General features: G+C 39.3%; 4 protein-coding genes across 12 annotated transcripts in view; 2 read left to right on the top strand and 2 right to left on the bottom strand.

Annotated features, from left to right (window-relative positions):
* Positions 1–7,928, top strand: part of LOC139766524 (uncharacterized) — a 14,266-nt gene extending 6,338 nt beyond the window's left edge. For 2 of the 3 annotated variants that reach the window (XM_071695291.1, XM_071695290.1), the window contains exons 3-7: positions 1–831; positions 1,017–1,815; positions 2,603–3,911; positions 7,010–7,255; positions 7,784–7,928. The exon at positions 1–831 is cut by the window's left edge and continues 1,335 nt beyond it. In XM_071695291.1, coding sequence (XP_071551392.1) covers positions 1–831; positions 1,017–1,815; positions 2,603–3,911; positions 7,010–7,255; positions 7,784–7,879 — 3,281 coding nt within the window. In that variant the 3' untranslated portion in view covers positions 7,880–7,928. Of the gene's footprint in view, positions 832–1,016; positions 1,816–2,602; positions 3,912–7,009; positions 7,256–7,783 lie in introns of those variants that run through there. The other variant, XM_071695292.1, reaches the window with a different exon arrangement.
* Positions 7,929–10,243: 2,315 nt separating this feature from the next.
* Dsor1 (mitogen-activated protein kinase kinase 1) lies at positions 10,244–88,707 on the bottom strand. Of its 4 annotated transcripts, none has more exons than XM_071695296.1 (11): positions 88,531–88,707; positions 71,828–71,972; positions 65,870–65,983; positions 65,041–65,153; positions 62,005–62,116; positions 59,820–59,996; positions 46,793–46,843; positions 35,562–35,748; positions 33,837–34,009; positions 29,191–29,336; positions 10,244–27,974 (listed from the first exon to the last, which is right to left on the bottom strand). In XM_071695296.1, exons 2-10 carry the CDS (start codon positions 71,921–71,923, stop codon positions 29,217–29,219), a joined length of 1,143 nt encoding a protein of 380 aa, XP_071551397.1. In that variant the 5' UTR covers positions 71,924–71,972; positions 88,531–88,707; the 3' UTR covers positions 10,244–27,974; positions 29,191–29,216. The 4 variants fall into 4 exon arrangements, with proteins under 4 accessions (XP_071551397.1, XP_071551394.1, XP_071551395.1 ...); XM_071695293.1 differs by lacking the exon at positions 88,531–88,707 and adding an exon at positions 80,661–80,837; XM_071695294.1 differs by lacking the exon at positions 88,531–88,707 and adding an exon at positions 80,396–80,546.
* A 234-nt stretch (positions 88,708–88,941) lies between these two features.
* On the top strand, positions 88,942–112,744 carry Adck1 (aarF domain containing kinase 1). Of its 4 annotated transcripts, XM_071695298.1 has the most exons (12): positions 88,942–89,064; positions 92,119–92,248; positions 94,227–94,316; positions 94,755–94,820; positions 95,017–95,154; positions 96,655–96,813; positions 99,725–99,883; positions 103,104–103,364; positions 103,830–104,027; positions 106,672–106,814; positions 107,718–107,975; positions 111,408–112,744. In XM_071695298.1, exons 2-11 carry the CDS (start codon positions 92,123–92,125, stop codon positions 107,938–107,940), a joined length of 1,563 nt encoding a protein of 520 aa, XP_071551399.1. In that variant the 5' UTR covers positions 88,942–89,064; positions 92,119–92,122; the 3' UTR covers positions 107,941–107,975; positions 111,408–112,744. The 4 variants fall into 4 exon arrangements, with proteins under 4 accessions (XP_071551399.1, XP_071551398.1, XP_071551401.1 ...); XM_071695297.1 differs by lacking the exon at positions 111,408–112,744 and having other exon boundaries at positions 107,718–111,371; XM_071695299.1 differs by lacking the exon at positions 111,408–112,744 and having other exon boundaries at positions 88,958–89,064; positions 92,122–92,248; positions 107,718–111,371.
* A 14,421-nt stretch (positions 112,745–127,165) lies between these two features.
* On the bottom strand, positions 127,166–140,332 carry Paics (PAICS bifunctional enzyme). Its single transcript, XM_071695302.1, has 9 exons — positions 140,194–140,332; positions 137,750–137,947; positions 136,502–136,680; positions 133,888–134,095; positions 133,224–133,309; positions 131,698–131,808; positions 131,211–131,354; positions 130,295–130,460; positions 127,166–127,802 (listed from the first exon to the last, which is right to left on the bottom strand). Exons 1-9 carry the CDS (start codon positions 140,198–140,200, stop codon positions 127,639–127,641), a joined length of 1,263 nt encoding a protein of 420 aa, XP_071551403.1. The 5' UTR covers positions 140,201–140,332; the 3' UTR covers positions 127,166–127,638.
* Positions 140,333–144,179: the final 3,847 nt, after the last annotated feature.

Here is a 144,179-nt window from a genome sequence, read left to right on the forward strand (position 1 = left end):
TTAACAGTGATGATTCAAAATTTGGAAATCAAGCCACAGATACTTATGCCCAAAATGATTATGCAAAGTTAGTATCAAGCAGAGGTAGGAGAGTATCAATAAATGAAGGAAATGGTGAAGTGATTATGGAAGGAACTTCTGGGGATTGTGGTATGACCACTGAGGGATCAAATGAGTGGAATGGTATGGGAGCCACAACCTCCACTAATGAAACTCTTTCAAGAACTGGTGGTGATTCTGCCATAGAATTCGGTGATAGAACTGTTTCAGAAGTCACTGCAAAGACAGCTGCCAATGTTGGGAATGTTACTGCTGAGATTGTCAGAAATGCATTAGAAGATAAATCAGAAGCCGAGTTTGATGATAGGACAGCTGTGCAAGTTGTCACTCAGACTGATGTACAAGCAAGACATGAAACAGGGACAGTTGTTATTGAAGGAAATTATAATGGAGTTGAAAACAGCTTTTGTTTAGAATCAGATGAAACTACCACAAAGATTGTTAACAAAGTTCTGTCTGCAGCAAATAACAAAAGGGATGGGGAATGTAATATCAGGTCTGACTCTAAGAATCAGACCGATATTACCATTGGAGACAACAATGAGGCCTCTGCAGAACATATTGATGGGCCTACTTCAGAGACTAGTATTCGTGTAGTTGCACAAGCTGACTGTGAAACTTCTTTGTTAAATGATGATGGGATAGATTTAGTAAACAGCAGCGGACTTGTATCTGGAACTAGTGATGTATCAGATTTAGCTTGTGCCTCTGCTCCTGGCCTTTACACATTACTTCTAAATGCTGACAATACTTTCACCTTAGTTGCTGGAGGTAAGTTCATTTCCTTTTTTGTTTGACATATATCAGTTACATATTTTGTGACTGGGTAAAGGTTAGAAATGTTATATAATTTATCCACTTTGAAATAGACTGAATTTCATACTCTGCATTATCTTCAACCATAGAATTTTGACTTGATGCAAAGTGCCTTTGTATTTTCTTGTTTATGCCTGCAGGGTATCAAGGATCTTCATCTTCACAGAGCAGTCAGGTATATGTCTGTCGTCATTGTAAGAAATTTGCCTTGTCACAGGTTGAGGTCTTAAATCATGTCTCTACCTGTCACCCTGAGGACTTGGATAATGTTAATCAGTGTGTATTGGAATTTAGTGCACTGCCATCTTCCTATAGTGAGACCAGTGATATTCTAAATGATACAGATCAGATATTTCGCAATGGAGTAACCCTCAACATGGAGACTGCTTCTCGAGGATCAAGTAACAGCTTGGTGGCTGAGGGATGTGGAAGTTCCCAGACAGTCCAAGAAGAAGGCTGTGATAAATTAGAAATGCACAAAAGAACTATAAGGAGAAAGTTGGGTAGACCAAGAAAGCAAGACATGGTCAATACTGAAGACCAAAATAAAGAGCCAAAAGAGAATAAAAGATTTAAAATGGAGGGGCATAACATTGTTTGCCTTGATTGTAGAAAAATATTCTTGAAGCAGCGACAGTTTGACAAGCATAGATGTCGCATGTGGCAGCTCAGCCTTGAGCAGTTAAGTTGTGCACAGGTGAACAGTCACATAGTTCCTCAGATATCAGAGGGGAAAATGCAAGAATGTTTTTCAGTTGGAGAGAGTAATAGAGACATGAACTTTGATTTGCCCCATGAAAATCTGTTTGAGGGAGAGTTAGAAGAGGAGTGGAAGGGAAATAGAATTTACACAGCCAAAGTTAAAATCAAGCATAGTGAAGGGGAAAGAAGAAAACGGGGAAGACCGCCAAAAGTTGACACATTGACATTTGGTGTTGGGTTAGTTACTACTTTTATTACTTTGTAATGCATGTTGTGGTTTAAGCAGTTTGTTTTGTCCTAAACTAATTACATAGTGTATCTGGAATTTAGTGTTTCAGCTTGATTAGAAATATCCTCTTGTATTTTGATGATTGAGTTTCTTAGGCAAATTGCAGATATCACTGATGGCAGTATTTAGGTGCTTATTTACTTTGCATAACATTCTTTTCACTTGCATGTGTTGATGTCTTTGTGAATGAGTGATTGCCATGACCTCACCTAAAAGTATTTGTCTGACTCTGTCTTATACTGTGCCTCTTTTGTGCTTCAGAGTTAAACCAAAGGTACATAATTTCTTAGTTTTTGTCCAGCACTGCATTGGGCTGCATAGGCTGCATAGTGAGAAACCTGATAAATGAAAATATAAAGACCACAAAATCATACTAAGCCAAAGAGGATGTTAGTAAGATATGAAGTTAATTGAGGGCTAAAAGGGGTGTTGCTTATGAAGTTTGCTTAGACATTAAAAATCAGTGCAGCTCAGAAAATAAGATATTGAGTAATTGGCTTAACCGTTGAGTTAAGAAAATTAGTGGGTAATATTATTATATGATTGGGGGGTTATTCATTCACTGTCGCAGCCTCATTTAGTATGTTGACTTGCAGTGTGTGGGATCAGTCATGGAAGATGCCAGATAGTTAGAAGTGAATTGTTTAACGATTCATGATATTCATTATAAGAGTTGTTGGTAGGAAGTAATCATGTAAGATATCATAATGATACTTAGTCTGTTTTACACTACAGGTCTAACGAAGGTCAGTCTGAAGAACAAGTTGAGGCTGAAGATGAAAGGGATAAATATAGCCGTAATGGAGATGTAAACTCTTGGCAAGGTCACAGAACACTTCAAAAAACTGTTACTAGTCCTTTGATATCTAGCATAGATACTGACTCCACAGGGTTACCAAGGGCAAGTGCTGAACTGCCCTTGCTGCAATCAATCCCTACTTTGCCACTTTTCTCCAACCCAAAACAGCAGGAGCGGCTTCACAAATGGATAGCCCAGATTGACTTAAGCTTTGTGGACAGTATTATTAACAAGATTTATCCAGGTGGAAAGACACCAGAGAAACAAAGTGTGGCTATGTATGTGTGTCAAGAGTGTAAGGTCCTGTTTCGGACATTATTATCATGCCGACGGCATTGTGCTAAGCACATGTCCAAAAAAGCATTCACTTGTCCTGATTGTGACTTTGCCACTACAAATGTTGGTGCCCTTTACTCCCATTATCGTAATCACACACAAAACCTGTATGCCTGTGATAAGTGTGACTTCAGAGCTCGTATTAAGGCACACTATAGGGATCATTTAGAAACACACAATCCAAGTAGGCACATTTGTCGATTATGTCAAAGACCATACAGTACCTCAAATTCTCTAAGAAGTCACATATACCTAAATCATCGGAATGAAGAGGGTATGAAATATATATGGAGCTTGCGGAGAAAGAATCAGGCACAAAATAAACAAGATTTTGTATTTCAGTGCCCGATCTGCAATAGATTATTTAATGATCAGTTGTTGGCCAATAAACACCTAGCCAGTCATAGTTCACACATTCCCAAAGCAGCTGTTAAGTGTGAGGTGTGTCGCATAGAGCTTTTACATCGTGCAACACTTAAAAGACATTTTCAGAAACACAAAGTCATATATATATGCTGTGTTTGCTTTGAGCCACAGATTACTGCTAGCGGTCTCCGCAGACACTTGAGGGAAGGTTCTTGCAGTTCCTCTCAAGGGGATACCTTCAAACTGTCATTTTTATATTCATACACTTTACCAGAAACATTTCCTAGTCTCTTTTCAAATAAAAGACTTGGACTTGGACCTTCTTTTTTAGAGCTGATAAAGCACCAGGATGGTTACAAATTACCAGTTTCCAAAGTATCCAGTAATCTCTTGAAACAGATGCAGGATACTGGTTACAGACAAATCTATGAACTTCTACAAGATGGACATTCAGAAGCACCAGATACAAATATGACTTCAGAGACGTCTGAAGAAATTATGAAAATTGTTGTTGATACAAGATATATTGGAGAGAAAGAACAGGTGAGCTATATTTATTTTATCAGTACTGTGTCAGTTACATCAGTATGAGTATTTAGTTTTATCAAGCTTAACATAGAGGTTATATCATGAAAGGAAGAAAGAAAAAAATTACAAAAGACCCTGGTTGTTTGTGTGTCACTGTCTATATAAGATACACCAGCTCCCGAAGAGATGTTTTGTCTTCATTTCTCCTTTCTTGACTCTGAATTATCTTCCATGCAAATAGTACTTTCATGAACATACTCTGTCACTTTCTGCCTGTGGGTGCATGTAATTACTTATTGGTACTGTATAGGAAGGAAGTTTTACCCTCATGGGGCCTCATCTCTTAAACATTTTCTAATGTCATAATCTTAAATTTACGTATGCTGTGTGCATTGATTATGTCCTTAATCATCTTATTTCATTCATCCATTACTCTTATGATATATAAGTACTTTACATATTTTTGAACAAATTTCTTGTTTGTATTTCAAGTTATGTCCACTGGTTCCTCTGTCCTAAACATAACTGTTCACTTTCTCTGTCATTGATCTGGTTTTATTTCCCTTCAATTCACCTCTCTTGCTTTTGCTACCATCTTTGCCACCCTCCTCTGTACCTCTTTTGTTAGTGTTTTGTATTTCTTTAGGTAAGGTGACGAAACTTGAGAAACATATTCTGGTTTTGGTCTTATATAGGATGTGAACACCTTGCTAGATATTTCCTTATCCGTGTACTCTAAAGCTATTTTTTTATTTTTCATCAGACAATATGTCTTTTTTACTATTCTTCTAGTTTGGAACTTTGGCAGCAGGTTAAGGATGATGTAGAATCTCAAGACCTCGCACACATAATCCTGAAGATTTTTCCCTGCTTGATAACAATCACATTGAGGACGTCTTTCATTCAGTCTCATCACCATTATTATAAATTTGTTCAGAGTGAATTTCAACTATGGATCAGACCAACTTTGGAGTCTGTTTAGGTCCCCTTGTAAATTGATGTAGGCCTCTTGCTTTTCAATTGTAATATTTGCATTATTTATAAACATACTAAGGTAGGAGTCCATACCTTCAGGCAAGTCATTTGCTTAGATCAAGAAGAATAATGGTCCCAGAACAGAACTCTGTTGTACTCTACTGGTCATCTCGACCCATTTAGGGAAGGCTCCTGTAACGTGTCCTCTGTTCCCTCCCACAGGTATAATCTGTCCGTCAAAGTCTCTTAAGTTTTGAAAACCCTCAAGACCAAAATGACTTTTAGATTTTGGAATGTTATGAATTTTAGAAACATGAGCACACAAGTTACTGAATACATTCTAACTTAACAGGAAGTTTTATATGTCGGTTTTCAGTATTTTTAATATTGAATGTAAATATTTACCTTATATAACATTTTGTAAACAGTTAATGAAATTATTATAAAGAATTTAACCAAATCCTTTCTTCTTTCAACTTTTTACATAAATGTTGCCCAGAAACAGGTACACCTCTGCAAAACAAGCCTATCAAGATCAGCTGATCTAGCTTCATGCAATTAGTTATGATTAGATTATTAGATTCATGCTCACAGAAGAATTTTAAAAGCATTTCATGCTACCTCTTAATATCATGTACGGGTAATGACCATGTTAACAACACTTAGAATCAGTCATGCAACACATCGACACTCCCTTATTCACTTACTTTAATATCTCCAGTTTTTTCATAGTGATAGTGCATTATGCTTCCTATTTGCAAATCTACACTTATCATTGTCACTCATATGTTTTCTTGATATGATTTTTAGGGAAGAATTTATGAAAATATAACTCAGATATCTGAGAAAGCTGAGAACCTTACTACCACACTTGCAGACAGCAGAACAATGGAAGCACATCACAAACAGAGCAGGTTGCTTTAGAAACTCATAACCCAAGAGGTTATGGTTAATAGAAATTTGGAGTTTCAAATCTTGACCTCTATGTCCTTTAAGATCACATGGCAGATGATACTAAAGTTTATAATGTACAATATATTGAGAAACATGATACATCATTGCTTTTCCATTCAGCAGATGGATAATGACATTGACTGGGGTTGTTTCCCGGGTAGAGCTATTAGTTCCTCCCCTCCATTTTTTTATGATCAGTGTAGTTTATACCAAAAAGGCCATTTCCTTCATCCAGTGCAGGGACATAAATGCAAAGGTTTAAGAATATTTGGTTATTGAGTAATTAATACATTGTAATGACAAGAACTCGGCTGTAATTTTACAATGTTAGCTGAAGAAATATACTTTGTTTTCCGTTGTAATAAAAACAGGGTGAGGGTGTTTTAGAGGTTCTGACTTTTATAATGAGGGCAAAGAATGAGTACATGGAGTGGCAAAAAGATGAAAAATAGGTAGGCATTGTTACTCATTTTTTTAAAGATTCAAAATATAAATAAAAAGAGTTTGGTTGAGAGAGCAGAAGAGGGTGCATATGGAGCAAATGAGTGAGGAAAGGTTGACAAAGAGGATATATGTGTTAAAAGTGGAGGGAACAAGGAGAGCCAAAAGATGGAAGGATGGAGTGACAAGGACTTTGAGCAATTGGGGTGTGAACATTCAGAAGGGTGAGAGACATGCATGGAATTGAGTGAATTGGAACCATGTGGTATACTGGGGTCGACTTGCTGTCAATGGATTGAACCAGGGCATGTGAAGCGTCTGGGGTAAACCATGGAAAGTTCTGTGGGGCCTGGATGTGGAAAGGGAGCTTTGGTTTCGGTGCATTATTACATGACAGCTAGAGACTGAGTGTGAACGAATGTGGCCTTTGTTGTCTTTTCGTGGTGCTACCTCACGTACATGAGTGGGGAGGGGGTTGTTATTTCATGTGTGGCGGGGTGGCGATGGGAGTGAATAAAGGCAGACAGTACTTCATCAACATGAGAAACAGCATTTAAGTATGAGAAAGAATTCAAAGTACATGGGAAAATACAAATTATATTTTGAATGCAATGATATGGTGAGATGGCAATTTGTTCAAGTCCCAAACCATTATGTAGTTGTAATGACATTATTAGAGTGTATTTTGTATATTGTTTAAGGTTAGGAGTCTCAACTCAACTCAGTTTTGTAATTAACAACAGATTATGTCTAGGGAGCAACGCCAAGCATCACAGGAACATGAACAGGTTTACCATCAGTCACCTGATAGTGAGACAGGCCAAGGTGAGGGAGGCCATAATGCATCTGACCATTACCTTGAGACTCGGTTCCCAACGAACCAGCACCAGGACCATGAGGATCTTACAGTGGAAGAAAGTGACCAGAGGGTTGTTGTCATCAGCAATGTTGGTGAAGAGCAAACAGTGGTGGTGGAGGAAGGACAGATGGTAAGTGGTAATAAGGAAGGATGAGGAGGAGAAGGTCTGATATTAAGTGGTAATTGGGAAGATTTTGTAGGAGAGGAGTTGGTAATATAAGGTAACTGGGAAGGGTTGGGGTGAAAAGGAGTATATGATGAATGATAAATGTTAAGAGTTAGAGGATGAGGGACTTATGAATAGTAATAATTGAGAAGGATTAGGAAAGGAGGGGCACATTATAAATGATAATTGAGAAGGGATGATGGGACAGGAGCTGATTCTAACTGATAATCGGAAATGGTTAATGAGAATGATCACAAGTGATGATTCAGAGGGTTTTGTGAGAAAGAGGTAAATTTCAAGTGGTAACTGGGAAGGGATGGTTGAGAATGGACCTATAGTAAGTAATAACTGAGTAGAGTTGATAGGAGAGGAGTAGATGATCAGTGGTAATTGGGTAGAGTTGATGGGAGAGGAAGATATGGTTTGTGACAACGGAATCCTATGTAAATAGCTATTGCCAGAAGATTGTGATTAAATTGTTCTTCTACTCAGGTTGTAATGGATGAGGAACGGTTCGTCATAATACATGAAGAAAGTGAAGGAAGGCCACCTAGCAAGCTGGACAGTTTTTTAACTCATGTAACATGATACTCTAAGATGCACAACATACAACAGGCAAATAAAATGTTACTATTTTTGTTGACTTTCATCTTAGTCTGTTTACTCAAGACTCCTTTTGCTATTTTGTTTCCATTAAGTTATTTTCTATAATGAAGACATATTGCATGCCTAGTAATTATCAAATAATTATGTTGCTCTGGAACATAAAAAATTTGAAGTATATTATTATCAGCATTAGGTTCTGGTATAATTAGTAGTTTATGAATGAACAGGAGGTGCTACTGGTAATATATGAAGGAAATCAATAGAAATCTTATAAAAGAAAGTTTGTTTTGATGGCTGTTGTCTTTTTTACTTTGAGAATAATTTTAATTTCCTGACCATGGAAAATTTTTTAGTATTTCTTCATAATGTCTACTCACCATGACTTCTTGGCTTCGATCTTAATATTTATTTAATGCTGACAATGTAGAACAATGGGCTCTCTTACACTTACAAGTATTGAACTTCCAACAAACATGGATAATGCTCTGTAGAGAGGACTTTAAGGTAAGGCATCATGTAACCTGTAAAACATTACTGAAACAGATTTTTGAGGTTTTAATGACTATGAACTCAGGTTAGTGACTAAGCCAGGCCATATGAAGCAGCCATGGAAAATCATGGAAAGGTCTAATCATGGATAGGGGTTTGTGGTTTTGGTGCATTACACATGACAGCGAGAGAATGCGTGTAAGCAAGCGAGGCCTTTACTTCATCTTTTCCTGACGCTTCCTCACTAACACAGGAAACAATGAACAAGTATGAAAGAAGAGATAAAGAACTCAGGTTAAGAAAGTTTTCAATTGCAGTAGGTTAGATTTTAATGGGTATGAATTCAGGTTAAGCAAGTTTTCAGATGTAGTGGGTTAGGTGTTAATGGATATAAATTCAAGTTTGGCAAGTTTTCAATATATTCCTAAAACAATCATAAATATCTATTGAAGCCAGCAAAACTGTTTTAGGTCTTGCTTAGTTTCCCAGTACAGGTCATTTCAAATGAGACCTTTTTGCTGTGGGTAAGCCTACTTCTTAAGTATCAGAATTTCTGAGTTAATGAAAAGTTTCCTATAATGATGTAGATGTATACAATATAAAGAGTACACTATTATGAAAATTTAATATTTCTACTTGTTATATACATTTAAAAGGAAGGTAAAGTGCACTATATGAAAATAGTGGTAAAGGTACATCAAAAATTCCTGAATGCATGGGATGTAAACATTGTTGCATTTTTCATTTTTCCAGATTCCAAGTTTGTGGTAGTTTTGAAAAATACATTAAACATATAAGACTTGCTGTGCATCAAGTAAAGTTGTTGTACGCTATCACACCAGAGTGATTCAGCATGTCCTCTGTTTACAGTTAAAATGCATTCCTGGAAACATCAGTGTAAGTAAGAAATGATGACAGCTTTTTTTCCCCATAAACATCATTATTAATTGAGGATGAATTCCTGAACAATAATTTTTGGTTATCCTAACCTAACTGAAATAAATACTTAAGACATAAAAACAATGTAAATCCATACAGAACTCAGATATTTTTTCGTACTTGTTTGCTCTTTCTTACAATAGCAAGGTAGCACCAGGAACAAAGAAAAGGTCTCACTTACTTAGATTCACACCAGTTGTCATAAATAGCACACTGAAACCAGAGCCCCATTTCTAAAACCAGGCCCCAGTAACCTTTCTGTGGTTTCCTCTGTTTCATATGCCTTGGTTCAGCCCATTGATAGAACTTTGCCCAATATACCATATCACTCCAGTGTACTCTATCCCTTGCATGCCTCACTTCCTTCTGCATGTTCAGGCCCCGGACATTCAAGGCATCTTTAACTCCATCCTTCCACCTCCTCCTTGGTTTCTCCTTTCTCCTTGTTCCATTTACTTCTGACACATGTATCCTTTGATTCATCCTCTCTCTCACCCAGACCAATTCAGCACACTCTCTTCAGCTCGCTCCTACAGACTCCTCTTACTACTGCACCTCTCTTACCTTATCATTTCTTATTTGATCAGCCCGCATTACACCTCAAATTGGCCTCAAACACCTCATTTCCAACACATTCACCCTCTTCCATATGTTGTCAGGCAGGGCCCATGCCTCGCATGAGTACAACACTACTGGGGCACCTGTACCATCAAACATACTCTTCTTTGTCCTCACAGAAAGTGACCTTTCTTTCCACAAATTACTCAGTAAACCTCTTCATCCACTCTTCAGCTTACATGGTTCCACTCTGCCATTTCACTCCCCAGGTTTATGAAACACAGAATCATCTGATTAACCTGTACTATTGTCAGTATTATAATAATTGCTCTTTGACAATAGGTTAAATAAACCCATAGCTGAAAATACCAATTTATTGAAATCACAAGTAATAAAAAAGCTTACTGTAATAAAAGGTATCTAATGCTACACATTAATTTTTTCCTTTAAATGAATCATATGAATGATTTACACTAAGCATTTAATTTATATTATGACAAGATATTAACATGCATTGTCATTTTTTGCTCATAAACCATTTGATGCTTAATGCAAGAAGCATGAAAATAAAAAGTAATGTAAAGTAATATTCAGTACTACGTCAACACTTGACTTAAAACCTTATCACCAATTATTCCACACACACTTGTCCATCATAATTTAGGATAAAAAATACAGTTAACATTAAATAAACTCTGAAATCTTTTATTTTTGCATGATCACTTCCTTGTGTCACAATAGGCCACAATATGAATTATTAAAATGATAAAGTGACAGAATTAGTTAAATGTAATAATGAATGGTTCCTGTACATTGATCCAAGTAATGGACTTGGCATTAATATTTTTGGCAATAGTTGAAGTACCTTCTGAATAGGAAGAGTTTGGGCCATGCCTTCAAACTCTGTTCACCCTAAATACGTACCACAACTAGCATATAGTCTCCACTCATCATTCACTGTGAATCCCTACTGCAGTCCTACAGTTGAAGAAAGCTTTTCCTAATACTGTTATAACATAAAACAGGGAGAGTATAGTAGAGTCGCTTGTCCTAATGAGCTGAGTTAGAGGACCAGTCCTCATACCATAAAAGTCCATCCCTAAGCTACCAGTAAATAAATACACCATCCTTTCTTTGGTACACTCAATAGTAACTGCACATGAGTACACTCCTATACACATATGAAAGAAAAAAGAGATAAATAGAGATTGATATTACTGCTTATATATTTAGATTCTAACATAATACAAATGTATTTTTTTCTCTAGGTTCATATTATTCATACAAAGAGAGAGAGAGAGAGAGAGAGAAAGAGAGACTTACCATCTCAGAATCATAACACAACACTGAACAATAAGGCATCCTCCCTCCCATCACCTCAAAATTCCATCTTTCATTACTTCAGCTTGTCACTATAAATACACTTTAAGGATACTTTTATGCTAAAGTGCAAGACAGTCTTGAGGGCCTGTTTCAATTCGAATTTGCAGTAGGAAATAACTAGACATTCCTCAAGATACACGTATTTCTGACATTATTCTTTACATTATCTTAGCTTTACAAACAATACAAGTACTTATAAAAGATGCCTGGAAATTCTTCGTCATTCTCTTCTATGACAGGTGATCAGAAACCAAAATCTCAACACAGATCATCTATTACACAGGTTCATTCATTCAGAAACAAAAGTTTTCCAAAAAAGATTCTCTAACTGTTCCAGATTACAAATAAGTTATAGAATAATTATGGATCACATCAGTCACCTACTTACTGAAAGCCACTTTTGCATTCCTTAGCCATCCATGAGGTACCTCACCATGATACCACTGCATATACAGAACTTGAAACTATTAATCTGAAAATGTTACCAAGTTTACAATATTCACCATAACAAAACACAAATGTGATGCTTTCTTAGTTTAAACTTCCAAATTCAAAACCTTATAGAGTGTACTGAACATAAAGAAAATATATTTGCATAAACCCTTCCTAATTCTTACAGTACTGCATCAGCATATCTTCCCACAGAAAGTAAATAGTTATGAAGTATTAAAAACAGAGAGCTGCTCTGTAGTCAGTAAATGCAGTTATCTATCAAGCTTTCCTGTCAACTTGCTGTAAGAAAGCCGCAGAGAATATAAAGCAATGCTGGTGTTGGGAAGGAAATGCCCAAAACACTTTTCGCTACTGCAGTTACAAGAATAAATGTTTGAATTTTGTTAATACTTGAAAAATCCACAGTTGTTAGAGTGTATGATCTTTATATATAAGCAAAAGCCAGTAGCGACCAAGAGTACACATGATGAAATATGTAATTACTTATCTGCCTACTTGTGCAAAATTGTGTTATCCATTACTATTTGATTGCCTGGTGTTGACGTGTTTAGTGATGTTCCAACATTTTTGGAAATTATGGGATTTTACAGGTATCAGCCAATCAATACTTAATGTGTTCCAATCTCTGATGTGATATCAAAAGGAATCTTTCCATTGTATGAGAACAAATTATATTGCTAAACAAAATACTCCAGACAATTTTGAATTCCATAAACCAAGACCACACAATTCTATAACATTTATAATATTTCAAAAATTACTTCAAAAGTATGACTGTACAAGGATCACTTCAAGCATCTTATCAACTTCTGAAAAATGATGTTTCACAAGCCAAAATGTAATCTCAAAACTGATTTGCATTATTGAAAAAGATATTCAGATATGCAATGGTTTTGAAAGCTAAAAATTGCAAAAGAAGGGTAAGATACTTAAATGTAACAGCTTTTATCTTTGGTCAGTTATATAAAACAATAATGCAAGTGCAAGAAAGTTGAGAAGAGGTGCACAAGTGGCTGTCATGCTTGTTTAAACTTGGGTCTTCTGCCAAGATGCCCTTGAGAGAAGCTGTCTTCCCGATGCAAATAACTTCTGGAATTCTCATACTTTTCTCCCTGATTTTCAAATTGCCAAGCACCACAAATGTAGCTTGGTCGGGTCAGCCACTTAGTCAGTTTGGCCAATTTGGTTGGGTGAAGATACAACAGCTTACCTAACATAATGTATTAATTTGCCATACACTGATTTCAGCACCTTTACTTTCCACCCAAATATTCCATTCACAGCTTTTTTTTTTTTGCTAGCAGATGCAGCAGTGTGGGAAACTTTGATTCTTTTTATATACTGTACACATTGCTAGCCATCTCTAAGTAATAGCATCTCTCTGGTGAGGTTAGTCACATTAGCCTGTGGTCTTTTTTGATAAAGATTAATCTGAACATTTTTGAGAAAGCAAACTGTCAATGTTGCATGGTTCCCAGATCAAGTCTCTATTTCAAGAGTTAAGACCATAACCTCATCCACTATGTAAATAAGTGTGAGATTAGTAATCAACTAAAACTCTCATTACCTGAGCCCAGTGCAGAATATCAGGCTCAACACCAATGATCAAAATCAATGTCAAAGAATGCTGTTTTGATATGGTTATTATGGAACAGATACTCCCTGCTTCTACATACATTAAGTGATGATAACCTTGATGTTGAAAATAAAATGACAATGAATTAACACAAAGACAGTGGTATTACTGGAATCTGCCTGCATGTGATTATGTCATGAGAAAAATCATCTTTGGTAAGGTTTTATCATTATTAATGGACAATTTTAATGAGGAACTTCTCACTGCAAAGGAGACCATCATTTCCCTACTACTGGATGTATCTGCCTGAAGCTGCAGGGGCCCCATAAGAGAGGTCCTGGATTACATAATTAATCATACAAACAGTAAACAAGTTGACCATCCATTCTTAAAAACTCAGCCTTCATTTTGTCTGTTCATCCCAATAGATATATTCCTGTAATATAAATGAACGACTGTGTTTAGAGTTGTTTTTCATGTCTGACTGATTTACCACCATATGCTGAGCTTCCATTACAAAAGGCATTACAATTAAATATCAAATAAACCATTGATTCCCTCATGGAAACAATTTACGGATAAGCAGAAAATATGATTCTTGATTTTCTTTGAAAATCTTCAAGATAGCACAGCAATACATTACTTTCATTTCCCTGGAAAACAGTGGCAAATAACTTTTCATTCTTCTAGAGACATTTTAAAAAAGATTCAGGAGCATCTTACTTTTTATTTTCTATGAATTACACTCTGAAATTAAGACCAAACACTAATGCTAGGAAACAGCCAGTGTGCATGTTAAGAAAATTCTGCAAAGATATTCTCTGTCAGTTACATAAAAGTATTAGTTCATGATGATACGAGTATTACCTGCTTACAAGTGGAAAGTTAATTGTGGGTCACACTACTAAAACATGCTGCATTACTTGCCTTTCAATTGCAGATCCAGAACTTCCTCAAACTACAGACCCAGGCTCCTTACTTGTGAGGGTTTTAAGTGCTACCTTCCCCATTCAGTAACTTAAAACCTCTTGGACTGTGACATAAATTTACATGCTAAGGACCGATGGACTGTATCACTTATTTCTTGGTTGTTCTATTTTTGTTCTTAGGACATGTGCATAACAACACATGCTTTACAGAACATGTTATACCTCCACCAGTGGGGCTCGAACCACTATCTGCTGAGTGTAAGGCAAGGATGCTATCAGACTCAGCAAACAGTAGTTCAAGATTCACAGATGCAGTGTACAATATCTATTATCTTTATATGATAACCCTTCAGTTCCTAAGAGGAAAATAGTTTATAACTTTACTAGTCAGGTGTTTAAGACATATTTCAATATTTAGGAGATCGATCAGGTGAGAGCACTAGGGCAAAAGAATCGTTTCTTCTTTGGTTGGCACGTGCTTCCAGTGTGCTGTTCATATTTACCTGTCCTCATTCAGTTTATGCCATTTATCCACCCTTCTACAACAAAAATACTTTCTATATCTTTTCTAATAAGCCTCTTAATATCACGGTAAGTCCTCTGGTAATCATATCCTCACATCTTTTGAAGAACTGTTCACTGTCTTTTGAAGAACTGTACACTGTCTCCTTCAACAATCTGGTTTTAAGACTTAAAGGAAGTGATTAGGCCATCCCTCACTCTTCTCTATTCTGTGATGCATAAATCTAAGCCTCTAACCTTTACTGGTAACTTAGATCTGTCTGTTAGCCTTTTGTGCTTCTTTGGGTGTGGTGACCAAACTTAATAATGATAATCTAATTTTGGCCTAATGTAGGATGTGAACAGCTTGCTAAATTTTTCTTTATCCATATACTTCAAAGCTATTGTAATATTTTCCAGAAAACAGTATCTCTCCTTTAATGTAGGACTCTGGTGATAGGTAGAGATAATGTTAACTTCAATGTCCTTCACATACACAGATCCCTGCAACTTATTTCTTGCTACATAATAATCTACCCAAGGTAAGTACAGAACCTTTGAAAATTTATCGTCAGGCTTATCAAAATGCCAATATGCACATTTAAAAGGGGCTGCTGGAGGAGGAGGTGCCATTAAAATAGATGCATATATGAGGGTGAGAGGACATCACATCCTCATGGCAGGAATTTCAATAATTAAAGTTGTAAAATTTGTAGATCAAAAGAACCTTGAGCCAGATGACAAGTTTGTAGATCAAAAGAACCTTGAGCCAGATGACATCAAAGTTTGGGGACTCAAAAGTCTTGAAGGTTTGTTATATGACATGGCATTCAAAAGAGTAAAGACACCATGAAACAAAACCATGAATGAAAATTTTAGTTGATATGGGAGGGTTAGCGAGTATATCATTTGACAAGTAACAGACAGATTGTGTATAGACAGATAGGTCAAGACATTTTAGCACTGTTATTTTTCTTAGATATCTCAATGACTTTTAAAACCTCCTTTCATTGGTGTTGGGGATATGTGTCTTCCACTATGAAAACACTTTTGAACTTTTCATTGTTTTTGTCGTATATCCTTATGTCATCCTTTACAACTCTTCTCTCTGATTCTTTTAGCCTGATTAGCATCTCTTTAACTGACAGTTTGCTCCTGATGAATTTATGAAAGATTTGGATTTTCTCCTATCTTGTCCACAATAATCTTTTCAAAGGTTTTTGGTCATCCTTTCTTATCTTGCTGTGCTTGTTCCTCGCTCTTAACATACACATGCTGGCTGGCTGGAAACGTCACAGCACATCTCAAAGCTCCTTCGCATTTTGACATTCCCATTCTAACCTTCACTGCAGTGCCCTAGTTCCTGGCTACTGAATTTCAATATTAAGAAATAGTTGAGGTTTACATTGTTTCCATGATTATATTGCCTCTTTTAAGTTTCTTTCTCCTTGACTATTCAACATCCTCATTTATCACAATCGAACTTTAGCACTGCATGATCACTTTTTCAAGTTGGTATATCATTCATGATATTGTCAATATCCATGCTAATGTCTGTGAGGAAAAGATCTAATAATGATGGTGTATCAGGCCGACTCATCCTCGTATGCTTCCTGACATATTGGTATATGAAATTTCCCAATATACACTTGTAATCATGTCTTTATGACTCCTCATCACCATGAGAATCCAAATTCCCCCAAATCTATCTCCTTATGATTGAAACTTCCCATCATCATTACTTTGCAATCTCTGTAATGCACCTCTTAATTCCAGTATCCTCTTTGTTGCCCTCCCCTAGACTCTCTCTATTAGCTTGTGCTTCTTCACATGCAGTTACCAAATTTGAGAAGCATATTCTAGTTTTGAACTAACATAGTATATAAAAAGCTTTCTAAATATTTCCTCATTCATATACTTGAAAGCTATTCTAATACTTGCCAGAAGACAGTTTATCTCACCTATTCTCAGGCACAACCTTGTTTCCATGCTAGATTACATATAAGATGCATCCACTCTATCACACTTTCTCCTCCATACTTCAGTATTTCAGCAATAATTCCGTCTGCTCCAGGTGCCTTTCCTACCTCCAGCCTCATTATTGCCCTTTTTTACCTCCCCCTTTGCTATGGGCCCTTGCACTTGTATCCTCTTCCTTCCCTCCTCCATACCCATGCATGTAACAACTGCTGCCTCCCCTTCTCCCACATTCATCAGTTCTTCAAAATACTCTTTCCATCTTCTTTTCACCTCCTCCTTTTGATTGAGCAAATCCCCTTTCTTACTTCTCACATTGACATTTCCACTCTTACATCCATCTCTTTCCTTTTTTACCTCCTTCCAGTACAGTTTCTTATTATCCCTAAATTTTCACTTAACTTTCCTCCAAAATCTTAATCTAGTCTTTCTTTGCTTTACATTAATATCCATGTCCTAAAAATGAGGTCTGGTACTTCGGTGTTTCTTTTCTAAAGAAAAACATGTTTGCTTTCCGATTATCTGTTCCAGAACTAAACAGGCTACACTGGTCAGGGAAACTGGTCTATGTATTATCACCTATTGTACAGTATGGGGAAGGGGTTTAAAACTCTTGAACATTCTCAAATATCACATGTGCTTAAATCTATGAAAGCTGTCCACATAATGTCCTCGTTCATTTTATTCCATTCATCCATCACTCTTACACTATGAAAGTTCTTCTTTACATATTTTACAAGTTTTATCCTTTTCTAGCAATTTAGCTCTCTTAATTCAGGTACCATCTTTGCTGCCCTCTGGATCTTCTTTATTAGACTTTTTGTTCTTCTTTAGGTGGTGACCAATGCCTGAGAAGCATATTCTAGTTTTGGCCTTGTGTAGGATATCAATAGCCTGCTACATACTTCCTTATCCATATACTTGAAAGCTATCCTCACATTGCAAGCAGACAGTTTTTCTCTGCTGTTCTAATGGGGGACTCTTTCTCACACACAGAATCCTGAAGATTATTTCCTGCTAGATAATAATCATGTTGAGGCCTTCTTTTACTTTGTCCCATTCTCATGTTCTCAGACTGAGTTTCATCAACCATGCATCAGATCAACTTTTAAGCCTGTTTATGTCTTCTTGCAAGCTGATGTCATCCTCCTCAGTTTTCATTTCCATCATTTGAAAACATATTCAGGGAGGAGTTCATACCTCTAGGCAAATCATTCACGCAAGTCAAGAAGAGTAATGGTCCCAAAACAGAATCCTGGGGCACTCCAATGGTGACCTCCATCCATTTGGAGAAGGCTCCTCTGACTTGCATCCTTTGTTCCCTTCCACTAAGGTAATCTAGCCAATGGAGGAGTCTTTCTTTATTCCTGCCAGCTTCTTAATGAACCTCCTGCATGACATTGTGTCAAATGCTTTCTGGCAGTCAAAATATAAACAATTTACCCAGTCCCCCCACGTGTGTGTGTGTGTGTGTTTAGTGGTATTCAAGTATAGTCAGCAAAATAAGTACTGCTATCGTGGAGTCAATGAAGTCTGAAATAAGCAATGCTAATCCAGTTGTTTTGCTATGGTTGTCATTTCTGATCTTTTTCTGAATATCTTATACATGTCTAAAATCTCTTCATTTCATTTTGTTTGATTTAGACCTGAAACATTACTAAAAATCCTTTATATACTGAAATAGGAGAAACAAGTCACTTCACTACTTTGGCAGTTCTCATCTTTAGTCTATTTTAGAAAGCTAAATGGATGAGTTGCCTATTACCAAACATCAAGTAGTTATGAAACAAAAAGGGAGAGTGAAATGGTTACAAAATCTGATATTTTTGCTGCGGGGAAAACATATGAACAGGCAGACAAAAATACAGTAAATTCATATCTGTTTGCTGATGGGGAATTATCAAACCAATGCATGCTATTTGATCTTTAATTATAGAATTTTAGATATGAATCTAAATTTAAAACAAGGTATTGTGTATCTATATTAGATGCAATGTTGTTTATGGCTGATGCAGTCATTCCATTTGTCAAAGTACCTTCATAGAGAATGGAACAGTGAAATAATGAGACCATGCGAAACGGGCATGAAACAGAATGATTTAGCGAGAGATAACTGCAGTTTCTTATTTCAAAATATGTTTTAGAACTCTGCCAAGTTTTCTGAACATTATTTCATAGTTGCATACTTAATTATCATTTAGTCTTTTTTTCATAATTGCTTGTTTAATTAATACGTTGGCAGGAAATGCCAGGAACATGCAAAATGGTCTCATTTGCTCACACCCGCTCTCTAGCTGTCATGTATAATACATCGAAATTGCAGCCCCCTATCCACAACAAGGAACCACAAATCTTTCAGTGATTTCCCCTGACTGCTTCATATACCTTGATTCAGTCTATTGACAGTATGTCACCCCCAGTATACCACAATGCTTCAATTCACTCTATTCTGTGCACGCTGTACACCCTCTTGCACGTTCAGGCCCTGAGCATTCAAAACCGTTCCTTCTCCAGCCTACCATCTCCAATATGGTTTACTCCCTCTTGTCCCATCCACCTCTGACAAATATTCCTCTTTGTCCCCTCCTATTCTGACACATATACCCACCTTGTCAGCCTCTCCTCACTCATCCCCTCCATACATCCAAACCATTTAAGCAAAGCCTCCTCAGTTGTCTCAAACATACTCTTATTACCACAATTCTTTTTTACCACATCATTTCTTACTCATCAAACCTCCTAAGATCACATATTGTCTTCAAACATTTTTCATTTCCAACATACTCATCCTCTTCTGTTCTCGCTCATCTAAAGCTCATGCCTTGCACATGCACAACACTGTCAGGAATCCTATCATCATCCAAGAAGCCCTTCTTTGCCCTCGCTGTCAATGACCTCTCTTTCTACAAACTCCTCAAGATGCCCAAGACCTTAGCTCCTTCACCCACACTATGACTCACTTCAGCTTTCATACTTTCAATCACAGCCTTGTCCACTCCAAGATATTCAAAACTTCGCACCCTTCCACATTCAAGCTAACTAACAAGTCTCTTTCCTAAGGTAAGCCGAATAACCTTGTTCATATTAAAATCTACTCTCAACTTTCCTTTCACACAATCTCCCAGTCTCAGGCACCAGTTTCTTACTCAAATCCTCCACCAACACAGTGTCAGCAAACATCAAATGACTCACCTCCCAGGCCCTCCATCCTCATCAGATTGCGGACCTGCTCCTCTCTCCAAGACCCTTGGATTCATCTCCCTCACTAATGCATCCATAAGAAAATCAAACAGCCATGATCACATCACACACACCCCTGCCAAACACCCATTTTCACTTGAAACTACTATATCTCCCCTCTTCCAATTCACATATACGTTTTACTCTCCTAATAAAAACTCTTCAATGCTTCTAGCAACTTTCCTCCCATACCACATATTCACAACATCTTCCACAAAGCATCTCTATTAACCCTATCACATGCTTTCTCCAGACCCATGATCACCACAAACAAACCCTTCTGTTTCTCTAAGTATTTCAGGCAAACATTCTTCACAGCAAACACTTGATCCACACATCCTCTACCATTCCTGAAGCCACTTGTTCCTTCCCAATCTGTAGCTCTGTGCATGCCACCATCCTCTCAATCACTTCTGCCATAAAAATTAACTGGTACACTCATCTAATTCATAGCTCTGTAATTTGAACATTCACTTTTGTCACCCCTGCCTTTCCTCAGTGGCACTATACAGGTATTCTGCCAGTCCTCTGACAACTTACCATGAGTCAAATATATATCAAAAAATCCTTACTAACCATTGAAAAATAGACACCTCCTTTCTTGAAAAATTCTATAGCAATACCATCCACTATTGGACACCTTGCCACACTTTATCTTAAGCAAGGCTTTCACCAGCCTTTCTCATTTCAATAAACCAATTGCCATGACTCTTCCTCTTTGCACACACACACACTGACTCAAACACCTCCATCTGTAACCCTATCAAACACATTCAAATATCCTTCAAAGTATTCCCTCCATCTCCTCTCTGTCTGTTCCCCTTCCCCATTTACCCCTTTCAGAGATGTTCCCATTTGTTCTACTGTTTTTCTCACATAACCAACCTCTTTCCAAAATCTTTTCTTATTCTCCCTAAAGTTTGCAGACACTCACTGATCCCAACCCTCATTTGCCCCTTTTCAGTCCCTGTATCTTCCTTTAATCAAATATTGCTTATTTTAGAGCAAATATCAAATTTAAGGTGTATTCTTCTATCTGTTGTATATCTAACCTTTATGTAATCATACATACCTCTTTTTAATGCAAACATTAAATATTCTGGTATAATTTACAAACAAACACAACAAAGATTTCAACATAACAGAGAGCATGCAACAGGAATATATAAGCATCTGATAATTCCATACAGGGTAGTTCCTTCACCCCTCCAATAGTACCTCAGTATCCTATCTTGGTAGAGTCATAGGCAAATGAGAGCAGGCATACCAATAAAGTACAACACCTTGGAGAATACATCAAAACTCTTTGTTTTGTGTTTCAAAATGTAAAGCATAGCAAGTGTATACTTGTAATAATTTTTTTGCTGTCTGTATATATGCATGCATACGAGAGCTTTCAAATACTAAATGCTAATTTCTATTTCTGAAGTTTCCCAAAGCATTAAGCAACATTACAGTTTAATACTGTACACTATCTTTTATAAAAAATAAGTGGACAGTAAGTGCAAGTCATTAGTCATATGCATAGCTTGCAGGATATATAATATTGTGAGTGATGTTAAAACAAAAAAGCAGTTTATTGGAAACCCAGCTCATACACATTGTACATGCAAACACACACATATATGAAAAAACATACATGTAAACACACACACACACATTGCACACAGAAAACAATGCATGCAAAAAATAACAAAATAACTGACAGTAAAACTACACAGGATTTAACCCTCAGTATCACAGTGCATGGATATACATAAATAAAGTTGAAACAAAGTGCTTACTGTGAATCTGTGGTATCTTATCATATGCTGCAGATCCAATTTTGAATGTTCTAATAGAAGTATCTTGGACTGTGCAAACATTTATTCTCTGGAGGTCTTACATTCCTCTTGCTTATAAATAGCTCCTTTTGTTGTTGTTGTTATATCATGTCAATAAATCATGTCCATGTATTTTTGGCTTGTCAGATTACATTACTTGCACCACAAAGAACTTGGAAATTTCAGTTAGTTTCAAATATAATGATAAATGGAACATGTATTATTGATACTTTCAGTAAGAACAGTGAAAGAAATTCATTATTTATAAGATCACTAAAGATGAAGTGTTTTGACACTAATTTCAATCAAGTCTGTTTAAATTTCAATAATTGCACCATAACATGTGTACAGCCATCACTTTATGAAAATTTTTCAATTCCATCACCATGGAATGAATGCTGCAAAAGCTAATATCTACTTGTAGTGCTAACTGAAGAGTGTTGAACATTTTGCAAATGAAGCAAGCACATTAATGTTCGATGCTGATAACAGTTTTCCTTCCTTATCAACACCTATGAATCTACTTCATAAATCATGACAAGTTCCAACTAATGGTTAAATAATTTTTCATACTTATTTGTAATTTCCTATGTTAGCAAAGTAGCACTAAAAGCAGAGGAAGAACAATCTCATTTGAATGTGAGCAGGTGAGACTGTTCTTCATCTGTTCCTGGCAATACCTCACCAATCCAAGAAAAAGCAGATAAAAAAAAGGACTGAATGCAGTACAAAATAAAACATATCATGCATAAATACTGTCTTAACAATAACACTGTTTGTGTTCATATCTTTGCACTGCAATGCTGTAAAGACAGATATAGTCTTCCAGTGTTAGGCTGCAGAAGGTAACTATGAATTTCAGTAACTAAGATGCAGTTCTGCATACTTCTTACCACCCATGATCCAGTTAAATGAAACCATTGCCAGCCCTACTCTCTATACTTTATTATCTGCTACTATCCAAATGATGGTGACATTACCAAAGGTTCAACTGAATATTTTTCATTACAGTATTAAAAGTCAGAGTAGTATAATTTCGATTATCTATGGCTCATTCAATTTTCTTTTCAACCTAAAAGTATACAATGCAATGTAACTGATCTAAATCTGGATGTTGGGTATCTGTATCATGAATTAATGGGTTGATGCTGGAACTAATCCCTCTGTACAACAAAGAAACTCCTGACTAGACACATCATGCCTTTGTTTCAGGTTTAATTCAAAGTTAGCTATCTTTATAAACTATTGCAATGACAAATACTTCTGACTTGGCAAAAGACACATCTCTCTCAACAAAATCAAGACATATCTCTCATCAAAATCATTACATTCTGTTACTCTGTGGTGCTCTGGGTTCATTTATCTGTGCTGTAAATCAGCCTGGCACCATATGCTATCTTGATAAATTAGCCCCAGGATCCTTTTATAAGGCTACTACAACTTCAAGGTTGCACTAAAATTAGTAGCAAGGAAATTATGAACTCCTTTACAGTGAAAAGTTCCTTGACAAGATTGTACTCCTTTAGTCCAGTGACGGTGACACAATCTTGTGGGTAACTTTCACTCGCAGTGTAACCTCATGCAAGCAAAGTCCGGTAACACCCACCATATGCTAAAAGTAGAGAAACATTCATTGATATAAACATTACACCTGACTATACTAAGCTTACTTTACTAGCATAGAATATCATTATAACCAAATACATCCCATTTCTTAATACAGTAGAACTTTCTAGGGATAATCTGGGGACAAATTTATTGGAATTTGCTAGTTAAAGCTATTGTTTAAGTGCCTGTCTGATATGCTCTACACAAACCTTGGCAAAAACATTTCAAGTTCTCTAACTCTCTCCTCTGACCCACAATAATCCCTTCTAATCTGACCTTTTGAGGAAAATCCAACATGGAGTGCCATGTTCCCAGGAATATTGTGCACATTCACAACACATAATACTGTACACTATTACTACCACTGAATCTGAGATCTGGTTAAACTGCCAATTCCTGAGAGTTGCTGGAAACCTGCAGCTGAAATATGGGCTAAAGTGATGAAGCTAACCATAACATAGGCCATCTAGAACATCCCACAAATATCAAAGATTCACATTTCAACATTTGTCCATGCAAGATCTAATACATATAGCATATCAATCTATGAAATACTTGGAAAATGAAGGATTCTGGTTAAAAATGTCATATAAAATAATTCAGGTGGGATACTAGTTAAGAATGCAAGCACTTTTGTGATAAATGATGAATGTGTACTATAATTAATAAGGCGTTCAGTTCCAGAAGTTTTGAGAATATATAGTTTGTTCTAATAAAAAAGCATGCTAAAAGTACACTGCAACAATGACAATTTTTTTTAAGTTTTCTCATCTGAATAGTCATTGTTGCTATATATAAACTTTACTCATAATCCATCATGATCATCATCTTCATCAAATTCAAGAAAATGAAAATGTAACTCTTCCCCAAAACACAACTTAGTCCTGTGACAATCATGTAATACACTAAAATTTAAAATTTCTCTCATGGTACACAAGCACTCTTGTAATTGACACGCAAACTAAAATAATAAGCAAGTAACAATGTAACAGCATACCACACTACTCATAATGACCTAATTCATTTCTGGAAATGGTATCAACACACTAGCCAACTTAGTACTTTCGCACATAAGCCCTCACAGGACTCATTAGGTGAACAAACAATATACAGCCACTCAACAGCTGTATGTAATGCTGTTTCTGGTCTTACATTACTTTCTTACAAGCTTTTGTTTGTTACTGATTGCTCAATAATATCATACAAACCAAAAAGTAAATCTTATATCAACATTACCATTTAAATAATTTTCAAGAGTTGCACCTTACTGCTAGCGTGTTAATGTTCACTGTAATATAATTATCAATTTGTGATACTGTTACTGGTCTTATCTTTTCACATGTTTTTATTTGTATATGACTGGTCTATAATATTACATACAACAATTATTAATTCTTAACCCAACATCAATATCGAAAAACATTTACTGATGACCGCAATAAATATCTAAGAACGTAATTTCAATGTTTCAGTTTCTGATAACAGAAAATTTCTTTTTACCTAAATTTTCAGTTATTCATACTCTATAAAAAGCTGATATGCACTTCAAGCCATAATATGTGCCCATAGAAACCAAAAGTTTATTTTTAGTGAATTTTCAAAATTTTGAACACATACAGCATACAGTGGATGCCACTGCAAGTATTCTGGAGTATGCATTATTAGACATCTGTGCACCAGCATTTTCGTGCATAAAAGAGTGTATCAATGACAGGAACAATGAGATAATATTTACCTGGAATTTTAAAAAGACTAAGATCACATGGAAAATTTCATGAACTGATGCTAAGATGTGGAGCTAGCACACTAAAAACAATGAGAGCAGGAGTAATAGGTAGGTTTTTGCATGTGAAGTTATGTGGAGGATACTCTTGGAATAGAATCAACTGTCAATAAAGTATTAGGATTCAGATATCCTTAAGGTGTTATGACAGCATATTAATATCAGTTCACTTAACCGTTCATTTGAATTGAGTGGAACATATACCAAAAGGAAGAACTGAGTCTAAGAAAATGAGAAGGGTATATCTGTAAAAATGTGCAGAATGAAAAGACTGGAAGAAATTCTGCAAAAGCTACCCAGCAATAAAGAAGAAAAGAGGGAATAGGAAGCAAACATTTTAAGAATGAACCATGGAGAAAGTGTACCAGATATTTATATCCAAAGACTAAAACAATAAGGAGAAAATGATAAGCAGTATGATTTAGGGATACTACAAATTATGGAAGGTAAGAATAAACAGTATCTGTTGAGTACCATAGTAGAGTATTTGACACACAAAGACCAGGTGCCCTCCCCACAGTCCATTACCACTGCTACTCTTTGTCTGTTTAGAAGCATCTTACTACCAACCACTGATGCAATCACCACATATGTAGATCAATACCATGTTTCCTTTACTAAATCCTTACCTTTTCCTCATTTCAAATGTTTCCATCATGTAACTGGCAATTCAAAATCCACTTACACTAATCAGATGGACAAGTCAAAAACATCGACAAGATTAAAGGTATGGCAAGATATAAAACTTTTCATAGGACAGCTGAATCAATTGGCTATAGCTAAGTTATCTGTTCTCTAAACACTGGTCTCTATTAAAGCACTTATCATATAAATCAATGCATCATCAGCATCTGGGCACTTAGTGTACTTATATCTCTCTGTGCAGTTAAAACATATACATGATCCTCAAATCCCTCAATGTTCAGAACTTGTCCATATCTTTTGATCTGAAACAATCTGATCAAGTTTACAAAGTGAAGATGAGACACTGCAGGTCTTCAGCATTTCTGGTGATGGCACCAGCACAGACAACACAGCCACTGTCAGTATCATCATACTGGTAGGATGAACATGAACCAACATGGATGACCAGTTGGCCATGTAGTGCAACCATTTTCTCTAACTGGACACTTCAATCAATATGTTGAAATATCTAAGAAATCAACATACTTGACAAAAGTTTAAGCCCAAAAATTACTGATCAATCAATACCTGATACATCAAAAATTATTAAATACATTTATCAACTAATTTCTGTCAGGTTTTTGTGAACACTACATGAAATATTAAGTTGTAAAGACATTACCCACAAAAAAGCCTATTTTACAACCACAAGTTTATCCCCAATAACATTTATTAAAAATAATAGTAATGTAATAAATGTACATTTCACAATTAAAAAATACTAGGAAAAAAGATGTTCGAAGCCTCTTTTTGGCTTTATAAAACTACTGTGTGGAAGTTACAATCAAGCCAACAATTCCTTATAGGACAATGTTGACAACCCTCAATGACTGGACGTGTCCCATGAACGCCCACATCTGCTCACTTTAATCAGAAACCTATCCTGAAGAACATTCAAATCAACATGAATCAAAAGCACAATGTATGGAAAGAATGCCTTCAATATTCCACTGTTATCCTATGTTATATACCCCACTGTGAATTAGCCAAATTGGTCAAATATCAAATCTGTCAGATATAGACTGTAGATTTCCAAGTGACATTTCAGCTCAAATTGTCCACCTTGTCATTCTCTGACAACCAACTATTAATAGTGCTGTGAATATATCATTTTGACAGCATACAGATAAGTCTTATTAGCAAAAACTTAATGATGGTCTTCCTGAAAATTTTCAGTTTCCTTCCCACTGGTTGTGACAGCTGGTGTTAGTCAAGGAAATTACTATGATACATTTTGAATTCTGTTATACCGCATATACTTTGTAAGTGCCAGTGTCTCTGAAAATTCATATAACTGCACTAGAGTTTAAAACTATGTACATTTATGTATTAATATAGAAATCTACATCAATGATCTAGTGTTAAAAACATTCAATACAACCAAGCGTTAATTTAAAACAACTTATATGTGTTTGTGTTAAAACAACTAATGTATAATCACTCGTTTAAAACAATTTACACTAATGTACTTGCATTAAAAACAGTTCACAACTGTGTAATTGTCTCTGAAATGATCAGCATTGATGCACTGATATCTATAACTAACACTGATGTTCAGGTATGCAAAATAAGCTACAACAGTGTTCTAGGGAAAGGTAATCATAAACAATGTTCTAAGAAAAGGTAATCATACACGGGTAATTACAGAATTTAGATCTTGGGCAACCATGAGACACTTTATTATATCACAAGGTTATGTTCCTGGGCAACCATGAGACAATATTATATCACAAGGTTAAAGTCACATATGACTAATCTTAAAACTTTTTATATTATTTTACTGTACTGTTAAACCTGCAGTTTACTGAAACTACAAATACCTCATCAGACCATCATGTTTGTGCTTGGACAAAGTCTACTCATGTTTCCCACATCATCTTTGGTTCAGGTTTCTGATGCTGCCAGAGTTTTGCAACAGTTCATAATGTATCAATTATGTCTATCAATTAAATATTTAAAAAATTGGCCTCGGGAATAGCAAGTCACCGCTGGGACTAATTAGACAAGTGTTTGGACGCACAATAAACAACACTATAATCCACTTGGAACAATTACGATTTATACATCACATCAAGAACAAGGTTCAAGGTGGTTCTGGTGCTTCTCCAGCCAGCGGAATATGCACACCTCTTCCCTGAAATGAAGAAAATCGAGATGTCAACTTGGAATCAGATGTTACAAGAGAGCAGTTCCAAATATAATGATCACAAAAGATTTTTGTACCAAATCCACCCTATTCTAATGATAGGAAAGCTACAACTAATCACTTCTGTCCCATGTTTCATTATTCAGTGGTTTGCCATTATGGTCTGAAAAAATATCATTTACTGGTTTTTCTCCATACTTGTTTGCCATTTCCTGTGGTAACAAGAGCTTGAAAAAAGTAAGTTTCAAAAATCATGCAGGGAAACTGTGGGCATTCAGTCTCAAAAATGATTTTTCATGAATGAATATGGTGTCCAACAAGGAAGCTAGTCAAATGCATGTCAAATATGAAGTTCATACAACCCGCATTTTTATGTTCACAGACAGAATCCTGATGTTGGTGAAGCAGTATGTACAAAACTCAAAAAGAGAGTTAAAGTCTTGCCTAATCTACCCAGAGGGGTACACAATAATTAGAAGGGATGGAGAAGATAAAGGAAGGAGAAATTGGCCTTCTTAATTGCAGATAACATTAAATCTAAACAAAAACAAAAAAAAAATGGATGGATGGTTCATTTAAGGAAAGTATAATGGGTAAAATTACCATAGGAAAGAAGTGCATAGAGGTGCTTATAAGTTGATAAGTAAATATTCTTCAAAAACTGCATTAATCCAGAGCATCCATAAGATCCCATAAGGCAAATGAAGTCATCATGTCTATCTATACATTTCTATCATCTTCAGCTTCACTTCTATTTGCTTGATGTGGTTCAAGTGCAGGTTATCTCTTAGCTCAAACTCAGCTTTCTCAACTTAAGTACATTGCGATGAGGTGTGTAAAGTCTTTAACCCCACTACAGCACTTCTTAATAATTCCCTTTGCATACCACATTAACGCTCACAAAGTAAATCATTAGTCATTCCCCTGGCACTATGAATATCACAAGCCTTGAATTTTTCACACACTATATGTGTCCCCTTTTGTGACCTTTCTCTTCTCTTCATGCCTTCAAACCATATAGTCAAAAATCTTATCAACTAATCTTTCATCTGGCATACATGGTGTTACTGTACAATGCTAGATATGGCAGCAATGGCATCATATCAGATGCATATGTGTCACAACTGATAAAAACCTTTTATATGACTGAAAAAAAAAAAAAAAATCTAAATTCACCAAGACCAAAAGTAATGAATACACTTACCATAGTGTTTAACCTCTTCATGAAGTTCAACAATTTGCATCAGCTGTTGGTTTCGTGGGAGTAGAAGGTGTTATGTCCATTGTCTTGCATACCCATCCAGCAATATCTACATCCTCTTGTTCTGCTCGCTTTATCCATTCATGATTCTGGGAATTAAAAGATGAGGTAAGGTCTAATGCTTTTGGTGAGAGCAGTGGGGTCCTGAACTGGAGAAAAGACTGGAAGGTTTAGTATTGCATGTGGAAGTATCATGGAGCAGTATGGCAGGTAATGAAGGTAAATGTATGGGTGAGTGTGACAAGGTCTTGCATTGTTGCTGAAACTAAAGGGCAGATCTAAATACTGTAGATGAAACTGGGAGTACTAACTAGCACTCATGATATTGTAGTTAGGATAAGCTCATAGTATGTACAGATCTCAACATCCATATCATGATCATTATCATCTCAAACTTCATTATCATTGATAATATCCATTACTTTATATTTCATGGTGCCAAGGGACAAAGTGAACTTCTTCACGTGAACCTCAAGGCAATGTGGACAACTGACTCAAAGTTACGAAGGTGTGGTATAATGATTGAACTGACTAATATAGCAATATCAAACGCAAATACTCCTCAATGTGCTTCATGAGTAAAATCTTTACTTTTCTGGTGCAAGATAAGGAATATCTTACATTACATATACCTTATGATGGTCTTAGAGGTCTCTTTTCCCTAAAGCCTGGTCTCAGACAAAATTGTTGAGCTGCTTTTCTCCATAGTCAAGCTTTGTGGGTCTACAGCTTGTGGGCCTATATAATCGCCACATCCTGGCTAGTTTGGTATTATTTATGGGTACTTCTCCAGGCCCTTTTCATATTCTTCCACTGATCAGTCCACAATGTTTCTGATGGCTGTAGGCAATGTGGCAATGTTTTAAAAATTTCTGGGCCATGGAAAGTTCATGTGTTCTCTTACCTTGCTTAATATACTTTTAAATTTCTGCCACGTCTTTATAGTCTATCATACCTGTCAAGCCAAGAAACAGACTATTTTTCAGTACCAATGGGAACCATGTCTTGCAAGATTCTATAACTGTAAATCATATTATCTCTCTTCCATCTGCATCCTAGAAAGTACAACCTAAGTGTTTATAGCTCCTACCAGTGCTTCAGGTTTTCATCATAGATGAAGTGGGCTGTCAAAGGTCTTTGCCCAATTTCTTATCAAGTAATTTCAACCATCATGAAAGGTATAGTCCTGAAGAATGTCATCACTTGTTCTACCCACCTTCTCCTGAAGGTTTGTAAAATTCAGCATAACAACTTTTTGTATAAGGCTTTCATTGCTTTCTTATGCTTGCTTAAGTTAAGGTCAGCAGACACCATTACACCAGTTTCTTTTATTCTGCACCTCCAAGAGATGATACAACAGAGCTTCAACTTATATCGTTATGTTCCTAGACAACTTATTGCATACACCTTATGAGGTACAACCAATAAACTTATACCTCTATAATTTGAACATTCAAATCTAACCCTCTTGCCTTTATACACTGACACTGTACTGGCACTGCCAATTCTCAGGCACATCTCCAAGATCCATATACACACTTCAAATCTATCTATCTATATCAATGATACCTTCTCCATTCTTGAAATCCTTCATGGGGGTGGCCATGGCAATACAGTCTCCATAGATAGTAAACTCCAGTGCTGCTTCTTCACCTTTAGTGTCTCACCCTTATCAGGCCACTGGCAGAGGGAAAGTCCAGTGCAGTGTTTGCAGAGGCTCCAACCATTTTGCCAAAAGACAGTACTCTAACTGCAATACCATCCACTTCAGCTATCTTTTATTTTCACCAAACTTCCTTGACTCTCACTTTATATACCCTCCCGACCTAAACACCTGACATCTGGCACCTTGTTATCAAACATATTCATCAGTCTTTCAAAATACTCACTCTATATCCTTTTCAACTCACCTCTGCCTGTTTCCAATTCCCTTCACTGATGTTCCGTTTATTCTCTTTTCTCTCAAGTTATCAACCTCCATCCTAAACATTTTCTTTTGCACTTTTAAGTTTGATAATATTTGCTCATCTCAAATCTCAACTGCCCTATTTTCCGACCCCACATACACTCTCAACCACACTCTCAACCTTGTCATTTTTCCTTGTATATCTACTATCCAATCACACACTTTTCCTCTAAGTAATGCCTATACATCTCTATTTTTTCTTCCTTTTCTATATCAGTAGCAAATTAACTTCATCCCACCACTCATTAACCTTTCTCACATGCCCACCTCCCATCTTCCGCATGCTACATTCTTCTCTTGCATATGTCAGCACAGCTCCCCTGAATACCTCCCATTCTCCATGCACTCCCCTACCTTCCTTTACTCTCATCTTTATTCATTTCACTTTCAACTGGAAGTATTGCCCTGACAGGTTGTATTTGACCTAGCCATAAACTGCACAAGATTTCATTAATTTCAAATGCTTACAACATTATATGTACAAATAATGCACAGATAAAATTCCCTTTTTCTGGTCTTTCAATACATGCAAACCCAACTCAACAGCAGAAAACAAGCAGCAACTACATGCTCCCTACAATATTTGTCCACTAACCTGGAAGAAAACTTAATGATATATATATATATATATATATATATATATATATATATCTATTTGTAGATGGAAGACACTGTTACTGTTAAGAAGCTAGTGCAGTCCACCTGTATGTATGCATAGCCACTCAGTGCATTTGCATCCTACAGGGCCAGTCTATAATGGAAACTTCATCACACAATTAATCCTGTTCACTATTTGCCAGATAGGACTTGCTATCCTGCTAAACTTAATACTTAAATAGTGGCCACAGTCCAGAAATTCCATTACACAGGGGAAAATAAGCAACAAAATAAACAGTTGTATCATTACCTTTGAGTTGGCCTGTTTCAGTACCAAGTAAGTGCCTAGAGGTGGTGTCAGTGAGTTGTTGGACAGTACTTGGTGAGATCAGAAAGACATATAGATGCCATATCTTTCTAATAAACCTATTTTCTGACTGTTCTCTTACTTCATATAAAGGCATCTTTCTAATAAACCTGTTTTCTGACTGCACTCTTATTTCATGTTGAGGCAGTGTTGGTGGTATAAAAAATACAAAGATATTTTGACATTAGACTTTTCATACAAACATTCAGGCTGAGAGAAATTGGCTGTCAAGTGTGGAGAGGATACCAAAGGATGTTTCTCTCTTTATACTAAACACTCAATTCTGATTTGATGCATAATCTTGTCTTACACAAATACAGCAATGGTAGTAAATAAAATGAACATATGTAGAAATATTACACCTTTCACACTAAAAAAAAAAAGTGAGCACATTGAATGGCTGGCACATGAGGGGAGGATACTAGAATCTTTCTTCCTTTTTTGAAATACTCTTGCACTCTACCTATCACCCAATACTCAAGTCTTCCATCACCCCAAGATTACAAGTGAAATTAGGTGCATGTATTACATCATTTATATCAAAAGCACAAGTTCAGTGAGCATGCCTACCTTGCACGCCTCCCTCCTCCCAATGTAATGCCACTAAAATCACTCTGTAAGTCATATATTTCTTCATAATATCCATGTTACTCTTCTTCAACCTCCTTACCAACAGATACATAAGTATTCCTCCTCATAACTTGGTCATTCAACAATTCATGTATTTTTGGTGGAGTCACCATGTATACATGACCTTCAGGTGCATAAATGTTCACTTTTAATGGTGGTTGTAGGGATAATGATGAGAGTGGAATTTTTCTCCATGTCTCCCTGGTGATGGAAGAAACCTCTGTAGGCTATAATGGTATGATAAGTCAACAGTATATCTAAACAGAGATGAGAAAAGTTAGCACATCACTAACTGCTGACCCCTGTTCTCTAAGAGCACATCAATTGATGATGGTCAAAGTTTAAGGGTTAATGGATATACAAATATATGCAAACTTTAAATCAAAGAAATACAAAGAAATTCAACAGTAACAGACCAAGGGGTCCTTTTGAGGCTGTCTGTGACAGTGGAAGATATCAGAAACTCACAGATTAATGTGGTAAAAAATAGAAGGCATACTGACAATTCAAAGATAATCACCTGCAATTGTCACTATGACTAAAGAGACATGTAAGGATAGGATAAGTGGAAACTCTTTTGCCATGACCAACACCCTTGATGGGAGTTCCTGGAGGGAATTGGTATCAGAGATAGACAGATACACTAAAGAGGCACAAATAACATTAGTTGTGTACTTGAAGCAAAATGTCTATCCAGTCTATTCTTAAACATATTTACAGTACTGCTTTCAACCACTCTAATGGACAATTCATTCTGTATATCAACAATCCTGTTGAAGAAAAAGTACTTCACTTCATCTGAAGTAAAATGTTTGCCCATGAGTTTGTAAGGGCATAAAGTATGGTGAAAGAACAAAGTCTGATATTACACTAACAATAACTACAAAAAGGATTATGAACCACATATGAGTTATGAATATTTAAAAGATTTAGAATGAGACAGCATCCATATTCTAGCATGACTCAATACCCTACCACAAAATAATAATAAGTGCTATAAAAAAAAATCACAGATAACACATTCCTCACCTGTAAGGTTGTCAGATCAGCTCTCTCACTGGGATTTTTCTTAAGGCATCGGTCCACCAAATCAACAAACTCAGAGGAGAACACACCCGGAGGTAGCCGAGGTGGTGGTTCATTTACTATGTAGTCCAAAAGCTCAAAAATGGCCATGGGTCGTGGCTCACCAGGAAGACCAGCTACAGATGGTCAAGGAAATTATTGAAGATTTCATGATTAGCTACCAAAAGGTACATATCATCATGATCAACTAACAACTGGCACATATCATCAGAATCAAGTAACAACTGGCATATATCATCAGGCAAAACAATTATTGTTCCAGATATATTTCTAAATTTTGAAGATAAAAACAAGATACTCAACAGTACTAGACAAAGGAAAATCATGTATCTATTGTACTAGACAAAGGAAAATCATGTATCTGTTAAGAAATAATGTTTTCAATTAGAATACCATGGAATGCACCTCAGACCACCCTTTTCTCAAATCATCTCTCTCCACAATATTCACTCTTGGCACTACACTTCTCAAAATTGGTGCCCTTTACTTTCTTCAAAGTGCCCGCTATTCAGAATTCTTCTAAAACTGCAAGTTACTTGTTATGACAGTGGATGGATATTTCATTTCTTCAAACAGAATAGAGGTGGCATTTTGATGTTACAAACTGCCTTAGAGGGGAAAAAAAAGAAGATAAGGGCATCTGAATTTCATCATTCTCAAATGAACGTCTCAAAGTATATAACTTCATCATTGCACTGGAAAGTATCCACAATAGAGTGAGGCATCTACAACCGTTTAAGGCATCCATCACATTGCAAGACATCCATCACATAGTAAGACATCCATTACAAAATGAAGTATCCATCACATTCTAAGACATCCATCATAGCATGCACCATCCATCATACTGTAAGACCTCTGCTATCCATTACACTGTAAGATATCCATTATCGATCACACTGTAAGACAACCACCACAATGTGAGGCATCCATACACTGTAAGAAATCCTTCACAGTGTGAGGCATCCATCACACTATGGAATGCTTTGGTGTAGTAGTTAGTACTGCTGACCATGAGGCATTCACAGGTAATCTGGGGTCAAGCACACAGATATGAATCCTGGTTTTAGCAGTCAGTCCACAGCCAACCCAACTGTGTATATGTATATGGACGAAGGCAGCAAGTATGAATATGTACATGTGTATTTATGTATATGTCTGTGTATGTATATGTATGTAAATGTTGAAAGGTATAGGTATGTATATGTGCATTAGCGAGGTAGCACAAGGAAACAGACAAAAGAATGGCCTAACCCACCCATATACGCATGTATATGCATAAGCACCCACACATGCACATATACATACCTATACATTTCAACATATACAGACATATACATATATACACATGTACATATTCATACTTGCTGCCTTCATCCATATACACACACACACTATGCTATGTCAGATACCCAATTTACTGACTAATTCTGAGGATAGGATGAATAGCTGGATGATCTGTAGGCCAAATTCCATGTAAAGGATTTGAACCCGTGCTGTCCTGACCCTAGATGGTCCTGTGCATGCATCATGGTCATGAAAGATATCCACTACACCACAGAGGCCCATAACTGGCCTACAACAATCCCAAAGACTTCTCTAAAAGCATTAAAACTGTCAGTTAATATTTCATTATCACCATCAAGATCCAAATTAAAGGCTTCTAACCTGATCTGGGTGAGCGTGAAGTTGGGGATGGGCTGACACCTTCAATTTTCGAGCCAAAAATTTTCTTGAGAGTGGAAGGGTCAGGGGGTGGGATGGGGTACATGCCAATGGCCATCTCGACCAAAGATAAGCCAAGACTCCAGATGTCACTTGCAACAGAATAGTGGTCTCCATTCAGTCGCTCTGGCTGACAATGAAAAGACAAAACGCTTGACAATTTCCTGTAACTTAACCAAATGATCAAAATAGTTACTACTGGTAATTGTTAGAGTATAAGAAATGGCTTTAGGGGTAGTACTGGCATTTAAGACTGATTACATCTTTTTTATCAGTGACAGCGAAAGCCTGTATGTCCTCAAACATTTTTGAAACAAGCAATGAGAAATATGTGAACCCTAAAGACTAGCAAATGACAGCAAGCCAACAGTATAAGCTGCCACATATATAGGAGTTTAAACATAAATGTATACATTCAATATATATACATACATATATATATATATATATATATATATATATATATATATATATATATATATATATATATATATATATATATATATATATATATATGTATATATATATATATATATATATATATATATATATATATATATATATATATATATATATATATATATCATATTATATTCATCTACTTATAATTACCCAAACACCAATCTGTGTTCCCAGGACCTCTTTCTAAAGGCTCCTGCAGCCTAAGGATGCACTACTTCCAGCAGCAGAGATATGTAGACTCCTATGGTTCAAGTATGAAATAAATAATTTTTTTTTTTTGTTGCTGTCTCCCGCGTTTGCAAGGTTGCGCAATAATAAATATAATAAATATATATAATATAAATATATATATATATATATATATATATATATATATATATATATATATATATATATATATATATATATATACATATATATTTTTTTCTTCATACTATTCGCTATTTCCCGCATTAGCGAGGTAGCGTTAAGAACAGAGGACTGAGCCTTTGAGGGAACATCCTCACTTGGCCGCCTTCTCTGTTCCTTCTTTTGGAAAATGAAAAACGAGAGGGGAGGATTTCCAGCCCTCCGCTCCCTTCCCTTTTAGTCGCCTTCTACGACACGCAGGGAATACGTGGGAAGAATTCTTTCTCCCCTATCCCCAGGGATAATATATATATTACAAAGTATAATAATAAAATAATAATAAATATATATATATATATATATATATATATATATATATATATATATATATATATATATATATATATATATATATATTCTTTCTTTCTTTCATACTATTCGCCATTTCCCGCATTAGCGAGGTAGCGTTGAGAACAGAGGACTAGGCCCTTGAGGGAATATCCTCACCTGGGCCCCTTCTCTGTTCCCTCTTTTGGAAAATTAAAAAAAAAAGTGAGAGGGGAGGATTTCCAGCCCCCCGCTCCCTCCCCTTTTAGTCGCCTTCTACGACACGCAGGGAATACGTGGGAAGTATTCTTTCTCCCCTATCCCCAGGAAGAATATATATATATATATATATATATATATATATATATATATATATATATATATATATATTTTTTTTTTTTATACTTTGTCGCTGTCTCCCGCGTTTGCGAGGTAGCGCAAGGAAACAGACGAAAGAAATGGCCCAACCCCCCCCCATACACATGTATATACATACGTCCACACACGCAAATATACATACCTACACAGCTTTCCATGGTTTACCCCAGACGCTTCACATGCCTTGATTCAATCCACTGACAGCACGTCGACCCCGGTATACCACATCGCTCCAATTCACTCTATTCCTTGCCCTCCTTTCACCCTCCTGCATGTTCAGGCCCCGATCACACAAAATCTTTTTCACTCCATCTTTCCACCTCCAATTTGGTCACCCTCTTCTCCTTGCTCCCTCCACCTCCGACACATATATCCTATTGGTCAATCTTTCCTCACTCATCCTCTCCATGTGCCCAAACCACTTCAAAACACCCTCTTCTGCTCTCTCAACCACGCTCTTTTTATTTCCACACATCTCTCTTACCCTTACGTTACTCACTCGATCAAACCATATATATATATATATATATATATATATATATATATATCCTCAGGCACCTCACCATGAGTCATACATACATTAAATAACCTTACCAACCAGTCAATAATACAGTCACCCCCTTTTTTAATAAATTCCACTGCAACACCATCCAAACCTGCTGCCTTGCCGGCTTTCATCTTCCGCAAAGCTTTTACTACTTCTTCTCTGTTTACCAAATCATTTTCCCTAACCCTCTCACTTTGCACACCACCTCGACCAAAACACCCTATATCTGCCACTCTATCATCAAACACATTCAACAAACCTTCAAAATACTCACTCCATCTCCTTCTCACATCACCACTACTTGTTATCACCTCCCCATTTGCGCCCTTCACTGAAGTTCCCATTTGCTCCCTTGTCTTACGCACTTTATTTACCTCCTTCCAGAACATCTTTTTATTCTCCCTAAAATTCAATGATACCCTCTCACCCCAACTCTCATTTGCCCTCTTTTTCACCTCTTGCACCTTTCTCTTGACCTCCTGTCTCTTTCTTTTATACGTCTCCCACTCATTTGCATTTTTCCCTGCAAAAATCGTCCAAATGCCTCTCTCTTCTCTTTCACTAATAATCTTACTTCTTCATCCCACCACTCACTACCCTTTCTAATCAACCCACCTCCCACTCTTCTCATGCCACAAGCATCTTTTGCGCAATCCATCACTGATTCCCTAAATACATCCCATTCCTCCCCCACTCCCCTTACTTCCATTGTTCTCACCTTTTTCCATTCTGTACTCAGTCTCTCCTGGTACTTCCTCACACAAGTCTCTTTCCCAAGCTGACTTACTCTCACCACCCTCTTCACCCCAACATTCACTCTTCTTTTCTGAAAACCCATACAAATCTTCACCTTAGCCTCCACAAGATAATGCATGCATAGTGCCATTGTACAAAGGCAAAGGGGATAAGAGTGAGTGCTCAAACTACAGAGGTATAAGTTTGTTGAGTATTCCTGGTAAATTATATGGGAGGGTATTGATTGAGAGGGTGAAGGCATGTACAGAGCATCAGATTGGGGAAGAGCAGTGTGGTTTCATTAGTGGTAGAGGATGTGTGGATCAGGTGTTTGCTTTGAAGAATGTATGTGAGAAATACTTAAAAAAGCAAATGGATTTGTATATAGCATTTATAGATCTGGAGAAGGCATATGACAGAGTTGATAGAGATGCTCTGTGGAAGGTATTAAGAATATATGGTGTGGGAGGCAAGTTGTTAGAAGCAGTGAGAAGTTTTTATCAAGGATGTAAGGCATGTGTACGTGTAGGAAGAGAGGAACGTGATTGGTTCTCAGTGAATGTAGGTTTGTGGCAGGGGTGTGTGATGTCTCCATGGTTGTTTAATTTGTTTATGGATGGGGTTGTTAGGGAGGTGAATGCAAGAGTCTTGGAAAGAGGGGCAAGTATGAAGTCTGTTGGGGATGAGAGAGCTTGGGAAGTGAATCAGTTGTTGTTCGCTGATGATACAGTGCTGGTGGCTGATTCATGTGAGAAACTGCAGAAGCTGGTGACTGAGTTTGGTAAAGTGTGTAAAAGAAGAAAGTTAAGAGTAAATGTGAATAAGAGCAAGGTTATTAGGTACAGTAGGGTTGAGGGTCAAGTCAATTGGGAGGTAAGTTTGAATGGAGAAAAACTGGAGGAAGTAAAGTGTTTTAGATATCTGGGAGTGGATCTGGCAGCGGATGGAACCATGGAAGCGGAAGTGGATCATAGGGTGGGGGAGGGGGCGAAAATCCTGGGAGCCTTGAAGAATGTGTGGAAGTCGAGAACATTATCTCGGAAAGCAAAAATGGGTATGTTTGAAGGAACAGTGGTTCCAACAATGTTGTATGGTTGCGAGGCATGGGCTATGGATAGAGTTGTGCGCAGGAGGATGGATGTGCTAGAAATGAGATGTTTGAGGACAATGTGTGGTGTGAGGTGGTTTGATCGAGTAAGTAACGTAAGGGTAAGAGAGATGTGTGGAAATAAAAAGAGCGTGGTTGAGAGAGCAGAAGAGGGTGTTTTGAAATGGTTTGGGCACATGGAGAGAATGAGTGAGGAAAGATTGACCAAGAGGATATATGTGTCGGAGGTGGAGGGAACGAGGAGAAGTGGGAGACCAAATTGGAGGTGGAAAGATGGAGTGAAAAAGATTTTGTGTGATCGGGGCCTGAACATGCAGGAGGGTGAAAGGAGGGCAAGGAATAGAGTGAATTGGATCGATGTGGTATACCAGGGTTGACGTGCTGTCAGTGGATTGAAACAGGGCATGTGAAGCGTCTGGGGTAAACCATGGAAAGCTGTGTAGGTATGTATATTTGCGTGTGTGGACGTATGTATATACATGTGTATGGGGGTGGGTTGGGCCATTTCTTTCGTCTGTTATATATATATATATATATATATATATATATATATATATATATATATAATTTTTTTCTCTCTTTTTCATACACATTTGCCATCTCCTGCTTCAGTGAAGTAGCATCAAGAACATAGAACCAAGCCTTTGAGGGAAGATCCTCACTAAGCCCTCTTCTCTGTTCCTTCTTTTGCAAGAGTAAAAACTGGAGGAGAGGATTTCCAGCCCCCTGCTCCCTCCCTTTTAGATGCCTTCTATGACACACAGGGAATACGCAGTAAGTATTCTTTCTCTTCCTCACTGAAGCAGAAGGTAGCAATGCTGTTTTCCTGTGGGGCAGGGTAGCGACAGAAATGGATGAATGCAAGCAAGTATGAATATGTATGTGTGTATGTATGTAATGTCTGTATATGTGTATGTATATGTATGCATATGTGGGCATTTATCTATATATATGTGTATGTGAGTGGATGGGCCATTCTTCGTCTGTTTCCTGGTGCTACCTCACTGACACAGGAAGTGGCGATTATGTATTATAATAATAATAATAATAATAATAATAATAATAATAATAATAATAATAATAATCATAATAATAATAATAATAATAATAATAATAATATACATTTTCTTTTATCATACCTCAACACTGTCTCCCGCGTTAGCTAGGTAGCACAAGGAAACAGACGAAAGAATGGCTCAACCTACCCACACACGCATGTATATACATAAACGCCCACACATGCACATATACATACCTATACATTTCAATGTATACATACCTATACATACACAGACATATACATATATACACATGTACATATTCATCCATTCCCGGCACCACCACGCCACACATGAAATGACACCCCTTCCCCCCGCACCGTGCAAGATAGCGTTAGGAAAGGACAACAAAGGCCTCATTCATTCACGCTCAGTCTCTAGCTGTCATGTGTAACGCACCAAAATCACAGCTCCCTTTCCACATCTAGTCCCAACAAAACTTTCCATGGTTTACCCCAGATGCTTCACATGCCCTGGTTCAATCCATTGACAGCATGTCTACCCCGGTATACCACATCGTTCCAATTCAATCTATTCCTTGCATGCCTTTTTTATGCCTTTTATGTCTTTTCCAGATCCATAAATGCCATATACAAATCCATCTGCTTTTCTAAGTATTTCTCACACATATTTTTCAAAGCAAACACCTGATCCACACATCCTCCTCCCCAAACTGATGACTTCACCCTCCTAATCAATAACCTCCCATACAATTTTCCAGGGATACTCAACAAACTTATGCCTCTGGAGTTTGAACACTCACCTTTAACCCCTTTGCTTTTGTCCAATGGTACTATACATGCATTCTGCCAATTCTCAGGCACTTCACCATGATCCATACATACAAAGAACATCCTTACCAACCAATCAACAACACAGTCCCCCCCCCCTTTCTTAATAAACTCAAGTGCAATACCATCCAAACCAACTGCCTTGCCAGATTTCATCTTCTCCAAGGCTTTCACCACCTCTTTCTTATCCAAGCCATTCTCCCTGACTGTCTCACTTCGCACACCACCCCGACCAAAACATCCTACATCTGCTACTCTATCATCAAACACATTCAACAAATCTTCAAACCTTCTCTTATCTTATGAGTATATGGAATGGGAGGTTAGCTGTCAGAAGCAGTGAAAAATTTTTACCAAGGATGTAAGGCATGTGTACGAATAGGAAGAGAGGAGACTGACTGGTTCCAAGTGAAGGTTGGTCTGTGGCAGGGGTGTGTGATGTCTCCATGGTTATTCAATTTATTTATGGATGGGGTGGTTAGAAAGGTAAATGCAAGAGTTTTGGAGAAAGGGGCGAGTGTGCAGTCTGCTGGGGATGAGAGGGCCTGGGAAGTGAATCAGTTGCTGTTTGCTGATGATACAGCAGTGGTGGCTGATTCAAAAGAGAAACTGCAGAAGTTGGTGACTGAGCTTGAAAAAGTATGTGAAAGGAGAAAGTTGAGAGTAAATGTAACTAAGAGCAAGGTTATCAGGTTTAGCAGGGTTGAAGGACACATGAATTGGGATGTAAGTTTGAATGGAGAAAGGTGGGAAGAAGTGAAGTGTTTTAGATATCTGGGAGTGGACTTTGCAGTGAATGGAACGATGGAAGCGAAGGTTCTGGGAGTGATAAAGAATGTGTGGAAGGAGAGAATGTTATCTTAAGAGAGCAATAATGGGTATGTTCCAACAATATTATATGGCAGTGAGGCATGGGCTATAGATAGGGTTGTATGGAGGAGGGTGGATATGTTTGAAATGAAACGTTTGTTTAAGGACAATGTACGGTGTGAGGTGGTTTGATCGAGTAAGTAATGAAAGGGTAAGAGAGATGTGTGGTAATAAAAAAAAGTGTGGTTGAGAAAGTATAAGAGGGCATGTTGGAATGGCCTGGACATATGGAGAGAATGAGTGAGGAAAGGTTGATAAAGAGGATATATGTATCAGAGGTGGAGGGCAAGAAGTGGGAGACCAAACTGGAGGTGGATGACTGGAGTGAAAAGATTTTGAGTGATCGAGGACTGAGTATGCAGGAGGGTGAGGGGCATGCGAGGAACACAGTGAATTGGAGCGATGTGGTACTCCAGGGTCGACATGCTGTCAATGGACTGAACCAGGGCATGTGAAACGTCTGGGGTAAACCATGGAAAGGTCTGTCGGGCCTGGATGTGGATAGGGAGTTGTGGTTTCAGTGCAATACACATGACAGCTAGAGACTGAGTGTTAATGAATGTGGCTTTTTTGGTCTGTTTTACTGGCACTACCTCGCTGATGCAGGGAGTGTGATGCTGTTTCCTGTGGGGCGAGATGGTGCTAGGAATGGATGTGGCCAAACGAGCATGAATATGTACATGTGTATACATGTATATGGCTGTGTATGCATATGTATATATATGTATGTGAATATGCTTGTATGTATATATGTGTGAATATGAGTGGATGAGTCTTTCTTGTTCTGTTTCCTGGTGCTATCTCAATGATGTGAGAAATGGCGATCAAGTATAATAATAATAATAATAATAATAATAAAAATAATAATAATAATATAATACCTTAGCCCAAGCCAGGTACCTATTTTAACAACCAGCCCCTACAGGAGGATGAAGAGATGGGTTAACTGTGGACTGGCTGCTGCAACCAGGATTCAAACCTATGACGACTTGACCCCAAGCAGCCCATAAATGCATTAAGGTTAGCAATGCTAACCAGTACATCCGGAAGTCCATGAATATAACAAAATATATATATATATATATATATATATATATATATATATATATATATATATATATATATATATATATATATATATATATATATATATATATATATATAAAACAATGAATATGTATGATTATACATACATATATATATATATATATATATATATATATATATATATATATATATATATATAAAGCTACAAGCATAAGATAAAGTACACACATTATAACTATAAGTACACAAACAAAAAAGCAATGAGCATAAGAACATTTGTTAACCACAAGCTTAATTTGTGGAGCAAACACACATACAGATGTATATGCTTAGCACAAGTACAAGTCACAACTAGTGGGGGCTGGAAAGTCATGTGATGGGTGAACAGATGTTAAGGTGACAGGTGAGGACACAGGCACATATCTATGCTACAATCCTGAGGTAACTGTTGAGGTGTAGATGCAACTGGTGTAAAGACATGCAGATATGCTGTGACTTAAGGAAGCTGTTTTGGAAACATGCAGGTATATATGCCAGCAGGTGTGGGGACATGCAGGCAAGCCAGCACATGCTGAGGTAGCAAATGTGGAAAGATGCAGGTATACTGGCAGGTGGTGAGGTACCTGATGATACACAGGAAGGCATGTCAGCAGGTGCTGAGGACACATGCAGGTATGTATGCCAACAGGTGTTGAGGCAAGTGATGAGATCACATGCAGGTATGTATGACAACAGGTGTTGAGGCAGCTGGTGAAGACACAGGCATCATGTATGCCAGCAAGTGTTGAGGACTATAGCTGGTAAGTATGCTAGCAGGCACTGAGGCAGCTGAGCAGACTTGAGTAGGTATGTATGCCAGCAGGTGTTGAGGTAGCTGGTAAGGACACAACCAGGTATGTATGCCAGCAAGTGTTCAAGTAGCTGGCAAGAACACAACCATGTATGTATACCAGCAGGTACTGAGGTAGCTAGTTAGAACACAACCAGGTATGTATGCCAGCAAGTTGAGGAGTTGGAAAGAACACAACCAGGTACGTATGCCAAAAAGTATTGAGGAAGCTGGTAAGGACACAACAGGTATGTATGGCAGCTGCTTTTTAGGCAGTTAGTAAAGATATGAACAGCGGACAACAGTTAAATCATGGCAAAATAAGATGAGGCACCAACAGGTGGCATCACTTGCTGATAAGGAAAAAGGCAAGTAAATAAAGAGAAAGAAAAAATCATGCAGTTAAGTATACAAACTTGTGACAACAAAGGTATGTAATAACACACAGGAGAGAATAATGGCAAGTATAAACGCTAGCTGGTAGGAAGAGAGGCTGTCAGACAATACTGGTTGGTGAAAATAGAAGGAGTTAAGACAAGTAACCATGGAAACATGTTGATGTGGACAAAATGGGGAACACTAAGACAAATGAAGAAATATGCAACTGAAAGCACAGGCTGGTGAGTAAACACATATGTAAGGACACAGGGTGGTAAAGACAGAGGTAGGCGAGGACACAGGATGGTAAAGAGACACTGGTGAGGATACAGGGTGATGAGGGCAAAAGATGGCAAAGACAAAGACTGGTGATGATACATGCAGGTGGGGACAGATTGGTAAAGACACTGGTGAGGATACAGGGAGATGAGGGCAAAGGAGGGCAAAGACAAAGACTGGTGATGATACAGGCAGGTGGGGACACAGGATGGTAAGACAAAGAATGGTGAGGGTAAGAGAAGGTGAGAGCACAGGATGATGAAAACAGACAGGTGAGGCACAGGATGGCAAAGAAAGTGACTAGTGGGATACAAGCAGGTGAGGACAAAGGATGGTGAAGTAAAAGACTGATGAGGACGCAGGACAGAGAGGAGTGAGACCGGTGAGGATAAAGGCAAGTAAGGACACAGGATGAAGAGTAAGACTAGTGATGATACAAGGAGATAAGGACACAGGATGGAAGAGAGAGATTGGTGACAATACAGAATGATGAAGAAGAAAACTGGTGATGATACAGGAATGTAAAGACAAAGGATGGTGAGGACAGACAGGGGAAGATACCGGCAGGTGAGGACACAGGGTGAAGAGACTAGAAGACACAAGCAGGTGAGGGCACATGATGCTGAGGACAATGGAAAGTGAGGATACTGGCAGCTAAGGACACTGGTGAAGAGACTGGTGAGGATATGGGCATGTGAGGCCAAAGGATAGTGAAGAGTGAGATTGGTGAGGATAAAAACAGGTGAGGACATAGGATGGTAAACACAATGAATGGTGACGATACAGGCAGGTGAGGACACAGGATGGTGAAGAGTGAGATTGGTGAGGATACAAGCAGGTGAGGACATAGAATGGTACACACAATGACTGGTGATAATACAGGCAGGTGAGGACATGGGATGGTAAAGAGTGAGACTGGTGAGGATACAAACAGATGAGAACAAAGGATGAAGGTCAGAAACTGGTGAGGATACATACACAAGAGGACACAGGATTGTGAAGAACAAATAAGTAGGGGATACAGGTAGGTGAAGACAAAGGATGGCGAAGAAAGGGACTTGTGAGGATACAGGATGGTGAAGGAAGATACAAGTGAGGATACCAGCAGGTGAGAACCCAAGATGGAGAAGTAAGAGACCGGTGAGGATCCAGATAAAGAAGAGAGAGCAAGCAAGTGGTGTCAGAGAAGTTGAGCTGGGGGATTATATGACAATGAAACAGGAAGATGGGATATCAAGAAAAATCAAAGCAAAAGGAAACAAGTAAATGAAAGACAGAAGAGTTAATGAAAATGCAAAGGGGCAGGTAAGTGGTACAAGGGTGAAAGGCTGAAACAGGCAAAAAGGGACAGGATGTGGTATATAGGTGAAAGGCTGATGAAACAAGTATAAATGAGTTCAAACAGCAATAGACTAACTAGTCTTAACAAGGCTGTTTGTAATGTCAGAAGGGATGAGAAACTCATGAATTTGTGTAGTAAGAGCAACAAGACAAAGAAGAGTTACATATGAGAGTGGATGGGCATAAAAAGAGCTACATAGTTGATGAAAGAAGCTGAGTTTAGGGAGGAAAGGACTTGGGCATGGGTTAGTATGCAAACAAAAGAGGGTGAATGGACAGTAAAGATGTGCAGACTTACTGAAGGTGAGATTACAAAAAAAAAAAAGCTGTGCAAATGCAGGGACAGGGTAGGATCTAAGCACAGGCTGGCACCCTAGTTGTGTCTTGTTCTAAGAAATGAAAGAAGGAAATAATTAATAATTTAATTGTAAACCAAGTGCATGTTAACAACAAACCAAATAGACTGCCAGTTAAAATTATCCATGGGCTAGATGTTTATCAATGCTACCCATTTTTTACTCGGATGTTCGGGTCAAAATGATGCAGTGACATCTGTCAACAATTCGGTTTCCGCACATCTGTATGGAATCAACCAAACTCTCAACTCTCTCACTAAGATAATTTTTCTGCATTTCCATCTAACCTTGGATAGCCACCTGTGCCTTCCTCCACTCACCTCAATATAATAGTATAATGACGTTGTCAATCTCTCAACGGGAACTTCACCCTGTAAAAGGAGAAACATGCCAAAGAACCTAAATGCACACTTCAGACACACTACTGGGTCATGGCATGGATGGAGCCCAACCCTGCGGCCTGTGTCTGGGATTCACGGCCAAAACAACGCAAGCAAATCTGAGGAATCAGTGAATGGTTCAGTGTAAGAGATGGGTTGAGGGAAGGATGTGTTCTTTCAAAGTGGGTCTTCAAAGATTACAAAGAAGGTGCAGTGAAGAAAGCAAATGCCATACAATACAAATGTGGAAGGAAAAATTAACTCTAATATGTAGAAGTGTTGAAGCTGACAGTGTTGCTGACCTGAGATGATAATGCTGCTTGGCAAATCAGCACTAGAGATGCAAAGAATGGGAGTAGTTTTACGAGAAGGAGAATAAATACAAGTATGGATGAAAGTCTTGAAATACATTCAAGTTTTTGATGAACATGAATGAAACAACACAGAATGTGCAACTAATGGAAGTGGATGGCTGCTACATATACTTAGTACACTAACTTACTTTCTAGACCACTTCCTGCCTTACACAGGGTGGCCCATGCAAAATCTCCAAATACCTGGTCTTAAGAGTGTTTTCCATACACTCTCCCAGACGGGTGCCACTCTCTTTTAGTCCCAATTTCTTTAATATCTTCAAGCTTCATATATGATTTATCAATACCTGTCACTTCCTCTCATACCTATTCCACAGAATTTCATGATTTCTTTATCTTTTGCCCAGGCCAATTCATCTCTATAATTATCCCCTTGACTGTTCTATGCTTCTGTATTACCATCTCTGACAACGTTTCAGCATCTATAACACTTTTCATATGTTCTTTATAGTTACAAAAAAGACAAGTATCAATAAAATGATCTTCAAAATGTGACACAGTCTTTATGATAGTTAAAGACATGCACAATATATATATATATATATATATATATATATATATATATATATATATATATATATATATATATATATATATACTGTGCATTATTTAATTTCCCTCTCTGGTACATGTCTAACCTTCAATTCCATTCTTTAATATAATTCAGACTTTGAATACATGTACAGCAATTTTAGTCATGACAAAAGCACATGTGGTGGGTAAAATGATAATGGGAAAAATACTGGATGAAATCCATAGAATATGTTGCAAGAGATGAGTGAATACAATATTGGTAAAATAATAATAGGTTAACAATCACCAGGTGAGTACATAACTACAAGAGAAATACTTGAAATTGAGGTTAACAATCAAAAGAATAATGTGACTAGAATGCAGAGGGATAAACATGCAAAGACAATTCAACAATGTAATTCAAGAAACATCTGTGATATAAGTATCCAACAAAAAGTGATGAAGGAAAGACTTGCTAAAATTCTCTGTCTCATTACTCTCAGGTCAAGAATGAAATATGTAAACATGTCATTAAAACAAGCATTCAAACATAAGAGTATTTGGAGAAATGTAGAAACTTACATATCAAATACCAAACAATACGTGGAAATTAATGAAAACATATAAGGCAAGAAAAAATAATGTGGAAGTAGTTCTGAGAAAAATATATATCAGGGTGAATAGGATCAAGCTGGATGAAAAAACTGAATTAATACTTGGGCTTCTACAAATTGAGGGATGAGAAAGTCATGATAAACAGAAATAGTATGGAAATATTTTAGGGTAAGCTGATGTATTTCTGACAGGTAGCAACCATAATCACTTCATTGCAGTAGTACTAATCTCTAAAATAAATTTCAAGTGTGGGAGATTCTCATGTACTCTAAAAGAAAAAAAAAATGTTAGTATGATAAATGAAAACTGAAAATATCATTTTCTTAATAAAATGACATAAAACTCAACATGGTGAAAAATTGCTTCAGTTTGCCATTGTGCTTCTTTGTGTGTTTCCCAATGGCCTGGGCAAGTGGAAAAAATGCAAGATAGGGAGTTTATAAGGAAAGTGTATAAAAGTACTATCAAAGAGGTTGGAGAGAGAGAAAGACTTCCTGTGTCATGGGGAAATAGAGTAGAAGAGTACTGTAGAGAGAGAAAAAAAAAAAAAACTGTGGAGGAATACATGGCATGGTGTATGTGAGGGAGGCATGTAATAACAGGGATAAGTGGAGGCTTTTGCCGTGGCCACCTCTTGAAGGGAGTTTCCAGAAGGAATAAAAATCAGAGAAATAGAGATAGTGTGCTACGCACCCTTTACATTATGCAACTCTGCTGCAAGGGGTATAAGGCATATCAAAACAAATATAAGGCATATGTGGTGAGATGTGTGGTATTTCCAAAAGCATTTTTGTCATTAAGAAGTATGACTATGAAGGGTTTCTATTACAAATATAATCTTTGGGATCCAGAGCTTCACAAATTACTATATGACAAGAGGACACAAAACTATTAGAAGCCTTCTTGACATTTTCACATATACTGGCCAGTGTATGGTAAAAATTTAGGCAGAATCCAACACAAAAACAAACTGTGGTTTACCAACACCAGCATTAATAGCTGTATAACTTGCCTCAAGGCAGAGGTGGGTGATTCAAGAGTTTTGTTTTTCATACAAACCAGTTGCAGTGAACAAAAAACAAAATACCATGACATATCCATAGCAACCACAGTAAATGGGTGTAGATGTAAGCACCTAATCTTACATATATAAAAACCACAAATGCACTCTTTTCAACTAAAAAATCACAAACTGAAGAAACCAAAACTGTAAGTTAGTCAGTTCTCATTTACAGACTTGTATTTCAACTTCTTTTTTATGGAAATCCATTCAAATACTAAGTTATTTCTTAACATTTTAGCATTACATACTTCCACATTCCCAAAATAAAGTATAAATCTCTTTGTTTAAGGTGGACCTCCACTGCAAACATCCAGACAGAAACAACCAAAATTAAAATAACCAAAAACTAAGGATTTCCCACTAAACTGATGCATTAGTTTTAAAGGTCAACATTCTCTTTTCCAAGCACTGCTTTGCTTATACCACTGTTTTGTCACTGTTCTTTTAGTAAGAATATGAGACAAAAGTCCTCCACGCTCTAGCAAATTAAGCCACAGTTTTATGTGTGTGTGTGCATAAATCTCATAAATCTTGAATACCACAATAAGAATGATGAATTTGTCCACAAAAGTGCTAACATGAACCACAAAATGCAAAAGTTTAACGTTCTCACAAACAAAAAGTTTATGTTAATGGAAAAGAACTGAAAAGGGTGTGCTGAAATGGTCTGAACATATGGAGAAGAGACATGAAGAGAGGCTGAGCAGTTTGGTATACATTCTGAAAGTGGAGGAAACATGAAGGGGGAATTCAAGAAGGCAGAATGGTGGATGACTGATGCTTTGGGTGCTTGAGACCAGAACATAAAGGAAGGTGTGGCGTACATGGGACAGAGCAAATTGGAGTGATGTGATAAATGATGGGTATTGTGCAGTCAGTGAGCTAAACCAGGGAATATGATGCAATCAGTGAATGCCACAGAAAGATCTGTAAAGCTTGCTGTGGTTAGGGGTCCCTGGTCTTGTGCATTATACATGACAAATAAAGAGGGAATGTTAGCACTACCTCTGCATGCAGGAAATGGCGAACAAGTATAAAAGAAAAACTTTATGCTTTAAAGATAAAGCTACAAACTATACATTACTTTATCATACTTCTGAAATGGTAACCAACATTGTAGTGATGTCAAGCATCGCAAGAGCAAACTCTCCACGAAATCATCAGCATAAATCTAAGTAAGATTTATATTTTTTCATACCTGTCCACTATTTCCCAAATAAGTAAGGTATTGCCAGGAACATACAAAGATAGGCCAAACTTGTTCACATCCATTCTTTATCTGTCTTGTGCAATGCACCAAAACCACAGATCCCAATCCACATCCAGGACCCACAGGCCTCTCGATGGTTCCCCAGGCCACTTTGCAAACCCTGGTTTAGTCCACTGATAACATGTCATCCCATGTCTACCACATCGTTTCAATGCACTCTCATGCATGTATGCCTTTCCACCTCCTGCATGTTCAGACCCCAAACACTCCAAATATTTTCCCCTTCATCCTTATCTCTAACTTGGTCTCCCTTTTCTGGTCCCTTTCACTTCTGGCTTATACATTATCTTCATCAACCTCTCCTCACTCATTCTCACCATTCATCCAAACCATTTAAGCACAGCCTCTTCAGCTCTCTTGTCCACACTATTCTTATTATCATAGCTCTCTATTACCCTTTTATTAATTACTCAATCAAACCACCTCACACCAGATTGTCCCTAAACATTTCATTTCCAACACATCTAACCTCCTCTAAATATCCACATCTATAGCCCATGCAATGCATTCATACATCACTGGGACTACTATACCTTCAAACATACTCATTTTTGCCTTCCCAGATAAGGACCTCTCTTTACACATTTTTCAGTGCTCCCACAACCTTTGCCCTCTCACCCACCCTATGATTTACTTCCATTTTGATGGTATCATTTGCTGCCAAGTCCACTCCCAGGTATCTAGAATACTTCACTTATTCCTCATTTTTGCCATTAAAACTCACACCCCCAACTAATCTGCCCCACTGTCTATCAATCTATCTATATTTCCAATGTCCATTCCCTCCAGCAATTCCCAGTAAGGGAAAAAGTTTCTACTTATCCCTGTCCTTACATGCCTCTCTTGCATACACAATTCCACACAATCTTCCCCTATTTCTCTCCCTTCAGTACTCTTTCACACTATTTCCCAATGTCACAGCTGGTCACACTGTCCTGCTAAGCCTCATAACCTTGCTCTTATTCAAATTTACTCTAAACTTCCTCCTTTTACACACTGTTCCAAGCTTACTCACCAACTTCTGCAGCTTCTCACTTAAATATGCTACCAGTGATGAGTCATCAGTATACAACTGTCTCTTTCCAGTCACCCTACCTCCTACAAGACTGCACATTCACTCCTCTCTCTAAGACCCTTGCATCTACCTCCCTCAACACCCTGTCCATAAATAAATCAAACAGCCATGTTGACATCACAGACCCATGCCAAAAATCAACCTATACCTGGAGCCACCCACTTTATTCTCTTCCTACTAGTGCACACTCCTTATATCCTTGATAAAAACTTCTTGCTGCTCCTAGCAGCTTTCCTTCCAAACCATATATTCATAAGACCTTCCACAAGGTATCTATATCAACCCTTGCATGTACTTTCTCCAGATCCATAAATGCCATATACAAATCCTTCTGTTTCTCTAAGTATTTCTCACACACAATTCTTCATCTAGGTATTTCTCACACAAATTCTTCAAAGGAAACACTTGATCCACACATATCTACCACTCCTGAAAGCACATTATTCCTCCCAAGTCTGATGCTCTGTACATGCCATTACCCTCTCAATGACCACTTTCCCATCCAACTTACCAGGTTCACTCAAAAAAGTTACACTTCTGTTTGAACATTCAACTTTGTCCCTCTTGCCTCTATACAATGGCACTCTCTATGCATTCTGCCAATCTACATAAAATGATAAAATCTTCCAAAGAAGTGTTAAAGTAAAGAAATACAAAAAAAATAAATACATCATGAATATAATGTTACATTATAAAGAGAAATTGCGAACTATATATTTCTAATTCTACTTCTAAAACAGAGACCAGAGCTGTGGTGTGATCAGAATTGACAATGTAAACTCACCTTCAAATGATTAGCAAAAAGTTGAGTATGATCTTCATAATCATAAAGATGAAATCTCTCAAATATATAATAAAGTGAACCAGGATATTCAATAAATTAATGCTATCACAATTAAGTTAATTTTTTCTTTTTTACGTCTGGATGCCTTTATCCCCTTAGCAAGACAGCATCAGGCACAAATAAACTACAGCCTCACTTGCACAAGTCCAATCTCTATCTTTTACTTGTAATCAACAAAAACCAGTGACCACCATCCACATCCAAACCCTATACTGAGAATCCCTATACTTACAAACATGTTCCCATCCCTACCATGTTCATAAATTAAATTGTTCATCAGTTGGAAAATATAAAGAAATACTGAAATGAAAATTTAGCAGGACATCAAGTATATTCCTATACCTGCCTGTAATAAGTGAACTTATCATGATCATTAGCACTGTCATCAAAGCCTTCAAGTCTCCTGAAAGATCACACTGCTAACAGGGATATAATGCTGCTACTGGTCCTTAAGCCATACAGTTACAGTTTCTCTAACCCTTTTTTAGTAATTATGGTGGCTTGCACAAGTGTAGATCCTCTTACATACTCAAGAAGTTGTACCATACTCTTGAAGATCATCCCGATCATTAAACAGTCAAGACCTAATGAATGCCATACCTGCGATGGAGTTTCTCCCTTCTCAGACTGTTTTATTATGCCTTTCTTCACCTCCAAGGTTAGGCTTTGATGCATCCTATGTTTCCTATCATCAGTTACATCCCTCTTGCACTTCTTGGACATAATGAGGGTTACTAAAGGCAGCAAAATTAAGAAGAAAAGCAGTCAGCAAAGGGAAACAATAAGCCCATAGCCAAGATGGAAGCAGTGTTCCTTTGGGGAAAGATGTTTGTCAGGGGAAGCAGTGTTCCTTGGTGGGAACTGAAGGTGGCACACACCACTATGCAGACAGCAAGTGTATGATAACTGATGCATGAGTTAACATGTACCATAATGCATGAGTACAGTGGTGAGTGAAGTGGTTACAATATTGTTAGCAAAACACAGCCTATGTTTATCATTGAAAACTTACCATTACTTTTACTGGAATGTTATCAAAACACTGCTTATTTGATTTATCAATAGAGAGCTGTACTTCCGGAAAACAAAAGGTCAGTAGCTCGAAAGGAAGCACTGTTCCATGTGGCAAGCAGTGTTCCTTGAAAAGCAGTGAAGGTGGTGTACAACACTTCACAGACAGTATGTTCAACCAAAGTGCAACCGTATTTTAGTTTCTGTACAATATCTGTATTATCTTTTTGTTCTCATAGAAGTCATAATATGATGAAACTGGCATACGAAAAGTGTCTTCAATAATAATTCTAAAGTTTTGGATGATGACCTGGAACCAGTGGGAACACCAGCAGACAATGTAATATTTTCTTTACCAACCAAGCTTACCCATTTAGCTGAGGATATTGTTATATTTTCACCATAATACAGGTAAGACATGGGGACTTTCATTTGTTATGGTAATACAGATGTGTATTTCGTCTGTAACTGCATTAGGTAGTGAGTTCTCCTGAATGACACTTGACATCCCATTATAAATCCTGGCTATGGGCCCATACCATACAGCATAAAAACAGTTCAACAGATATTATTTGTTTACAACCATAAATAGCTTATCCTGCTGTGTCTCAGTTTTATTGTTTGCATAGTAAGCATCTGTCTCAGTCATTACATGGTTGCTGGGCCTCTGAAAAACTGAGGCTGACTGATATGTAAGATGTATAATGCATGAAGGATATTTTGGCCAAAAGCCTTTGTTGACAGTTACTTGAGATAGTCAATTACTTGAGTATATGCAAAAAAAAACAAGTGATTGTAAGCACAAGTGATCATACAAGTGTCTCTTGTACTTTTTAAATTAAAAAGAAGACTTTAAAGAAGACTTAAATCTCTGTAAGCTGTTGGCACGCACCACCTTACTTAGACCATTCTAACCATCCACTACTTACAGCAAACCAGCATTTCCCTACATCACTCTTGAACAAGCTTCTTCTCATCTGATCATGGCCTCTTATAAGCCTGGCACTGTACCACAAGATGTTTACTGTTAATGTCATCCTAATGATTTATGAACTTAAAGGCTATTATCAAATCACCCCTCACTCTTCTTTCCTCCGAAGTACACAGCTGCATAGCCATCAACCTTTCACCGTAGCTCAGCTGTCTTAATTCAGTTGCCATCTTGGCTGCTCTTCTCAAGACCCCTATCAATCATAACCTTGAGATTCTTTTCCTTGTCTATGTACTTTATCCAATTCTAATATTTGCCATAGACAATTTACTTCTTTCACAATTCTTCTGACTGTAGTTCTGGTGATAGGTTATGTACAATATCCACTCAGAGATCACTTCTGCGTGTTGACTCCTGAAGCTCATTTCCTGCTAAAGAATATCCACTTTGGAGACTTCTTTTGCTGGGTCCCATCCTTACTACTTAGCTCTTATTTGGAGTGAATGTCATTAACTATTTATCAAATCAACTTTGGAGTTTGTCTAGTTCCCCTTGTCAGCAGATAAAGTTGTTTTCATTTTTCATTTCTCTCAAAACCTTGGTATCATCCACTGAGAGGTTTTGGTAAAAATCTAGTCTTTCAGGCAAGTCACTCAAACACCAAGAATATTATAGGGACCAAGACTGATCCTGTGGCTCTCCACTTATAACCCCATTTTGAGAATGTGCCTCTTCCCTGCAAACTCTGTTCTCTTCACTTAAGTAATTCTCCATCTAGCAAATGAGTGCCCCTTATTCCTGTCTTTAGCTCTAGCTTCTTAATCAGCCTCAAATGAGGTATGGTGTCACAGGCTTTCTGGCCGTCTAATTATCCATCCCCTTGGTTTAAGACTAAGCTCTTCCTGTCAAACAAGTTTATAAGATTTGTGACAAACTCATTTCTCTGAAACCAAATGTCAGAGGACAAAATGTGGTGTGAGGTAGTGTGATGGACTAAGTGATAAATACGTGAGAGGTAAGGTAATCAGAAGTGTGGTTGAGATAGCTAAGGAGGGTATGCTGAAAAAGTTTGGACATGTGAAGAATGATTGAAAAGCTCATAAAAGATATATATACAAAGGAAATCAAAGAGCAACACATCACTGGGTCCTTTCAAGGTTATCTATGATAGTGGAAGATATCAGAAATTAACAGATTAGTGTGGTAAAAGTTAGAAAGTAAACAGATAATTCACAGATAATTATCTGCATATTGTTAACATGATTTAAGAAGGTGCAAATATTGTGAGTCATGAACTTGAAACTGATATATTTATCAAGTCTATTTCTAAACATTCTTATAGTTATGCTTTCAACCACTCTAATTGGTAAATCGTTCTGCATGTTAACAATCATTTTGAAGAAAAAAGTACCTGGCCTCATCTGAGGTAAAAGGATTGCCCCAAGAGTTTGTATCCATTACTAAGAGTTAAATCTGAAGAATCAAATCTTAAGTAATGTGACATATCAAGATTATCAGAATCTTTGATAATTTTGAACACATGTATTAGATCACCTCTTAGCCTAATTCTGAATACATGTATTCGATAAGGCTTGCTGGATAATGGCAGAAAGTTAGATGCAAGCCTTGCTAGGCCATGGTAGACCGTAGGAGACAAATCTTGCAAGATCACAGCAGACAGTAGGAATGAAGCCTTACTAGACCATGGCAGGTAATTAGATCATCTCTTAGCCTTCTCTTCTTTAAGCTAAATAGATTCAAGTTGTTTAATATGTTCTCATAAGATTTGCTTCTCAGCCAGAGAATCATATTCTCAGTTTGACAATGTACTCTCTCTCCATTCTATCTATATTTTTTTTTAGGTAGGTAAACCACCAATGAACACAATATTAAAGATGGGGACAAATCAATAAATTATGAAGTAAGGATGATTTCCTTGGACTGAAGATTGAAGGCCCTACCTATGAATACAAAAATTATGTTAGCTCTTTTCACTGCTTCTGTACAGTGCATATTTGGTTTAGGTTACTAAAGATTCTCATGGCCAAGTCTCTTTCCTCAATTACCCTTTGCAGTTCAACAAAATTCACTCTGAAACTTGCCATTTCCATATTTCTATCAATATGTTCAACTTTACACTTATCAATATCAAAATTCATCAGCCATCTATAAGCCCAGTCCATCAGTTTGTCTGTGTCAATCTGAAGCTTCAGACATTTAAGTTCTTATGTCGACTGAGTTCCCTATTATCAATATCATTAATATATATGAGAAAGAGAACTGGTCCCAAGACTGATCCTTGTAGCACTCCACTTGTTATGTCTAAACATTCTGAGTCCTGACTACTAATCATAACTCTTTGTTTACAGGCAGTCAACCAATTTCCCATCCACCAAAGTAATACCCTATCAATACCCCTTTTGCTAGTAACCTTTGATGCGGAACCTTATCAAATGCTTTTTTTACAACCAGGATTGATGTCATCAACTGCTTCAATCTCATCATACATATTTATTACATCATAAAAGGGATCAAGCAAATTTGTGAGAAATGAGTGATTTGTTGTAAACCATGTTGAGAATTGTTTGTTACGTATAGGTACTCTAAATGGCTTGCAATTCTATCTCAAATGATAGTTTCCCTGTTTTCCAACTATAAACATTAAGATAACTGGATAAAAATTTCCAGGCAGTAATATATTACCTTTTCTGAATATCAGTGTTACACTGGCTAACTTTCCTTCATCTGGAACTTTTCCTGAAGCAATAGACTTACTGAAAAGGGCAATCAAGGGCTAAACTATCTCATTTTTCATCCTTTTCAGTGTCAGATAAAATTAATCAGGGCATGCTATGCCATCAATTTTCATTCTATTTATTGATGATAATGTCATCAGCTTTAATATCAATTTGTTGAAGGATGTTCTTCTCTCTTATCACTGAAACTGGATTCAGGACATGGGTTGTGTCTTCAGTCATAAATACTGATGGGAAAACTACTTAAGAATCTTGCCATAGCTTTGCTGTCTTGAACCATGCCACCATTTTCTGTAATCAATGGACCTACAGACTGGGTAATGACTATCTTGCTTCAAACATAACTATAAAACTCCTTAGGGTTTCTTTTGGTATTTTCAGCAATATATGCTTCATACTGATGTTGACTTTGTTGTATAACTCTTCCCCTTGGCAATTTTACATAACTTGCTGCATGAGTTTCTCATGAGCTATTTTCTAAAACAAGCTCTTTTTATCTCACAGTTTCAGCACCTCAGCTTCATTTTAAGAATAGATCCTGTCTTCTATGCACAGCAGGTACGTATGTTCCCTCTACTCCATTGATGTATGTGTCAGAAGTGGTGGGGACAAGAGAAGGTGGAATCCAAATTAGAAAAAAAAAAAAATGTCTGGGGTAAACCATGGAGAGGTCTGTGGGGCATGGATGTGGATAGGGAGTTGTGGTTTTGGTGCATTAAACATGACAGCTAGAGAATGAGTGTGAACGAATGTGGCCTTTTTTGTCTTTTCCTGGTGCTACCTCACTGAAGCAAGGAGTAGTGATGCTGTTCCCTGTGAAGCGGGGTAGCGACAGGAATGGATGAAGGCAAGCTATTATGTATGTTTGTGTCTATGTATGTGTATATGTTGATATGTATACATGTGTATGAGGGCATTTATGTATAAATATGTGTAAATATGTATACATAATGTTTGAGGACAATATGTGGTGTGAGGTGGTTTGATCAAGTAAGTAATGAAAGGGTAAGAGGGATGTGTGGTAATAAAAAGTGTGGTTCAGAGAGCAGGAGAGGGTGTGTTGAAATGGTTTGGACACATGGAGAAAATGAGATAAAAGATTGACAAAAAGGATATGTGAGTCAGAGGTGGTGGGAACAATGAGAAACAGGAGACCAAATTGGAGGTGGAAGGATGGAGTGAAAAAGATTTTGAGCGATTGGGGCCTGAACATACAGGAGGGTGAAAGGTGTGCAAGGAATAGAGTGAATTGGAACGATGTGGTATACCGAGGTCAACATGCTGTCAATGGATTGAACCAGGGCATATGAAGCATCTGGGGTAAACCATGGAAAGGTCTGTGGGGCCAGGATGTGGAAGGGGTGCTGTGGTTTTGGTGCATTACACATGACAGCTGGAGACTGAGTGTGAACGAATGTGGCCTTTTTTGTCTTTTCTTGGCTCTACCTCACTGGAGGGGTGTGAACGAATGTGGCCCTTTTTGTCTTTTCCTGGCTCTACTTCACTGGAGGTGTGTGTGTGTGTGTGTGTGTGTGTGTACTATTTCATGTGTGGTGGGGTGGCAACAGGAATGGATGAAGGCAGCACATATGAATATGTACATGTGTATATATGTATATGTCTATATATGTATAAGTATGTATACCTCGCAAATGCGGGAGACAGCGACAAACCAAAATAAATAAATAAATATATGTATACATTGAAATGTATATGTGTGTGTATGGGCATTTATGTATATACATGTGTATGTGGGTGGGTTGGGCCATTCCTCGTCTGTTTCCTTGTGATACCTCACTGACCCGGGAGACGGACATTAAGTATAAATAAAATATTATATATAAAACAGTAACAAAGCAATCAAACAAAAATATCCAGTATCAAGTGGACGTGTATATGTGATTGGGCGAAAAAGATGCATTAGAGCAAAAACATTTGGAAAAGATCCGGAATGGAATACCTTCATAAGACACAGGATGTCATGCAGTTAACTACTCATATAAAGCCTGTGATACAGAAAGATGAAAACAAATAAAGCATATTAAAGACACACATATATACATCCAACTGAAATACTTATGATGTACATAATCTAGAATAGTCATAATGTCTGACAGGACGAGACCAATATTCCTGAATACAAATGGGAAGCGGAGCTTCTTAGATGCTTTTCCCATCTGATGAATAAAGATTTTGTAAGAGAATGACCAAAGGAAGAATATGTCCAGGGAAGAAAATTTTTAAGATCAGTCTTTAGATGATCTACACAATGGAAGAATGTACTGGTGAAAGCAGGGTGAGTTTGAATGAATACAAATAATAATTGTGCAGAAACCGAAATGTTTTCAGGTTGCTTCTTTCTATTTTATCTTTTCTTTGCATGGGCTACCTTACATAAGGCAGGAGGATCAAATTAAGCTAAAATGATGAGCTTGCTTGATTACTTTATGACAAGTTACTACTTAATGACAGACCTATTAATGTTTTTACTTAAGAATCCTTCCTCAGCACTTACTGACATGTAACTTCTTGTGCCCACAAATGTATTAGCCATACTATCAATAAGCTGGCCAGACACTCCAAAATCACAGATCTTGATTTCTCCTCGAGAGTTGACCAGAATATTGGAGGGTTTTACATCTCGGTGAATAATTTGGTGCTTCTCACGGAGATATGCTAAACCTTTCAGTACCTGAAGTGATAATATTTTGCATCAATAACATTAGTCACTTTTTCTATATTTGGAGCTTTAATTTAGCAGTTTCTAATATTCACAGCACAGAAGCAAGTGAATATACTCCTATACATTCTATGGTTATGAAACACTTCACATTCCTCCATGCTTATTACCTTCCTGCATATGTAATCCACAATCTCCATTTTTCTACCCCATCCATATAAAAGCTCTACAAGTACTCCAAATATTTTCGCACAAATACTCAATTTTGGTCATCTTTCTTTTATCCATCCTTTCCATACTAATATCTAAAAATACACCATCCTCTTTTAATATATCATGCAATTTTGAACCTCTACCATTCCTCCCACAGTCCATTCTCCTTCTGTTTGATCTCCCTCAAAAAAAAGCTTTACTTAGAAGTGCAAGCTACAAACACCCTTTTCTTGCTGACCTGTCTTCCTATACTCGCTGAACATACATGAAAACAAAGACTCAACGAATAAAGTTAATACTCCACAATCTAATGACTGGCTTAACCCTGCTTCACACTCCTGCAAATATACTCAAAGATCCCCCTTATCTAATGAACACAACCTCCCCAGAAAATCATATACAAGCTATAAACCTTGACAAGCCCTAAACAAATGCCCTCCTAATCCAATACTAAACTCCACTCCACGAGAAATTAACCCATCTGAAGCTACACTTCCCAGGCACATACATTCTATGCTGTCTTGTCATCATCCATCTCTTTAACATTACAAACATTGATTCAACATATCACAAGACCCATAATGTCCAAAATGCAACGTTCATATCATTGCACTTTTTTTCCTGGTTCTGCTTAGTGTCTGTGGTAAGCTTTCTGAGCACTGTGGAAAGTGTATATATCCTACATCATTTTCTGAAAATCTCACATGATCAATAACAAACTTTTTCCCCAAAAGCCCAGGGTGTTGTAAAGGTGTCATAATCATGTTTTTCTCCAGCAAATGTTCATATCTACAGGGACCTTGTCTGCCCAAGCATGGTGTAGAGCTCACATACTTGAGGTACCTTTTCTTCCGCATTACTCTCAGCCAGAGTAAACTTAAAATCCTTTAAATGTGTTATCTCTCCTTCTATCTTGTTTCTTCAACTATCCACTTCTGACCACTGTAGTACTGTTGTGCTGTCGCTGCTCTAAAGACAACATTCTGGTGACTGCTCCCATACGCTTTCAGCATGTATCCCAGCCAGTAAAGTCTGGACTCATGGCATGCAATTGGCTGCTGCCTTCCACAGTTCCCTTCTTGGCAGTTCTCTTCTTGCAATGAACAGCAAAGTTTCCTACTTTTATTGTTCCCTTTCCTATGACTTCCCACTCTTAAGAATCAAGTCTACAAACACAAGAGGGCTCATTCTAATTTCTTCTACACACCTTTGCTCTCACTCCTCATTTTCCTTTCATCTAAGAAGGCCATGATTGGCGCATGTTTTTACATGAGCCATGTTAACTACTGTATAAAAAATTAAAAGGCACAGCATCCTAGATGAGGGCTAACTGCTTGTTTTGTTCAAACACAATGTTTCACACTAGCTGACCCTAAGGCAGGCAGTTCTTAAAACAGGGTGAGTATTTGTTCTGCTGGCTTTCTTTCCATGTCACAAGTTCACAAGGATAACCTCTCTGCAGACCATATATTAGTCACAAAAATATTCTGAGGCACACAATGTATTACACTCTGATTTATTTATCACTGAAAAAGGTGATATCCAAGCTTGTATTCCACTTTAACAAAAAATCATTCAACATCCTCCTTTAAAAAATTCTAAATATAAGTATTTTAAACTAACTTATTGGCTACTGAAACTATTTTGGATTATACTATGTAGCAACAGCTTCAAAGTAGGACTACCATCTATCCATAAATTTCCCTCTTGCATACCATCTTACACATTCACAGAAAAGTGGTATGGATTTTCCTACAGAAATTCTTCCAAATGCTACAATTGAATGAATGAACAACATGTAACTTACCGTCGCACATATTTTTCCTAAAATTGGCTCAGGAATGCGGATGGCTTTCTTCAAACACAGATCAAGGGACCCACCATCCATGTATTCCATACAAATTGAAATTTCACCCTCACTGTAAAGAAATATTCTTTTTATTATCAACAATGCAAGTTCAATTCTAAAGTATTATCTAGCATAGTATATCACACATATCTGTTATCAGGGTAAGACTAAACCAAATTGAAGATCCCCCCAAAAAAGTAGACGTGTAATTAACCATTTCTACTGTACAGGGAGGGACTCCATCTCTTGAACATTTCCTATCATCATACAGCTCTATCATCAAACACATTCCAGAAACCTTCAAAATACTCACTCCATCACTATCTGTTATTACTTCCCCACTTGCCCCTTCACTGATGTTCCCATTTGTTCTCTTGTCTTATGCACATTATTTACCTCCTTCCAAAACATCTTTTTATTCTCCCTGAAGCTTAATGATACTCTCTCACCCCAGCTCTCATTTGCCCTCTTTTTCAACCCTTGCACCTTTCTCTTGACCTCCAGCCTCTTTCTTTTACACATCTCCCAGTAATTTGAATTCCTTGCTTGCAAGTATTATCCAAACGACTCTCATTTCTATATCACAAACAACTTTACCTCTTCATCCCACCTTTCACTATAAATAAAGAAAGATTGACAAAGACGATATATGTGTCAGAGGTGGAGGGAACAAGGAGAAGTGGGAGACAGCGATAAAGCAAAATAAATAAATAAATATATATAATATATATATCTATTTTTACTTATAATACTTTGTCGCTGTCATACATGCTACCTTCATCCATTCCTGCTGCTACCCTGTCACACATGAAACAACATCCTCTCCCACTGCGCACACGTGAGGTAGCACTAGGAAAAGATTATAAAGGCCACATTCATTCACACTCAGTCTCTAGCTGTCATGCGGAAAAGATCACAATTTTGCGCATGATCAAGTACATTCCTATGAGTCCACAGGGAAATGAAACACGATAAGTTCCCAAGTGCACTTTCGTGTAATAATCACATCATCAGGGGAAATACAAGAAAAAAATATAAGTCAGTTGATACACAAAACCAGTTGGAAAGCTTGTTTATCAAATGACTTCCTAGCTGCGTCTCTTTATTGTACATCAACTGACTTATATTTCTTTCTTGTATCTCCCCTGATGATGTGATTATTACACAAAAGTGCACTTAGGAAATTACTGTGTTTCATTTCCCCATGGACTCATAGGAATATATATGTATGTATATATGCGTCGAGGTGAGAGGGTTAGGGAAATGATATATATATATATATATATATATATATATATATATATATATATATATATATCTTTCTTTCTTTTAAACTATTCGCCATTTCCCGCGTTAGCGAGGTAGTGTTAGGAACAGAGGACTGGGCCTTTTTTGGAATATCCTCACCTGGCCCCCTCTGTTCCTTCTTTTGGAAAATTAGAAAAAAAAAAAAAAAAAACGAGAGGGGAGGATTTCCAGCCCCCCGCTCCCTCCCCTTTTAATCGCCTTCTACGACACGCAGGGAATACGTGGGAAGTATTCTTAATCCCCTATCTCCAGGGATAATATATATATATATTTTTTTTTTTCATACTATTCGCCATTTCCCGCGATAGCGAGGTAGCGTTAAGAACAGAGGACTGGGCCTTTGAGGGAATACCCTCACCTGGCCCCCTTCTCTGTTCCTTCTTTTGGAAAATTAAAATAAAAAAATGAGAGGGGAAGATTTCCAGCCCCCCGCTCCCTTCCCTTTTAGTCGCCTTCTACGACATGCAGGGAATACGTGGGAAGTATTCTTTCTCCCCTATCCCCAGGGATATATATATATATATGAAGGTGGAGTTGCAGAAAATCGTACATCTTATGACGGGTGTAAGCATAAGCAATTAAAGGTAAATGTGAGTAAAGTAATGGTGTTTGAAAGGAAACAGAGTGAAAGCATAGATTTCGCAAATCCCTACAGAGTAAGAAAAGAAAGTGTACTAAACTGCTTTACAGATATGGGTAGAAAAAGCCTACAAGTAAGAGAATTTAAATATTTAGGATCTATCTTGGATGAGTTTAGTGATATGGAAGAAGAAATATGAGAGAGAGCAGTATAAAGTAGAAGAGTCAATGAGTCCCTTAACAGAATAACAAAGGGTGAAAGTGTAAGTATGGAAATGATGAAAGGATTCAGGGACAGCACAGTTCTCCTGACCCTGCCCTTTGCAGCCAAAACACGGAAATGGAATGAGTCACAGAAGTCAAGAATCCAGGCTGTGGAAAGGAATTATTTGAGGAGCATGTGGTATGACTGGATGGAGTGAAGAAAGAAATGAAGGGGTGTATGAGTGTTGTGATATTGCAGGAAATGCAAAGGGAGAGAATTAAGGAGTGATAGGTAAGTGAAACGTAATACTTTGAGGTAGCTTGGGCATGCTATCATAATGGAAGATAGGGAGTTTACAAGGAGTGTATGATAGGACAATTGAAGGTGATATTGCTAGAGGAAGATCATCTGTGCCATGGGGAGATATAGTGGAAGAGTACAAACATAAATGAATGAAAGCTTCCTTTTGAAGGGTTCTACAAAATCCAATTAACTAGAGGGGTGTTCCATGGAATATTTGTGTCATCTGCACTGCAGTTACATAAAAAAACATCCTTATTATGTTCCATGGTCAGAGGTAGAATTTTCTTCAAAGTATGAGCCAAGATAAATCCCAGATTAATCCTTTTGATGAGATGCCTCCAAAATCAAACCTAGAGTTATGGGCCTTACTCCAATTTAGTATCTAGATGCTGGGAGAGAGTATATAAAGTTTCATATTCAACTTAACATTTCTTGCTATAACTAAAGTTTGATGTTAAAATCTGATTCCCAAAGATGGATGATGGATAGACGGAAAAAAGAAAACACATAAAGGAAACCCTAAGTGTTTTCCATGCTTTGCAGGTGACACATAAAGTGGTTTTCAGTTTCTATGAAATCAAAGAACATGGAGAACTCACCTGTAGAAGGCTCCATAAAATCCAACAATGAAAGGAGAGTTGCATTCGTGAAGTACTTTTAATTCACGGATTATCTGGTTTCTCACAGCTGGCTTCACCTCTAAATGTATAAGCTGGAAAAAAATTGTCACTCAATCCTTTAATAAAAATGTGAGATCTGAGGTTCATTTTTCTTGGACAAAACTGGCACACAAACTCTTAAAGCTTGTACAAAAGTATGATATTACTCTGCCAATCCAATATTTTACTTTACTTTTTAAAATTTCAAACCTATGTCCTAGTTTTATTAAAAAAAATCAGTTTTATCAGTGCCTATATTCACCATGGTTTCTTTATTTCAATTTCCACATAACCAAATTTCTAAGTAAACAATCAGGCACAGACTTTGCCAAATTTATGCACTAAACAGAATTAAGGCATGACTTGTCAGTGCCACTGAGAGTCAATAGGAGACCCACAGCAGATGTTTGAGATGACCCTCCCCATGAAGGTAGTAGTTCTGCTGTATATATATGCTCTCACTCTTTAATGGCATCTGGATCTTCCAGGGAGGGATGAAGCCAAGGCAACCTGTCCTAATCATCCTCCCCTCTGGGCAGCCCTGCCTTTGGTCAATAAATCTGACATCAAAATCAGTGCCCAAACTTTGATAAAGTTGTCTGTCTGTCATCATTTACACAATAGTATCAACTTCTGAAGCCAAGTTCACAATCAGAGACTCAGAAATATTCAGTATTTGCTAAATGTTACAAAAACTCAATTATCTACACCAGCTTAATTCATCAGGCAAGATATCTCAACCATTAAGCTTTGGACTACTTTTACTCACCTTGCGTGCCATGATGAGTCCTGATGGTTTATGTCTCTCCTTATTTACGACGCCTCCATTACCTGCTCCCAGCTCACCAAGTTTTTCAAAGTCATCAGCATTCAGTTCTCCAATCTGAAATTAATAAAGCCTACACTATGATGAGGAAGTGCACAATTTTGCAATCAATAATCAACCAGTGCTTTTTAAAATGTCTGGTGTCCTTAAGGGTGACTTCATAAATGATAATTCATGAAGTACGTGAGACATACCGTAGGTCAGTTGAAATGTGCTTCGAATTTTATGAAGCAAATCACCTCTGCTGGAAGGGAGCTTTCACATGAGATACGCTTTGCCGCTTCACGCCACCAGACTTTAAAGAGTACGACCAACCACATGAAAGTAACTGAACATTTTGCACTGCTAGAAATATGTAAGCCACAATACGCTACAGAGCATAGGGTGGGAGAGGTGGGCATGTGAAAGCTCCCTTCTAGCAGAGGTGATTTGCTTCATAAAATTCGAAGCACATTTCAACTGACTTACAGTAAGTCTCATGTACTTCATTAACTTTATGTCAGCAAATCACACCTCTGCTAGAGGTCGCTTTCCCATGAGATACGCTTTGCCGCTTCACGCCACCAGCAACTAAAAAGAATGCCTTTTAATGACATGTCACACACACACACATATCTGGACTGCGAGAGAGCATTTGACACACTGCTACATGGATGGATGAATAAAAAATATGAAAAAAATCATTCACTGGACAAAAGATTATCTTAATGGAAGGAAACAGAGGACAAATGTCAGTGGAGCATTCTCCAAATGGGTCTAGGTAACCAACAGAGTGCCACAAGGTTCTATTCTGGGACCTTTACTCTCTTTGATCTAGGTAAATGACTTGCCTGAAGGTATGTAAGCTTACTTGAATATGTTTGCAAGTGATGTAAAAGTCATGAGGAAAGTGAAAAGTGGGAAGGATTGCATAAGCTTACAATGGGACCTAAACACACTCAAAAGTTCATCTGATACATGGTTGATAGAGTTCAACCCAAGCATTTGTAAAGTAAAGGGGATGGGACACTGTAAAAGCAGGCCTTGGTATGATTACTATCTAGGAGGAAATAAGCTTCAAAATTCTATGGGTTCGAAGGTGACATCATCCCAACACTGTTGCCAGAGTCCCACACAAGGAGAATAGTTAGAGACAAACAGTCTACTAGCAAATACCAGAATAGCTTTCAATCATCTGAATAAGGAAATATTTATCAAGTGTTTCATTCTTACATAGGGTTAAAACTAGAATAAGCTCCTTACAGTTGGTCATCACTTAAAACTGGTCATCACACCTAAAGAAGCACAAAGAGTTAACAGAGAAGGTCTACAGGTGGGCAACAAAGATGATACCAAAATCAAAAGATATAAGTTACAGAGTAGAGATATAGGCTTTAAATTTGACCACCTTTAGAAGAGTGAGAGGTGACCTGATTACAAACTTTAACTTTTAAAAACAGATAGATGAGAGGGACAATGAACAGTTCTTCAGACATAGGGATAGAGCAGCCAAATGATATAACATGAAATTAACTACAAAACTTGTTAAAACAGATGTAAAAAAGTACTTTTATAGCATAACAGTGGTGGATGAATGGAACAAAATCACTGTGGACAAGGTTAGCACAAATACCATGCATAAATTCAAAATGTTTGATTTTCGAGAATGTTCAAGAGACAGGTCCCTCAAGTGATAAACTTCCTTCCTGTACAGTACAAACAGGTGATTACATATACACACACACAAGTAATGTTAGAGATAGAGTGATCAAGGAAGTCTATGGCCTAGATGATACAGAGCCAGCTTGTTTGCTAAGAGTGAGATTCTTGAGAGACAGAGAGAAGTTAACAATTCAATAGTGAAGGATCTAACTGAAAAGTGAGTGGCACAAAAATTAGAAAGATTAGTAAAGTAAGAGATCAATACAACAAAATAACTGATTATTTTTGGCTTGAAAGAAGATCATGCACCAGATATGGAGGAAGAGGATAGGAGAATTGCTCATTTAAAAATTACTAGAGGCTACTGAATTGCCAAAGGCAATTTCCGTGATAAAAGACAGGTGAAACTAGTGGATATATTCAAGTTGTAAGAGGACATTATGGTTTGTCTCAATTATTGTCATTCAGCTGGGAAGTACTAGGGAAAGTTAAAAAACTTAAGGTGGAATTCAGCTGGGTAATAATCAAATGTGGGAAGTCAAAGGAAGAAAGGGAGAGAAGCAAAAAATACAGGCAGAAGACAAAAAAATTGGAGACCATAATGAGACAAAAGGACAGAGCATCCCTGCCAGCACGACAGAGAAAGAAAGAGTGCTTGGGGATGATATTACAAGACTGAAAGCCATGCAATCAGATGTTAATATTTAATGGTAAAGAGCTGGAATTTAAGGATCATTCAAGGAAAAGACCCCCTTATATTTGTTGGAAACAACAAAACATATCTTACAAGAAAGACAGGATTCCACCTGTTTTGCCCACAGGAGTATGTGATAATAAGAGAGAAAGAGAAGGTAAAGAACTGCCCACTCAGATAATACACACACACACAAAAAAAAAAAAGAAAAAAAAAAAGGGAAGAGTAAATGCAGGAAAGAAGTGCATAGAGGTATCATATGCAAAAATAACATTCAAGATATTTTACTTAACCAGTTAAACATTGAAAATGTTTAGGGTTGCTGTTTGTAGCATTTAATAACTGTAGTTATCCTTCTGGTAGGCATACCTAGGGTAAGAGTAACTGGGTACATTCTGTTTAAGTTTGGCCACAAGTGCTGTTACCTACCTGTTGTTCTTCTTGGTAATGTCTGCCACATTCATATGTATATAAAAGAGTGGTTTTATAAATTTGGTACAGTAAATATAATAAAACCTAATCATATGATACCCCAACACTTCAACCAAAGATCAGGACAGATGCCATGTTGACTGTTTTGGTATTACAAATGCCATCTGTTGAGAACTCCTGGGACTGTGTTTGAGAGAGTGACGAAAGACAACTGACAATATTTTAATATTATATTAGGTTGTAATTAAGAAATTTTGTATTCTAATAAAATGGCTCCATTTACTATCAGATGAAAACTACAGAAACTAAATGAGGTTTTAAAGTGGAAAATGTACATGAAAACTACATGAAATCATTGCACAGCTAGCCTATCAAACCTGCGCTGGGTGATATAGAGTTATGCAGAAAGATGTGCATTTCACAACCTGTACAGTATATGCATAGGCAAGAGCTCATCTAGGACATATTTCTCCTTCTCTTGATCATCTTTGTTACTCTTACCTTCATCTTGGTCATTTTCCTTTTCTTCATGACAAATGGCCATCCTTTTTCTATTGGTCATCTTTCCTACTGAAGAAGACATCTAGTGTCTGCTGAACATCTGCCTTCTTTTTCTGACAGTGCATTTCTTTGTAACATTCCACTGCAACCTTTACATACTTAGAAACTTCAGGGATTTGGTCTACGTAAGAATCAATTTCTGCATAACCTAATATTTCATCAAAAACTGGAATGCTTCTGACAGTCATTTTGTTGTTAAAGTTTATGCAGGTTCAGCTTCAAGATTATCTTCAGCCTTTGTCTCATCTTCAGCTCAATGTTCATTTTGCAACAATGAATCATCATTTAATAAACGCTCTGTTTGCAAATCTAGCAAATCTAGGGAAAAAAAACTCTTCCTCCTCAAGTTAATCAAAGCCCACACTATGATTAAGTCCCAAAATGCCGTGCTGAACCTCTTGCACACCTAGCTGAAACCTACAAAATTCATAGACAAACTTATGTCAAACAACTTTTCATCATTACTGGTGATACTTCCTCCCAAGAGTCCTTGATATTTCAGTGCCATCCATTTTGCTGTAATTCTTCCAAAAGCCCCTTACAGTGACTTTGTTATCCTTGTCTAGGACAAAGCTTGGATTTATTTATGAAACATTGCTACATTCAGTAAGTTTTGAGGATAGATATGACCTGTTGGACCATTGCCTAAAGCTGTAAGGTTGTGCTGGGCAGCAAAAATAATGACCTTAACATTCTGTGATAATTCCTTAACATTGACTGGATGACCAGGGACATTATCCAATATAAGCAATGTTATATTTGCTTATGAGGAAGCCCTTTTTTATCAAAATATTGCTTGACAAATGGGCAAAAGAGCATTACATATCATTCACTGAAGACGGAGTGATTTACCAAAACTCTTCTATCTGACCACCATGTCATGGATGGGTGTGACTTTGAACCCTTAACCCTTCAATTCCCTGGGATTCTGTAGAGTGGTAAATCAGCTATGTCTTCAATTTTAAGTCACCTGCTGCACTGCCACCCAGAAGTTACAGTTGCTTTAAACTCAGCTTCAAATTTTTGTTTCCTAGTCACATATGCCCTTTCAGGTATGAGTTTCCAGTAAAGCACTGTTTTATCAATATCAAAAATTTGTTCAGGCATGAAGTCTCCTTCCTAAATAATCTGCTATGACAATGGGGGATATCTTTCAGCAGCTTCCATGTAAACACTTCCTCGTTTACCTGTGTAGTGCTGAAACATCTACAAAACTTTGACAAATCATTAGTGTGAAAGTAGTGGACAAAATACACTTCTGAAGAGATCTTAATCGATGTGATATAAATATCCTTGAAACTGTACGATTAAATGAGTTCTTAAAAACAACTTAAATCCATGAATTTAGAGGAGTGGAAAGGAAAACTTATTCAAATGTCAAGAGAATAATAATAAAGAGAATATCTACATTTTTTATGCATCATGTCTTTCAAAATGACAAAAGGAAATTCATTTTAAATACTCTTTCAATATTCTGTTATCAAAAGTACCCATAAAAATATGATCCTGATGAGTATATTTTGTTTTTCAACATATATGGTACAGTTCCAGTAATCTTTTCCTCTGATTCTAAAACCCTGACAAATAGGGAGAGTATTTAAAGAATCTTTACTTATACTGATGGCACAGTAAAAAAAGAATCTATTCATCTCTCACAACCACTACCAAAATGAATTTAGACCCACATCCTGACAGAAGCCCATCGTAGTCATTACATAACAGATACTGCTACTCAAATAAGCTCCTGGAGTTTGGATGGTATGGTACCACAATTGGCAAGTAAATATAAAAACACAGTTGAGGTAAGATTGTATTAGAAGGATCTTAGTTTCATTATGTAGGCTGGTGAGTGTCTGCAGTTGCTAGACAGCCAGTAACTCCTCTAAGTGCACTAACTTGTGTTTTTTGTGATTTTGTTATATTTGCTTTTGAGAGGGTGGAAGACCAGGTAGGTGAGGTGTATTTTATAGTCGACCAGTTGAATTGTTTGAATAGGATGTTGAAGAATGCATACTTTTGTCCAAATTCACTTCATAATGTTTCAGTCAAGAGTTTTTTCATGACTATCACTGGGTGCTGCAACCCAAAACTTCCCACCTTAAAATTAGTTACATCAAATGATCATCAAAAGAATATAAACATCTAGATATCTCTCAACTTTTATCTGTTATTAAATGAACTCAAACTGCTTAAAAGCTGAAAATAACTGTAAAAGCAATAAAACTTCCATCAAAGACTAGGACAATGGTCTGGGCAATGAACCAGGAAAATGGTCTGGGCCATGTACATGGAAAATTGCCCAGGCCATCTCCCACAAGAAATAGTCTGGGCCATGTACCAGGAGAATGCACCACCTCTTTTCCAATAACCTAAATGCCATGCTACAAAACTTGAACTATGTTATTCTGAGTGCTTCAAAAACCTACTTTACAACCATTCATAACAATCTTTTAAATCATACATCTGTTCATTTATCCTGATCCAAGATATTCCTTATGCAGGATAAGAACACATCTTCAAGAGTGTCTTACACTTTGCAAAGTATACATTTCTCATCATCTAATGCTGCTGACCTTTTGTTTCTGGACGAGGAATATCTCCATACGTTTGCGCTGAGTGTCATCCATATCAAGCTCCTGAATACACTTGAGCAGCGACTCAAGGGACATGGAGCCAAAGCTGCCAGTTGCTCCAGTGCTAGCTTTCCTCTGAGGTGTGCTGAAGATTGAAAAAAATATCAGGAAACAATATGAATTTTACACTAAAATGTAAACTTTCACACTCAACATAAACTCATGTTATACACCAGAGTTTCCTATGAAGACAACTTGAATTTAAGAGGATGTTAACATATCTTGATAGAAGTTTGTACTGACAAAGAAAGCTATATAATCTGTAGATTCAAAAAAGAAGTGGGTAAAAAAGAGAAAAATTGTGGGATCTGACACAAATCTCGAGAATATATTGCATCAAAGGTTGAAAATTCAAGGGCCTTAATCAAGGCATGCAGCAGACATGCTGGTATTGGAATAAGTACAACATGGTGATGGACCTTCGTGGTGTAGTGGTTAGTGATGTGAACCATAATGTATTATCAAGCCACCTAGGGTCAAGCAAATAGGTATGAATCCTAGTTGAAGCAGTCCACAGTCATCCCACCTGTTCATCCTCCCCTAGGGGATGGCCAATAAATTGGGTACCTGGCTCAAGCGTTTATGTACATGTATGTGTATATGAGTGGCTGGGCCATTCTTCGTCTGTTTCCTGGTGCTACCGTGCTGACGTGGAAAACAGCAATTAAGTATAACAATAATAATAATCATATATGACAGTGAAATCACAATTCAGTACAAGTTTGTATAATCTTATTCAACACGTAATTAATCTACATACGGCACATGTTTCACGGAGACAATTTGCCTCATCAGGTGGCAATAATTCATAAAGTTTTCAAATCCCAACATGACCACAACAACAATCTCTTGCCTCTGCCATTGTAGACAATGCACTGGCCTGACTGACACTTGACTGTTAAATGGAGGTGGGATGTAGTTAAGAGGGGTTGTGTGGAGGAGGTTGGCCCGGGTAACAAGATGTGTGTTAGATAATCTTTCTTATGTTTTGGTTTTTTGCTAATTCTTTTATAATGATTAGGTTGATAATAGGATGGGCTTTAAAGCTGCCCGGGGAGAATTTAAAGTTTTTAGCATTAGCAACTAAGACAGGGTCAATGACATTACGGGTGGCAAAATCAGCAGAGGGGTACAATGTGACTGGGTTATCAAGGTCTACAGGGTAACTGTTTTCATGGAAGTGTTCAGTGATTGCATTTCTGTGGTCATCCCTATGTAGAGTGACAATGCCAAAATATCTCATCTAAAATGACAAACATCAAAATACAATCATGGTCACACACACACAAAAAATAAAAAAACTATACACATCATATTGCCAAAAAGCACCACAGGAACAGTTCCCCTATATAGTCACTCCCATCAAACATTCACATCACATCAGAAAACAAGACACTCATCACCTAAATCTACTTATTACAGCACATCACAATGCATTCATCACCACAATAAACTAATAACAATTCATCACAATACATTCATCATCGCATGGCACTCATCAGTATGACCTTATTCCCATAAACACCATAATCATAAACAACTACAAAGTATATCTTGGGAACCTTAGATTTTTTGGTTAATGTTAACTCAAGGAAATTCTGTATGTGAAGATAAAAGCACAGTCTGAAATAGGCACAGCATTACGGGCAGGACTTTGAACTACATGAGTCTACCTTATCAAAACAAGCATCAAAAGGAAATTAATTAATTAATAACATATGCACACTAATTATCTAAATGTGATATCAGATTTATCTCCTGATATATCATTAATCTGACCTTAAGTACTGTATAACAGGATATGTTATCAGATATATTTCCAGATAAATCAGTTTTAATTTAACATGATGAACTGTATGTAGGACTAAGCTATTAGCATTAAAACAATAAAATTATTTTCCAGTTTAAAAAAATATAAATGTAGAGTATATCCAAAGTAACTGTTCTGTTACTTGGTGATGAATTACGAGCTAGTCTACAAATAATCTTTATGAATACAGAAGTTCATAACTTAAGAAGTAAATACATAATCCTTCACAAACTACTTTTGCAATACCCATTATTATTTATGTTATTGCTTCACCACAATAACAATAACAATGTTCAAAAAAGGCATCGAGTTATGTTTCTTTTGTGAAGCCTAAGTGTTACTACACACTGCTTTCTTTGTGTGAAGCCTACATCTAATTTCTGAACTATAATTATAACTTTAATCATATGGTTAGGGGGTATCATAACTGATTTGTGAGGAAAATATTCTGAAATTAAGCATCAATGTGAAAAATGAGAATATCATTCATATACATTTCACGACATACCCATCTCCTTAACAGAGGCATGAATATAATACACTACTTACTGTGGTAATTGTAATAATAAAATCCTTTCCTTTATACTTGTTTGCCGTCTCCCACTTTATCAAGTTAATACAAGACCAGAAAACTTAACCTTGGAAGAAAAATCCTTGTTTGGCTCCTCCTTCTGTTCCTCTTTTGGAAAACTAAGAAAACAAAATGAGAATCTCCAGCCTCCTGGGATATGTAGATAGTATTCTTTCTTCCCTATTCCCAGAGATCACACGATAAAAATATGGAGCCTCATATAATGGATTTTCATTTAACAGCCATGGAAAAAAATCCATCAATCGTACCAGAAAAAGAACCAACGAATACATCCACTGCCATCTTTGTCTTAGCCATACTGTGTACAGCCTGCCATAATCAACACCAATTCAGGGACTTTAGCTATGATGGGGTATGAGAAAGTGGATGACACTGTAGGACAATGGAGACTATCAGATGTGAATGCAAGTGTGAGCTTCTAGTAGATTTCTGTATGCAAGAGGAATGTTCCTAGCAAATACCTATCTAGAACATGAGTTAATTCACAGATACACATGTAAAAGGGAACAAGCACCTAAAGGTTATGCTGTGGGAGATTTAAGAATCAGGAAGTAACCCTTTGGTGCGAAGTTAGTGAGGGGAATGTTATGGAATTCATACAATTTTATAGTAAGATCAAATGATCATTGTGAAAAGATGTATATATATAGATTTACAAGAAAAAACAATATGAGGATAGCAACTGGATGGCTGAACGAACAAAAGATGAGGCTTGAGTACCAAAGAGAGGTAGAGGAAAAATGGAACAGTGGGAAACAAAAATAGGGATGAAGTATGTAAATCAAAAACTCATAAGTTAAAGCAAATTTACATAAGACACATAATTATAGAAGCTGACACCTACAAAAAGAAATTCCCAAAATGTCCTGATATGATACAACATTTTACATGTTTTAATGACAGTGTTTGGTTAGGTTAGGACATGTCTCCCAATAACTATGACCTGGCACATTTTAAAAGACAGGTTTTTCACCTCCTCCAAAATTCGTAAATACTTTCCCGTCTTTTGTTTATCACTCATTATTCTCTATCATTCTCTCTGTATTTCAATTAAGGCCGAGCCTTGATGTGGACTTTTGTCTGTGACTGGGGCCTTCAACATCGCTAACCCCTGCTTCAGAAAGGTAGTGCCAGGAAAACAGACATAAAAGGCCACATTCGTACACACTCAGTCTCTAGCTGTCATTTGTAAAGCACCAAAACCACAGCTCCCTATCCACATCAAGGCCCCACATACCTTTCCATGGTTTACCCCAGACGTTTCACATGCCCCTGTTTCAGTCTAGTGATAGCACGCTGACCCCAGTATACCACATCATTCCAATTCACTCTATTCCTTGCATGCTTCTCACTCTCCTGTATGTTCAGGCCCCGATCACTTAAAATCTTTTTCAATCCATCCTTCCACCTCCAATTTGGTTTCCCACTTCTTGTTCCCTCCACCTTTGACACACATCCTCTTTGTCAATCTTTCCGCACTTATTCTCTCCATGTGTCCACACCATTTCAACACACCCTCTTCTGCTCTCTCAACCACACTCTATTCATTTCCACACATCTCTCTTACACTTTCATTACTTACTTGATCAAACCACCTATCACCACATACTGTCCTCAAACATTTCATTTCCAACACATCCACCCTCCTCTACTACCAGGGCCACATTGGTCACCTACATGATCTTACAGGGCCAAGCTGGTCACCTACATGGACTCCCAGGACAATACTGGTCACCTACATGGACTACCAGAGCCACAGTGGTCTCCTACATGGACTACCAGAGCCACAGTGGTAACCTAAATGGACTATCAAGGTCACAGTGGTCACCTACAAAAACTACCTAGAATACAATCTATGGTAACCTACAAGGACTACCAGGGATGCACTTAAAACCTTCATGAACTACCAGGGTCACAACATAGGTAACCTACATGAACTACCATGGCCATACTGGTATCCTACAATGACTACCTGGACCAAAACACAAGTAACCTACCATGACTACCAGAACTACAGTGATAACCTACATGGACTACCAGAGCCACAGTGGTAACCTAAATGGACAACCAGGGCCACTCTGGTAACCTACATGGACTACCAAAGCCACACTGGGAATTCACATAGAATACCAGGAATACAGCAGTAACCTAAATGGACAACCAGGGCCACTCTGGTAACCTACATGGACTACCAGAGCCACAGTGGTAACCTAAATGGACAACCAGGGCCACTCTGGTAACCTACATGGACTACCAAAGCCACACTGGGAATTCACATAGAATACCAGGAATACAGCAGTAACCTAAATGGTCTAACAGGGCCACAATTATAACCTACATGGACTACCAAAGCCACACTGGGAATTCACATAGAATACCAGGAATACAGCAGTAACCTAAATGGTCTAACAGGGCCACAATTATAACCTACATGGACTACCAGAGCCACAGTGGTCTCCTACATGGACTACCAGAGCCACAGTGGTAACCTAAATGGACAACCAGGGCCACTCTGGTAACCTACATGGACTACCAAAGCCACACTGGGAATTCACATAGAATACCAGGAATACAGCAGTAACCTAAATGGTCTAACAGGGCCACAATTATAACCTACATGGACTACCAGAGCCACAGTGGTCTCCTACATGGACTACCAGGGCCACATTGGTCACCTACATGATCTTACAGGGCCAAGCTGGTCACCTACATGGACTCCCAGGACAATACTGGTCACCTACATGGACTCCCAGGACAATACTGGTCACCTACATGGACTCCCAGGACAATACTGGTCACCTACATGATCTTACAGGGCCAAGCTGGTCACCTACATGATCTTACAGGGCCAAGCTGGTCACCTACATGGACTCCCAGGACAATACTGGTCACCTACATGGACTCCCAGGACAATACTGGTCACCTACATGATCTTACAGGGCCAAGCTGGTCACCTACATGGACTACCAGAGCCACAGTGGTAACCTAAATGGACAACCAGGGCCACTCTGGTAACCTACATGGACTACCAGAGCCACAGTGGTCTCCTACATGGACTACCAGAGCCACAGTGGTCTCCTACATGGACTACCAGGGCCACATTGGTCACCTACATGATCTTACAGGGCCAAGCTGGTCACCTACATGGACTACCAGGGCCACATTGGTCACCTACATGATCTTACAGGGCCAAGCTGGTCACCTACATGGACTACCAGGACCACAATGGTTACCTGCATAGCCTACCAAGGCCACCCCAGTAACATATGCAGACTACAACGGATGCATTGGTAAACTATGAGGACTACCAGGGCCACATTGGTCACCTACATGATCTTACAGGGCCAAGCTGGTCACCTACATGGACTCCCAGGACAATACTGGTCACCTACATGGACTCCCAGGACAATACTGGTCACCTACATGGACTCCCAGGACAATACTGGTCACCTACATGGACTACCAGGGCCACATTGGTCACCTACATGATCTTACAGGGCCAAGCTGGTCACCTACATGGACTCCCAGGACAATACTGGTCACCTACATGGACTACCAGAGCCACAGTGGTCTCCTACATGGACTACCAAAGCCACACTGGGAATTCACATAGAATACCAGGAATACAGCAGTAACCTAAATGGTCTAACAGGGCCACAATTATAACCTACATGGACTACCAGGGCCACATTGGTCACCTACATGATCTTACAGGGCCAAGCTGGTCACCTACATGGACTACCAGAGCCACAGTGGTCTCCTACATGGACTACCAGAGCCACAGTGGTCTCCTACATGGACTACCAGGGCCACATTGGTCACCTACATGATCTTACAGGGCCAAGCTGGTCACCTACATGGACTCCCAGGACAATACTGGTCACCTACATGATCTTACAGGGCCAAGCTGGTCACCTACATGGACTCCCAGGACAATACTGGTCACCTACATGGACTACCAAAGCCACACTGGGAATTCACATAGAATACCAGGAATACAGCAGTAACCTAAATGGTCTAACAGGGCCACAATTATAACCTACATGGACTACCAGAGCCACAGTGGTCTCCTACATGGACTACCAAAGCCACACTGGGAATTCACATAGAATACCAGGAATACAGCAGTAACCTAAATGGTCTAACAGGGCCACAATTATAACCTACATGGACTACCAGAGCCACAGTGGTCTCCTAAATGGACAACCAGGGCCACATTGGTCACCTACATGATCTTACAGGGCCAAGCTGGTCACCTACATGGACTCCCAGGACAATACTGGTCACCTACATGGACTACCAGAGCCACAGTGGTCTCCTACATGGACTACCAGAGCCACAGTGGTCTCCTACATGGACTACCAGAGCCACAGTGGTCTCCTACATGGACTACCAGAGCCACAGTGGTCTCCTACATGGACTACCAGAGCCACAGTGGTCTCCTACATGGACTACCAGAGCCACAGTGGTCTCCTACATGGACTACCAGAGCCACAGTGGTAACCTAAATGGACAACCAGGGCCACTCTGGTAACCTACATGGACTACCAGAGCCACAGTGGTCTCCTACATGGACTACCAGAGCCACAGTGGTAACCTAAATGGACAACCAGGGCCACTCTGGTAACCTACATGGATTATCAGGGCCAAAACTAGTTACCTATATGGAACACCAGGGCCATACTGGTAACCCAGATGAACTACTGGGGCCACACTGGTAACCTAAATGGACTATCAAGGTCACAGTGGTCACCTACAAAAACTACCTAGAATACAATCTATGGTAACCTACAAGGACTACCAGGGATGCACTTAAAACCTTCATGAACTACCAGGGTCACAACATAGGTAACCTACATGAACTACCAGGGTCACAACATAGGTAACCTACATGAACTACCATGGCCATACTGGTATCCTATATGAACTACCATGGCCATACTGGTATCCTACAATGACTACCTGGACCAAAACACAAGTAACCTACCATGACTACCAGAACTACAGTGATAACCTACATGGACTACCAAGACCACAACACTCGTAACCTGCATGAATTACCAGGGCCACACTGGTAACATACATGGACTGCCAAGGCGAAACTGGTCACCTACACAGACTAAGTGGGCCACACTGGTCACCTACATGGACTCCCAGGACAATACTGGTCACCTACATGGTCTACCAGGACCACAGTGGTTACCTTCATGGACTACCAGAGCCACAGTGGTCTCCTACATGGACTACCAGGGCCACATTGGTCACCTACATGATCTTACAGGGCCAAGCTGGTCACCTACATGGTCTACCTGGCCCATACTGGTCATCTACATGGTTTACAAGCGCCACACTTGTTACCTACATGGTCTACCAGCGCCACACTGGTCATCTATATGGCCTTCCAGGGCCACGTTAATGACCTACATGGTCTACCAGGGGCCACACTATTCACCTAAATGGCCTATCAGAGCCCTATTGGTTACCTACATGAACTACCCAGGCCACATCAAGAATCTAAATGGACTACCAGGGCCACACTCGTCACTTATATGGATTATCAGGGCTATCTTGGTCACCTACGTAGACTACCAGGGCCACACTGTTCACCAACGTGTTCTAACAGGGCCAAACTGGTCATCTACATGGACCATCAGGGCCACACTGGTCAGCTGCATGGACCACCAGGGCCACACTGACCATCTACATGGTCTAGCAGGGCCACACTAGTCACATATTTAGTCTACCAGGACCACCATGGACATCTACATGGGCTACCAGGGCCACACTAGCCACCTACATGGTCTACCAGGGTCACATTAGTCATCTAGATGGTCTACAAGGGCCACTCTAGCCACCTACATGGTCTACCAGGGCCACATTAATAATCTGTATGGCCTACCAGGGCCACACTGGTTCAGCTACAGGCAGTATGAAGAACAACATGGCCAGACTTCAGGAGTCACACAACCCTTACACACTCGGTAAATATGGTCAACTTGTCACAACTTATCACACGCACTCAGAGTAACACACTCAGGCCAACTGTACACACACACACACACACACACACTTACAAGAGGCCACACTTGCTGAAAGACGTACTTACAGGGCAGGAAAGGAGTGTGTTGGCCATGACAATAACATCTCGTCATACAGAACATATTAAGGGTGTTTGTGGGATCACAGTGGGGTAACAGTGGGCACAATCCTGCCCCAAACACTCACGCACCATCACCACACTCATCGTCATACTCATGCCATCCACACACAGGTCAATATCCAACAGGTTATGGGGCAACTGTTAAAAGGGTGTTGGTCAGATGGAGGAAGAGGAAGGAAGTGTCACATTTTGTGCTGTGTGGCGGACTTACTCTGTACAGGCGTGGTTGTCATGGTCGTTGGTCTGCTCGATGGAGCCCGGCGGGAGCTTCAGGTTAAACTTGTTCTTTGACATGATGTTCTACTGAGGGCCAGACGTCAGTTATTGATTATGATCCACAAACTAACTGACTCGCTGCTACCCCCCCAGTCAGGAGATTTTGGGAAGTCACGGTCGATGCACTTTATCTAGATTTACGCTGAGAGCTGGGTTCTTATTGGTCCGCCGCAGGGATATTCGCCAATCATAACACCGTTCTGAGGATGCGGGCTACACTTTCCTTATAAAAGGGGAGCCTCAAACAAAAGAATTCGAGTCTGAGTGACGTATTTGTGTACGGATTATAGATTAGTAGACTGTGATAAAGAATCTCCTCCAACGCATCGTGTATTTTTTATTTCATGGTAATTTTTATAAATGTACAGTCAGACCGGTGATGTCAAAGTTTTCGTTGATCATTCATTTGTCAAGAATCTTCCATGACTTCCGTCACTCTGACACCCAATGCTAATTCTTATAATCATTACGTTACTTCTCAAGCCGTAATATGTTTTCATGTAATACAAACTAAGTGTAACAATCTATTTACATGCTAATAACAAAAGACTTTCATGATTAGTTTAATGTTTTCATGAAGGTTAGCTGACATATGAAAACTTTCTGATGCTTGGGCTCACTATGTCATAGTTATTTCCTATTTCATATATATATATATATATATATATATATATATATATATATATATATATATATATATATATATATATATAATACTAAGGATATCAAGCGAATTTTGGCAAGAATCTAAATACTTGTTTTCTGTAACCTACTCATTTGGCATAGCAAAAAGGATAACATTTTCATGCTGCTCTCAGACGTCCTGTATAATCTTTAGTATTCTTTGTTTTCAATGTCATTTCATATTCATTACACTATTTTTGATGATGCAAAGCGGATATGTGTATCTTGTGAATAAAGCCGGAGAAAACTGTCGGCAACGAATGTGAATGAGTAAATAAACATGAGGAACCGAATTATTTTTATGAATGAAATGGGATGAGTGAGTCTAATGATGGATGAATAAAAGAGCTCGTACGTGATTATGAGCATAGGGTTGTGTGAGTCTAGCGAGGGATGACTGAAGTAGGTAGTTTGTGTGGAGTGTGGGGAACTGTCAATGAGTCTAGCGAGGGATGAATGAAGTAGCTGGTCACTGTTGGGAGTAGGGTGGTCTTAGTGAGTCTGGCAAGGGATGAATGAAGCAGCCTCTGAAATTGGGGGGAAGGTGAGGAGGGGTGTTAAGGGCAAGGTATGAATGAAGCAGCCAGTCCACCAGGAAGGAGGTACAAAGAGTTAGGGATGAATGAAGCAGCTGGTCAGCTGATAAGCGTAGGGCTAGGAATGAATGAAGTACCAGGTCGGCTGATAAGGGCAGGGCCAGGGATGAATGAAGCGGCTGGTCAGATTGGGGTTGAGGGGGGGTTGTGGGGGACATGGGAGTGGCAAGTAGTACCGCAGGCAACACAGCGGAGGCGGGTTGACTGCTTAAAATAATGGAGAATTATATTTAACCTGTATGTGGCATGGAGACTGAGGAAGACATGGGTTAAATAAGAGATATAATGAGATTTCTGGGAACGAGCAGCGAGGAGGAGGAGGAGCAGGAAGTAGAGAATCAACAAATATGGCTATGGTTGCTGAAGCATCGTGGACACGAGAGTGAACCGTTTTAATGTAAGTTCTGCCACAAAGGAAAATGTATTTCGTGTCATTTTTCCCAACAAAGAGCTGGGCGTACGTACGCCATTCGTACATGACCGCCGATGCCAAGTTTGTTGTATGACTTTATTAATAAAAGCCTTGGGGGTTTCGATAGCCACACCTGCCAACTGTAGAAGCCTAAGCTAGGTTCTCAATGGAAGCGTGTGAGAGGAGCGTCATCCGTACACAACTGCTGGTGATCTCATGCCGGACAGGTCAACAAAAATATATCATCACAAGATCATGAATCACACACCTTCCTTCCCTCGTATCAACACCCCCTGGGCCTCACCGTGAGCTCTCCAACCCTTCCTTCCTTCGCACTTCACGACGTTGCTACTCTCTCTCTCTCTCTCTCTCTCTCTCTCTCTCTCTCTCTCTCTCTCTCTCTCTCTCTCTCTCTCTCTCTCTCTCTCTCTCTCTTCTACAGGTATTATTTTGGCCATTGTTCTCGTGAGGTGTCTGCAGGTGTGCCCACCCTGAGGGTTTGGACCCCGTGGCACGCGTTCGGCTGCTGCTTCCCCTGTACAGTTTGTGTGTGGAGACTGACCACTCGTGGATTGGCTGTTAGGATGCCTCCTTCATCCTGGAACAGCTCAGCTGTGGCATTCCCTGCCTTCATTTGTCTTTCCCTCTTCATGTAACCTTTCCTTCTGGAAGTCTGGTCTACAAATAATGTCGAGCTTTTATCAATAAATATTTCTATTGTGTGTGTGTGTGTGTGTGTGTGTGTGTGTGCGCGCGCGCACACACCTACATGATATCACTGGCAAAGAGCTCAACCATTTGTATATAAATGTACATATGAAAATCTTTTGAATGGTTTCAGGAAGATGGCTTGCCCCTGATAGTATAGTAGTACTACCAGTACGTTCTTCTTGTGTGAATGTTTATCTTACCCTTCACCACTACACCTCATCCTATTCATAAAAAAAACTTTTCACAGCTTCTAGTAACTTTCCTCCTACACCATATACTCGTACAATCTTCCAGAAGGCATCTCCATCAACCCTATCAAATGTTTTCTCCATATCCATAATTGCCACGTACAGTACGATACATCTGTTTCTCTTGAGTATTTCTCATATACATTCTTTAAAGCAAACGCTCGTAAAGGAAATGCTTGATCCACACATCCTCTACCACCTCTGGAACCACTCATTCGGATACTCTGTACATGCTTTCACCTTCTCAGTCACCACCCTCCCACACAACCTACCAGGGACAGTGTATAAGCTTATATCCTATAGTTGGGACACTCAGATTTGTACTCTTAGCCTCTATACAGTGGCACTATACATGCATTCCACCAAACCTCAGGCACCTCACCATGATCCATACATACACTGAAGATCATAACCAACCGATCAACATCACAATTATCCCTTTTCTTTATAAGATTCACCTGCAGTACCATCCACTCCAGCCGCCTTGCCACATTTCATCTTACGCCAGGCTTTCACCACCTCCACTCTCTTCGCAAACCACTCTCTATGACTCTCACTCTACATTACTTCCTGACCCGATCGTCCTACGTCTGCCACCCTATCATCAAACACATTCAACAGTCTTTCAAAATACCTATTCAATCTCCTTCTCACTTCACCACTACATGTTACCACTTCCCATTTGCCTCCTTAAGAGATGTTTCTATTTGTTTGTTTTTTTGCTACTGTTACCCCCTTCCAAAAACATACTGTCTGAAGTTTACTGATACTTGCTCACTTCAACTCTCATTTACCCTCTTTTTCAACTCCTGCACCCTCCTCTTGACCTTCTGCCGCTTCCATTTGTACATTAACCATTCATCTGCATTCTTTCCCTGAAAGTAACGCCCACGCAGCTCTCTTTTCTCTTTCCCTAACAACCTCACTCTGTCATCCCAACACTCACTACTCTTGCATACTTGCTTACCTACCTTTCGTATGCCACACACTTCTCTTGCACATGCCAGCACTCCTTCGCTTTGTTTTTTCCCACATTTTGCCATTTCACACCCAATCTCTCCTGTTATTTCTTCACACAGGCCTCTTTCCTAAGCTCACGTACTTTCATATCCTCTTCTAACCAATGTAGTTTCCTCTTTTCCGAAAACCTTTACAAATCTTCATCCTTGCAGCACCAGGCAATAATCAATCCTCCATCTAGCTGCCCTATTCATCACATTTACATCCAGGAGTTTCTCTCTTGCCCACATATCAATTAGCATGTAATCCACTAATGCCCAATTACTATCCTCTCTAGTCAACCACATATACTTATGTATGTCGCCCTTTGAAAACCAGGTATTCCCAATCACCAGTCCTTTTTCTACACAGAACTCCACAAGTTCTACATCATTTCCAGTCACCTTACTCAATACCCCCATGCCTCCTAAGCTATACCCTCAACTGCCACATTATTCACTTTCGCATTAAAATTGCCCACTACAAATACCTGTCTCCTAGACACACCGCTCACTCAGCTGCTCCCAAAATACTTAGTCTCTCATGGTCTTTCTTCTCATGGCCAGGTGCATAGTCGCTAATATCATCCATCTCTCGAAAGCAATTTTCGTTTTTACCATCAGTCTGGAGCTTACCTCCTTACACTCTTTCACACTTTCGCACAACTCCTGCTTTAGCAGTAGTGCTGCCCCTTCTTTAGTTATTGATCTCACACCAACCCCTGCCTTTACTCCTAAGACATTTCCAAACCATTCTTCCCATTTACCCTTTAGTCATGTATCACTCTGAGCCAGAACATCCAGGTTCATATCCTCAAACATACTACCGATCTCCCTTTTTTTTTCAGTCATGGTGCCATCCACACACGTTCAGACACCCTAACATGGGGTCTTCGAGGAGGATGAGCACTCCTCGCTTGGCTCCTTCTCCTGTTCTGTCCTTTAGAAATTGAAATACTAGAAAGGGGGGAGGGGGGAGAATCTAGACCCCCCTCCCCAGCTGCAATCCCTCTTATTCGCTAATTACGACACGCTGGGAATACGGGAGGTAGAATTCTTTCTCCCTAGAGAGAGAGAGAGAGAGAGAGAGAGAGAGAGAGAGAGAGAGAGAGAGAGAGAGAGAGAGCCATGTCTGAGACCATACATGCTGGGTAATTACCGCAGGGCAGCAGCCAGTGATGGGGGCTGAGCCAACACAGAGCCGCTTGGGGTCGCCCTTTACCAGAGCCAGGGTGAGGGGTTGCCATGGTAACCTCTCCGGAATTTCGGGAGGTCAAAGGTCAAAGTTTTAGGCGGCTGTTGGCGCAGACACTCCTCGTCTGGCTTTGTAACGAGTGCCCCCCCCCCTCTTTCCCCCAACCCTCTGTGGCGTGTCATGCAGGAGATGAGGCGTGATGGCAGCAGGCGTGAGAGGAGAGGAGGAGGAGGATACGTCACATTCACGATCGTCCGCAGACTGTTGTGGTCAGGGGTGCCAGCATTCGCCGGGCAGCTTCGTCGACCTCTCTGCTTTAAGTAATGTTAATGAATTTCCCTGTTTGTTGGCCTGGCCTTCATGCATATGGGGGGTAAAAAGTCTCTTGTCTTACCTAATGTTTGTTTCACGCCCAACAAAGACAAGTAGGGTGAAATTCCATAGGCGAAGCCTAGCTTCAAAACATTTTTTTTTTTTACAGGTATTTATATACATTTTGTCTACGGTGCAAATTCTAATCCCCTGATGGATCTACTTTACCGTAAGTCTAAAGAGACTATTATTATCTTCTGTGGTGCGGTGGTAAGCGTCCAGGTTGTGGTAAGCCAGGTCTTGTGGTGGTTGGTAGAGGCATTGTGGTAGGGTAGTTGTAGTGACCTGCTTTTGTGATAGGTAGCCAGGTGTTGGTAACTGACCAGGTGATTGGTAACGTAGTCATAATACTCCTGGTACTGTAGTGGTAGTGACCTGGTGATCGTGGTCATAATACTTCTGGTACTGTAGTGGTAGTGACCTGGTGATTGTGGTCATACTTGTGGTACTGTAGTGGTAGTGACCTGGTGATCGTGGTCATAATACTTCTGGTACTGTAGTGGTAGTGACCTGGTGATTGTGGTCATACTTCTGGTACTGTAGTGGTAGTGACCTGGTGATCGTGGTCATAATACTTGTGGTACTGTAGTGGTAGTGACCTGGTGATGGTAACGTGGTCATAATACTCCTGGTACTGTAGCGGTAGTGACCTGGTGATCGTGGTCATAATACTTCTGGTACTGTAGTGGTAGTGACCCGGTGATGGTAGTGGTCATAATACTTCTGGTACTGTAGTGGTAGTGACCCGGTGATGGTAACACAGGATTAATACCTTGGTACTTGTAGTGGAATAATCCCGTCTCATGGGTTTAATCCTCTCCATGAAACTGACTATAGATGAGGAAGGCAGTAGTTATCCTCAAGACAGGTACGACTGACTGGCAGGCATTCTCTCTATGTAACACCCGGTAACTCCTACCACTGTCATTTGCTACTGGCCTCCCGCTGGGATTGTGTTACTGGTTGTTACTGGACTTCCGCTGGGTTTTCGTTACTGGCTTTCTACTGAGCTTATGTTTCTAGTTGTTACTGACCTCCCACTTGGTCTGGATTACTGGTTGTTACTGGCCTCTCGCTGGGCTCATGCTGCTGGTTGTTACTGGCCTCCTGCTGGGCTTGTTACTGGTTGTTACTGGCCTCCTGCTGGGCTTGTTACTGGTTGTTACTGGCCTCCTGCTGGGCTTGTTACTGGTTGTGACTGGACAGGGTGTAGGAGATATCTACCAGCTGACCAGGTCTTGGGGATGCAGTGGAGCCAGTGGGCAGCAGGAACGGTGGACGGCACTACTGGTATACACTGACCTCCAGAGACAATGGCAAGAGATACCAGGCGTTACACAAGCACAGCGGAATGCTTGTAAGAACCAGTGACACAAGCCTAGCTGTAGATAAGTAACAACCAGTAACAAGCCCAGCGAGTGGTTAGTAACAACCAGTAACACAAGCCTAGCTTCCCGGGAGTAAGTAATGGTTCATGCGTTCCCATGAGGTGGTTGTGTATGGGTCATGACAATCACCCACGTCAGGCGAGGTGGATATAAGAAAGAGAGACTGTCGAAGGACGGCGAGACCCCAGTCAAACCCATCGTTACAACTCTGTGCCATAACTCCCGAACAAATTCCCGCATTCTAAGAAACTGCAGAGATTTCCGGCATTATTATAAGGAGTGTTGTGTTAAGGGCAGAGAACCGCGGGTATCTAGGGGCCTGCAAGGGCCACCAGGCAGACTCCCTCGCCGGGACTCCCCCAACTCATGAGGGGAACCAGGCGAGGTTCTTTCGGGCCCTTTCTCCCTTTTTTAATTCTATTTTAAGAACTTACCGAAGAGGAGTTAGATCGAGTGATTGAAGGACACTAGAGATATTCATATATCTTACTAAGGATTGCTCTTAATTCTAGTGTGGCACCTAATACAATAAAAAAAAATACTGACAAGGAATAAAGTACAACAATGAGAGAGCACAAAATTAGGGAAGCAACCAACTCATAAACAAAGCAAAATGCATGGGGTGAAGACAAGGATTTTTCATTTATAAGGATTTTCCATTTACAATGATAAAACAGGACTAAATTGGTGGTTGAGACAAAGAGTGCCCCACCTATGACAAGATTTAGCTACAGTGGCAAGGCAAGCGCGAAGCGCTCACCCCACGTTTTGCTTGATGTATAAAACTATTTTCAGCAGCCACTTGCATTACATAACCATCGACTCTTTGTTCATCTGGGACTGACTTCAGCCACGTTCATATCTTTTAAAAGTGTCCTTAGTTGTTCCATGCATGTTTCTTATTTCTCTCCTAGCATTACACTGAATAATCGTGCTTGCTTTCTAGTTAAGCCCTCATATATTTTTGTCTGAGAGAAAGAGAGAAGCCCAGGTTTCTCGAGGGGCCCTGACCCGTTGGGGAGGTATGGGGTTGGGGGAAGGGAGGAATTAGGAGGGGATCATAGGGGAGGAAGTGTTTGCATCGACCATATCCAGCCACTGATGTGCCTAAGATTACTGAAGCCTCAAAGCAAGGTTCAAGGTCAGCCGAAAAAGTTAATAATAGAATAATAAAACTACGTTATAAAAACGATTGACGTACTTGAATTTCAGCGGGGTTTAATGTGCAGTAGGCCAGAGGTAGGCTTGACTTGAGGTCATCCCACATCCCAAATGGTTCAGGGCAGAGCCAGGTGTGTGACTGCTTATGGACCGAGGTCATCACTTACATATGCTCCAGGAGGACAGAGCCAGGTATGCGGCTAGTGGGAAGGCCATGACCTTAGGTTATAGCACAACGGTTGAAGGTCATCAATCACAACGTGTTGACAATCTTTAAATACTGCGGCAGAAAATAAGTATCAGGATATGTGGTGTGTAGGTAGACTTTGAAGCTTACAACAGTTTAAAAAGATATTGAATACCTTATATCAGAAGAAGTCGCTTATATAAAGTATTACGTAATGTTTTATAGAAAGTGTTATGCACACTTTCTGGAGAGTTATGGTATCTATACATGTAAACAGATGGCCAGGTGGTGATGGTCTTCACCGTTACCTTCCCTTCCTGACCTAAGAATTATTTCCGGTGCAGGAAGTGCTCACCACACCCATCAACTGGGAATTCAATAGAATAAGTAAGTATGAGGAAAATGTAATACACTGGGACCTTAGTCATCCTTTAATATATGCAGAGGTGGGTGATACATGTCTAGTGATTTGTGTTGCGTAATTTTCTCTCAGTGACGAAATCAGTGCAGGATGACCTGACTCAAATACTTATGAAGACCTGGGTTAGGTTGACCCTCCTCAGGTTTCTATTGGGACCTGTGTTAGGCATATATTACTCGGTTACCTATCGGGACCTGTGTCAGGATGACCAGACTCGGGTAACTGTAGGTGCTTGTGTCAAGTTTACCCGACTCAAGCACCTATTGGGACCTGATTTAGGCCTATATCACTCAGATGCTCATCGGGACCTGTGGCAGGCTGATCCGACTCAGGTAGTTATAGGGACATGTGTCAGACTGACCTGACTCAGTTACCTATATAGGAACTTGTCTCAGGCTGCTCTCACCTAAGTATCGAGAGAGACCTTTGTTAGGCTGACCCGACCCAGGTATCTATAGGGGCTGTGGTGCAGGGTACCTGTCAAGATGGACCTCTTCAGTACAGCAAGGAAAATAAAGATCCATGCGTTATGTGTTTTATAACAGACTCCTTGTTAATTTTGAACACTTGTGTATGTAATGTTCACCTTATGTAATGCTTGACTTACATTTATAAATATATCAGGGTCTGAGTCATAAGTCAACTGAATCACTTTTTGATGTTCAGTTTATTTGAGGGTTGATGATTGGGAGGGGATGGATAATTTGTCATAATTCATGTTTTAGATCACAGACGTGTGTGACTTGATAGATCATAGATACATATGACATGGTAGGGTCAACTGGTTTATGAGGCTGCTCAAGACATCCCTGCCCTCTTCCTGGTATGCCAGGTCTACAAATAATTCTCACGATAGCTGCATATATTTATAAGATCCACCTCATGTTAGGGCATTAGATGTATAACATATAGTGTTAGCTGTTATGTAACGAATGACTAAATTTTCAGTGTTTAAGATTTTAAAGTCTCAGTTTAGGGGCACAGTGACACAAACTTTGTAATACCATTGACTGCTTTGCAAGTATGGAAAATATGATGACTGGTGAAGATACGTTCTGTATAATTATCTTCTCTCTTGGCACTGCATATTGATTCAAAAGTTAGAAGGGTTATGAAGATCAGGACAAATTTGGGGTTAATTAGTGTAAAATTAAGTGAAATGCTTATGGAAACAAAAGAATATATGTAGACCTCAACTACATTTTCCTAGGGGCTGAAACCTTCTTTAATTTTCAATGTGATTGTTGAAATTTACCAAATTGGCATATGGAGCATCCCACCACAGGTGCAGTGAAATGTTTTCAGGTGCTACAATATATTTGTTTGCATTTGAATGCAGATGAATACACGGAGCCATCCAGCAACTAATGTTAATACGAGAGCATAAGAGTAATTAGCTAGCAGTGAAAATAATCTCATTTGCTTGGGAAGTTAAGTGAGATTTTCATAGTTTCTAATGATTTCTAAAAGTGGTTCACTAACTTTTATGTTAATTAAGTTTGTATTTTCCCTAATCCTCATATCCCTCCCTGTTATAGATTTTTGTTATCAAAGGATAAAAAGTAAAAGAAAGATCCAGGTAAAGTTCCAGTTTAGAGACACCACAGCAGTAACGTATGGATTAGTAAGAAATGCATATTTTGCTTAGTGAAAGTGATTTAGATCATGTTGGTGTGATTTGAAGAATTAGTTTTATCGTAGTGAAAGTGATTTAAATCGAGTTAGTGTGATCTGAAGAATTAGATTTATCTTGCAGACAATGAATGAATAAATGATGATGAGGATGGTTATGATAATCAAGGATTTGTAGGGCAGAAATGAAACACTTCTAGAAATTAACTGAATCCATTAAAACCTCACGTAAATTCACATTGGAGCCTAGATTTACCTTAGTCCCAATATTAGGAAGCTGTTCACATCACATATTATTCCAAAACTACACTATGCTTTGCAGATTTGGTCACCCCAATAAAAGAAGCACAGAGGTAATAAGTAAGGTCCAGAAGAGAACAACAAAGATGGTACCAGCATTAAAAGAATATTAGACACGGGGAAAGGTCAGAGGCTTTGTATTTGCCCTCTTTAGAAGTGAGAAGAGTGAGGGAATGACCTGATCATAGCCTTTGAGTTTTGAAAACAGATTGATGAGTGGACACTTTATCATGAGATGTAGGGGTAGAGCGACTAGGGGACATAACAAGAAATTAAGCAAGAAACTTAAATAAAAAAGATGTGAAGAAGTAATTTTATAGTATGAGAGTGGTGGGAATGGAATAGAATGATTGAGCTCATGGTTAATGCTGGCAACATATGTAGATTTATGAAGTTGCATGATAGTAAAGAATGTTCAAGAGATGTAGTCCTACTAGCATAAAACTCCCTCCCCACACAGTACAAATTATGTAAACAGGTATTTAAAGTCAGTGAACAAACTTCTCAGCAACTGAATACCACTGACACCAGAACATTTGCATGTTTCTCAAATAACACTGAAGATAAAGTAGATTTAGGTATGCTTCCAGAGGCTCTTTGTAAGTGCAAAATTTAGGCTTTAAAAAAAGAGCTTACTTATCATCCATTTATTTTTTCTTCCTACACACTGACTCTGCCTCAGGCAAAATCTCCTCATGATACTTGTAGTTACTTTTTCCCAAATATGATATCTTGATTTCTGACAGTAACAGACCAAAGACACAGGCACCAGTTGTCAGTGAATGAAAGAGTGTGGTTGGCTGCTAGCATTATCCCCCTTTCATGGGTAGGTTGCTTTATGGTTGTTAGGTCTCGGAGCATCTACTGACTCTGTATGATAAATGATTCTTAAAGGAGATGAATCCTCATGGATACTACTTATTTTGTGGTAAAAGAGTATTTTAACTCCCCATTTCGTATTGTATTAAATGCTCACAAGGCTTTGCCTACAATAGAGGAATGGTTTTCCATCCTTCAAACCAACATTGTTTTCACTCATACAGAGTAAGTGAAGATGCATCAATAATGTATGTTTTAAATTTTTTCAGCAGAATGGCTCATCGTTTACTGCTGCGACTTGGCCTTTTAGGAGTTGGAGGAGCATCAATTACTTACAACATTGATGATATAGAAACAGCAGCAATTGGGGCTGTGAGATTTGGCAGAGCAGCTGTTACAGTTAGTATTCCTCTATTTTATTTTGGAGGATGAGTGAAGAGCATGGTACCAATGAGTGGGATTTGAATAATGGTTTTAAGTTGTTACTACAATAGCCAAGCTTAATTTTTGTACTAGTCATATATCTTAAATCACCAGAATCAAAGAAAGGTGTGGTAACCACATCCTTCATTTGTCTTCTTTTTCATGTCTCATGGTATGAACTGTGGGTTTATAGAAATAGAACTCAATTGTGCATCTGTACAACTGTCATTTTTAATGTCTTGAATTCTAGTTTTTAATCAGTACCCTTGATTATGATGGAAGTTGATAAATCATAGTGAAGTGACACATTTCAATGATCCTTGGCTAATGTTAATAAAAATGGAGCAGAATTGTGTTTGTATGTTTGTTCCTGTATGTATTCCTGTCTTTATTATCTAAAAGAAGTTTTTTGTGTTCCGTTTTAGCCATACTTGGTGAAACTAATATCATAAGTCATTTTGTCTTGTTTGACCCTTGGAATCGATTAATTAGTCAACATTATCCAGCTTCTGGAAGCAGCATATCTTTGGGCTGCAGGAGCCTTTGGAGAGAGGTCCTTAGGTAATTGCAAATAAACTTTTACCAAGTCAAGATACCTTTCTAGTGGGTCAGAGTATGTGACAGAATAGTAGAACAAATAGTTCTTATCATTAGAATGCAGTTCCATATCTGGTTTATTATTTGTTTTATATTTTCTAATCCCAGATTGAAAGAGTGAAATGATAACAGTTCTGTCCTAAATTTGTACCTGAGGCCATGTCATAGGTAATGTCATGTGAGAGGTGGCATCATTCTCGCAGTTAGGTGAATTTTTCAGTAGAATATTCCAGAAATACCCAAGGTAGGGACACATGCTGCACTTCAGTAGACCCTCATGTCAAGTTATTCCAGTATCCACCAAATTAGTAACTGATGGAATTACTTTCCTGAACTTTTTAAGAAATCATATATTAATTTTTAGAAAGTTGGGAAAGAAGATATGGCCATTTGTAAATGTAACATTGACTTAAAGTATGAATGCATACATCATATCCACAGTAAATGGACATCAAAGCCTAGAATGTTTACTGAGGCTTAGATGATGCATTTTTACTTCTTGAAAAACAGTACTGGGAGGGTTCTACTATTTGTTGCCTAAATGAACATAACGAAAAGCTTGGCTTGTGCTTCAGGTCGCATTAATTTTTTTTATTGTCATACTGTCGATATCTTAACATTAAGCTATTGTTATGGTTACCTTTAGTTTTTCCGTATTGTCAGTTTCCAAGTATTTTGTAATCTCTGCCATTTCAAAAATTGAACACACTGCCAGATGGAGAGATACAATATATAGACACAATGTTGATATTCCAGCATGGTTGGGACCAAGCATCTCCCAGATTTCATAGTTTTCCAGTATTGTATTTAAGAATTTTTACCTACCATAATTCTATTATTTTATATACCTAGTATAGTTTTTATATCTTTAGAATAACATATATGTAAAAATATTTCTTTCTTTCTTTCATACTATTCACCATTTCCCGCATTAGCGAGGTTGCGATGTAAAAATATATTCATATATAAAGAAACAAGTGTTGAAAAACTTTTGATTGTACAGCTTGTCTTTCTAGAAGCCTCAATGAAGGCAAAATGAATAAGAAAATAACTATGAAATTACTAGGTGCTTCGAGGGAAGCACCTCTCCATACATTAAGCAGGCTATCAACAAAAGGCTGAAGTGGAACAGCAGTGTGAGCAGCCTCAGAGAGGCAGTACCATGGACTTCAGTAATTTTCTCCCTGATTTTAGGAAATTGCCAGACATTAGGAGAATATGGTATTTTGAAATCTAGTTCGCTTTCAAAGTGCTGAATTATTGTTTGACTACCATTTTTTTTTTTAGGATTCATTTTGAATATAATCCTGTTAGTGAAAGTAGGACTTTGGCTAAAAGCTTTATTGTATGGCCCCAGGTGACAAAAATTGTTGCTGATTATCGGACAACTCTATACTCAGGCTCGGTTACGCCTGAGTCAGATGGCTATATGGATATCAAGTCACAGGTAATGCATAATTTTTCTGTTTGTCAAAAGTTCTTTCAAAAGTTCTTAGAAATCTGGTAGAAGGAATAACTAGTGGATTTTAAGCAGGCCTTTTAAATACAATTGTGTTGGTAACTTGATCAGTAATGCATTGCTGATTGGTATGTTATTCACTTATTGTCCTCACACATATCATTTCATTTCATAATTACTGGATTAATAATTTTGGATAGAAAGACAAATTTATAATTCAGGTATTCAAAATTCTGATATTGTAAGGTTTAGATTTTGGTAAATTAAGTTGTTCCTAGATTTATATACAGTATTATGTTATAGTAGAATTTCAATGAATGGTCTGCCTTTATGTAAGAGAATGGTATTTATCTAAGATTATGTGTTCTTTTTATGATAAATTGGATTATGAAATTTCTAATTTTTCTGCAATAATTGCTCTTTCAGACACATTTGCGCTCTGCCAAGCAATTGCTAGAGCTGTGTTGTTTAAATGGCGGAGCATTCGTTAAGGTTAGCTTCACTGTGGTGACTTTACAGTCGGCATTCCCTGCCTTATTTTACATTTTGCACAAATATCCATAGGTGTTTGTTGAATGCAATTCGTAAATATATTTAATGAGTATGGATTTAAGTTGTGGTGATTCTTAAATTTCTGTTTTAACATACAAAGTAAACCAAAAGGTGAATATCTTGTTTCTGCCTACAGGTTGGTCAGCATCTTGGTTCCTTGGAGTACCTTCTGCCTTTAGAGTATGTGAATACCATGAAGGTTCTGCATTCTAATGCTCCCAAGTCTTCTCTTCAGGATATCTATCAAGTCATTGAGGAGGAACTCAAATGTAAGGTCAGTTTAGTTGGTTTCTGCTCTCTTTGCTTAGCTGAAGTGGGAGCCCCAGACTTGAAACTACACCACCTTCTCTGTCTTTCTGTATTATTAAGCATTTTTGTAAATTTTGTGATAAGTTTCCCAGAAAACCATTTGTAAAGTTCAGCACAGTATTTTTTATTATCATTTGAAAAGGTAAAGATGGTCATATTTCACTTGTCCACCTATTCTTACTCTTTGGAGATTGTTATGTGGATTTTTTCACTTTGTCTTATGAATTCTTTGAACTTCAGCTATCAAGATTTAAATTTTACCTTTATTGACTTAAAAGAAATGTTTCCAAATATCACATATTTTCTTAAGTGTATACACCTGAAACATACACTGCAACTTTCTTTTGAAAGTTTCCTTAGTTATACTGGTGTCCTAGATTGATGAATGATCAAATATATGCCAGGTACATTATTAATATTGTAACAGTCATATTCTCTGAGGTTCTGATCTCAGATCTCTGTTGTATCAAAGGAAATTGAACTTGGTCATGAACTTTAAGTTCTACATAAATATCCATGAGGAAAGGAGAGAAACACAGCTACCCAGGTATCTCCTGTGTGTTATAGAAGGCAACTAATATGGACAGGAGCAGGAGAGTAACTAACATATGGGAAGGTGTTAAGGATTAAGAAAAACTGCAAAGGTTTCAGTGGTATCCACTGATGGGTAGATGAGAACTTCACAAACTTTAATGAAGAGAAATATGAGCAAATAAATCATTGGGCAATTAATGCTATTTCATTGCCTACATACAGAGGCCCTATAGGAAAAGTAGTGGAGTGAAGCAGTGTCTAAGATATGGGAATTAGTGTAAAGTTTGAATTTTAAAACATTGAAAAATAGTTGGGGAACAGCTAGATAGTGAAAGTAAAAGTGAAACTGTTTTGGAGTGGATCTAGAAAGCTTCTTTGGAAGCATGGGAAAGTGTTTATGTACTTGATAACTGGATGAAGGCAGGAATTGTTCCACTGTACAAAGGAAAAGAGGGTAAAAGTGAGTCTAAGAATCATAGAGGAGCAAGTCTCCTTAGTATGCAGGTTTGCAAGTTGTATGGTAGTATTGTAATTGATTGTTTAAAGAATCAGTGAATCCCTGTATGTCATTGAAGAAAAAAAGGTGGTTTTAGGATAGGAAGAGGCTCTGTTGTCTCTCTTTCCTATGTAAATGGGGAAAGTTTTAGGGAGACAGAAGGTGTTTGCAGTATTTTTCAGTTTGGAAAGGTGTGTAAAGTTTCAAGTGTGGAGGTCTGTCCATGTTTCATTATAACAGTAGGTATGGGTGGATGGTATGTGTGAATGGTGTTGCAGAGGTTGTATGTACCAGCTCTGTTCCATTAGATTAGAAACAGAAAAATGATGATTGATATTAGTTAGATAGATAGATAGATAGATGAAAATTAATGCTCACTGGAAATAGTGCATTAAACCAAATGTTTTGTATAACAAGCATTTTATTCTTTCACAGCCCGAGGAATTATTTGTAGAATTTGAACCAGAGCCACTGGGTGCTGCATCCCTAGCACAAGTTCATCGTGCCAGGCTTTACAATGGCCAAGAAGTGGCAGTCAAAGTGCAGCATCCAACTGTAAAGGCTCATTCTAGGGTTGACATGAAAGGCATGGAGGTCAGTTCTTGAAAATTATTTTATTAACAGTTTAATTACTAGGTAATTATTCAGGAATTGCTATTTCCAATAAAGTCTATTGTAACGATTATTACCTTATATTACCTTATACAGAGAGACTTCTTTTAACATAGCCTTGTATAACAGATTTTTTTTAAACTGATACAAAAAATATATATTCGTTTAGAAATACAGATTAGCTTCCTCTACCATTAAGATTATTCTTGATAGCATTGAGAGAATAAAAAGAAGTAGCTAGTCCACCACATCCTAACTTGCAGTGAATTTTTCCCATACATGGAATAAGCCACTGGAGATAATGGAGAGTAGGCCAGAAAGTGTAGGTGCTCTTTCAGAGTGTGGCAATGGTGATCAACAATGCTCCAACAAACTTATGTGGTTTGGGCACATGGAGAGAATGAGTGAGGAAAGATTGACCAAGAGGATATATGTGTCAGAGGTGGAGGGAACGAGGAGAAGTGGGAGACCAAATTGGAGGTGGAAAGATGGAGTGAAAAAGATTTTGAGTGATCAGGGCCTGAACATGCAGGAGGGTGAAAGGCGGGCAAGGAATAGAGTGAATTGGATCGATGTAGTATACCGGGGTCAACGTGTTGTCAATGGATTGAATCAGGGCATGTGAAGTGTCTGGGGTAAACCATGGAAAGTAATGTGGGGCCTGGATGTGGAAAGGGAGCTGTGGTTTCAGGCATTATTGCATGACAACTAGAGACTGAGTGTGAACGAATGGGGCCTTTGTTGTCTTTTCCTAGCACTACCTCGCACACATGAGGGGGGAGGGGGATGTTATTCCATGTGTGGCGATGGGAATGAATAAAGGCAGACAGTGTGAATTGTCTGCATGTGTATATATGTATGTGTCTGTATGTGTATATATATGTGTACATTGAGATGTATGGGTATGTATATTTGCGTGTGTGGACGTGTATGCATATACATGTGTATGGGGATAGGTTGGGCCATTTCTTTCATCTGTTTCCTTGTGCTACCTCGCAAACGCGGGAGACAGCGACAAAGCAAAATAAAATGATAATAATAAAAATATTAACAATGACTTCGTTTACCCATAAAGCACCAAAACAGCAATTGCAGAAGCATTCTATAGGACTCACTAGTGTAAAAATTGATGCTGTCAAAAACGCGTCCCCATAGGTACTGTGTTATAACGACCCCTTTTGATGGATTTTTCACTTATGGAGCATTCTACAAGAATGCATCTTGACTGTTATAAGAGGTCTCTGTTTTCTTACATACGTACATGAGTCTTCTAGCTTACCATTATATATGGAACTCTTCTCTAATTTGTCATATTTATGTATCCATTTGTGTGCTGGCTTGATACTTTCATACCACCTACTTGGAAAAAATTACATGTTTGTTGAAGGGAGAATTCCTTTATGCTGTTTCCTTCTACCCATCAGTAGATAGCCTTTTGTAGTGACAATTACATTACTTATATGTTTGATGTTTCTCTAATTGTCACATAATTTCTAGCTAGACAGGATTACAGAAACTTGGTACAGTAGTTTCATTTGCTTATGTTTGATTATCTTGGACTTACCCCAACAGACTGCATACCTGCTCAAGACCCTTGCACTTACCTCCCTCACTACTGCATCCATAAACAAATTAGATAGTCATGGTGACATCACACACATCTTCTGCAGACCTGCCTTCACCTGGAGCCACTCGCCATCCTATCTACCATTTGCACACATTCCTTGATCTTTTGATAAAGATTCTTCAATGTTTCTTGTAGCGTTTCTCCCTCAGTAGTTTGTAACACCTTCTGCAAATCATCTTTATCATCCTTAGTATATGCCTTCTCCAGACCCATAAATGTCATTAAGTAATTCTCACATACATTTTTCAATGCAAAGACCTGTTCCACTTATCCTCTGCCACTCCTGAAACCACATTTTTGCTCCCAGTCTGATGCTGTGTGCATGCCATCACCTGTCAATCATCACTCTCCCTTACTGTGTACTAGTAGAGGTCCCTCTGTTGTTGAGAAGTAGAGATACTGCTATTGTTGAAAGGTAGAGATACTCCAGTTGTTGAGAACTCGATATTCTCCTGTTGAAAAGTATAGATACTTTTATTTTTTAGAACTAGAGGTACTCCTGTTGTCGAGGACTGGAAGTTTTCCTGTTGTTGAGAACTAGAGATACAGATATTGTTGAAAATGAAAGATACTGATATTGTTGAGAACTAAGAATACTGCTATTGTTAAGGACTAGAGATACTGATATTGTTCAGAACAAGAGATGCTGATGTTAAAAACTAGAGATTCTCATGTTGTTAAGAGCTAGAGATACTCCTGTTGCTGAGTAGATACTCCTTTTGTTGAAAATTAGAAATACTCTTATTGAGAACAAGAAATATCCTATTGTTGAGAACTAGAGATATCCTATTGTTGAGAACTAGAGATGTTCCTATTCATGAGAACTAGAGACATCCCTGTTGTTGAGAATTAGATACGTCCCTATTGTTGAGAGCTAGAGGTATCCCTATTGCTAAGAATTTGAGATATTCCTATTGTTGAGAACTAGAGATATCCTGTCATTGAGGACTACAGCTACTCCTTCACTTGAGAACTATAGATACCTCCTATCATTGAGAACCAAAAATATCTCATGGAAAGTATCAAGATACCATTTTGGTTGTTAATGATAAAGATCCTTTTTGCAGCTACTTGTCACTGTTATTTTTTTTTTTTTTTTTTTTTTATACTATTTGCCATTTCCCGCGTTAGCGAGGTAGCGTTAAGAACAGAGAACTGGGCCTTAGAGGGAATTCAACATGAGTAGTTAGTTGAGAAGATATTTCATGGGAAGATTTCAGGTGATGCCATTTTAGAAGTTGTTAATAATAAAGATCCTCTTTGCAGCTGCTTGTAGGTGTTGTGTCGCATGTATTTCCTGACTTTAACTTTAAGTGGTTAGTAGAGGAGATGAAGAGGAATCTACCAAAGGAATTGGATTTCACCCATGAAGCACATAATGCTGAAAGAGTTGCTGCACAGTTCTCACATTTTCCATGGTTAAAGGTACCGTTACTCTCTTGTCTTGTAGTAAGCATGTGAATGCTATTTGGTTACTTACATGTGTATTCAACCACCACACTGTAACCCTTATCAAATGGTCTTAAAACAGATTTTTTGCTTCATTTACTTTTTCAATGCATAATCCCATCATTACTTTTTGCGCTACCTCGCTAACGCGGGAGACAGTGACAAAGTATAATAGATCAATTAAATGATATGCTTTTTCAGTGCATCTACTGTTCAGCATAATTTGCCTTCTCATTCTTTGCTCTGCTGTAAGTATTTATAACATTCTTCAATCACTGTACCCACTCAGCCTCCCATACCCTTAAACTTTCTTTTACTCAGTGCCTGAGCATTCTTTTTTTTTTTATCAAATATAACATTTGTCACTCCCTTCTTTTTATCATGGTTACAGCCACTCACATTCAGACAACTAAGCCCGAACCTTTGAGGAAAGATCCTCACTGTTAAAAGAAAGTGAAATACAAGAGGAAAGGGTTTCTAGTCCCCCACTCCTGCCTTTTAGTTGCTTTTCATGACAAATGGGTATGTTTGAAGGAATAGTGGTTCCAACAATGTTGTATGGTTGCGAGGTGTGGGCTATGGATAGAGTTGTGCGCAGGAGGGTGGATGTGCTGGAAATGAGATGTTTGAGGACAATATGTGGTGTGAGGTGGTTTGATCGAGTAAGTAATGTAACGGTAGGAGAGATGTGTGGAAATAAAAAGAGTGTGGTTGAGAGAGCAGAAGAGGGTGTTTTGAAATGGTTGGTCACATGGAGAGAATGAGTGAGGAAAGATTGACCAAGAGGATATATGTGTCAGAGGTGGAGGGAACGAGGAGAAGTGGGAGACCAAATTGGAGGTGGAAAGATGGAGTGAAAAAGATTTTGAGTGATCGGGGCCTGAACATGCAGGAGGGTGAAAGGCGGGCAAGGAATAGAGTGAATTGGAACGATGTGGTATAGCGGGGTTGACGTGCTGTCAATGGATTGAACCAGGGCATGTGAAGCGTCTAGGGTAAACCATGGAAAGTTGTGTGGGGCCTGGATGTGGAAAGGGAGCTGTGGTTTCGGTGCATTATTACATGACAGCTAGAGACTGAGTTTGAACGAATGGGGCCTTTGGTGTCTTTTCCTAGCGCTACCTCGCACACATGAGGGGGGATCGGGGTTGTTATTCCATGTGTGGCGAGGCGGCGATGGGAACAAATAAAGGCAGACAGTATGAATTATGTACATGTGTATATATGTATATGTCTGTGTGTGTATATATATGTGTACATTGAGATGTATAGGTATGTATATTTGCGTGTGTGGACGTGTATGTATATACATGTGTATGTGGACGGGTTGGGCCATTCTTTCGTCTGTTTCCTTGCGTTACCTCGCTAACGCGGGAGACAGCGACAAAGCAAAATAAATATAAGTAAAATAGTATATATATATAAAGTATAATAAATAAATGAAATAAAATATGTATATATATATAAACGCCCAATTGTATGCAGCATTTATGGATCTAGCGAGTGTATGATAGGGTTGACAAAGAGGCCTTGTAATAGATGTATGAATATCTGGGATAAGTGTAAAATAACAGTAAGGAGTTTTCAGTGGGAAAGGAAGGCATGGGAGCAAGAATGAAGGAAGGACGATGAGTTATTTTTGATGAAGGTGGGTCTGTGACAGAGATATGTTGTCACCCTGGTTTTTGAATATGTTTATGGACAGGGTGGTGAAGGAGGTAAATGCATGGGTTTTAGGTCAAGGGACAGGTCTGTGATATGCTGAAGGTGACAGTATATGTAAGGCATTCAGTTGCTGTTTGCAGATGGTGCGTTTTTGCTGGTAGACTCCAGAGAGAATCCCCAGAAGCTGATGACAGAGTTTGAGAGAATGTGTGATGATAATGAGAGTACACTTGAACAGATGTAAAGTAGTGAGGCATAGCTAGGAGATGAAAGAGGATATTTTGAGTTTAAGTTCGAATGGGAAGGACTTGGAGAAATTTTAGTACTTTAGGAACCTGGAAGTGGACATGGTTGCAAATGGAACCAAGGGAGCTGAATTGAGTCAAAGTGGAAGAGGAGGCTATGGTCATTTGTGCATTAGGGTGCATATGGAAGGAGAGATTAGTGTATGTTAGGGCAAATATGTGCTTGTTTGAAGGTACAGTAATTTTAATTGTATTGTATGGATGTGAGACTTGGGCTTAGAATGCAAAAGAAAGGAAGAGAGTTGATGATATACTTTTGAAAATGAAATATCTTAGGATATGTGATGTGAGTTAGGTTGATTGTGTAAGAAATGGTGTAAGAGACAGTTTTGGTATTAAATGCAGTTTGATTGAGAGAGTTGACACAGATGTGCTGAAATGGGTTGGAAGTATGGACAGAATGAGCAAAGAGACTTACTCAGAGGATCTGTGCATCAGAAGTGGATGAAGCAAGGGGGAGGTGGGGACTGGAAAGATGGAATGATGGAGTGAATGAAACTCTGCAGTCAAAAAAATGAGACTAAACTTTCCATATAGTGAGATGTGTGCATGGGATAGAATGCAGTGGATTGATGTGGTGTATGGGGAGTGATGGGCTGTCAGTGGGCTGAATCATTGTGGTTGAAAAAGTCAAAGTAAACCATGGAATAGTCTGTGGGACTTGAATGTGTATGGTAATCTTTGGTTTCAGTACAGTACATACGACATGTAGAGATTGGATGTATAGAAATGAGATTGCTGTTTGTTTCCTTCTGCTTCTAACTCATGCAAGCTCAGGCAAGAGAAGCAGTTACATAGAAAAGGAAATATTAGCTTATGAAGAATAAACTCCTTTGACATCATAACCTCAGACCTCCAAGTCTCAGCATCAAAAGTTATGGTCGGGAATCCATGTGTTGGAAGAGTTTCCTTTGTTATCATGATTTAGTGAAAGACTTATTGTTAGTGTTATCCCCTTGCTTGACTAACTTAGAAGAGCCAGTGAATCAGAAGAACCCAGGAACATCTACAGGACACAAGTAGAGATGATTGGTGGATTTGATATTGGTATGTCTGTGCTGGGTGAGTGCAGATTAAGTGGAATTGTTGTATGATGAAGTCATATATTGTGACCCTGAGATCAAATAGGGCTTGGAGACTGGTGGAAAACATATAGTATATAATAAGTCATCGATGCACATAATGACTCCTCTCTTATTTATTCTACTTACCTTCATTCTTGGCAGATTCCTGCAGTTGATTGGAGCCATACAACAGATAGAGTCTTGGTTATGGAGTTCTGTGAAGGTGGCCAGGTAAATGACAAGAACTACATGGTTACTCATGACATCAACACCAATGAAGTTTCAGAAAAGATTAGTAAAATGTATTCTGAAATGATTTTCGTAAATGGTTATGTTCACTGTGACCCACACCCAGGCAATGTGTTGGTTAAGAAAGTCAATAATGAAGCGCAGATTATTCTGTTGGATCATGGACTTTATACGGTGAGTTCAGTTGACATTACAAAGGATGAGTTAGTAAGCTTAGAGATAGAAGTTTAAAGTATTTTACATATAAACATCAAGCCTTGCACATTGAGTCCAAACTTTTCCCTCATTTGACAGTCTCAAAATTGTAATTTGGAAGTACATGGGAAGGATATATTGCAGAGAGACTTGATGATCCAGTGATTGAAAGACAGATACACTTTGCATAGACATGATAAATAATCTTTCTAACCTTCCCACCCATCCATCAAGTTTAATAATGTTTGATGTTACTTTTAAGGCTGTTACTCAAAATTTAGGTTGTTACTCCAATTTTTTAGCTAGGATAGTATTTACTGCTTTTAATTTTGCCTTATACTGATAAGAATTATCCAGAATTCATTGAAATGATAATGGCACACTGACTAATTCCCTTGTAATCAACATTTTAAAATGCTTGTTTCCCTTCCTTTGATGTATTAGAGCCTGACAAGTGACTTCAGGCTCACTTACAGCAGGTTTTGGCTGAGCATCCTCAATGCAGATCTTAATGAAATTCAGCGTTACGGAGACCAGTTGGGCGTTGGGGAATTATTTGGACTTTTTGCCTGCATGGTCACAGGACGATCATGGGACTCTATTACAAAGGGGATTGACAAGAAGGAGCGAACATCATCAGAGGTAAGTTTTGGAGATTAATCATGTCTGAACTTCTTAGGAAACAACATTTGACCTCACATCTGTATACTGTTTATGTTATTGTTGACTCACTTGTCATTTACATGGATGCAATTGCATATAGGCATGTGCACCATTTGTGAGAATTAGTTTTGTAGCAGTGTTCCCAACCTTAATGTGCTGATTTGAATTCTTCTACTGATGAATCATTCTGGTCCTTTACCAGAAGCATCTCCAGTAACCTCTTTAATTCAGCCTCTCCTCTCTTCCAAACTGATAAATTTACACTAATTCTCCAGCTCTTAAAGCCACTCTTCTTTGGATGATTCTGCATCTAGTCCTCCTTCCCCATCTCCTCTCAGTGAACCCTTGTCCTCTCTTACCTTTTCATCATGTCAGGTATTCAAAAGAATTAGTACTTTCTCAGCCCCTAGTTGACAAGACATGGTTTAGAAGGCATACCTATTCAAATATAAAGGAAGTGTGCATCTAAGCTATTTTGTCTGTTTTAAAACTCAAATGTTTCTTTTTTTTTTCTTGGAAGCATACTTCGGTGCAACCTATCCTGAAGAGAGGAGACTGTTGTAACCTTTCCAACTAATACCCCATTGCTCTTCTTTTCTTGCCATAGTTTGTGAAATTTTTCTTAGCTTTCACATATTGAAACTCCTAGAAACCATTCCCTTCTTTCAGATCACCAAGATTTGCAGTGCATGGTCTACAAAGTTCACAAATTACTCTGTGGTCTACCCTGGTCTCTTCATATTCCCTGGTTTACCATGTTTACATCTCTCACTCCACCAAAAACCACATTGCTCCAGTTCATCGTATCCAGGGCATGCTTCCAGCCCTCCTGATTGTCAGGCTCTGTATGTCTATGACATATACAGCTGGTCATTCCCTATCCATGACATGCACAGCTGGTCATTCTCCATCATTGATGCACAGCTGATCATTTTTTGTCTATGACATAGACAGATGGTCATTTTTGGTCCATGATATGCTCATTTGGTCATTCTGTGCCTATGACTTGCATAGGAAGTCCTTCTCTGTTGATGATTGGCACAGCTGGTTATTCTCTGTTCATGACATGCATAGGTGGTCATTTTTCCCTGAGAAAGTTTGAAGCTAACCATTTCCCCTTTTCTTTAGAAGCTTTCTTGCTTTTGTATTGGGAGATGGCATATTGAGTTGTAAATTTTGGGAAAGACCTGTTTTGCCAGCAGAAGTAGCTCTTCTCTCTCACCAAATTTTACCCCTGCATCAGTTTGAAGATGTGTTGATTTGGCATAGATACACCACCACTCTTTCATCTACCAGTCATCATATGAAGCTTGAGCTGACCCCAAAATCAATTCTCGAAGCAGGATTTAGTTGCTCATGTGTCCTTTTATAGTAGATTGAGGAAAAGATTTAAGGCTGGTATTATAGAAAACCAGTCCTTTCTGAATAAAGAAGTCCTTTTCTATTGTCATTGCAGATTCTGCTTGCAAATGATGGTCTTTAAAGATCATCCTTGTGTACTATAAATGGAATAAGAGAAAATAAAGTGGACTTCAGATAAAGACTTAAGAGCCACAAGATGTTACCTACCCAGTTATTGTAATTGCAGCAGGTATCAGAAAAATCATACAGGTGTTCTAACTTGAAACCTTCTCTGCCATAGAATGACTACTCATTGTGCATTAAAGTAATATCTTGCCCCATTATGAAGGTGTAAAGAGGAACATTATTGTATGAAATTCAAGATATAAGTTACAAATGATGTGCTCTTCATTATTCAAGTTAGAGTTGATCACCCGTAGATTGGTATGTTATAAAAGGATTCATAAAGCTTCCATAGTAGTAACAAGCTGTCTTCCTAATGTCATTTAAGAAATGATTGATGTGACATTGTATAACGGATCCACCTGATAAAACTAAGGTGATGTCAGTTTTAGCAGATATCAAATTATTGAGAAATTGGTACCTTTTATAATTTCATTTTATTCCCTCAATCTTTGGCAATACAAGTTTAGACAAAAAGAATTATATCATTTCCACGTTATTTACCCTTCAAAATAATTATCCTTACCTGATCTGTCACACTTCAACTAACATACAGAACAGTATTGCTGTTGGTTTCTTTATGTTTGATGTACCACAGTTAAACACATCTGATAAAGCTCTCTTCAAATGTTTATATAGCTTTACATAAAGACATCAACAAAGCACCTTGCTACTTTTTTCAGTGCTATGGAATATATAGGAATATGTTGGGGATAGGGGAGAAAGAATACTTCCCACGTATTCCCTGCATGTCGTAGAAGGCGACTAAAAGGGGAGGGAGCGGGGGGCTGGAAATCCTCCCCTCTCGATTTTTTTTTTTTTTTTTCCGAAAGAGGGAACAGAGAAGGGGCCAGGTGAGGATATTCCCTCAAAGGCCCACAGTCCTCTGTTCTCAACGCTACCTCGCTAGTGCGGGAAATGGCGAATAGTATGAAAGAAAGAAAAATGTTGGGGTGGAACATATGTTCTCTCTCATGTCCTCTTTCATAAACGTTATGGTGATTCTAATTACTATACAACTTTATCCCAACTAAAATTATATCAGCTCCATGCATTAACAGAGCATCTCCCACAAAGTTATTAAATTACATTCTTACAGCAAGATGAAATCAAAGCTGATGCAGCTAAATACCTGCCTGAGATCTCAGCTGTGCTGAATCGGGTTCCTCGTCAGATGCTTCTCATCTTCAAGACCAATGACTTGCTAAGGGGCATTGAGTTTTCTCTAAACACACAGGAAGGGTAAGTCAGCCTTTGCATTCTACTGTTTTAGCCACATTCATTGTACTTGTTAGCATGGATGTTAAATGTTTTTGTTATTAGATTTTCACATGTTAGAGGCAGACCATCTAAAAAGGACTAAGTCATGATCACTCAGTACTTTTTTGTTGCGTTTTTTCGAGGGCAGTAGAATACCATTTATTTTATAGGAATATAGATTGTATATGAATTATTTGACCTATGACTATAGATTGCTGTTGATTTTACATGACTATAGATTGAATAATAATAACTTGCCATAGGATTGTAGTTTGCCATTTATTTTACAAATGTTTTGCATGCATATTTTAAAGAAGTACATTCTTTTTAGTTCTGCTGTCTAATGGTGAGATCAGATAGCATGATATACATGTGTATTATTTATGTATTATACTTAATCTTCGTTTCCCCACGTTAGTGAGGTAGCGCCAAGAAGCAGATGAAGAATGGCCCATCCACTTATATACACATATATACATAAACACCCATACATGCACATATACATACATATACATATCAACATATGCATACATATACGTACACATACACAGATATGTACATATATACACGTGTACATATTCATACTTGCTTGCCTGCATCAATGCCCGGCGCTACTCCGCCCCACAGGAAACAGCATCGCTACCCCCTAGTCTGTAAATAGTTAACTACCAACAATTAGCCTTTTGCAGTGATTCTAGGATCAATATGCTGTTCTATTTAGGCATATTTCTTAAATTTTCTTCAACAATAATATTTGGGTAAGATAAGCTTCTCTCAGCTTATGCTGTTTAGGTACATATGTGAATAGTTCATATCAAAATATATTTTTTGTTTTTAATTATTTTGTTAATTATATGCTTCATAATGCATTTTCTTTCTTTTCAGCATGAAATCATTTGTGATAATGTCACGGTGTTGCATACGGTCACTGTTTGCTCACAAGAGGATGCTTTGTAATTCTTTGCTGTGTGCTGCAAGAGTGAGCATTGCAGAGACCTGGGCACAGTTTAAGATCACACTTTATACACTATATCTTCTATGCATTCGGTCAGAACTGGGTAAATTCATCAGTAAAACATGGATGACGAACAATAGTGTAAAGTTATGAGCGCTTAAGGGATGTATTAACGCTTTTTCATCACTGTAAGTATTTAGAATTCTTGTAAAGGTAGCATAAATTTGTGGTCACAAATGCATAACTTATTCTTATTTATTGTTCAGGTCATCAGCAGGAAACCCTATATTTTTCATGCTTTCCCACTTGCTTAAAGACAAAATTGTAAAGCGGTCCTGGATTCTGCCTGCCTGTGCTTACATTTTGAATGAAGAATCACCTTAATTAAGGCTGTATCATCATCATTAGATCATTAGATGACATTTTGAGTGAAAACCACCTATATTGAGGCTGTATTAACATCATTGGATGAAAAGGAGTACAGTCTTGTCTAGGAACTTCACACTTCTAAGAAGTCCACCAGGAACTTCACGCCTCTAAGAAGTCCATCATTTCTCTACTTCTAAATGAAGTGCACCCCTGAAGCTACAGGAGCTCCTTAAAAGGGGTTCTGAGGTTATATGATCATACTAATGATAATATAATTATAATAAGATTAAGTTATTGAACATATTCCTGCAGAATTTTTCTGATAATCTTACCATAACTTAGAAGTGTACACCTAAGGGACATATACCACATCAAACCTTTTTAGCAAACTTAAGGTTTTATCACATGTACACCTATGTAAGTGTATGCTGCTCTCTCAGAAGGCCCACTTTATTAGAATGTTGGAAAAATGTTGAAATATGCAATTTTTTGTTACATAGTTGTTGTGAATACAGTCAGAATATTACCAGGTTAGCTAAGCAGAATGAATTATTTTCTGGGTATTTTCTGGATGCAACTCAAACTTTAAACTCAAACTTCATAGATTTTTTTCAGGGTTGTCTTGGTTATGTTTAGACTGCCGTTTAAACTCTTACCCAAATATCCTTTGGAACGTTTCATATAGACATATTGCATTTATTTTTGTACATGTTCAGCTGGATTTCAGGGAATTTGATATGCATCGTTCAGCTGTAATCTTTGTGCTGTATTTTACTTATCAAGTTATTTACTTGTAGGTGATTTCTGTAGATGGTATCCTTGTGAGCTCCAAGTTGTATCCTAGCAATTCTCCAGGTGATTTCCTAAGGCATTTTGCATTGTATGATGTTACTTGTTATGAGCTCAGTATAGTTTTTCCAGATTGAATTAATCACTGCATAAAGAACATTGAAGTAGTTTCACAGAACTGGTTAATTTGAAAGAGGATATTTATTTAGTTTAGTGTCTCATTGTTGCTTGCTTATGGATACAGCATGAGGGAAAAGTCATCTTTAGTGAGTCTGTATCATTGCCAGATGATGGAAGGGACCGCAGTCTCATCAAGAAACTTCTTATTCTGAAAGAATCCATTACTTCCCAGATTTTGATTGTCGTGCAACTTTCAAGCTGTAGGAGCCCTATAGAATGGGTCCTTGGGTTTTATATAATATTATTGTTGAGATCTGAGATTGACTGGAAAAAATTTGGAAGTAAAGAGATTTAGATACCTGGGAGTGGAAACAGCTGCAAATAGAACCATTGGAGCTGCAGTGAGTCATAGGGATGGGAGGGGCAAAGGTCCTGGGAGCACTGAGGAATGTATGGAAAGAGTGGTTATTATCTGGGAGGGCAAAGATGGGCATATATGAAGATGTAGAAGTTGGAACAGTGTTGCATGGATGCAGGGTGTGAGCTGTAGATGAGAATGGACTGAAGAGGTTGAATGTACTGAAAATGAAATGTTTAAGAATGATATGTAGTATGAGGAGGGTTGACTGAGTAAGAAATAGGATAAGAGAGAGGTGTCGTTATAAGAAAATTATGGTTGAGAATTGAAGAAAGTGTGCTAAAATGGTTTGGACACATGGAAAGGATGAAGGAGGAGAGTTCAACAAAGAAAATATTTGTCAGATGCAGATGGAACAAGAAGGGGAAGACTGAATTAGGGATGGAAGGATGGAGTGAATAGAATTTTGAATGCTCGAGGCCTGGACATGCAGAAAAGTGAAAAGTCATACTCAGAAAAGATTGAAATGGAGTGATGTGTGCATAGATGACATGCTGTCAGTGGACTGAACCTGGACATGTGAAGTGGATTAAGAAAGCACAGAAAGGCCTGTTGGGCCAGGTAATAGATAGGGGTGTGTGATTTCAGTGAATTACACATGACAGCTAGAGAATGGAAGTAAGCAAATAAAGCCAATTATTTTTATGTTCCTGGTGCTACCTTGCTAATGCTAAGCAGCAGACAAGTATGAAAAAAGAACATAGCATTATCAAGTTAACCCATTCATTGTCAGGTTTTATATGTTATTTTATTTTCTGCTCAATGTTGCCAGAGTGTATATATGATGACCTACATATACATTGTCCAGAGATATGTATGGAAACAACCTTAACAAACAAGGCATTAAGATATGTACAGCTCCACTAGTAGAATTCTAATCATGTTGTTCATCTGCATTACACTAGCTCATTGCACTCTCCTGCTGTCATGAATAAGGGAATTATATGTCCCTTCATCATCTGTCAACCATGCAGGTCAAAAACCTTCAGCATCAGTAGAGCTTATTTTAGCTCCATGTCCACACTGTACTTGCCTAACATAAATCTGAAGACATGACTAGCAACCCTTTCCTTCCTCTCACATACCTCACCTGGAGACCATGGCAGCTCTTCCACTTTATGCAAAGTGCTATTTTGAACAGGATTATAATGAGTTGTATTCAGTTATGATAAGATAAGGTGAATTAAGAATTGTAAAAATTGTAGTAATTTTGAGATCCCATACACTTATCTTTATGATTGGATATATGTTTGTGATTTAAGCTGCAGATTTCGTTCAAAAGAGTTAATCAGGGCTCTGTACCAATGCTGTAGATATTAATGTATATTTGTAATTATTGTTTTATTATTTTATATGTGATTTTAACTTATTTATTGTAGTTCTGTGATAATTAGTTTGGTCAAAATGAGGATACAGTGATAAGTGTTATTCTTGTAAATAAAAGCTGTACATACGTCAGAAATAGATACGATAACAAGGAGTAAGTTTAGTGCAGGTGAATGTCATTAGCTTAAACTTTCATCACATATATAACACTTGTACATATAGTTTCATTGAAAGTTGGTTCTGTAGGGATTCACTTCTTCATTCACAGTGAATGGTCACTGAAATCTTATAAAATCTTTGCCATGTCCTTTAAACAAAGAAAATGCTTAATTGTGGGTAGGTATTTTTCTATTTTTGAAATTTGGTATTTAACAAGACATATCACATGTTTGCAAATCATTGTTAAGATGTGCTGAATAAGGGATGATTATTATACATTAAAATGTTGTCATTATTATGTCAAGATGTGATGAATAACAGTTGCAATCTGTGTGATGAAGTATCTATGTATGTTAGATATGGAATTACTGTTGAAATGCTACAAATATATTTTAGTAGATATTATTGTATTTCATAATGCTTTATTTCATCTTTTTAGATACTGGCTTTACTTCAGACCTACATGAAGATTAGATACCCACAAAGGTAAAGTTAAGCAGTTTTTGTAGAATATCACAATGTTAGTCCTAATATGAAAGAAAAAATACAGAACTATTTTTGGATTAGTTCCATAATAGATATTAATGAAGGGTAATGGAGGGTTTCAACTGTTTAGATTTATTAAACACTCTGTAGCCTATAATGGGAAAATCAGGGTTTTAGACTGGTAATGTTTATCTAATGCTTAACATGTAATGAGTAGGTATAGTAGCTATAACAGATCAGTCACTTATTAAAGACAGTAATGATAGCAGTATTTTCACAATATAACATGAGATTTAAGGAAGTGACTTTGCTGTTATGCTTGTACTGTACATGGAATCTAATTCAACTGATTAGTGGGAAATTAACATAGTTTTGTACTGTACATGGAGTCCAGAAGTTCAGTTGATAAGCAGTGGAAACTGAATCTAGTTTTAGCTTTTCTGATATCCAACAGCAAGTATAGTTGCTGAGACAAATGATGACAGCTGAAGAGACAAATTATGAGAGCCCATGAGAAGTTATGCCAGTTGATGAGACAGATTATGACGTGTTGAAATAGCAACTATAGACATTTCATTATAAATTTTTTGCCACAAAAGTAGATTTTATAATGTGGGGTGGAAAATGGAGATGACATGGGGTTGTTTGTTTGGTGAAATGCCTCTTCCTTAATTCTAGAGGCTTTTTATTGTATCACCGCTTTGTGTTGGTAATTTGATTGGCTTATTCTTGTCATATTTAATCCTTTGGCTGTGTAATGAATGTCCAGCTGCATTCTTAAAAAGTGTCACTTTTCCAGCAAAATATGGAAGTGGTTATTAGTCCTTTTATACTGTTTTTCTTCATTGAGGGAACACCATAAATTTCATATTTGATTAACATTTCTTTAAAACAATGTGAGAGGATAAAGAAAAAAAATGAATAGTAATAATGGGTTATGCCTACAGGATAGCATAAACTTTTTCATATGTAGCAGATTTCCTGAGTTTTGCACCCAATGAATAAATTGTAAAGGGCATGAAAAATTGATTAGGTGGATTTAAAGGGATGCTGAGCACCATTGCTCTGCCAACTCATGAGCTCTTGTAAACAAACCATCGAATGGTATCTTTATATATATATCTGTATTCATTGATTATAATAAGCAAACTGTACAGCATACAAAGAATCATTGAGTTGGATTTGAAGGGATACTGATTTGTCCAGTATTGCCATCATGTAACCACTCATGACAAACATTTTATACTGTATTTCTTATACATTATGATACAAAATACACACTTACACAGCTCATCTTGAAATTATAACATTCATGAATTACCTAAGTGATGATGAAAACTTAGTAAAAAGAGAAATATATAAATTACTAAATGGATGGCAGCCATCAGCTGACTGAGTCATTGCTTATACTTGAAGTTTCATGCTACCAACATGTGAGAGCAGCACCTTATGGGACCATGGCGCCATTTCCTTATTGTGGATGGGGCAGCAGTTTGCATTTGATGTATCAACTGTTTTTCAGTGGCTGTAGGCTATAGTCTAATTCTGTGGTGAGAAAGAATATTGTAAAATTTGCAGCCAAAGGGTTGTGTCACTTTTCTTGCTCCTCTAGGGGTTGTCATGGTAGCGATGGTTTTGATGGTCGTTGCCAGTCTATGTGCAATATCGTGGTAGGACACACGAATCTTAGCATAATATCAGTTGCTCACGACATGATGCTAGGATCCGTGACCCTCACCACTCACCAAGCTTCATCATCCATTGACATCATCTCTTGTGCTATCCAGATGTGGTAGGCTATCCAGATGTAGGGCTGTGGTGTGGTAGGCTATCCAGATTTAGAACTTCATTGTAGAAAACCCTTCAGCTGTATGGCTGTGGTGTGCTGGACCATCCAGATGAAGGGCTGTGGTGTACTAGACCATCTAGATGTAGGGCTATGGTGTACTATACCATCTAGATGGAGAGCTGTGGTATGCTGGACCATCCAGATGTAGGGTTGTGGTGTGGTAGATCACTCAGATGTAGGGCTGTAGTGTGGTAAATCATCCAGATGAAGGGCTGTGGTGTGGTACACTAGATGCAGGGCTGTAGTGTGGTAGACAATCCAGATGTAGGGCTGTGATGTTGTAGATCATCCAGATGTTGGGCTGTAATGTGGTAGGCCATCCAGATGGAAGATTGTAGTGTAGAAGACCATCCAGATGGAAGAGTGTGGTGTGGTAAACCATCCAGATGGAAGAGTGTGGTGTGGTGTGGTAGACCATCCAGATGGAAGAGTGTGGTGTGGTAGACCATCCAGATGGAAGAGTGTGGTGTGATAGACCATCCAGATGTAAGAGTGTAGTGTGGTAGACCATCCAGATGGAAGAGTGTGGTGTGGTAGACCATCCAGATAAAAGAGTGTGGTGTGGTAGACCATGCAGATGGAAGAGTTAGTGTGGTAGACCATCCAGATGAGTTAGTGTGGTAGACCATGGAGATGGAAGAGTGTGGTGTGGTAGACCATCCAGATGGAAGAGTGTAGTGTGGTAGACCATGCAGATGGAAGAGTGTGGTGTGGTAGACCATCCAGATGGAAGAGTTGGTGTGGTAGACCATCCAGATGGAGGGGGGTGAAGTTTGATATACCACCCAAGATGGGAAGGGGAACATGCGGATCTCTCATATTCCCTGGTTAAGGCTTGGCAGGCAGGGGGGTCTAGGGGACACCTCAGGGGCACCGCCGTAGCGAAGGAACATATCGAGTGAAACAAGCGTTAACCGAGATGGAGGCGAGGGTTGAGTTGAGGTCGGCAGAAAACGGGAGTGCTCGAGGAGTCAGCATGGAAACTGCAGCCGTCTGTGGAATAAAGTTGATGGTGTTTGGCTGACAAGTAAACCTAATGTAAACATCACACAGGAGCTTAAGCCTTGCACGACGAGACGACTGACGTGTGGGGGGAGGGGTTTCACTTCGTTATACCTGTGGATCAGAAATGAGACACAGACAGAGATACATGATAATAAAGAGGGGTAAGAAGAAGGCAAATGAGAGGGAGGCGTCGCCTCTTGATAACAGAGAGTCTTAAGTTTCAGGAAAAAGCGGCGGGTGGGGAAGAGTAACTGTGGGCAGGGAAGGCGTAGTGGGTTTATAATATTATCCTCCAAAGAACTGCAGCGACCCTGAAAGAGATATACAGAGATGAAGGAACAATAAAGATGGTGCATGAGGCTGTAAAACACTCGCATCTTTATGGAGATGGTAAACTATTGATGGTGGCGATGATTGAGATTATAAAAGAAGACAGACTAATGAACTGGAGGTACATATGGTGGCAGGGAGCCATGCAAAGTTTATAGAATGTGTACGGGAGACGTTGCTATAGCCAAGAACCAAAGCTTCATGGTGAGAGCTTATGGGAAGTTTGGCATGAAGGAAGGAGCATGTGCGCCTCTAGCTCCTGGTACGATGATGATATAATAAAAGGGGGGAAGAAGAAAAAAAAGTCGATGAAAGATGTCAAGAAGCAAACGAACTAGGAGAGGTGCTTGCGGAGAGAGGCTATAGGCGACACTGCAGCCAGCCAGCCAGCTCCGCTTGTAGAGAAACAGGAACGGGTGCATCACAGGAAGGCAAGATCGAGGAACATTTCTGAATGCTGTTGTGGAAATGTAGGGCAGACCTCGTCATGCTGAAGGTCACAGCGTTATGCTGATGGGTCTAGCATCATGCTGGTGGACCTCACCGCCATGCTGAAGGGTCGTACATCATGCCGAAGGGTCTCACCGTCGTTTTGAACTGTCGCACATCATACTGAAGGGTCGCACTGTCGTGTTGAAGGGTCGTACATCATGTTGAAGGGTCGCACCATCGTGTAGAAGGGTCGTACATCATGTTGAAGGGTCGCACCATCGTGTTGAAGGGTCGTACATCATGCTGAAGACATGAAGATGGTTGAGACACAATCAATTAATTGTAGGGGGTTGGAAGGAATCCCTAGATGGGAGGGTACCATCAGTCATGAAGGGTACCGCTGGTCAGGGAGGGTACCTTTCTACCACAGTCTTCTGTACAACGATCAGAGTATATGACACCAGTATGTGGTACCAAAGCCTGCAGCGCCATAGCACACTGTACCATAGTCTTCGGTACCTCCCTCCCTACCTACCCACCCACTAGGTTCCCTGCCATCGGACCTACCTCCCTATTATCCTACCTACCTACTGACCTGTTAACCTACCTACCTACTGACTCCTGTTAACCTACCTACCTACTGACTCCTGTTATCCTACCTACTTACTGACCTGTTAACGTGCCTACCCACTGACCTATTAACCTACATACCTACTGACCTGTTAACCTGCCTACCTACTGACACCTATTAACCTACCTACCTACTGAGCTGTTACCTGTCCACCTACTGACCTGTTAACCTACCTACTTACAGACCTGTTAACCTACCTACCTACTGACCTGTTAACCTACCTACCTACAGACCTGTTAACCTACCTACCTACCTACCTACTGACCTGTTAACCTGCTTCGGACCTACCGATTGACCTACTTGACCTGCTTCCCTACCTACATGAGGCAGGAGAGAGACAGAATAGGACAGCACAGTACAGAGTATTGCAGTGCAGTACAGTGTAATGAAGTTCATTTCAGTACAGATCAGTGTAGTGCAGTACAGCACCATACGTTACACTGCACTTCCCGGCAGTGCAGTGAAGTAGTATTGTAGATAACAATGCATTAGCAATGAAGTGCAGTAAATCTGAGTACAGTGCAGTACCTTACAGTAGAGTAGTATTATACAGTAGAGTAGAATACAGAACAGTTCAGTACAGTGAATTATGGTGTAGTACAGTACATTACAGTGTAGTATAGTACAATACAGTGACAACTACATAGACGGAAGGAGAACAAGAGAGAGAGTGCATGAATTGTGAGAGGAGTATATGAGTGAGAGGAAGGGAGAGTGAGGGAGTACATGAGTGTAAGAGGAAGGGAGAGTGATGGAGTACGTGAGTGTGAGAGGAAGGGAGAGTGAGGTAATACATGAGTGTGAGAGGAAGGGAGAGTGAGGGAGTACATGAGTGTGAGAGGAAGGGAGAGTGAGGGAGTACATGAGTGTGAGAGGAAGAGAGAGTGAGGGAGTACATGAGTGTGAGAGGAAGAGAGAGTGAGGGAGTACATGAGTGTGAGAGGAAAGGAGAGTGAGGGAGTACATGAGTGTGAGAGGAAGGGAGAGTGAGGGAGTACATGAGTGTGAGAGGAAGGGAGAGTGAGAGAGCTGAAGGAAGGAGCATAACACTGAACGTCTCAGCATAACTGCTGAGGCAAGAAATTCTCAGCTGTTTGTGATTGGTTCTGGACCCCTCACTAGGTCCGGATGGTCGTCCCCTCACTAGGGCCCGGATGGTCGTCCCCTCACTATGGCCTAGATGGTCGTCCCCTCACTAGGGCCTGGATGGTCGTCCCCTCACTAGGGCCTGGATGGTCGTCCCCTCACTAGGGCCCGGATGGTCGTCCCCTCACTAGGGCCCGGATGGTCGTCCCCTCACTAGGGCCCGGATGGTCGTCCCCTCACTATGGCCTAGATGGTCGTCCCCTCACTAGGGCCTGGATGGTCGTCCCCTCACTAGGGCCTGGATGGTCGTCCCCTCACTAGGGCCTGGATGGTCGTCCTGTCACTAAGGCCTGGATGGTCGTCCCCTCACTAGGGCCCGGATGGTCGTCCCCTCACTAGGGCCCGGATGGTCGTCCCCTCACTAGGGCCCGGATGGTCGTCCCCTCACTAAGGCCTGGATGGTCGTCCCCTCACTAGGGCCCGGATGGTCGTCCCCTCACTAGGGCCCGGATGGTCGTCTCCTCACTAAGGCCTGGATGGTCGTCCCCTCACTATGGCCCGGATGGTCGTCTCCTCACTAAGGCCTGGATGGTCGTCCCCTCACTAAGGCCCGGATGGTCGTCCTCTCACTAGCGCCCGGATGGTCGACCCCTCACTTCTGTGAGTGGGGGTCCTTGTACCCCTTACTAGGACCCGGATGGTCGACCCCTCACTTTGTGAGTGGTGGTCCTTGTACCCCTTACTAGGACCCGGATGGTCGACCCCTCATTTTCTGAGCCACCCTACGAGAACCCACTGTCTGGGCCCAACAGCTACGTGTGGTCGCTTAGGACAGGGACCCCCCCATAGTCTGTGGCTGGCGGGTGTAGTGACTGGCGCACAGGCTGGCGGGTGTAGTGACTGGCACACAGGCTGGCGTGTGTAATGACTGGCCCACAGGCTGGCGGGTGTAGTGACTGGCACACAGGCTGGCGTGTGTAATGACTGGCCCACAGGCTGGCGGGTGTAGTGACTGGCGCACAGGCTGGCGTGTGTAATGACTGGCCCACAGGCTGGCGGGGTGTAGTGACTGGCGCACAGGCTGGCGGGTGTAGTGACTGGCGCACAGGCTGGCGGGGTGTAGTGACTGGCGCACAGGCTGGCGGGTGTAGTGACTGGCGGGGTGTAGTGACTGGCACACAGGCTGGCGGGTGTAGTGACTGGCGCACAGGCTGGCGGGTGTGGTGACTGGCGCACAGGCTGGCGGGGTGTAGTGACTGGCGCACAGGCTGGCGGGTGTAGTGACTGGCGCACTGGATGGTATCGGTACAATCATCAATATTTTCATTTCTCGTCCAGTGGTGGGAGAGGCGCAGCTTAACCCTCCCTCCGCTGAGGTATATTACCACTCTCACCAGGCCAGCCAGCCAGTCCACCCGTCCAGTACCATGGTTAAAAAAAAAGGGAAAAAAAAATCTTGCAACATTATGATATATAAGATGAAGATATTCTCTCACCGGTAATTGGAATGATAATGAACGAGACATTTGGCCCAGATTTAAAAAAGAAATAAAAAAAAAGGTAAAAAAAAAATTGCGATGGTTACTCCCTTGACTTCTCCGTTCATTGTCAGTCAGTGCGGGTCGCGTTCTAGGTGAGTGGGAAGTTGGCTAAAGTTAACAATGATATTCGGAAAAGAAAATTTTATCATAACTGGAAATTAATCCTCCAGTCAACCTTATGTGTGTACAGCTGATGTCCCGATCTCCGTTCCTCTGCTGTGTGAGAAAAACATTTTGCAACGTGCTGAGTTAAAGCTACACTGTCTGCACTACATGGAATAAAAAAAATAAAACAGCAAAATCAGATAAGTTTTATTTGAGGATAATGATAAGAGGCGAAACATGAGACACTTAATGTCGTGCCTGCTCTGTACAATAAGTTACTTATGACGGGAAACGTGCCAGAGGAGTGGAAACTTGCTAAGGGAACACCCATTTCCAAAAGGGTGTGATACATCGCTGCTCGGAAATTATCGTCCAGTTAGATCAACGTGTGTGTAGTTGGTTTCCATAATGGAAACTTATCCTTCAAGATAAGATTGTGGACCATTTACAGGAGCAGCACTAAATTAAAAAGATTTTCATCGTGGGTTTTTCGACGTTATTATAATCGTTCATGCCAGACATACCTGCTTGATTATAATGATAGAATCAATATTTATCAAGACACGAAAGTTTTTCAAGTTGACGTCAGCTGTCCTAAGATTTTCAAAAGACGTTTCGATAAAGTCCCACATCAGAGATCAACAAATATTTTTCGCGTGGTATAGATGGTGGTTTGTGCTTCGGTGATTTAAAGAACTGACTGCCTAACTGGCCGTAGAGTAGTGATCAATGGCCAAGCCTCGCTATGGTCAGACGTAACAAGTGGTGTGCCACAGGAATCACTCTTTGGACCCGTTCTTTTTTCTTTCTTTTTTTCCATATATTTATGATATTGATGATGGGCTGCATTGTAAAATATCAAGCAGGGAAATAAATCAACAGCATCTGTAGCTTCCAACATGAATAAACTAGTGGAGTGGGGTCACAGGTGACAGTGATGGGTGCGGTTTTATCAAATCGAAAGTTAAAATGAAAACGCGAAGCTACGATATGAATTCCGTTGAGCTACTCAAAGGTAAATGAGAGAGAAAAAAAATGGTCCTATAATCTCTCTGGTGACGTAAAGCCATGTAATTGGGCCAAGAAAATTCTTATAGATTTATAAGCAAGACTTCTGAACTTATGGAAATTACCCTAAAGTAATGTGTTCAATTTTACTCACCCTTCCTGAATGACGGAGACAAGTATGGACGATGGTTTACTTGACTAGTTTTTGATCTACTCTGGTTTACTTAACAGATAAGGGAAGATGTGTGCATTGCTGGTATACTTGGTTAACTGTGGTATGAACTGGTGTACTTGACTATATAGGTGTGGTATACGCCGGTATACTTGACAAGTAAGGTCAGATGTGGTATACGTAATTGGTTAGATGAGGTATACGCGGGTATACTTGCCAAGTTAGGTATGGTATACTTGACTGGTTGGGTGTGGTATACACTGCTATATTGGACTGGTTAGGTTAGGTGTGATACACGCAGGTACACTTGATTGATTAGGTTGTGGTATACAATGGTTTACTTGAATGTTTTATTTGTGGTAAACGCTGGTATACTGAACTGGATAAGTTAGGTGAGGTAAACTTCACGTGAAGTTAGTTGTGGTATACTTACCAGGTTAGGTTAGGTGTAGTATGATTGCCATGTTGTGTAGTATACTCTGGTATACTTACTGGTTAAATGTGGTAAGTGCTAGTAGACTTGACACGTTAGGTGTAGTAAACACTGGTGAACTTGACTGATTATATGTGGTATACCATGGATTACTTGACTTATTAAATTTGTGGTATACATTGGTTTCCTTGGCTGATTAAGAGATGTGGTGTACAATGTTTTACTTGACTGTTTAGGTTAGGTTAGGTATGGTATACTAGCCAGGTTAGTTTTGGTGTGGTTTACACAGATATAGTTGACTTTATGTTAAGTGTGGTATACGCAGGTATGCTTGAATTGTTAAGTTTGTTGAGGTATATGCTGTTATACCTCTGGTTAAGTGTGGTATACGCGGGTATACTTCACTGGTTAGGTGAGGTGCAATATAGTTGCCAGTTTAGGTTAGGTGTGTGGTATACGATGGTAGACTTGCCCAGTTTAGTATACGATGGTACACTTGACTGGTTAAGGAAGGTACTTGCAAGCATACTTGTCTGGTTAGGTTAAGTGTGGTATACACTCGTATATCTGACTGGTTAGATGAGATGGTATACTTGACTGTTTAGGCTGATGGTATATTTGCTTGGTTTAGACGTGGTATGCTTGCCTGGTTAGGTATACTTAATTAGGTGTGGTGTACTCTGGTTAGGTGTGGGGTACGCTAATGTACTTGACAGGTTAGGTTTGCAAAATTAAGTATACTTGACAGGTTAGATGTGGTAAACACTGGTATACTTGTCACTGTCCACAGTTGTGTTAATATGTTGGTATACATGATGCCTGGAAGCGAGTGTGTGTGTGTGTTGTCTACGTTATAAAGAAGGGGAGAAAAAAAAAAAAACGTTGAGTGTGTGCTTACGTTGAACGTGTGCGTTGTTTTGTAATTAAAATATAATTGTTGTACACTGACTATGTTTCCGGTGCGTTGAGCGAGTGGCGGTAACTAACTGGTTGGTCCGTCCCGTCGTTGACAGCGTTGAGTAGTGTGCGTTTAACGCTGCGGCGACTGACAGCGTCGAGTTCGCACGAGGGCGATCGTGTGTGACGCACAGGTCCTCCCGCAACAGAAGCTTGGGGCAACTAGTCAGAGAAGCTGCTAGGGCTGGACTATATATGCCAGGTGCGAGGCGGGAACCCTGCCACAAACACTTGAGGGCAGACAAGCCCCTAGCCGCCGCCCCGCACACCGATCCGGGGGGAGGGCCATGCGTCCCGATCCCTCGCTGACGGACTGGTGATGTCCCCATTGCGTATTCAGTTATTAGATAAGGTAATCTTTTACCCTGTAAGAGTATCTGAAGTTATATAAGAAATTCGAAGAAGATACAAGGAGCTACTTTATAAAAGTAGTTTCAACTTTATGGTTCTCGAGAAATCTGACAAAGGGATCAGAACACAGGCGTCATCCGATTACCCGGGCGTCGGCTAACACAATCACCCTCGACTCTGGCTTAAGCTCGGCTGTCAACATCACCACATATCGTATTTAATCGATTGGTTCTTTATTCCCTTTTTTTACTGGATGTTGCAACCTCGTTAGAGACATCTTTCAGTGACAATTATGTATACCCGGATTCACGACTTTCAAAATTCATTCGTCCAGACACATCATTAATCAGAAATGCATTTGTAGTTTGGTGTACTGCACGCAGCCAATGGCGGTTCTCCTGCAGGAATGAAATGGGTTGAATTATGGAAAGGATGGCGGAGGTCTAGGGCGGGAGTCGACCTCTTGAAAGATTATGACCCAACCTGGACTGAGACAAACACTACCAGTTGGACATTTTATATATATAATGTTTAGGACTTGTCATACTCTCTCTCTCTCTCTCTCTCTCTCTCTCTCTCTCTATATATATATATATATATATATATATATATATATATATATATATATATATATATATATATATATATAATTCTTTCTTTTTCTTTTAAACTATTCGCCATTTCCCGCGTTAGCGAGGTAGCGTTAGGAACAGAGGACTAGGCCTATTTTGGAATATCCTCACCTGGCCCCCTCTGTTCCTTCTTTTGGAAAATTAAAAAAAAAAAAAACGAGAGGGGAGGATTTCCAGCCCCCCGCTCCCTCCCCTTTTAGTCGCCTTCTACGACACGCAGGGAATACATGGAAAATATTCTTAATCCCCTATCCCCAGGGATAATATATATATATATATATATATATATATATATATATATATATATATATATATATATATTTTTTTTTTTTTTTTCTTTGTCGCTGTCTCCCGCGTTTGCGAGGTAGCGCAAGGAAACAGACGAAAGAAATGGCCCAACCCACCCCCACACACATGCACACACACACGTCCACACACGCAAACACACACACCCATATATATATATATATATATATATATATATATATATACACACACACACACACACACACACCATACTTGCTCGCCGTTTTCCACAGTAGCGAAGTAGCGCGAGGAACAGACGAAGGTCCATCGCTCACATTCGCACATTAGCTGTTATGTATAATACAACGAAACCAGAGCCCCCTACCCACAACCAAGCCGCACAAACCTTCCCGTGATGTTTCCTCGACCGCTTCATATTCCTTACTTCAGCTCAGTGACAACACGTCGCCCCCTTTATGCCACATGACTCCAATTTGTTTTATTCCATGCACACCTCGCACCCTCTTGCAGGTTTAAGCCCCAAACCTTCAGAATATCTTTAACTCCATCCTTCCACCGCCTCCTTGCTTCCACCCCCCCCCCCCCCCTCACCTTTTTCATGTACCCTCCACTTCCGACATGTAATCCTCTTGGTCAACCCCTCCTCGCTCATCCTCTCCACATGTCCAAACCATTTCATCACGCCCTCTTCAGCTCTCTCACTCTCACACTCCTCCTACCGCACCTCCATCTTACCCTCTCATTCCTAATCCCATCCACCCACCTCACACCTTATATCATCATCATACATGCGTCCTTTGCTCCCTTCCACTGAGATGATGGTCTATATATCGAAGGAGTTGACCTCTTACTCCTGCCTGGTGACTGTACTCAGTCCATATACAAACAATCCACCTAGGCTTCCCAGTTGTCTAAGACGGAGCTCACTTTCTCGTGGAAATCCAGGAGGGTTGTTACACACGGACCTTCCCCTGCAACTGTGCTGTCTCTCCGTTACTTCTCTGTAGAAAGTCAGCCACTTGTTTTCTAATTAACCTTTTCCCAGGATCTTACGGACCACAGACGTTAGTGAGACCAGTTCAGCCCCTGTCCTTGATCTCCCTTCCTATAGATAAGTATGGGTTGCCCCTTCCCGTTCCCCTTGGCTCTGTGTGTTGTTCTGTGGTGACGTCTTGAGCAGTATTTGAAGACGTTTATCTAGCCTATGTTCACATCATCAACCCGTATAGTGAAATTTCATCACGACCATGACCCTTCTATGGGTTCAAGATCTTTTAGTATTGTGTTCCGTCTTTTCCACGTATCTCGATGATTTCTCAAAACCCTCCTCCCCATTCCACCTCACTGGTGTTAGGACTAGAGTGTGTCTGTCTTCCACTGTGGAAACACTTCTGAACTTGTTATTCAGTTCCTCACGTCATCATTACATCAGCCTGGTCGATTCTTCTTTCTGAATCCCTTAGCTTTTGATTAGCAGTTTCTAAGCTGACACCTGATCCCACATGAATCTATGGGAAAAGCTTTCATATTTTTTTTCTCTCCTTCCTCATCCTCAAAGTCCTCGCAGTTTTAGTTACTTCATTTTTATCCTAGTATACTATTCCTCCATTTCTATCCTGGTTACTCCTTCCATGCTCTCTTATACCTTGCAAATGGCGGCTGTTTGGAGTGGACGCTTGGACCTTCGCCGCTGCACATCACGAAGCTCCTATGCTTTTTTTTTTTTTTAACATCTCTCCTAAAACCTTACCTTCCTCCCGCCATTGCAGGTGAGGCTGGAGGTACCTGTGGTCCTGTCCGGCCGTCTTGCCATTCCCCCCAACCTGTGGTTCCATGTTTATCACACATGATAAATATTCCACCAAGTTCCAACTTGATTTTAAGTTGCTTAGCCTCCATCATTCCCAGATAAACGTGTGTGTGTATGTTTACAGTGTGTATGTTACGGGGGAAGATAATTTTATACTTGTTGTCACCACGTCTCTTAACATTGTATAAATATGTATATACCATGTTTTTTACGCACACACACACACGTCTCCTAGATGCCCATTTATCGACCAGCCCCGAGGGGAAGATAAACACCTGGGTTGGGTGTGGTTAGACTGTCACACCCACGATTCAAACGAACCCATGTGGGTCCGACCCCGGGCTGGCTGGTGGTGATGGCCCATGGTCGTAACGATAACACTTACACCCAGGAGGCCCGTGTGTACCTACCCGTGTGTACGAGCAAGTACACTCTTAGCAGGTGTACACCCTTAGCATTCAGCAACCTAAAATTCCGTTTGACCTTAAGTGGCTGTAAGTGGGATGTGATAATCCACAGACGCATTTTAGGTCACACCTTAAACTTACATTGACCCAAACATCAGATTACGGAGACTTGCCATTTGCTTGTTCACTGTAGGAGTTACGTAAGACATATGACGACCCAGTTGATATAATTCATGTATGAAATCATTCAGGTGTCTTGAACAATGCAATTGTCTGTTCTGTCTCGTTTTAAGATTGTGTATATCCTGTATTAAGGTGACTACTTCATGATCCTGTGTTAGAGATATGGACAGTGTGTGTATAGTCCTGTGTTATGAATAATATGTAGTTCTGTGTTGGAGACATGACCACTGCATAGTCTTGTGTTAGAGACATGAACACTATACAGTCCTATGTTTACAGACATGATGTCTACATACTCTTATGTTGAAGACATGGCTTTTACGAAGTGCAGTATTAAAGACATGACAGTTAGAGACATGAGCACCACATGGTCGTGTGTTAGAAATGAATGTATAATCCATTGTTAGATACATGATCACCAGAGTCCTGTGTTGGAGATATGACCACTGCATAGTACTGTGTTAGTGACATGAATACCACAGATGGCTCACTTTTAGAGGCATGATTACTTGATAGGCCTGTGCTACAGACATGACCACTACAACATAGTCCTGTTATATATATATATATATATATATATATATATATATATATATATATATATATGGTGACATCAGATACCCTTTGCAGACCACCTTTCACTTGGAACCATTCACTCTCCATTCTTCCTACTTATGTACATGTTTTACACTGTTGACAAAACTTCTAGCAGCTTTCCTCCCACACCGTATATTTGTAAGACCTTCCTCAAGGCATTTCTAGCAACCCTATCATGTGCTTTCTCCAGATCCATCAATTCCACATACAAATCCTACTGTTTCTCTCTCTCACACAAGTCTAGTGAGCAAAACTCTAGTCCACACATTCTCTATCACTTCTAAAACCACATTTTTCCTCCCCAGTCTGATGCTCTGTATATGCATTCACCATTTCACTCATCACTCTCAAGTACAACTTACCAGGTACTCTCAATAAGCTTATACTTGAGTAGTTCAAACACTTACCTCTGTACACCTTCCATTTATACATAGGCATTGTACATGCATTCCACCCATCCTTATGCACCTCATCATGATCCATATATACATTGGAAATCCTAACTTACCAGTCAACAAACAGGCTTCACCATTCTTAAGAAATTCATCTGCAATATCATCCCCTACAGCCACCTTGCCACATTTCGTCTAATTCAAGGCAATCACTTCCTCTTTTCCCCACTAAACCACTTTCCATGACCAACTCACTTCACATACATTTCCGACTCACAGACCTTATATCTACCACCCTATCCACAAACATTCAGTAATCCCCAAAACATTCGTGCCATCTCCTCACCTCATCACTACCTGATATCAGTTCCTCATTAGCCTCCACCAGTGTTCCCATTTGCTCTCATTTTCTTACCATTAACCTTCCAAAACTATCTTTATTCTCAATTAAGTTTCCTTGTACTTGCTCACCCCAACTCTTTGTTTGCCCTCTTTTTCAATCCTTGTACCTTCCTCTTGCTGCTTCTCTTGTACTGCTCCTAATCATGGCCACTCCTTCCTTGTTTCTCATACTTTTTTTTCACAAGCAATTTTACTTCATCCCACCACTCACTACCCTCTCTTACCTGCCAGTCCTCCTACTTCCACATACCTCTCCCACACATGCCAGCATTTCTTCCTTAAATAGCTTCCATTCCTCACCCACTCCCCTAGTTTCATTTACTTTCACTTTTTCCCTTTGTAAAACCAGTCTCCTTTGGTATTTCTTGCTAAGTCTCTTTCCCAAGGTTGCTCACTTTCATTGTCATCTTCACACCCAATGTCTTTTCATCTCCCAAAAATCTCTACACATCTTCCCTCACCTCCATGAGGTAAATCATGAAACATTCCATCAGCTGCCCTTCTCAACACATTCGTATCCAAGAGTCTCTTTAGTACAAAATCATGAAACATTCCATCAGCTGCCCTTCTCAACACATTTGTATCCAAGAGTCTCTTTTGTACACTCATGTAATCCAATAATGCCTACTTACTTCTCTCCTACTCACATATGTATATTTGTGTATCTCCCTTTTTTTAAACCAGTCATTTTCAACACAATCTCTGTAAGCCGTTCACCATACCCATTCACCTCACTGAGTACTCGATGTCATCCTTTTATATCATCAACTGTAACACTGCTTTCTTTTGCATTTAAACCTCTCATCACTAATACCTGATTTCTTGCATCAAAACCTGACACTAACTCAGCTGTTCCCAAAACACTTGTCTCTCATTACTCGGTGTATATGCATTCATAATGACATTCTCACAACCCACTTTCATTTTTACCCACATCAGTCTACCAAGGGCTCACTTTCATACACTTTTATCACACATTCCCACGACTCCTGCTTCAGCATAATGCTACTCCTTCCTTCCCTTTTGTCCTCTCACCAATCTCATAAGACTCCATTTGTGTATAAAAATTCTGCATGCATTGTCCAAGTCAAATACCTATTTCGAGGATTAAATAAACCTGCTGCATGTTAACATATATTCAAAAAGCAGATTACAAAATTTATCTTTACAGGTCAATATAAGACTTTTAAAAGTGTCCATAACAGTGTCCATTACTTTTAATTTACTTGGTAAACCCTTCAATCTTGCTGCCTCAGTGACAGCCAAAGTTTGGGTTTCTTTGCAGAGAATTTCACCTTCAAAATATGGTAAGGATGAAAGCTGCCTCCAGTCAGACAAACACATTCTCCAGTTTTCCTGCTTAATCCCTGATTACAGTGTAACTCTTGAGCACAACACTGTGACCCATGAGCATAATGGCACAATCCTCGAGCATGACGGTGCAGCCCTTAGGTATGATGGCTTAGCCTATAACCTATGGGATCAGGTCAATGGCCTGAACATCATACCCAAAGATCATACCAGTATGCTCAAGCGTCTACATGAGTAAAAGCTTGGGTATGTCAGTGCGAGGCTGAGCTGATGATTACTCTTTCTAGTTGGTCTGGCACATCTTCATGTCATGCTGTTTGAGCGAGATCCAGAGATTGAGCTGTTTGGCACGGATTTTAGCCCATATGACATGGTCAGTGAGGGCCAAGATAGAGGCTGCACTCTGAGCTGCTGCCTCAGGATAAAGGACAGTGCCACAGCCCATACCTGCAACATAGTAAAATGACTAATTTACATACTTTTTGAAAACTGATTACTATACTTATGTAAACACTAAACTTTCTTATTCAAATTACAAATTGTTTGATGGTATAGCATATTTGATGGTACAACAGCCACATCAGTACTGTATGGATGCGAGATGCAGGCCTTCAACAAAAATTTAAAGGATAAGGTGAATGTGTTGGATATAAAATGCTTCAGGACAATATATTGTGTGAGGAGGGTTGACTGAATAAGAAATGATACAACAAAAGTATGACAGTAAGAGGGAATGCATGAGAGTGCTGAAGAGGATGTGCTGAAATGGGTAGGATGAGTGAGGTAAGGATAGAGGGTATATATGTCAGAAGTGGAAGAAACAAAGAAAAATGGAAAGCCAAGGAAGATGTGGAAGCAGGTAGTGAAAGATGCTTTCACGGCTCGTGGTCTACACATGCAGAAGGGTGTCAGGCATGCACAGGATATGCAAACTGGGGCGATCTGGTTTACAAGGGACTGATATACTATCAGTGGGCTGATCTTGGGCATATGAAGCAGTCATGGAAAACCACAAAATGGTCTGTGGGGCATGGTTGTGGATAGAAGGCTCTAGTTTAATTGCATTATACATAAAAGTTAGAGAAAAGGACATGAGAAAATGAAGGCATTTCTTTGTCTTTTCCTGGTGCTAGCTTGCTAGTGCAGGAAATAGCAAACACGAAAAAAAAAATCATTATTATACTTTTGAGTGATCAGGGCCTGAACATGCAGGAGGGTGAAAGGCGTGCAAGGAATAGAGTGAATTGGAACAATGTGGTATACCGTGGTCGACGTGCTGTCAATGGATTGAACCAGGGCATGTGAAGCATCTGGGGTAAACCATGGAAAGTTCTGTGGGGCCTGGATGTGGAAAGGGAGCTGTGGTTTCGGTGCATTATTACATGACAGCTAGAGACTGAGTGTGAACGAATGGGGCCTTTGTTGTCTTTTCTTAGCGCTACCTCGCCCACATGAGGGGGAAGGGGGTTGTTATTTCATGTGTGGCGAGGTGGCGATGGGAATGAATAAAGGCAGACTATGAATTATGTACATGTGTATATATGTATTGTCTGTGTGTGGATATATATATGTATACGTTGAGATGTATAGGTATGTATATTTGCATGTGTGGACGTGTATGTATATACATGGGATGGGCCATTCTTTCGTCTTTTTCCTTGCGCTACCTCGCTAACGCGGGAGACAGCGAAAAAAAAAAAACTTGTGCACCATGAGTGAGTGACTTGTTAATGTTAATGTGCTGAGAGGGGCATCTGTTGGACTGTCTGATCATTACTTGGTGGAGATAAAGGTGGGGGTTTGTAGAGGCTCTAGGAAAAGGAAATTATATGGATGAGAGGAAAGTTGTTGAAATGAGTGATCTTGGAAACTAAACTTGTGAGAAGAGATACAAGAAGGGTAGAATGGCAAAAGGTGACAGCAAATGAAGCATGGGCAGTAGGTGAAGAATGATATTTAGGAACGCAACAGAGCCAAACGGCCAAGTGAGGAATTTTCCCTCTAGGGCTGTCGTCTGTTCTTGATGCTAACTCACTTATGGAGGAAATAGTGAGCATGTATGAAATAAATATTTATTCACTTTACTGCATCACCTGCCTCATCTTCCACACTCTCAAAAGGAAATATAACAAAGCCACAAACCACATGAAATAGTGCATTTATAACAATCACTGGCTGCCTAACGCCCACAAACACAGAACAGCTTCATGATGAAACAAAGATCCTCCCAATACAGTCCCACCTTAACATGCTCAGCACTCTGTTCTATGCAACAGCACTAGACCTATCCTATCTAACCCACTTTATAACTAAACATAAACCCCACAGTAGAAATGAAAAACTTACCCCTACCTTCCACTTCAGTAAATGCTATTCACAGATTCCCCCACCCCAACAGACATAATACTGAAAAAATACACACACACAAAGTTATCAGACAAACACTTAACAATCAACCTCCCAACTTAGTCTTAAAACTCCAACCCACCAGGTGTAAACACATCAGAAACCACACTCCACAGAAAAACACAAGCCACACTCTTCCATCACTGTCCTGGACATCTACCATCACTGGAACACTACAAACACAGTTTCAATATATGCCAAGGCCCTTCATGCCCGTGGTGCAACTACCATAAAGATGATACCGAGCACTTGCTACTCAATTGCCCTGTACTCTCGACACATGGACACACACACACACACACACACACACACATCACAACACTTTATGACCTACGGTCCTAACCAGAGGATGTAGCCAGCTTCCAGAGTACTGCAGGAGCCTCCTCAAGATAGAAAGAACTCCTGAGGAAGGAAATAAGTATGCCTAATAGCTTTTCCTGCTTTAACAAGGCTGGATTTCAAGCAAATGAACAATGGCCTCATTTGAACACATATCATCTCTAGCTGTCATGTATATCAAAAATATGTTTTACCAGATGGCAGACTGAGTGAAGACCAGACATCTCGTGCTGCATCTTCAGGCTTGAGTGGTGGACAGTTGATGACAGGACAACAGGTGTTCGCACAGGTGACAGGGCCTAAACCATTGCTCCGACCAGCAACTGCAACAAAGACCACTGGGATGCCAAGGCCCTCGTACTAAGGAAGAAAACAGAAGAATGACAGGTTACATCTCCAACATGAGTAATGATTTCATCCCTCATACACATCATGGTAACTAATGCTGTCAACATTGAGAAAAATATTCTTTAATCACCTGTGAGCAAAGTCCCAAGCTTTCATCCATGAAACTCTAAACAGTCCAAGGATACAAACACCGCAGTTGGGATCATAAAATTACAGATTCCTTGGAAATAGTATGCTTCACATATCAATTTCTTTAGCAATAAGAATCTGATATTTACCTAATGTAGTCTTCAAGATTTTCTAAACCCAGAGCCTGGGTTGGGATATAGGGTGAACTAGATGTTGGAAGCCACAGCCTGTGGCCCCACATAGCCCAGCGGCCTGGCTGCCCATCAGTTTAAAAGTAAACTATATAAAATGCTATAAAATGTAAAAGACCAGTCATGCTGTTGTGGGGCTACATGGGCCTACGGGGTACGGCTTCCAACAGTTTGGCCGAAAAATAACCCAACCAAGCAGCACAGGCCCAGCCCAGGCTGTTGTGAGGGAAAAAACAACAAAACTCTAGGTAATAAAATGTATAACTATACCTGTCTTAAGCTAAAAGTGTAAGTGCTCATCACCATATTAATCATAATATGGAAACAAAGTGATTTTTGAGCATTCATGATGAACAGTTTACGTGTCTATCAGACATCTACATGAAAAATATTTCAAGAAAGTTGCCTATGTTAATCTTTGTTTTGACCTGACAGCACATACCTGTGCAATGATAGCAAGGGTCTCTTGAGTGCCTTTATGAGCTGAAGTGACACGTAATTCACAAGGAACACCCAACTTTTTACAGTGATCACGGATTTTCTCACAATGAGCAGCATCAGATGGTGAACCCATCAATACTGCCACCTGGAACCAAAAGGAAAATTATGCTATCTGGCTAATTTGTTAGAAAAAAATACATGTGCATTTACCACAACATGCAAAATTTATTTTAAGTTTTAATTGATCAGCATAATGTAGAAGATACAAGGAGGAATGGTAGACTTTGAATAGAGAGGGATGGATATAATGAAACTTGACTAAAGCTAAAGATATTTCAGATGAATATGCCATGTATATGGATTTAGCCAGCAAAGAGGTCATTGATATTGATTTGATAATAGATGAAGTGGCAATGACACACACTTTAGGCAAAGAATCAAACATTACTTCTAAGTGTTACAGCACAAAATGAATATATATCACTTACCAATCCCTTTGGCTTGGGAATGAAGGAATCTAACCTGTCAGCTACCCACTGGAAGTTACGCTTGACTTGGTTCAGTCCCTCCTCAGTCACAGTCTCCATATTACGGTAGAACTGTAAAGAACATGACCATGATAAGACAGGCTGAAGTCATAACTAGATTTGAAATTAATCACATAAAGAATGCCAATATGGAGGCAGATCACAGAAATATCATGAGAAGCATTAAAAGATGAGTGTTAAGACATACAATTTGTAGGTTGCAATATCACCCTGGCAATATTTTTAAGGTCCTGGAGAAATCATGCAATATGGATGAAAAAGATGCCTTGCGGAAGGTGCTGTGAACATGTGGTATTGGATGTAAGCTACTTGATGCAGAGGAGATTTCATCTGGAGAGTAAGATATGTGCATAAGTAATGAGGGTAGACGGCAAGTGGTTCCAAGTGAAGTTTGGTCTGCAGCAGGGATGTATTATGTCAACATAGCTGTTTAATATATTCATGGTCAGAGCAGTGAAGAACCAAAAAAGATAAGCCTTGAAAAAGGGTCAGGTTTACAATATGTGAGGAGGTGGTGAAGAGAGTCAGCTGCTACCTGCAGATGACAACTATGGTGAAAAAATTGAGAAAACCTCGAGAAGCAGGTATCATTGTTTGGGAAAGTGTACAAAAGAAGGAAGTTAGGAGTTAATGTGAATAAAATTAAGTTAACAAGTTATAGATGGGGAAGGGGATAGGATGGTTTCATTGAGTGTGAATGGGGAAAACTTGGAGGAAGTGAGAGTGGATTTGGCAGCAGACAGAACCTCTGGGAGTTGACAAGTATCACAGGGTGGGTGAGGGGAGGGCAAAAGTCCTGGGCACGCTGAATAGTGTGTGGAAGGAGAGGTCATAGTCTGTTACGGCAGAGATGGTGCTGAACAGATGAAAGTCTTTGCCCCAGAATTCAGAGGAACAGAAGAAGGTGGACATGTTAGAAATAAATGCCTGTTGACAATGAGCAGTGTAAGGGGAGATGATCATGCAAGAAATGAAAGTGTCAGAGTGAGGTATGATAATAGGCACTGTTTGATGAAGAGATGACTCATAGTATGCCAAAATGATGTGGATATATGGAGAAGATTCCCAAAGACAGACTAAGAGGATCTGTGAGTCAGATATAGAGGGGCAAGATGGAGTGGAAGACTGAGGAAACATAAGGAAGAAGTGAAACAGGTTTTGAGTGTCAGATATGAACATTCATAAATGAGAGGTATGCATCAAAAGGTGTAAACTGAAGGAATATGGCATACTGGGGGAAACATGCTACTACAGGGCTGAACCATGGCACATGACATGGTCTGGGGAAACTAAGGAGTGGTCTTTGGGGCTTGTTCTGAATGGTGTGATCTGGGTTCAGTGCATTGTAAATGAGGACTTGAAAGTCGATGCAAAATTGAGACCCTTGTGTCATCTATTGCTGATGTATCTTGCTAAAGTGGGAAGCAAACACCTTGTATAAAGTAAGTACATTTAAGTTAACTCACCTGTTTGTCCTTCATGAGCCTCTTGTCACCAGCAGGCCAAAGTCTCCAAGAGTCAGAATCAATTGTGTCAGAGACAAGGATATCCTCTATAAAGAAAACAATTTACTATAAAATATGGAATGCACCAATTTACCCTAAAATAGGGAAATAACACTTGTGTGGGAAAAAATCTGTTGGGAGCAACAACAGGACAAAGCTCTATGCTGGTGAATATTCCTTTTAATTGGGAAAAACATTCTAGCTTCTGATGAGGGAATTTTGCTACAAGAGTCTTAGAAGTCCTGTTGGGGCAGTGATGTTATCAAGTAAAGCCAAAGAAATGCTTTGATGTAAAGGAACAATAGTTTTTGGCAAGGGTAGGAAAAGACATATTCTGGTAAAATGATTCCAGAGTCAATCTTATCTTCCAATAGGTAACACTGTCCATCAAAATGAAAGCCTCCCTTATGCAGTTACTTCACTTAATCAGTCATTTACTTCCAAATTAAATGCTGATTGTTCCATGTTGCCAAGCCAATTACTTACACAAACTAAAGTAAGCTGTCCTAATCACAAGCTTTGTTCCTGAAGTACTTACTGATTCCTTGCATTTCTGTATTAACAAAATATTCATGTCTCAATATCAGTAATAACAAGCATGCACTTGTCCTATCAAAACACTTACTCGTTAATGCATCAATTCCAAATTCTATCTTCATGTCGATGAGAGCACAGTCTAGGGCAGCCCAGGCACGCTCCAGCACCTCAAACACTGCCACTGTTGTCTTTGCCATAATGTCATACTCATTTCGACCGATCACCACACCCCCAATGTCCAGCTTTGCTTCAAGAACTTGTTCTTCACTCCATTGTGGGTCATGGTTGGCATCATCCTAGTTAAAGATAAGATACTGGGCGTGGTCTTTATGGACAAAGTCGAGAAAAATAATGGTTATTTCCCTCAAAACACTGACTGGTAAGGCCTTGACAATGCTGATATTTTTCAATGAACATATAAATCTATCCTTGAATTTACTTAAGTATTCACTAAAAGGAAGATGGCAATAAAGAATTACATCCCTCATGGTAGTTTGTCTGACTGTGTCATACTATGAAAAATAGAGAAATTTACTTCTGTAAAAATTTTCACCTTTCTTTCCTCCAAAACTTTGTTTACATGGGATAAGTTAAAGACCATATTCAATGTATCCTAAACTACTAACAGGACAAACAGCCTTTGAAAATGTACATTTCCTGTGAAGATGAGATTGCACCAGGATTCAAAAGTTTATTTTCTATTAAAATAATTCATTGTTCAGCATACATATTATAGTATTTTATATTTCTCAGTAAGTGTATACCGCAGTTTTTCATTAATATGATATTCAATACTGTCTTATTAACAAAACCCCAATCTCCATTATATACATTATTTGACATGTATTTTTGATTTACTTGACCATTTACAAGAACATAACTATTGTATAAATTGAAGGGTGCCTGTATTATTGATGTTACTTTGACACTGCATTTCCCCTTTTATTCGGATAGGAATAATTATAACAGAATTCTAAGGCCCTGATAAAAGTAATTGATAATGGAAATGTTGGTGCGTAGAGCAACTTTTGTAATCTTTTGAGGTAACTTCATATTATTGAAGTATATCTAGACAGGAATTGATGTTACAGAATGAAACCTAGGTAACTTATGCCAATGACAACAGTCTTAGGTGTGGACTTTTTAGAGCCAGGACTAAAGTCCGACTCTGGAACGAAATTATTGTGCATGTGTTGTGATGTGTGTGAAGCTCTTGGTTGGACTGTTGGTGTACAGCATCTAACAAAATACAAGAGAGATCTGATTGGGGAGTGGACATCAAAATTTCATCAATTTTTATGGGTCAGTAGTGCAAATGACCCCAAAGTTATCGACCATGAGCTCAGAGTCATATGTCCTGGGCGAGGACAAGATATTTAGTCCATAATCTTTCCCAAAAGGAATTGTATCAGACTCCACATTGTCATAGGTTGGGTTAAACCAGTTAAAAGGGCAGAATCAACAAGAAAATCTTACTAGAGAAAATTCTTATTGTGGTAACATTTCTTTCTGTTGCTCAGCACTTTTCCTTAACTATACAGTTTGTGTGGTCTCATCAAAAAACCATATAAATTTTTTGACAAAACTCCACCAGAGCAATCTCTTTCTCTAGTGAAGTTAAAACCATCCATGTAATATATATATGCTTATTTCATCTATGTTCTAGGAAAGGTATGGTGATCGGTGGATGTGATGAGTCAAAAGATGCGGTTTTATGGGGAACGTTGCTGTTGTGCTGCTGGACCTACAAAGGCAGGTAAATAATTCACTACAGTATTCATGTTCAGCAGTGCAAAGTTTGTGTTTATGTTCATCACCCACATTCATGTAATTACAGAAAACAGAAAAATAAGATCTACTGTAAGCTTAAATAAGTAATTATGATTGTAGTATGAAGTTAGTTTCACAAACCCTGTTTAAGACTGATCATTTCATGAGATTCAGCTAAAGTCTTAGCATTACTGTGTTATAACATCTGAGCTAAAGATATTTGTAACATCCATCCTTGACTTTATTTATTCTCCAAAATTACCCTTCTGCTCCTATCAGCTTCATGCCAAAATTTCATACAAAACTCACTCCTCCCTTTTACCGTCATTTGCTCTTCATCCTTTTTCTTTCTCTTTATTGAACTGAAGGTAGGCTTTAGAGTGTGAACTCCATGATAATTTTGTGAGACATTCAAATATTATTCTACTTTGTTTTACTAAACAGGCTCCATTCCTAGCTCTCTAACATTCTGAACACTTATTCTCCCTGCTTCCTAATTGACACTCCAAATGTTTAACCATGTACAATATAACCATACCCTAACTAACAATAATATATAGACACAAATTGATGAATACATCCCATTTATCCTTTCACCACAGTCATAATCTCCAGAGACTATGTTTCCTCCAGAGTTTACTAATCCATACAGGTCACCCATTACAAGTAAATTTTTATGTATTTAGCCCCTTAATTCTGTCATTAAGGTTCCTGGAAAATGCTTGCATAACCATCATCTCTGTGTAAAAACAACTATAAAAAGTCTAAACAATCAAATTTGGAATATGAAATACTCTTATTATTCCTGGGGCCTTTACAACAAAATATATCCTGTGTAAGTCACATAGTACTCATGACAAGATATAAAGTTTCAAAATTATGCATTCATAAGGCGATACAATACAACAGAAACAATAACCAGTATTCTCTACCTTATAAAATGTCTCCAACTTAGGGGGTGTAAACCTGTAGCCCTCCGAGACACCAGTGTGACGGCGTAGAAATGATCCAGTAGCAACTCTACGTGTAACCCATTCCAGAGGCACCATATGGCATCTCCGAGCTATGTAAGTTGTGCTGTCGCATGATCGTACCCATGATGTTTTGATACCTGTAAAACCATGTGTGGTAAGTATATACTAATAATAAGTGAAAACCAATCTCTTTTCTATGTATAAATCTGTGCACCTGTGGGGATAAGAAATACCACTCAAATTTAAGTCTTAAAACATTAAAGAATAGGATGTCAGGAACAAAAATTTTAAAGCATTAACCCTTAAACTGCTATAAAGGGGTCCCTTTCCTACTACAGGTTTGCTAATAATGGTATGAAGCATACATGCTTAGAATTTTGGACATCATTTTATCAACTACAGCTTTAAGTATCCACTGTCTTCCATAGCACCAACAAAATTTTATCTATGCATTGGGCTAGTGTTATGTGACTGCAGCTTGGCAGATTACCAACTCTAGGGAGAGGTAGGAGGAATATCATAACCAGGCAGTGTTGGTAGGGCCGCTGTCATGGTAGCCTTTGGGTGACATTGTCAGCTGTCTACTTTGTGGGAGTATCAAGGCATGAACATTATTGGTAACATACTGTCTTATTACAGTATGACTAAACAGTTCTGTATATTTCTGAAAAAAATATATTTCTAAGGTGATTATTTTTTCATTTTTATATGAATAACTTTGATGTCATATGGTTAAATGCATTTTTCAATAACTTGGAAACATGAATTTTGAGGATTGGAAAGTTTACATAGATGTTAAGGGGTTAAGGATGACAAGAATAAGGGATGTCTTTCAACTATATGGGAGTACACTATAGCATCCAAATTAGGTCAAACAAATCTAAGAGGAATTCTATGGATGTTTCAGGAGTATGATGCTCCCTTCCAGAGGAAGCATCTCAATGATGCCTCCTTCCTCAAAAAGCATCCTAAAATATTTCCTCCCAGAGGAAGCATCTGAATTATGCTCCCTCCCGGAGAAAGCGTCTGAATTATGCTCATTCCTAGAGAAGGCATCCAAAAATTGTCCTTCTGGAAGATATCAGAACAATGCCATCCAAATAGGCATTGGTAGTAGTCGATTCCCAACCACCATTGGGACTCGGTTTAGAAGTCTTTATGAAACGGTGCCGTTTCTCTTATTACCAACTTGAACTGAGGACTCACCAGCTTCCTCGAGGAAAGTGAAGACCTTGGCATTGGTGGCATTGGAGATGGCAGCTTTGCCCTCCAGGTCGTGTGCCCTGGCACCATCCCAAGCCGAGATACGGTCCTTGTTCACCACCAGAACATGACCTGGGTCACCCTGTACCTCGTGCACAATCTTCGTCTTGCCTTCGATGATGACTGCACCGCGACGTTCCTCTGCAACACAAGAAATACAATGCTGATGAGGCTTCCAGAAGTCATGTTACTATACACCCGAAGAACACAGTTCACGTCTGTACCATCAAAGATGATGACAACGATCAAAACTGGCTCCTTTCCACTCCCCGGTAACCATTACGAATATTGTTTCCTCCCCAGAGGTTACTATGGTTAACGCTAGGTTCTCCCCACTCCTAGCGCTTATTGAGGTCCAAACTGGTTCCTCCTCACTCTTGAATGGTCTGTATGGTCAACAAGAGAATAATATTTATTCAAGGCGTTCATTCTTTCACGAAAGGCGGATGAAATTGCGGAACTATAAAGTGTACAAGGAGAAAGAACATCTTAAAACATATGGGGCCCACGAATCCTCAGCACCTTGCCATCTACTATCACAAACATCATGGGATGCACAGCAGAGAAGTTTAGGAGTGCATTGTACAAGTACCTACAAAGTGAACCAGAGACCAGCCAGGTTGGTGGGGGAAATGCGGGCCTGATTGATGGCTGGGGCTTCTTAACAGCTTCCTCGATCGACCCAACGCAACAACCTGGGCTCAGCACGGGTTATGGGGTTAGAAGACCCCCCCGAAGACCTCACCCAGTATAACCCTATCTCCTCCTTACTCCCTAGTAGTCAACAGTGGTTCATCACTCCTAAGTGGTCACTTCCGTCAACGCTGTCTCCCCCCTCACTCCTAGGGGTCACCTTCGGTGCCTCCTAACTCCCTACTGTTACGTTACTGTGGTGAACACGTTAACTCCCCCCCCTCAAAAAAAAATGGTTACCACTGTCAACACAGGCTATTCCCTAGTGGTCACTGAGGTAAGTATTTGCTCCTTCCTACCCCACAGACGTCACTGGTCAATACTGGCTCCTCCCCTCTTCTTATCCGCTTCCCAAGTGTTACCATGGTAAGGATTGGTTCCTCCCAGTGGGTCACTATGGTCACCACTCGCAACTCTCCATTCCCCAGTGGTCATTAAGTCAACAATGGTTCTTTCCTACTCCCCAGTGGTCACTATCACTAATGTCAAAACGTATCCCCAAACCCCAGTCGTCCCGTTGGTCACTGTGGTCAACACTGGCTCCTCCCCATTCCCCTGTGGTAACTGTGGTCAGCATTGGCTTCATCATTCCCCATTAGTTACTATCAACAGTGGCTACTTCAGTGATCCCTGAAGTTAACACTGATTCCTCACCACTTCCTGACCACTCCACAGTGGTCCCTTAAGTTAACACTGGTTCACCACTTCCTAGGTCAACACTGTCTCCTCCTCCTCATAGTCAATATGGTCAATACTTGCTCCCTCCCACTCCCTGATAGTCAACAACGGCTCCTTCCTACTCTTTGGTGGTCAACAATGACTTCCCGTTAGTTAATATTGTTAACGCTGGCCACTTCATACTCTCCAGTGGTTATTAAGGTTAACACTTGCTCCTCCCCACTCTGCGGTGATCAACACTGGTTCTTCCCCAGTGGTAAAGTCAACATTAGCTCTTACCCACTTCACAGTGGTCATTATGATCTCCACTCCCCAGTGGTCATTGGTCAACAGTGGTTCCTGCTCATTCCCCTGTGGTCAATACATGCCAAAATCATTATCCCATGGCCACGAATATAAGGGAATCCAACGTCTCTCTGAACATTGTCATTCCGATCTTGACGGGATATGGTCGGGTGTCAGCGGGTGGGTGCCACTAGTGACCCTGTGTCAGCCAGTGGAAGCTGACAATAGCAAGAGATTACATAGTTCTCCAGTTAGATGTTTCGTATCGACGGTGACTTTATTGCAAATTTCGATGGGTCATGGTTGTCCATTTTCAATCAGAAATACCCACTGTATGTATATTACATAAGGTTTCGTTACATTTTTTTGAAGATCTGTCCGAGGAGGGCGGGGCACAAATATTATGTGCCTCCTCTTCAAATCCCTTGTGTTCTTGTGATCCTGTGAAATCTTACAGCTTCTAGTTGATGTAAAACCTTTGTCTGTATGATTACCAGTGTCGGTAAATTCTGCATACTGGGTGACATACCTTTCTTTGTCCTATTATCAGTGTCATCTCATATCCAGTATAGTGTAGACGCTTAAGCCTCTTACATAATATTAGTGTTTTAAGAGATTTTCCCGACAACTGAAAGCGACTGATGGGTTTATCTCCAGTGACAGTAGAGCCCGAACACTGCAGCCTCCACCAGCGCTAAGCCTGAAGGCAAGGAACGAGAGATGCAACTTACCTGTCATGTTGGAAGAACCTCTTGACCACCGCTGCTGACAACAGACTGACGCTGGCTGTCGCTGTTACCAGCCGGTGCCTGCCCGCAGGCTGCCTAGCACTGCCACCACCACCCCAAGCATTAACGAAAGAGAATTACTTCCAATCCCTCACTTCAACCTCAGTCGAAATACCTACCCACTCGACAAGGAAAGTGAAGAGCTCAAAAATGAAGTAATTAGGAAATACAAATAGAATTCTTCTGAAAAGGGGGATAAATCCATGCCATTGGAGGTATGGAAGCAGTCACGTGGCGTCCCGTCCAGCCAGGGGTACCAACCCAGGCGGCCACCCTCGGGCCCCGCTGTACCTTCACATGTATCCATAACAACCCAGACACCATGGGTCATATGGTCCACCACTGAGGAGACGAGGCCAAATGACATCCAGGTGTAGGTTCAGTGATGTTACTAAGGTTTAAATGGACACACTGGGGGTCTTACAAGATGATACAAAGGTCACGTCGGCAAGACTAATTAACATCCATCAGCGACAAGATCACGGAAGGTCATATATGATCATCAGGTTACCAAGTCATTAAGGTCAGGCAAGGTCATACAACCATGAATGGTACGGAACCTGGGTTCTGTAATGTTATGCCATGACACGTATATTTTGGTTTACCTCCAAAGGAAATATTCCACACGGGTACAAGTTGGTGAAGGTGGTGGTGACAGCTTAATGGTGACCCGGAGACTGGTAGTGAGTGTGAAGGTGACCTGGAGACGATAATATTGGGATGACCATCTGTGGGTGGTGATGATTCTGACCCGGAGACTGGTAGTGAGTGTGAAGGTGACCTGGAGACGATAATATTGGGATGAATCTGTGGGTGGTGATGATTCTGACCCGGAGACTGGTAGTGAGTGTGAAGGTGACCTGGAGACGATAATATTGGGATGACCATCGGTGGGTGGTGATGATTCGTATGGTGTGATTTGAGGATGAGGGAATCTTGGCGACAGTGTTGGATACTTGTATCCTCTGGTCGTGTTCATTATGTTCACTGGCCATGATGAACATGGCGAACAGTAAACACACGCATTTGAATGCTATAGAAACATGCGGGTTGGGGAGAACAATTCGAAGATGACGCTCATAGTTTGTATTCATCAAGTACAGGATTACCCCAGTAGCAGCTGTATGGTGTAAAATACAGGAGAGACATAGGCCACAACACGAGACCTGAAACTGGAATCTATAGAATATTTTACCAATCAGACTCAGTTTGCTTATGTGCACTATAGCGTCTTAACCAGCCTGTAGACTAAGTAACATTATGACTAGTTTGTGTACTTAGACCAGGATCATTATAAGTAGCCTGTACGTGTAAACCAGTAGAATTAATTATGAAGATCAAGTGATTACAGTTGTGGTGGTGGATGGTAGCCCTGGCTCCGTCCACACCATCCCCACGTGTGTCCCTTGCCCTGCCACACCCTCCTACTACAGGTGGGTGAGGTTACTACTCTATTGTTTGAGACCAATGTCAACCTACATAACCTTGCTACGCCATTAGGGTCATGCTATGGTCGAGTTATGAATACATTCTTATTAGAGAGAGTCCACTTGGCGTGATCCAGGTGGAGTCTAGTGATGTTGGGGGTTGGTGTCCAGCCATGCTGCCGTGTAGGGCTTTTGGCGGGCAGGCCTGGCGGGATGGCCCACCTGATGACCCACCTCATTAAGTGCTTCACTGTTTATCATCCATTTGATTGACTGTTGCATGGATTTAAGGGTAGTTCAAGTGCTCCAAGTGTAGGTCATTTATGACATGTTTATTGCAAAAGGCTGTCTACATGCAGATGAAGGTCTTTCGAGGGAATATTTAAGCGTTTGAGACAGCTGCTGCCAGGCGTACGGTGCAGCACGTGACTGGTGTACGATAATGACTGTTGACGTACAGTAATGTACCCAACGGGTTAACTTGACTTTTTTCCATGAGAAAAACTCTTTGTATCAAGTACCCTCTTCCCATGCTTTCAGTGATTAGTTTTGTCACAGTAAGCTCAATAAATTTTTTGATGGTATAAGAATTTGAATTAGAAATATGATAACTACAGGTTACGGATTCTTAACACATTTTTTCATTTGAAAACCTTATTTTCGAGATGTACATAGACAGAGCATAGTGTGGATAAGGGAACGTAGTGGAGGTAGGTGGAGGCAAGTGTAGAGCGTATTCTGGGTACAGTACATGGACACAGGAGGTTGACCGGTAGACGAGCGGACCAAAGGACCCAGAGGGGGTACTCTCGTCAATGGAGGCAAGTCTGGGGTACAAAATGTATTATGATACATCATTACAGGATAGTGAATGATACTGATCGTAACATAGACAACTTTAAGACAAAGCATGTACAGTATAAGAAAAGTCTTTTATATACAGAGCATCATGTTCATACGGAGAGTAATAAAGGAATATGTGGAGAAACATTTGCCACTTATCTTTTTTGGACAGTGAAGTGTAGAGTTGTTTACAATGACCGATACAAAAGGTCAAAGATACAACACCTATGGGACGCAGTTACAGAATGTGCTCGCACTGAGCTTACTGATAACAGACAATAATATAAAGATTAAAGTACGTATCATACAGGGCATGTAGTTGTTGAACGTACACAGTACGTGATTACATCAAATCTCAACACATTTAGCTTTTAGATATTAGTGTTATGATATTACTATCTAACAGTTAAGTGGTCACAAAGTAATCGATGCTTTGAGGTCTGAAATCACCTATTTGGTGAATAGCTTATTAGGCGTCCTACTGTGTGTTCACTTGCGAGCTGGAGTAGGCACTTGGAATGTTCAGGATCATGGGTTCTCGCGACCAGCTGAATGTACCTGTGCCCAAGCTGTATTCTAGTAATTACAGTATCATGTATGATCTAGTATGGGTCACATGCCTTCCATACTGATGTTCTTTTAGCCCAAAATGATCATAGTAGTGCACAGCACCATATCTCTCAGGTCGGCACGTTAATTCAAACTTTTGCTGTAGTTGCGTTGTTATCCTCTCACTTGAATTGGTATCAGGGGCAGCAGTGAATATATTTTGAAGGTAGTGGCATTGTTGTTATTATCCACATAAACTCCTTCCCAAGCAGCAAGCATGTGTACCAGATCCAGAAAAGACACACAAGGAAACTGCTAACTACATCAGTCGAGTTGTCCCAGAGGTCATACCAATAGATGTAAGAACAGTCCTTTACCTAAAATTATGGACGAAAAAGGTCTTATGTTGAATCGGTGTTTGCGGTAGACAAACGAGACGCATTTGATGGACGTTGGGGGATCTGTTGAGTAGAGATTGCTGCAGTACAAGGCAGGGTTAAACAAGTCAATTATACCTCGGTGTTGGTAGTTAGTTGTGGAGTTGTTTGAGTCGAAGGGGTTAACTAGAGCTGTTGCTTAGAAATGAGCGCCGAGAATTGTGAGGTGAGATTATACTGGGATCTCTGTTTCCCCTGTGTGTGTGTGTTGAATATTTTGTGCTGGCTAGGCAGGCAGTGATTGTTCTTAGTGTTTTATTTTGTGGTTTGCATCATTGATACATTTGCCTCAGGTTATAGTGAGGGAAGGGTGTTCTTTCGTTACTCTTCCTGGTTGCCACTGCATTTCTTGAATTTCGCCCTGTGTTTCATGACAGTTGGCTCTTACCTTTCGAAGGAGGAGAGAGCCCGAATGATTTCCTAGAAGCAAGAAAATGTGGGTTTTCGAAAGCTTTCTAGGAACTCAGAACGCACGATCAGGTAGGTGGCTGCTTCCTGGAACACCATATCAGCGCCATAGGGGATCACAAGACCCTATGGACCCAAAATTAGACATGGAATGCTTCAGGAACCTTGCCATCTCACATGGATATATAAGTTTACTCCAACATGATGATGTAATCAGAATATACATTCGAGAAATCACTTGTCACAATCTTGTAGGATTTCTTTC

Source organism: Panulirus ornatus, chromosome 58 (genome assembly GCF_036320965.1).
Source record: "Panulirus ornatus isolate Po-2019 chromosome 58, ASM3632096v1, whole genome shotgun sequence".
In the NCBI taxonomy this organism is placed as follows: Eukaryota; Metazoa; Arthropoda; class Malacostraca; order Decapoda; family Palinuridae; genus Panulirus; species Panulirus ornatus.

Excerpts from the sequence above, each read along its gene's own strand:
- Dsor1 (XM_071695293.1), bottom strand. The coding sequence starts at position 80,743 with ATGTCAAAGAACAAGTTTAACCTGAAGCTCCCGCCGGGCTCCATCGAG. Across the intron at positions 65,984-71,827 it reads TCCTCGTCCAGAAACAAAAG|ATTGGAGAACTGAATGCTGA; the intron begins GTCAGCAGCATT and ends TATTAATTTCAG. Across the intron at positions 62,117-65,040 it reads TTTTATGGAGCCTTCTACAG|TGAGGGTGAAATTTCAATTT; the intron begins GTGAGTTCTCCA and ends ATTTCTTTACAG.
- Adck1 (XM_071695298.1), top strand. The coding sequence starts at position 92,123 with ATGGCTCATCGTTTACTGCTGCGACTTGGCCTTTTAGGAGTTGGAGGA. Across the intron at positions 92,249-94,226 it reads TTGGCAGAGCAGCTGTTACA|GTGACAAAAATTGTTGCTGA; the intron begins GTTAGTATTCCT and ends GTATGGCCCCAG. Across the intron at positions 94,821-95,016 it reads ATGGCGGAGCATTCGTTAAG|GTTGGTCAGCATCTTGGTTC; the intron begins GTTAGCTTCACT and ends TTCTGCCTACAG.
- Paics (XM_071695302.1), bottom strand. Across the intron at positions 131,355-131,697 it reads TTCCCAAGCCAAAGGGATTG|GTGGCAGTATTGATGGGTTC; the intron begins GTAAGTGATATA and ends TTTTGGTTCCAG. Across the intron at positions 127,803-130,294 it reads TTCACTCAGTCTGCCATCTG|GTATGGGCTGTGGCACTGTC; the intron begins GTAAAACATATT and ends ACTATGTTGCAG.